The sequence below is a fragment of the Myxocyprinus asiaticus genome, chromosome 22, assembly GCF_019703515.2.
Source record: "Myxocyprinus asiaticus isolate MX2 ecotype Aquarium Trade chromosome 22, UBuf_Myxa_2, whole genome shotgun sequence".
Lineage (NCBI taxonomy): Eukaryota > Metazoa > Chordata > Actinopteri > Cypriniformes > Catostomidae > Myxocyprinus > Myxocyprinus asiaticus.
Window position 1 is genome coordinate 26,659,539 of NC_059365.1, and position 144,179 is coordinate 26,803,717.

The following is a 144,179-nucleotide window of genomic DNA, read 5'->3' on the forward strand; positions in this document are numbered from 1 at the left end:
AAAATAGAAGCATTTTCACAAGTGGTCACGTCACAATTAACAAGGACTATTAAAAGGTTGCCGACCTTTGCCGTATGGTGTCCCATTTGACATTTAAATTTAAAAGGGTGCTCATGAGCACCTCCTTTGCTCCCTCGATGCAGCCTTGCACACTGTAGCTTTCAAAATTCATCATATTTATTTAAAAATCAACGTTCCGTCGATGTACTGTATGTACCGAAATAAGTGTGGCTGTGTATATTAATATATTACATTTTGCGAGCTATGCCGGTGTGTAAGACACTTTTCCCTTTCTAAGCATATCACCATGTTCTATATGTTTCAAGGTGTTTTCACCTTGTTCAAAGCAACTGTCTGCAACCATCCATTAAAACCATTAAAAATTAGGGCTTTTGGTGTTGTTGTTATATGTGTTATACCACGCTAGTCATAATCATCTTTCTCTCGCTCTCTCTCGTGCATTTAGCAGCTGACGCTTGAGTTTAGTGTGAACGCGCACAGGGAAGCAAATTTTTACTGAATTTACGATGTTACACATGTATAAACCTTCAGAAACCTGTTAGTCAGAAATGCAAATGGTGATATTTTGCATCTCTGTAAGCAAGCAATGCGCTAACACTGTCGCTCCTGCTTATAATCGAAAAAGCTGTCAACATTGCAATTTGCAAGCGCTCAAGGTTGGAGCGTCTTTTGACGCCTTTCAAATCTTGGCGCTTCCTTATTTTACATTACCTTTGACAAGAATTGTAAAGCTAACAGAGTTACACCTGTTATATCTCTTATCCCCATGAACTGCCCTTTAACTACCTGTTAAAGTATTTATTAAAGATATCTGCCAAGAAAAAAATATATAAATGTTCTTCAGCACATGCTAGGGTTAGATGTACAGTCTCTTCAATCGGCTGTACTGCAGTTTAAAGTGTTTTTGGATCGTTCAGCAGACAAAACATTGAATAAATATCTTTTCAAGGACACTCAGTAGACAAAAAATCTCCAGACAACATGAGTTGTGGAGGCAGAAAGCCCACTGACTGTTGCGTTAGATATAACAGATTAGATGATTAAACGATAGTATGACACAAAACCATCATGAATACAAACATATTCTTAGCGATACAATTACTATAATAAACGTAATCATGTTCGCTATACATTTTTGCCGCAAAGTTGTGAGTTGAAATAATTTTCTCAGTCCAGTCAGCTCCGTTGATGGCTTGAAGCCACAGCAGTCAACGAGAGCCCAACATTGTAATCCGATAAAAGTTGACTTTTTATGCATGGTGACATTGCCAAAGCATTGGTCTATTGCGTCATGTCTTGCTGGAAAGCAAGTGACTAAAGAGAACGGTCACAATATAGGCAGATGCTAGGCAATCTAGGGTGTAATTGATATTAGAAAACAAAAAAATGAAAACAAACAAAATGCATTTGTGGTACAGAATACAGATCAGTGAAATGTATGAGAACAGGCGAGGTATTGAAAGAAAGGAGATAAATGCTGGCTAAAAAGAAGTCCATGCCCTGCATGAATTATGCATATGAGAACATCAACAGATATAACCGGACCTCTGGAGTGATTTAATATGGCCATGAAATAGCCAAACACATGGTCATAAGATCACATTAATATGAAACCATTTTCTACTTTTTTTTGTTACAAACCAAGGCTGATATTAATCATCAGTCTTGGTCAAAATGTAGGTCACCTGTCAGACTAAAGACATGACAGGTCACCATCCATCAACAAGTGAATTTTTATTAAGGAAAGGAAAGGAAAGGAAAGGAAAGGAAAGGAAAGGAAAGGAAAGCTAAGCTAAGCTAAGCCAAGCCAAGCTTCAAGCTCCACACACATATTTTCCATAAATATTCTAATGAAATGTGTCAGTTTTTGTATAATGGCAAATTAAATAATTTGCGTGGAATGATGGAAACTCAACACAGTGGATACAACGGTAATACAAATCAAAAGGATTATTCTTTGTTACTCTTTCTGCTAACATTGGGAAAACTACATTATTTACCAAAAATTATTATTTACATAGTAAATTACATTTTATGCCTAGCAGCAAGGTTAAGGCAAAGTTGAGCAACTTTACAAAACAAATACAAAGTCAATAATATAAGGTGTTACGCCTGAGCAGCAAACAAAGAATCACTCCAAGATGAGAATCCAACATTTTCTTTGAAACTGCTTTTCTTCAGGTCAGCAGCCAACCCTTACTGGTATCCAGTCAGCATCAGTACCAAACACCACATTTTCAAAAGGGAGAGAGAGAGAGAGATGCACATATGCTCCCTCTACTTCCCATGCAAACTTATAACACCTTATTCTTGATTCATATGTATTTTACTGAATAATTGTCTCATTACAACACTAGATTTCCATCTACTACCACCAGAGATAAATGGTCTGCACTTATATAGCACCTTATTTAACCTTAGCAGTTCTACAAAGCACTTTACACTGTGTATCATTCACCCATTCACACACACACATGCTCACACTCACACACCAATGACAGTAGAGCTGCCATGCAAGGCGCTAGCCTGCCATTGGGAGCAACATGGGGTTCAGTGTCTTGCCCAAGAACACTTCAGCATGTGGAGTCATGTGGGCTGGGAATCAAACCACTAACCCTGTGATTAGTGGACAACCCACTCTACCACCTAAGCCACAGCCACCCTGATAACCAGGTCATCACACGAGACCGTAAACAAAGACGGGGTAAGCGAGGCGGCCTGCGGGCTTGGCTAAAGCTAAATCGGCATTGTCCAGCCCTTCCAAACATCTTCCTCGCTAACGTACGGTCTCTGATGAATAAGATCAATGAACTACGGCTTCGGATTACACAGAAAATGCTTTTGGCCTGTAATTTAATGGTGTTAATGGACACTTGGCTCAACGACAATATTCCAACCTGTGCGATTGAGCTAGAAGGACGCAACATCTTCAGGGCCGACAGAACTGCTGCGGACTCTGGTAAAAGCAAAGGAGGGGGTGTTTCCATTTATGTAAACAAAGCTTGGTGTACTGATGCCGTTATCATAAAGTCTCACTGTTCTGCTGATCTTGAGTACCTCTTTATTATGTGCAGATCTTTTTACTTGCCCTGCAAACTCACATGTACCATAATCGCTACAGTATATGCACTCCCGGATGCAAATGCTAAACTTGCAATGAAAGAGCTTGGTGCTACTGTTAGAATGTTATAAACAGCACATCCGGATGGAGCATTTATTATCGCTGGTGATTTCAGCTACACTAATTGGAGGACTGTACTCCCTAAATTTTACCAAAATATTTCCTGCCCCACGAGAGGAGACAACACCCTGGCTCATGTTTATACCAGTGTTTCTGGGGCTTACAAACCCATTCCCCTCCCCCACATTGGACAATCTGATCACCTCTCTCTTTTTCTATTGCCCAAATACACACCCATCATTAAGTGTGTGAATCCCACAGTGAGGACTGTTAAAGTGTGGCTAGAGGGAGCTGACTCAACACTACAGCATCAGTTTCAGCACACAAATGGGAATGCGTTTGCTACTCGGGCTACCCGGGACACCCACACGGACATTGATGTCTACACAAACTCCATTCTGGATCACATCAACCGGTGTGTAGATACAGTTACCAGCCACAAAATAATAAAAATGTACCCCAACTAGAAACCTTGGATGAATAATTAGGTTTGTCTACTACTGAAAGCATGTGATGCCGCTTTCACGTCCGTAGACAGGGAAGCCTACAGTTCATCCAGGGCCAATATGAGGAGGAGTATTAAAGAAGCCAAATATAAATATAAGCTGCGGATAGAGGACAACTTTAGCAACTTCAACCCCCGACGCATGTGGACAGGCATTCACGCCCTCACAGACTACAAACCATCTAACAGCACCCCCTCAAACAGTGATGTCACCCTCGCTTACGAGCTCAAAAAATTTTTACGCTCGCTTTGATTGTGAGAACATGGATTTATCAATTAAAGCTGAGCTTCTGCCTGATGACCTACCACTCACATTCTCTACCAGTGATGTGTATTCCACCCTGAGCAAGGTGAATATATGCAAAGCTGCAGGACCTGATGGTATTCCAGGCCATGTACTCAGAGCCTGTGCAGAGCAGCTCACCAGGATGTTCTGCTCTGCTTTCAACACTGTCATCCCATCCAAGCTGATTTCCAAATTCACTCATCTTGGAATCAGTACGTCACTATGCAATAGGACTTTGGACTTTCTTACTAACAGACCGCAGTCTGTTAGGCTCCATAACCACATCTCCTCTATCCTCACACTGAACACTGGTATACCACAGGGCTGCGTGCTGAGCCCTCTTCTCTACTCCATCTTCACCTACGGCTGAAAACCGGTGCATGGGTCTAACTCCATAATAAAGTTTGCAGATGACACCATAGTGGTAGGTTTGATCAGTGGTGATGACGAAACAGCCTACAGGGAAGAGGTTGAGTGGTGCGCTGACAACAACTTGGCTCTCAACACTCAAAAAATCAAAGAGATAATTGTAGACAACCAAAAGACAAGGAGTGGCCATGCACACACCCCCATCTACATCAATGGGGCCGAAGTAGAGCGCGTGTCCAGCTTCAAGTTCCAAGGTGTTCACATCTCTGAAGATCTTACCTGGGCCTTCAACACATCCACTTTCATCAAGAAAGCACATCAGCGCCTTTACTTCTTTAGGAGACTAAGGAAAATGCACTTGTCTGCTCAGATCTTAGCAAACTTTTACTGCTGCACCATTGAAAGCATCCTAACAAACTGCATCACAGTGTAGTATGGTAACTGCACTGTCTCAGATCAGATAGCCCTCCAGCAAGTAGTGAAAACCACCCAATGCATCACTGGAGCCCATCACATCACTGGAGCCCATCTTCCCTCCATCAGGGACATTCATCATAAACGCTGCTTGCGAAGGGTGAGAAGTATCATCAGTGACATCTCTCACCCCAACCACAAACTGTTCACTACTCTTCCATCTGGAAAATGCTACATGAGTCTCAGAAACAGCTTTTCCCCTTCAGCTGTCAGCCTGCTGAACACAGAACTCAAAAACAATATGTAACCCTAATAAGAAAAACTGTATCATATCAGTTGAACATTACTTTAAACTGTTAAATTCATACTATACTTCTGGTGTTATACTTGAATCAGTGCACTTGTCTCTTTAACATGCTATTTGCACTGTATATTATCTTTCATTGTAACAGTCATTTGCCATTTCTACCTCATTCAGTACCAAAGCAGCTTCTATATATACTATTACTTATTTGCACCGACTGGTCTACCATCTGAATCTTAAACATGCACTTTAACAAAGTTTATAATACATTCATATTGGAAATGTCATCATGTCTTCTAAAGTCTTTCAAATTGATAGAAGACGACCACAAGTGAAAAACAATGAAGTCAAAGCCTCATTTTCTCTTTAAAAGAGATGTTGTTTGTAATGTCTTTCATCCATAATGACCATGAAAGGAAAACAATCTTTTAAATATTAGTGTTTTAGAAACCTTATAAATATTAGTGTTTTAATTTGTATTTCTTATGTATGTCTCTTATATTTTATAATAACACTGTATGTTAAAATATGTACAACAAAACGACATGTCATTTATACAGCAATGTTGTTGATCAATACCAGCTATTTTTCAATGCACAAGCTCATAATCATGTCGCAGGTGATTGAGTCATAAGTGTCCCAATGTTCAGTAGATGAACACCATTGCCAGTGGCAATTTTTACTTTTTTTTTTATATTATGTTATACTGATTTACAACATAGGAAGCTGATTAAGATGCACCATCAGTCTTGTGGAAGTTCCAGAATGGCTAAAATCACTTACGGCACATTTAATCCCCGTGGTGAAATCATTGTAATGCAGCAATGCATTTCTTTAATTGACCGCTGTCCCAGGCAACCAATTTCCTAGCTGTGCTAGTTTCATTTTTAAATAATAAATATAAAATAAAATTTATAAAATATTTTTTCAAATGATTATATAAAATATATAATAAAAAAATAATGTTGTAAATCAGACAACAGTATATAGTCTATAGGTCAGTGGATAATTAGTAAAACAAATTGTTTGAAGGACAGCTTTGTTGAGACCTAATATGATGATACAATTGCTGAGCACTGATACTGTGTCACTGGCTCGGAGCAATATGTTGTCATAAATTCAGCTCACCCTTTCCAGCCACACATTACTAATGACCATGTGATTAGATTTGCCAAATTAATGAGTAAATTAGTCAGTGGTGTATACTTTCATCCTTACTCCTGGCATATACTAATAATTCCAAGATTACATCCTACATTACCATCATTTGCCACAAGTGCTAAAGTCAGAGGACATTAACATTTTATAATTTGTGTCTTCATTGAGCAAATCTGTGGATTACTGGAAACTAACACAGACACACACACACACCCTGACATTCCTGGCTAATAAGTGCTTCTCTGTGAAAGGGAAAGACACAGTAGGTTGTTTATTCCTTTAGCTGACATTTTAGTAAATGCCACATATCCACATGGTTTTGGCAATGACTATTCCACAATATTTTAATATCAATGTCCATATCATTGTACAAATTAGCCATTAAATATCATGTGCCTCATAATTAGGGCAGGTTTCTCATGTTAGGTTATTGTGGGGGGAAAAATATTGAATGAATAATGGTGTAATTCATTTTTTTTAATTATTATTATTTTTATTATACAGTGTGGGTAACAATACCATTCAAACAGCCAACATATAAGGATATAGTTCACATAGCATACTGTATGCATTATACATACTGTAATTTGTCTTTATTATTAGAATAATTGTTTCCCTTGGCCAAAACTAGAGATTTTACTTATTGTGTGTGTGTGTGTACAGGTGTGACCAAATGTCCCCACAAGGACAGTAAAACCTGATATCACCTACATTGTGGGGACCAGCCAGTGGTCCCCACAAGGGAAATGGCTTAGTAAACATACAAAATGATGTTTTTTTGAAAATGTAAAAATGCAAAAAGTTTTCTATGAGGGTTAAGTTTAGGGGATAGAAATTATCGTTAGATCTGTATAAAGTCCATAGAAGTCTATGGAAAGTCCCCACGATGATATAAAACAAAATGTGTATATGTGTGTGTGTGTGTGTGTGTGTGTGTGTGTGTGTGTGTGTGTAATCTGATTACTTTGTAGTATTTTAAAAATGAAATTGTCCATTTCATGCAGTCAACTTCTACGGGATACAGTCAAGATTGCATGACTGTCTAAAGCCACAGGTGCACTGATATACACAGAGCTCTGAAAAATCGTTACCTTTCCACACAATCCAAGCTCCCACCCTTACCACCCTTAACAATAAAGCCTGGCTAAATGAAGCAATCATCGCTACTGGAGGCATCAGTTGGAGCATGATAACTGCTACGTATATCACCATCCACCATATGGTTACAGTAGTCAAACCCAAATCAATCGCTGCGCACCAATTTGTCACGGTGGAGGCAGACATGATTAAATAGTTCCATGGAAAGCTTGGAAGCTCAGGAAGTGTCTTTGGCCACTCAGACGGTCATCTATTCCTGAGATTGGAGGCAGCAGTAACAGCTGCAGTGCAGCCAGCACTGGATACACCTTGTTTCATTTCGGTATATACTGTTTATTTAATTTTTCTGTTGCTGTAAGTACACAATTTTTATTTTTATTTTATATTAACAAATTATTATAATTTTTTCTGGGAATGCTGTTACAGATGTGGAGGAGACACCATGTTGGCTTTTGTTTTTGCCCTCAATCATTGCTCGAGTCTGAGTCACACAAAGCGTGAAAACCACATGCAAGAAACCACAAATGAATAAGAACTATAGTAGTTAACACCATAACAACAAAAGATATCTTATGCTTAAAGGAACAGAAAAATGAAAATTCTGTCATTATTTATTCACCCTCATGTCTTTCCAAACCTGTATGAATTTCTTTCTTTCTGCAAAACACAAAAGGAGAAATTTTGAATAATGTTTGTGTTGCTTTTTTCCATGCAATTACAATGAATGGGGACTGGAGCTTTCCAGCTTCCAAAAGAGTACAAAAGCATAATAAAAGTATTATAAAAATTGCCCATATGACTTGTGTGCTATATTCCAAGTCTTCTAAAGTCATACAATAGCTCTGTGTAAGGAACAGATTAAAATGTAAGTCATTATTCAGTAAAATAATTTTATAATATCTGCGCTATAGGTCTCCTGGGCCAGTTCATGAGAGAAGCAGCGATGTCAGATTCTGATGTCAGATTTTTTTAACCAAATCAACTTATTCATTGAAAAGATCCAGCACAAAAGAACAAATCTTTTTGCAATAGAGTGCAATAGTCTGGTTCCTGAAGTAAAAATCCCATTCTTTTTTCCACAAGGGAATTAATTATTAACGATAACATTTAAACCTTTGAAGACAGATCTTTGAGCTTCGAGGTTGTTAATTGATTATATATGCTTTTGCTGAAGTTATCAGTCCGCATTATTTCAAATTCAGATTAAAAATCATTTTTGACAGCAGAATTCCTTGTGAATACTTACTAGGGCTGTCTATTTAACGCATTAATTCAGTGTGATTAATTATATAAAAAATAAAGCTTTAAAAAAAATTACACAACTAATCATGTCCCCTGACCGAAAAAAGAAATATTCCTATGGAGCAATTCATTTTCCATCCAGTTACAATAAATGGGGTCTGGAGCATTTAAGCTTAAAAAAGAATGCAAAAACATTATAATAAAAGTAGCCCATATGATTTGTGTGCTATATTCCAAGTTTTCTAAAGTCATACAATATCAAGGAGGAGGGGGGGTTAAATGATTAATAGATAAATATAAGAAGCTTTATTTGTGTAGAGTTCCACACTAATAGGTTTTCTCTCTGAGAAGTTTTGTATCCTTAATTATTCACGTTTAGTCACAATTGCACAACTGTTACAGCCATCAAGCGCCGCTTGTTCGCTGTCGGACCACAAAATCCTCTGCTGTTATCAATGTTTCTGTTATTATCCATAAACCAAAAGTTTATTAGAGATGTTGTGGAGAGTATTTCTCAGAAGACATTCTACAGATTCTGACTGACACTGCTTTAATAAACAGTTTAGCTGTTAAAAGTCTTATCAAACTGTTGGATGGTGTAAACTACATGTTGTGCCCCCGTAGAATTTATAATCTAATAAGAAATCCTGAATGGAAACGCTTGATTCGCTTAAAATTGATGAGGTGGATTTTCTAGTGTTTCACATTAGTTAAAATGTGCATTAAGGTGATGGAAATGGTTTATTCACAAAACGATGACGTGTTTTGGACATTCGTGCATGTGTTATGAGTGTGCGATAGCTTGATGTGACTAGCCCATCGAATGGTCTGACCTTGGCACACAATTCTTTGAACATAGTGCTTGTCTTTCAGAAGTGTTTAACCCACAGCTGGTCGATAAAGCGGGTCCTCACAATCCGCCAGAACAGTTTTGAGAGTGGGCGCTCCCAGGTATGCGGAGACTGGCGGTGTGTGGGCATCGCAGCTATTTCAGCCCACATTATATCAGATATTACACTTATTCTGTGGTGTCTCGTGGATGAATTTAATAAAATTAGATACTTGCTCCAATCTTGCAAATAAAACTGTCCCCAAAACACGAGGTGGCTCCCTCATGATAATGAGCATAACATTGTGGATGGAAACGTGCAACAATTCATATTTTCTTTAGTCAGATTTTTAGAAATGCGCTTAAAAAATGCTAAACATTTTGGATGGAAACCCAGCAAAAGTCGACAAAAAACGCTGCTAGATACAAAGACACGTGCTTGAGAAACACACCTGATAATATTTTGAAGAACAGATGAAAGAAATGCTGCCGATGCACGTGTTTTTGTTCAGAAGTTAATTTGCACTTTGGTGTCCACCACGCAGTGCGACTGTGTCTCGCATAACACATGCAAATTGTGAGTTCACACCATTTTTTTTCTGTCAGTCATCTGGGAGCTGTTTGTAAGAATAGTGTTGTTGGGGCCTGGGTAGCTCAGCGAGTAAGGACGCTGACTAACACACCTGGAGTCGCAAGTTCGAATTCAGGGCGTGCTGAGTGACTCCTACCAGGTCTCCTAAGCAACCAAATTGGCCCGCTTGCTAGGGAGGGTAGAGTCACATGGGGTAACCTCCTCGTGGTCGCTATAATGTGGTTCGCTCTCCGTGGGGCGCGTGGTGAGTTGTGCGTTGATGCCGCGGAGAATAGCGTGAAGCCTCCACATGCGCTATGTCTCCGCGGTAACGCGCTCAACAAGCCACATGATAAGATGCGCGGACTGATGGTCTCAGACACGAAGGCAACTGAGATTCGTTCTCCACCACTTGGATTGAGGCGAGTCACTACGCCACCACAAGGACTTAGAGTACATTGGGAATTGGGTATTCCAAATTGGGGAGAAAAAAAAAAAAGAATAGTGTTGTCTATGAGAATGCATATGCAAATAACATGCAGCAACATTGGCGCTACAGGTGAATTGTCATGTGTGTCATAATTCAGTATAGCCCCAGAAATGGTTCTTGAATGAGTTTATTATTTAGCCTCCATTTGTACTGTATAGAGCAAAATTATCATTATGATTATAATAATAATCTGTGGTAATATATGTTATATTTTATGTTCTAAAATAACAAAATTAGTTTGTTAAAATGATATATAGTTTATTTTTATTTCTTGAAAACAAATGGACATAATGCAGCCTTATACATGGGTTCCTTTGCACTAACTAGTCACCTAGCTCATACAGCGCACTGACTGGTTGATTGGTAGTTTTAAATTGGTAGTTTTGCACATCCCTACCTTTTACAGCAAATTATATATTACAGAGTGAAAACAATTGTCATTTCAGACACTACTGTTCTTCAATAGACATGTATTTCTGAGAAAAAGCAAAAGAGTTCATTTTTTCTTTTTATGAAGCTTATATATCAAAACATCAAATCGCAATACTTACAGAATCACAATATCACAATAAATATCGGCTAGGAAATACCGTTGTAATATCGTATCGGGAGGTCTGTGGCAATTCCCAGCCCTAATGTTTATGATGCAACTCAACCAAAGTGAGACGTCTTATGCAGGTGTACATTGACACATCCTTAGAAAAGCCCTAATAAGAAATTTCGGATTGACTGATGAATTCAATTACAAAATGGATTGCTGTGAATGCATTTTAATTATCTAAATTATTGTATTTTATAATACAGTATATATATATATATATATATATATATATATATACTACCGGTCAAAAGTTTTGAAACACTTATTCTTTATTATACGTTTTTTTCTTCACATTTAGAATAAAAGTAAAGTCATCAAAACTATGGAATAACATAAATGGAACTATGAGAATTATAAATCAAAACTGTGTTATATTTTAGCATCTTCAAAGCAGTCACCCTTTGCCTAGAATTTGCAGAAATGTACTCTTGACATTTTATCAGCCAACTTCTTGAGGTATCACCCTGGGATGCTTTTTAAACAGTATTGAAGGAGTTCCCATCTATATGTTGGGCACTTATTGGCTGCTTTTCTTAATTATTTGGTCCAAGTCATCAATTTCAAAAACTGTTTTTTTTTTATTTAGTTTTTTTATTTTTTTATTTAGTTTTATAATGAAATAAAGTAATATGGTGGCACAATTATATTTGTGTTTGCAAAACTAATTTCAAACATTTAAGCATACGCCTTCAGATCAAAAGATTTTTAAGATCATGAGAAACATTTCAGTTAAGTGTTTCAAAACATTTGACCGGTAGTGTATATATATTATATATATATATACACTCTGTATATATATTAGGCATGTAACGATACACAAATGTCACGATACGATACAATATATATAGCCTCACGACACTATACGATACAATACGATACAAACACCCACAAATGTTTCGCTCAAACTTATTCAGCGATTCGGCATAAATGGGTGAACTTATCCTCTAAAGAAATATAACTTGGTATTAAATGTGCTTCAAACTTTATTTTAATGTTTTATTCAATTCACTTTTTTTTCACAAGTTTGATATTTTAAAATGAATCTTGACATGGTTGATATTTTGTGACTGTAATGTGTATATATTCACTGACCAGGTTAGTTTATCTGAATATAATTACATTGTCAATTTCACCAAAACAATTTGAGAATATAAGGCTCGGTGCTAACATGCTTTTTGCCTGTGACCTTCACAGTTTGTTGTATCATCTCCAACCCTCCAGCTCATCCAATTTACTCAAACTGTCAAGAACATGATTAAAATGGCTCTTGAAAGAGCTACAGACTAGCGCAAGTTCAATCTATATTTGACATTATTTTTCATGCCAAAGATACGAAACTCAAGAAGAATAAAAATCTATTTGAAATTAATAATTTAAAAAAGGTGACTGTGAACGCATGTGACGGTGCCTCAGTAGAAAGCCTTGGAAATGAATGCAGTCAGGCTAATCCTGTTGAATGAATTACACAGAATAATAATAAGACAACTAGCATCGAGAATACTGTAAGGCAATTTCCATTTGTCTTTTGTACCGCTCACAGATCGAATCCATTGTGCAATGTTCAAATACTCGCCCATCCTGATTTGTATGGACCCAAATCAATAGGAAGTTCTAGACAGCAGACATAGACTACAATATTTCCGCGGACCTCTTCATCGTTATTTTTCTGATTGCTACTTCAGCTGATGAGCTGAACATTCATAGATTCTCAGTGAGGATATTTATTTATTTATTTTTAATACTAGAGTAGGACTGTGTGAACAGAGTTGATGAACTTCAGATACTGGTCTTTATATCCTTTAGGATGACTGAAGTAAGCTCATGGTGTGATCTCTTTTAAATTTCTGGGATTACATCAGATAGCATGATTTTCAGACATACCCATTTTTTTAAATGTAGATGCACAAGCTCAGCCTAAACATGCTTAATAGTATAAAGTGCATTCCTCATCTTACCTAATAATTTAGTGCCTTTGAGGTCATAATTTTGCAGTTTTCTGATAAAAAGTAAGCTACTTGAACTTTGTTTTATTTGTATTAATGTTCTAAAAGACAATTTAACCTTTGTTTGAAATCATTAACTCTTTATTAGCCTTGTTTTGGCAAACTCAAGATGTAGCTGATGAGCATGAGAATAGATATGCTTTAGAGTAATATGTGCGTCATTCCTTGCTTTATTACGATTAATGAAGAAAATGCAAACAAGACAATACGAGCACACGATGAGGTATTCAGTGTAGCCCTGAAGTGATGATAATTTGAGGAGTCTCACTGAGTAATAGAACAGCCGATCAGCTCTCGACAATAACCGTGCCTGTTGTTAAAGAGTTTGTGGAAGATTTATTTGATTATGTGCACAACAGAACTGAGCACGGTCATAAAAAAAGCATTTGTTGCTTGGAAATACTTTCTTACACGATGGATCAGAATCTGCCGTTGCTAGTTCAAACCAAATTATCCGTCCGTATGTATTTTTATCACAATACTGCAGACTTTAAGCATCATGTGTGGTATATTGAAACCTGTGCAATTTTTTGATGAAAACATCCTTGTAGTGACAAATGAGTCATTATTTTCTCTGTAGCTTGCTGCAGTCAAAGGTGTTCCTCTAAAAAGAGGGTGAACAGAGAAATAATTTTCACACACCTGCTGGGGAGTGATCTGTTTCCAAGAAAATACAGAAATTCTACTGTGAACAAAGGACAAAATTCCCCGCCCTGGTCTTTTTCTAAAAGCAAAACCTTGTGTTATTAGTGTCTTTTTTTTTTTTTTTTTACTTAATAAATCACTTGCCTGGGACAATTTCTTTTAAAGTACAATTGAACTAAAAAACGTTCTGCAGTCAATCAGTGACAAGCCCATATAAAGCCAAATGAACTCAGGTAATTACAGTCAGTTAACATTGTACAATTTTAAGTGGTTATTTTTCTTAGTCTACACATTCCTCATAAAAAAAAAAGAAAAAAAACAAAAAAAGAAAAGTTTCTCCTAAACTATTTAAAGAATCATTGTGGCCATAGCAACAATCTCATTATTAACCCTTCATTGTTACACGTTGATGTGTTTAGCTGTGTAGTGGAATGGGAAGTGCTTTGACAAGAAACAAATATAGAATTCTGTGTTGTTCCAAAACAGATGTTTATCATGACCTTAATTATGCATGTTTCAGATAGAGTACAATCACATTGCTAAAAACAAAACTTCTGTTCTATACAGTAGCTACTGCTATACAGTAACATATATTTTTATATCACTTTAATAATCTAAATACAACACACAAACCTCCCATATGAGGTTTGCATTTCATCCCAATGAATAATGCAATGCTCCATTTTTGTCTTTATCTCAAGCAGTATTTGAAGATTTGCAGGTCTCTGATGAGCACGACCTACTTATAGAAACACTGCATCAACACTACAACAGTTAAACACTGATATTAGATGTTTTGCATGTTCAAAAATTTTTGTTTTGAACTAAATATTTTTTGCTTTTTTGACAACCATCCCGAGAGCAAATGTTACTTAGGCCCTGAACAAATGGTTCTTTGGCGCTATACTCCACAAGACTTTGCACAAGCTCTTTTATTGCAGATACTGTAGCTTTAGACAAATAATGCACCACATGGTGGCGCCACAGCTGCCCGGTCAAATTAGCTTTGCGGTCCATATAAATACCATCATCTTGAGGTCTTTTCATCAGGGCAGAGATTTACATTGGTGTTGCAGCACCCAAATCTACAGGATTTGATAGAAGAGTAGCAATGCATCTGCTGACAGTAAGTGCAATTATTAAAGATTTACCTCTTGTCATCTGTGAGATATGGCCTCTAATAATGGTTTGTGTAATGTTTTAGTCCAAATAAATAGTTTTAGTGTGGCAGAGCTTAGAAGTGCAGCATATTATTGAAAAACAGTTAGCTGGATCACAGGGTAAATGGGGGGACGCACCTCATATCAGAGATTCCTGGGTGTCAAATAGGCTGTCTGTAGGATTAACACTTGCTTCAGCAGATGTTTGTTTCCCAAATATATGTCAATGCTTAAGCCTGGTCTAAACAGAAGCTGTGGACTGGCTTTATCAGTTTTAGAACAGACTTATTTACAATGCCTGAAGCAATTCGGTTACCCACGCTGGTTACAGCCAATTGAAACATTGCCATCACCTGGACATAATGGAAATTCAAACAATTATAAGCACAAATATAAGCCTAGAACAAAAACAATGAATAATTGTATTAGAGAGAAACTAAGGAGGGAATGGAAACAGGGGAAATGAACTCAAGGGGAAAGTGTTTCAATGAGAGGCATTTAGCTATGCACCACAGGTAGCGTTATAGCATCTACAGCTAGAGGTGTTTTAATGTGTTCAGTGGCCGTGGAGATGCAGGGAGTCTTCCATCTGATTCCACTCCAGTTTAAGGCCAGAGTGAGTAAATCATCTTCTCTCCTGACCATTCCAACCTAGTCTCATAGAATGAACATTGCTATAACTAGCTTTCTACATTTTGCTGCAGTTTCCTGATGTAATTAACACAGGATGCGCTACAACAACCGTGCGTTTTATTCACTTTCACACAAATCACGGGTACTATGGCTGTTTAGGACTTTATAAACACTTATTTTTCACTCTATTTGGCCTACTTACACCCTGCTATGTTATTATATTGAAACACTTTTACTATAATGCATCCTTTGAAAAACAATATATTTTAACACATGTATTACAGACCCACCTATATTTACACACTTATTCCAGTGTGACTAACTTCCACGGTTGCTCACCTCATAGAGTGTTGTACTTTGGACTTAGATACCACTTGAAGGACACTTGAAACAAAAGTGAAGTGTAAGTGTCATTGAAGTGACATGATATGACGTTGTTGCTTCAGTAAATGTGCTTTTCATGTCGAATTTGCTTGTTGTGTTGGTTTACGGTAAAGATGTCTGTTTTGTTAATCTCTCATTGATCTTTTAAGAAACTATTGGTTAGGTTTAGGTTAAAGTTTTAGGTTAGAGAGGTACGTTTTACTCATTAAAAAAATCACTTTAAAAACCTTGTCTGATTACAGCATCATTTTTGCTTTTGGTGAGTGAAATTTTCATTAAGGTGATGAAAATAGTTTATTTGTAAATAGATTACATGTTTTTCCTATTTTTGCATGTGTTTCTGCTCCTTCTCAAAACAAAGAAATTCTTTGAACATTGCCCTTCGACACATTCAGAAGTGTTCAAACAAGAGATTGTTAAAGTGGGTCCTCACACTCCGCCAAAACAGTTTTGAGCACGAGCACTCCCAGGTATATGTAGACTGGTGGCATATGGGTATAGCACGATCTGGCAGGTTTGTTTTTATTATATAAAAAAAATATATTAAATACAGTATACAGTGTTTCACACTTTTCAAAAATCTATATAGATGTGAAAACAGAATGTTTTACAAAGGCATTGTAATTCATTATTGATTTACAGCCAAAGCCCAGTGCATGCCTAGGTGCAAAGGAACAAGATCAAGATCATAGAGGAAGAGATCAACTGTTTTTGTCCACTTCTTCACTGCTGCATGACCTGCAAAACATCCCTCACTGTGAAGCTTTGGGAAGAAAAATATGTTGAAAGAGTAGACCCTGAGGCCATCCAGCTGATTACTGCTCCTCTTCATTAGCAGGGACAATTAGAAGTTGATAACCTTAAAGACATAAGAGGAAAAATTTTCATAACTAGGAATTCATGATGTATCCGTGACAGCCAATTTTAGTGCATTACAAATTATCAGCATTGATCCGATTAGGTGGATATCATAAGCAGTGGCAGGTCACAAAAGTAGTAAACTGTTATTCATCTTTTCTACTGCACATCATTTTAAAGCAAACAAGCAAAACTGTAAAGATTTATAATGTAGGCCCTAATACTTATTATTATCAGTAATAATTATCAGTATTGGCCAACATTTTCCATATCACTATTTCACTATTTATTGCACCATCAAAAGCAAGATAAGTTAACTAAAATAATAACACTGGACAAATTAAAGTCAACGTGAGTATCTATTTGTAACCCATTTTTCTTCTGTAACATACATTTCTGACAGACACAAGATATTAATGAGAGAAAATGTCGAGCAGGACTTGATTTTATCTATCAGGAAATGATTGGATCGTGAAAAGTGAAAATAGAGGCAGGTGCTCGGAGGGGAGGGGTTGAGAAAGTAAGAGGGATTTGTAATGTCATCCAAAAAAGAAAGCCATTTCAGAGGCAGAGCAAGGTGTTACATTTTGATAAAAGATTATAAAGACAAACAAAATATGTCCTGATTAATCGTTCAAAATAAGCCAAGAAATGTTTATTAATAAAGTAAATTGAGTAAATTTTGATGTTGACTTTAACTCACCTCCCGAATACACCTTCTGTCAACATAATTTCTGACTTCAAATGAATTATAAACTTTGCTCTCCTTCAGTCTGTCAACCTTCCTATCACAAGATGATTCACTTGGTGCAATAGCTATCTCACGCAGGTGGACAAGTACACTGGTAGTCAAAAGTTTGGAATAATGTACAGATTTTGCTCTTATGGAAAGAAATTTGTACTGTTATTCACCAAAGTGGCATTCAACTGATCACAATGTATAGTCAGGACATTAATAACATCAGAACTTCTTAAACTACCTCAAAGAGTTCTCATCAAAAAAATCCTCAATGTGCAGCAATGACAGCTTTGCAGATCTTTGGCATTCTAGCTGTCAGTTTGTCCAGATTCTCAGGAGACAATTCACCCCACGCTTCCTGTAGCACTTGCCATAGATGTGGCTGTCTTGTCAGGCACTTCTCATGCACCTTACAGTCTAGCTCAGGGATGGGCAACTTTGAAGGGAGCTAGGGCCAACATTTTCTCTCCATTCTACCAAGGGGCCGGATTACAAATCCGCACTCTAACAATGTTCACATTTTCAACCCCACCTCATAAAACAGCTTATAGGTATTAGTTAAAATCTAAATATTATCATCAGTAACAATACTGGATACAAGAACATAACATTTCAGTGCATTAATACAAAACATTTCAGCACCACAACATACACGCACGGACTGAACAGTCCCGTGCATCAGAGAACATTCTCTCTATTCGCAAGACTTTTCAACAATCAGTCAGGCATCTCAATTGCACATTTCTTCAAAGTTTCTCCCTCTTATAAAAACTTTTTTGTTTTTCGCAAGCACAAGCAAAACAGCATTAGATGTCTTTAGTGATTCCCGCACTGTCACAGATTTCGTAAAAACTTTTGATGCCTTTTACCCTTGTATTTTATTTTCCCTTTACATCTGTAAGGATAGCAGCTCTGGTGTATGTATCTCTCATACTGTATGCCTCTTTGATCCCTTGATCAATGGTGTATTTGCGAATCAAATTTAAATCTATAATTACAGATTTCGTATCCAGGCAAACAAAAGACTTGGGTTCCACCAGCGTACATTAACAATAGCGCGCACTATGTCGCTGACAAGCTGAGGTAAAATTTAGCTCAATTTACCTTATAAATGATGAGCAAGTGTAAGATGTTGCATGCTAGAATCCTAGAATGATCAGCAGGTCTCCTAAGAACAAGCGACTTCTGATCAATAGTTGTAATAACATCATAAACTGAATGCAATCTTTACATAATCCCTTTTTCAAAGAAATAAAATCAATCCTCAGTCTTGTCCGACAGGTGTAGCAAATTAGCTTAAAAGGGAATTATTTATAATTAATTATAACTGGTTATAATTAATAATAAATATTTAGATTAGATCTTAGAATTAACTGTAGCAGAATCGATATTACAATTACCTGATCTGTCCGTCCAGCGAGCAGACAATATAATTATTTATCAACTCTTGGAAGATTACTTTCCTGGCCAAGGAACAATAGCCTTCCTACTTATACAGTGCTAGCAGTAGTTTAGCATGTAGCAAGGAGCAACATTCAGTGACTTTGAATTGTGAGCGGAACACAGAGACAATCAATTGTGAGTATAAGGGATTTAATAAATGAAACTATAACTAACATACAAACAAACTAAGCAAACATACATATATAGAATGAAGGAAATAGAGAGAGAAGAGCACAGAATGGCAGTATTTCACGTCAGTTAACCACAACCTAAATGAGAATCATCAGAGGCACAATTCACCTTAAAAGGGGTTCAAACTTAAACACGCATCTAATCAGTTGTAAATGGTTACTTGCATTGGTTTGTTGCTGAATAAGAGTCTTGATGCGGTAGACGAGGTTCTCGATGATTTCTTTAGGAGTGAGTTGAAGAAGTCCACAGGAAATCCACAAAGTTACTTGAAGGTAAACACTGCCAGAAGGTTAAACTCAAGAGAGAGTTTTGGAGTGTGTTGGTCTCAAGAAGAAGAGTTTTGAGCGATGATTAGTCTGCGCTCTGGAGTTTTGATAGTTCATTGCCGCACCCATTTTGTGGGTGGAGTGGCCAATCAGAGGCATGCATTTTGAGCGGGAGAAACATCCTTTGTCTCCGTTTATGGCCCATTCGCATTTTATTGCTGATCTGGACCGCTAGTGCAGCTTTTAATTCAAAACATAGTAAGAATTGTTCTATGCATTTCACGATCACATGGTGTACATTATTGTGTGAGAAATAAAGGGAAGATCATTTTGATACCAAGAAGGTAACCTCCAGACGATATTAAAGCAGAGATACACTCATACACTTGAATATAGGCATTTAACGTCTAACTAATACAAGTAAAGGGTTTTAACTAAGTTAATATGATAGGGGAATATACATACAACACATGCATATAGCAGATACATTTATAACTGCTTACTATGGCCTAAATAGAGAAAATGTCTTTAGGTGTGTGTGTGACGTGTATTGGAATTACTGGAGGCAGACAACTGCTCTGGTGCCTGGCACGGGGGGGTCACCCATTATGGTGGAATGTGTTTGAAGCTTGATGGAGACACTTCAGAGGAGACCTGTTTTAGCATCCTTTTGATAGTGATAAAGACCATCTGCAATTTAGCACCCATATAAATGTAAACGTGGAGGCCAGGTCAGTAATTTATATGCAAATGTCAAAAGGCTAAAAGGTTTTTTTTCAAACAAAGTTTTTTTCAAACAAAGTGTAATTAGCCATCACTGATCTTACACAGATGTTACACAGGCCATATTCAATGATACAGAGGGCCGTATACAACCTGCAGGCCGCCAGTTGCCCATCCCTGGTCTTGCTGATCCCACAAAATCTCAATGGGGTTAAGATCCAAAACACTCTTTTCCAATTATCTGTTATCCAATGTGTTTCTTTGCCCATTCTAATCTTTTCTTTCTTCTTCTGTTTCAAAAGTGGCTTTTTCTTTGCAGTTCTTCCCATAAGGCCTGCATCTCTGAATCTTCTCTTTACTGTTATACATTAAACTGGTGTTAAGCGGTGTGGAGCGGGACGTGGTCATATGTCTGTCGCTGGGGAGAGAGGAAGCGTCAAGGGCCATCACCTGGTGATTAATGATACATAACACCTGTGTCTCAGTACAGTGGCGATGGAGATGGGCTTGAAAAGGCTGCCGAGAACGCCAGTGAGGGAGAGAGTTGTGTGAAGCTGAAAAACCGCTTCTTTATTAGTGAAGCTGAAAAGCCTAATCTTTATTTGTGAAGCTGTATCTTTATTTGTGTAGCTGAAAAGCCTGTTCACAGTTTATGAAGCTGAAAAGCCTGTGCCTTGTTTGTGAAGCTGAAAATGCTTGAATAAAAGCTATACTACCTGGACTGCTACCCCGCTCCCCGCTTCCTTCTTGCTGGAATGTTTACACTGGTACTGAAACCCGGGAATCGAAGGAAGACTGGTCGCCATGGACACCTCACCGCTGGGCGAAGTCATCCGCGCCCTGACTAGCATCCAGGAGACCCATCACCAAGACCTGCTCGCCCAGGAGAGAGGTTTCCAGGAGCTCCTCCAGGCCCAGGCCGAGGATCAGCAGGCTCTACGGAGCTGGCTAGCTCCAGGCGGATCCTCCGCTGCGACCCCGGAGGCAGCGATGAAGCCGCACCTCCTCCTGATGAAGATGGGTCCTCAGGATGTCCCGGAGGCATTCCTGGGCCTCTTTGAACACTCAGCCACCGCCTCTGGCTGGCCTCAAGCCCAGTGGGCCCTCCACTTGCTACCGCTGCTGTCCGGGGAGGCCCAACTCGCGGCGCGACAACTGCCAGCTGAGGACCGCCTGGATTATATGAAACTGAAGACTGCTGTCCTGAAACGGGTGGGCTGCACCCCCAAACAACATCATCAGCGGTTCCGCTCCCTTACGCTGAGTGAGGTCGGCCGCCCGTTTGCATTTGCTCACCGGGACGCCTGCAAAAAATGGGTGCTAGCCAGGGAAAGGCACAGCATGGAGGACATAATAGAGCTGATGGTGCTGGAGCAGCTGACCGTTCGACTGCCCAGGAAAACTGCGGAATGGGTCCAGTGCCATCGCCCCACATCAGTGGATGATGCCGTCCAGCTGGCCGAAGCCCACATGGCGACCTACCCCGAAGCCAGCGAGCAGTCCAAGTCTCTCTCTCTCTCTCTCTCTCTCTCTCTCTCTCTCCCTGTTACTCCCCCTCCTGCCCCTCCCTCTCCACCCTCCCTTCCTGTTCCTGCCCCCTGGAAACGGGGGGTGTATTGGTCCAAACCGGTGCCCCGCTTCCGCAGGCTGCACTATCCCCTCCCCTACCCCTCTCCATCGTTCTTCCCAGGGTGATGTCTCCGCCACCACGGGTGCAGCCGGGGAGCCTAGGCCAGTCTGCTGGAGTTACGGGGAACCAGGACACATCCAAGATCGGTGTCCAGTAATGGAAGTCGGGACATGGATCTGGGTTCCCGACACACCACAGGCTGCCCCCGATTGAGCTGGAACGTATTGCATACCGGTAAGGGTTAAGGGGCGTAAATACCAAGCCCTGGTGGATTCAGGTTGCAACCAAACCTCGATCCACCACAGCTTGGTTCATGACGGGGCTCTGGGTACAGATCACAAGGTATTGGTGAGGTGTGTGCATGGGGACGTCCACGAATACCTGGTAGTGACCACCGTTATTCAATTAAGGAGAGTAAAGCATAGAGTGGAGGCCTCGGTTAATTCCCGCCTCACCCATCCACTGATTCTGGGAACCAATTGGCCGGAGTTTAAAAGATTATTAAAAGCATTGTGTGTGGATGGGTCCTGCAAACCAAAAACACGGTGTGTGATATGTGATGTGTGATGTGATGGCTGGGGAGGCGGAGCCGGGGCCGTCCACGTCTGCTCAGCATCAGAATGACGTGGGGGGGAATCCTCCGGCATTCCCACCCTTAGGGAATTCCTTAAGGAGCAGTCGCGTAATGAAACTCTTAGGCACGCCTTTGACCAAGTGAGAGTAATCGATGGCTAGCAGCTCCAGCCTGATGTCACCCTCATATATCTGTATTTTTCAGTTATTAGGGACCAGTTGTATTGAGTGAAGCAGGACACTCAAACCCATAAAAATACAACCCAGTTATTAGTCCCGAGGAGCTGTCGGGAAACACTTTTCCAGGCGGCTCATCACAATCCTATGGCAGGTCACTTAGGGCAAGAAAGACCACTACACCATTTATTGGCCCACTTTTATTGGCCGGGCATTTGTGGGGATGTGCGCAGATGGTGTGCGGCATGCCGCGAATGTCAGTTGGTGAATCCTCCGGCCACCCCAAGAGCACCATTGTGCCCGTTACCACTAATTGAGGTCCCCTTTGAAATAATTGGCATGGACCTTGTGGGGCCATTAGAACGGTCAGCACGCAGATATCGGTTTGTGTTAGTCCTGATGGATTACGCAACGCGATATCTAGAAGCAGTGCCCCTGCAACACATCTCAGCATGCAGTGTGGCACTCTTCAAAATGATCTCCCGGGTGGGGATTCTGAAAGAAATCCTCAACGACCAGGGCACTACGTTTATATTACGCACACTACACGAACTTTATGAATTGCTGGGGATTAAATCGATTCGCACCAGCGTTTATCACCCACAAACTGACGGGCTGGTGGAATGATTTAATCGCACCCTAAAAATCATGATTCGTAAGTTCGTACACGAGGACACTAGAAATTGGGACAAGTGGCTGGACCCCCTATTATTTGCAGTCAGAGAGGTCCTGCAAGCCTCCACGGGGTTTCCCCCCTTCGAGCTCCTGTATGCCCTGCGGGGGGCTTGACGTCATATGGGAGGCGTGGGAGGAGGGACCTTCTCAGAGAAAAAATGAAATTCAACAACTCCTCGATCTTCAAGCAAAGCTACATTTTATATATATAAAATGGTTATGAAAACAAGACTTTGTCTTTGCATCCCTAACCATGATTAAAATGGCTTTGAGTAAGAGGATAATCTGGTATCAATAACATGTAAAACAGAAATAAATAAATATAATAAATTCAGTCATTTGTTCACTTTAACTGGAACATACCTTGTCTTGCCCATTGTATCCAAGCTAGCTCACGATGGAATGAGCATAAATACTTCTGAGAATTTGGAAATATATGGTCCAGAGCTTGGTATTCCTGTTGTAAATAATCAAGCATGAAGTACTTTGGCTCCCAATGCAGATTCCACTCTTTCAATATGTTAAGGGCTTCAGCAATTGCAGCAGTTGTCTCATTTGTAGACATTTGTCCAAACAACAATGAAAAACAGGGGCAATGCATATTTGGTGGTTCTGTAAGTGGCATCAAGCAGGACCTAGGGCCGGGCGATATGACGATGTCATCGGATATCAACAATGTCTTACAAAGATCCCGATGCTGATTGTGAACAGTTGATGATCGACAAATTGGTAAATGGCAAAACCATGGATCTGGGAAGTTGCCAAATATATTAAATGGTGAGGCCAGGGTATGAAACTAGCACCCGTCACCCACCAAATGCAACAAGGCTGAATCAAGTTAGCAAGTTCCTCGTCCAAATGTATGTGCAAGTAATTTTGCTCATCTACCTGCAACAGGCGGGCTACCTGTAAGACGTCTCGGAGTGACACATGACAAGAAATGCTGTTAGTCACAAAGACACACGCTTGAAGAAACACACTTTAATATATTTTTAAGAACAGACAAAAGAAAAGCCGTCAATGCTTGTGTCTGATTCGCTGTTTGTTCAGAGTTGAGCAGATATTTGTATTGTAAATATAATATTTTATAAATTAACTTTATGATATAAATATTTTCAGGAAGAGAACTGGCCTTTTATTTCACTACACATTTTGTTTTTGCATAACTGAATCCCTTTTGAAGATGTATTCCTGGCTCAATTTATAGCATTGTATGTTGTGTTTGTCATGGACTTTATTATATTATAATGTCATATTTACCTTATAATGAATCGGACAAAGTTTTGCTGGGCAATCAACTTTCTTGCTGCTTTGAATATGAAAACTTCTTCTTCTGATATATTCATGTTCAGTATTCTGCAGGTTGAAAGAAATACATTTTATTTCTAGTGCCAGGTACTAATTCGAGCTACAGAAATAAATTTGTGACGGAACAAACAAATGGTAAGTTTATTTGGCATTTGGTCTATAGTGGATTTGCTTCTCATTCTTTTAATTATTCTTTCAAATTCATAGCAAAAGTTATATTGGATCAAGTAAGTTCAAGCATTATTTTTACTACCAATCAAAAATTTGGACGCATTTACTGCAGTCCGTTTGACAAATTAATTCCCATTACATTTTCCATTCTTTCATGGTTACTGGATAAGGAGTCATAAAAAATAATTTTAAAGAGATTCCACTGATAAAAAGCAATTTAGCCTACAGTATGTAATTTTTCACAGGGCTCAACAATAAGGATGGACCTCTGGTTTGGGGCCAGTACGAGAATGTTAAGCCAGCTGACGGAACTCCCACTTGCCCTATTGTGCCAGTGCTGTGTTTTTGTGAAATGTTGTCTTTTTTTCTTCTTTTTTTTTTATTTTTTATTTTTAATCTAGCTGGCTAACATATTTACCGTAAGTTTTAGTCGAAGCTGTGAAGATGATGATATGTGATAGTCTTGAAGTCATCAGTAAGAAGAATGGGTTGAAAATTAAAAATCAATCACTGATTTTTTGCATAGTATTTCATCGTTTTCCAGAAAAACTAGTTAATTTATTGACCATTATGAATATTACTCCTGGCACACATACATAAAGAAATACACTGCTAAAAATACAGTAATTTTTTAATGGTGAGGCCAGTGAAAATGTGAACTACTGACTGAGACAACAGAAACAAATTTATAAAAAATTAACGTTGAGCCCTGTCAGAGCTGAGCATAACTAGAAAAATAACATACTCACTATAGCAATTTCCATAACTTTCCAAGGCCTTAAAATAATCATTTTAATTTACTAATATTTCCAGGTTTTCCATGACCCTGAAACTCTGCTGACTGATTTAATATTCTTCATGACCTTAAAATCCTTTTGATCTAAAGGTTTATAGTACACGTAAATGCTTGAAATTAGTTTTGTAGACAAATATAAACTGTGTATGCAGTATCTATGCATTTCTTTACTAAACTAATCTTTTAATTAAAAATAGTTATATGAAATAGATTATTTGCACCAGGTAGTGAAGGAAAAGCAGCCAACAAGTGCCCAGCATACATAAGAACTCCAATACTGTTTAAAAAGCATTTTATGAAGAACTTTGAGAATTAGAAGTGTGCAGAGCTAGAATCTACACAAAAGGGTGGAAAGATTTTTGTTCATTACATAGTTCCAATACTTCCATTTTTCTTTTGATGACTTCAACATTATTTTAAAATGTGTAATATATAACTAATAAAATAATCTGGCATACCAGGCATTGTCCCGGTGGGCCGACGCACTTGGGGCTGATCAGAGGTGGACTGGCCATCGGGAGAACCGGGCCAGCCGTGAAACGGGCCGAATGGGCCGCGATATGCAGAACGGGCCACAAAACAGCATTGCGATATGCCGAAGGGGGCAGCAATACAACTCAACAACTTTTGGGACAGTTTCTATGTAAAATCCCAGGCCGATTTCTCTTCCCAGTCCACCCCTGGTGGTAAACAAAATGTGTGGAGTCTAACAACATACCAAATCATCTGTTTTGGGTGTCTTCCTGTTTTCCATGTTGGCAAGCACTCTTCTTTTGACAGAGAGAGGGATGTGCTCTGAATAGTCTTCCAATTGCCATAGAAATCAGGGTGTCCCTTTCAGTTTTTTTTTTTTTTTAATTATTTTTAAATTATTATTATTATCATTAGTCCTGTCACCAGGAAATAGCAAATAAAATATAATTATTGGACAAAATTCTGCGTTGTATAATGCAGGTAATTAACACTTTTCATTAACATTTCCTTGATATTATTTGCTCAGTTTTTGTATGCAGATGGTTTCAATTATGATCAAATTATAAGTGGAGAGAGTATCTGTGTTATGTGTAATAGGCTAAGTCAACAGATTTTTTTTTTCTTTTTCTTATAGGCACACAAATACTTTGACATTTCATGAGAAAAACAGGTGTTTCAGCAATTCTTTTGAGGAAACGATTCTTGTGATGTACTCTTTTGAATATGTACATATATTAAAAGTTGTAGGTAGCCAGTCTGATGGGAAACAGCATCCAAAGCCTATTCAATTCAAGTGGTTTAGTACTTTTCATTAGCATACATAATCCTTTTTATTCTGTTTATTCACGTAGCGCTGAGGTAATATACACATATCAGAAGCAGTAAAAACAGGTGATTCATTATTCGTTTCTTACGGTAAAATACTACTACCACGTCATTTACAAAATCGTTTGCCTCTGAAAAATAATAAAACATGAAAAAAAGTTACTGAAATGCCTGTTTTGCCATTCGTCATCCATTGCTGATCCATGCATGAAAACGTCTCGGTTATGTACGTAACCTTGGTTCCCTGAGACAAAGGGAACAAGACACTGCATGCTAACGCATATGGGGGGGGTCCTTGCACATGACCTAACTGAAACATCTCTACAATAACACCGATATTCTAATATTGGCTATGTTTGAACCCCGCCTTTTTAGGCACGAAGCTGTCCGCTATAAAAACACCTAAAAATTCCTCAGAATTTTCTGACTGAGGGACAAGGAGCGCATTGCTCGCACCTCAGAAAAACTCTGAGTCTTGTAGTGTGGCCAGCATTCGCAATGTCTCGTTCAGTCCTTCGGGACGGCAACCGACATGAGTAAGCCGCAAGTGAGTGACCCTCATGTTGGGCCAGGAGAGGAGCACTCAGAATGAATATATGAACTTTAGTCATATAGTATGAATTAACCGCTTCACAAACCCAGTTGGGAAAGGAGTTTATTTATAATGAAAGTGCTTGTGACTTTATGATAAATTACAACAGCCTGAATGCAAGTTGTGTAAAATGATGGGGAGCCCTTATGCATAAGTAAATGTTTGGCCAGTAGCAGTTCTAGCTTGTATGGCGCCTTGGGCGAAACCTGCTTCCCATGGGCAACTGCCCATGTTGCCCATGCCTAAGTCCGCCACTGTGTTTGGCAAACGAAATAGCAAGTGCTCTAAACAGAGAGGATTTGTGAAGAGAGAGATATTATGTCTAGGTTGTAAAACCTGTTTTGAGAAGACCATCCTACTGCAAAACATATGTCTTGTAAAGACACACCGTTCTTCCATGCCCATGAGGAGGCCATGCCTCTAGTTGAGTGTGCTTTAACACCAATTGAGCAAATCTTACCCTGCGACTCGTAAGCCAGGGCAATCGCATCAACGATCCAGTAAGAAAGTCTTTGCTTGGAGATGGATATTTCTTTCATGCGTCCTCCACAGCACACAAAGAGCTGATCAGACAGCCTGAACTGGTGAGTGCGCTCAACGTATGTGTGTAGCGCCCTCACAGGGCATAACAAATGCAAGGATTGTTCCTCATCTGAATTAAATGGAGGAGGGAAGAAAGCTTGAAGTTTAACCTCCTGCGCTCTGAAGGGTGTGGTTAGAACCGTAGGCACATAGCCTTTTCTGGGTTTGACAGTGGCTTCTGGAAGACCGTGACCAAACTCCAGACATGAATTGTCAATTGATAGTGCATGTAATTCACCAACCCGTTTTACTGAGGCCAGAGCCAGCAGTAGTGTGGTCTTAATGGAGAGCATGTGCAAATCAACAGAGTCCAAAGGCTCGAAGGGGGGCCCTGCGAGCACTTTTAGGACCAAAGTTAGATCCCAAGTTAGGCCCAAGTCGGGACCATAGTTGGGTATAACCGTTTTCTTCCCCGTCATCCACATTAGAGAGGATGTAATCACTGCGTGGTCGAGCTGAATAGAGCACGCCAAAGAATTTTGACAGTTCGTTATCTTCAGGGAAGAACGGGGCAGATCTACAAGACGCGGCCGCTTGATGGCGTCTGGACTGCAGGAACCATTCATCAAGGCAAGATTGTGTAGGCTCCTCTGGAGAAGACCACTTAATATCGAGCTCTTCGACCACCCTTAAAAGGACGCGAAGTATCTCCTTGTCAGTGGCACAACACGCTACTAATCCTCGCTGGGGGGAGGTAGCATTATCCACTGACCACTCGCCTGATGCAGCGAGAGACATGATATTGTCATCATCCCCAGCTCCAGAACCGCTGAATGAGATGAGGCTGAGTGGAAGGCCAGAGCTCGTCACGCACATAATGTATCGGCATAGACGTGTTGCATGGAGATTGAGGGGCTCGCAGGGCTTGTGTCGGCACAAGGTCCTCCTCAAATTCATCCTTCTCTACCTTGCAGCCCCGCCATGCCTCCTCATGTGATCCCTCGGGTATGACAGAAGAGGCAGGTGGGAGGGCCCAGAAGGCTGAATCGCCCTCAGAAGGAAGGCGAATCACGAGCGCAGCATCTTTAGACTCATGCCCTCACAGTGAGGGCAGGCTGTCTCAATGAGAGCTGACTCAGTGTGGGCGCAGCCCAGACAGAGAATGCTGCTCTCAATATAAAATTGCTTTATAAGGATACACAACTCCTGCCAAAGTGCTGCGGGAAATCAGGATGCTGAAGCGTCAAGTGGCGAGACGGAGTGATGTTCACCAGAACACTGCAGTGGAGCGGAGAGTCTTCTCGTTGCCGTGAAGATTCCGCCTGCTAACTCGTGTAATCGATGGCGAAGCAGTAAATGGATTCTAGATGAGAGATGAATTGCTGTCTCGAAGGAAGAAAATTCTGAGGAATGGTGTTTGCGCACCTGCTTTTATAGCGGACAGATTCACCTCTGAAAAGCCGTGGCTCAAACACATAGCCATTATTAGAATATTGCCGTTATTGTAGAGAGGTTTCAACTAGGTTGTGTGGAAGGACACCCCCATTTGCGATAGCACGCATGTCAAGTGTACCGACATTTTTGGGCATTTTGAAACGCCCATTTGCATCACTGTTCTGAAACCCTTGTAATTTAGTTAATCCCAATTAGGCACATACTCAGGGTGCCTGTGTCCAAGACTAATGTAGTGTGTTATGTAAATTAGGTTAGGAAGTTATATAAGGACAATCAAATAGCAAAGCCATCAAATAAATGAGTTCTCAAGGACTTGGCAGTACCCCAGCCCAGCATTGTCTACCTCACTTGATGAATTGGAACAAAATATGACAAATCATTTTTTTTACTGTTAAAAAAAAAGGCACAGTCTTTCTAATTCTAATACTGTATTTCAAACCATATTTTTTTATTTTTTTAATAAAGCATAGGTGTTAATCTATTCCAATCAAACACCTCTAAACAAGTGCTTATTGCTGCTTTTATTGGAGTGCTTCGTATCAGCAATTGTAGCAGCTATTCTGGTTTCAATGGTAACAATAAGCCAAATTTAATTTCATTCAGTCAAACCGACATCCACTCATTCCTTACTTAGTTTTATAAATGTGTCCATCATGTATTATGTAGATGAATGATGATGAATCTGAGCATGCACTCAAATATGTTGTTACTGCCAAGGCAGTGAAGAATTATTAAGCCCGGTATGATACAAATGAAATACATAAGAATGCAGTGCAGGTGGATATATTGCTTTCTGAAGAGTGTTATATGCCCAATGAAATGCAAATTATGTTTGTTTACTTGATTTGTTTTTAGTCCTTTTGCATTGTATATCATTTTATTTTATCAGTGTGTATTTTAAGTTGATTGCTACGTCTTCTTATCGAACGGGGAAGAAATCCATTTTTTGTTTATGACATAGACAATAAAAAATAAAAAAATAACAAAAAAATAAATGTAATTACAAACAGTTTGCAATTTTTGTATGCACCAAACAAATATTTATTTTAACCCTCTGGGGTCTGAGGGTGTTTTGGGCCCTGGAGAAGTTTTGACATGCCTTGATGTTTGTGCTTTTTTCATATTAATGGCTAAAGTCTACACTTAAAGATAACACTGTATTCAGCACAAACTGGGCTACAATAATATGTGAACAACATGTATGTATGTGTTTGTATTTTTGAGAAAATAACGTTTATGCATGGTTTTTGAAAAAACAAAAATTTTAAGTCTCTGAAATAAGGCCATATAACACATAATAAACATTTGTTCACAAGACTTTTGAGAACTTGATCTTGTAGCCTAGAGTTTTTGCTACAAAATGATGTGAAAACCATCCTGATCACTCATTCATACAAAACAATATAGTCATTTAACTTTTGTAAGACAATTTTAGTGTTAGAAAGGTCATATGCAAGGAGGTGTGGATGATCATGAATACTGATGTGATTCACACCTGAGGAGACAAAGACCCCTCCCCTGAGAGAGAATGAATGTGAGGAGACTTAATGATTGAATGTATTGTTTGTAGCTTATTCACAAAATCAAGTTTAAGTTAAAAGAAGTAATCTGACTATACATTTTCTTTACATAAAGACTTTACTTAAAAACTTTAGACCTACACTACAATTTAAAAGTTTTAGATCTGTAAGATTTTTTAATGTTTTTAAAAGAAGTCTCTTCTGCTCACCAAGGCTGCATTTATTTGATCCAAAATACAGCAAAAACAGTGATATTGTGAAATATTTTTACAATTTAAAATAACTGTTTTCTATTTGAATATATTGTAAAATGCAATCAAATGTGATCAAAGCTGAATTTTCAGCATCATTACTGCAGTCTTCAGTGTCACATGATCCTTCAGAAATCATTCTAATATGCTGATTTTCTAATATGGGCATATTTACAGCACATTTTACACATTTACACCCGAACAGATATTTGCAAGCACAAACTTCATTGATGATAATGAGGCAGCATAAACACTAGTTAAAATATAATCTAAACATTCATATTATTTTTATATCATATTACATATCATATTTATATCATACAGCATACAATTTAAATACCTGCTTTAGCCGAAACAACATTTAAATGTAACTAAAACTTGCCTATTAAGACATATTTCAAATTTCAATACTTTGAATACTGGCTGGCAAGTCTGGAAATAGTCCAACTAGTAAAATATGTACGTTTATATAAAATAGCATGTCAACTAATATGTAAGTAAAACTAAATGACTTACTCATACGAAATAGTATCCTCGGCTGGATCAAGTCACTCTTCAAAATGCAAACGTTCATTGTCTGATTTCCGCTCTTCTTCTGAGGAAAATGTGAACTCTTCGTCACTATCCACGAGCTTCCTCATCTGTGTAGCGTGCCATCTTCCAAACGCAAATAAAAGTAGACCCTTTATAGTTTCTAATGATGTTTTACACTTATCTGTATGCCCAAAAATGACGGAGTATTTTAAGTTGTTTCCGCTGTTATGAGGAAAAAATCCAGCAGGACGCTCCGGCGCATCCTTCGACCCCAGAGGGTTAAGGAAGAGTCTTGTCAGTAATCAGAAGTTCAGCCCTCAGTTTGGCACTGGATAACTCACTTTAAAAGACTCTATTACTAAACCCAACCCAGTCTCATGAAAATTTGTACATATTTTACAAGTTGGCTATTTAATATGATTTCATATGAGTTCGTTCGTATGAATTTACAATTTCAGCAAGTGCAAATGCCCGGATGTCTAATGCGGAAGTAAGCGTGAGTTTCGCGCACGAGGCGTTAATGACATGCTTATTAATATTATGCCCTTACCCAAACCCCTTATCTAAACCTAATCAATCAGTAGAGTGTGTAAACATGATAGGAAGCTATTTTGTGTGACAGAAGCAAGTAATTGTCACATATTAGATGGAAATGATGTCCAGCAACGTCACTGGCTGTTGTGAAAGTCTTACGATATCATACAAATTAGCCAAATTTAGAAAAGTCTTATGAATCCTTACGATTTCGCTGTGAGAGTGTGTGGGCTAAACCTACTGCAGTCAGCGAATTGAAAATGAAGATCTAAGCACCACTGTCTCACCTAAGACAATTTATTACAGAGACTGGACAAAAGTTGTGATTTAATATTTTGACAATACCTCTTATGGTGCAGAATATTTTAGAAATCACCAAGCAGACAAATTTATTGTGATACTTTATAAGTGTACAGTTTGGCATTTATGTTTAGGTTGACCTCATTGACTTTGAGAAGGATTAGCTCATTAGGAGGTGAGCAAGATTATGAAAAATTGACATATCTTAACCTCTTCTACAGTTTATAAGACAAAATGTAACTGTCTTCTGCTTAATTGACATTCAGTTTTTTGGTAAGACATTGTCCAGTCAGTCTATATTTCCATATTTTGGTGCAAAATATAGAAAAAAGTTACATCTGGTACCCTAGGTCCTAGATAGTTGTGAAGCTTACGTTTTGCTACGATACAAAAGATACAAAACCAATGTAGTTTCTTGGCCATAGGTTTAATACTTAAAAAAAAAGAAAAGAAAGAATACATTTAGTCTTATGATATCTTAAAATATGTATTTCAGGCATTTTGATTCAGTTCAGCTTGATCATAAATCAAGTCCCCAATTAAAACTTTTATCTAATTACTTTATACTCAAGTGCTTCCAAAGCATCTGTTCTGATAAATTAATGTTCACACATTAATTTCTCAAATTCTCGAATGCTTAATGGTTTTTAATCTTACTTTGCAATCTTATTATTCTCATCACATTACTTCAGATTTCAATAACTTCTTACTGTAAACTGCAACCTTCATTTCTTGTTGAGGCCATGATTTGTTTGGAATGATAGAGATGATGACCTGAGATCAAGGGCAGGGACTATGTTTTACATGCATATTTGATTGAATTATTATTATTTATTTTTTTTCATTGAAACAAGGTTAAAATTAAGGGAATGTATTTTAAATCTTGGGTTAAAGTTATAAGTAATAGTTATATTTGCAATTATTTAGCAATTCTTTCTGTGTTTATTATTTAGAGGTATTTTAAAGGGATTTGCCTTTTTCACATTTTATTTAAACACCTGCAGGTTACTTTATTCCCAAATAGAAATGCACACAATCACACATAACCTGGGTAACTTATAACATTGTTTTTTTTTTTTTTTTTTTTTTTTTTTTTTTAACCCCATTGCGATTTGTTTTGCTTTGTGCCTGCATCACATACTTCTTTATTTAAAATAACCTTTTTTCCATTTACATTCATGGTGCAGTAGAGAAAGGACAGGAAATGAGGGAAGAATGGGTTTGCAAAATGTTGCAAATTGGATTCAAACATGTCACATGCATGAGCAGCACAGCTCAATGTTTTGGAGCATGTACTACACTCAAAACAAAAAAGGATTTTTGATGCTTATTCAATTTACTTTATTTAAATTAACTAAAGCAACACAATTCTAGAACATTTTGTCACAACTTGTTAACTACATGAAAACTTTTTGTGGTGTTAATGTAGCATTGATGAAACTGGGCAGGGGATTTTCATTTCCCAACATGCATTGCAGGGGACTCAATAAGGAAAGTAATGTTAAAATAGAGAATTATTGAATATGTTTTTGTGCAAGATGAATATAAAGGGGGATACTTCTTAGTGTTTAATGTTTTGTTATGTTGAGATTTAGAGGAGTTTCTGTTATGTTGGAGTTTTAGGGGTTACCATTATGGTGAAAAGTGAATCTTGAGCTAATGATGAGGACAGGTAAATGTTACTATTGAAATCGATTGCTTGCTTCATTGAGCACTTGATGTGCTAACATGTTAGTATAGTTATTAAACTATGATTTGTTGTGCTTCCAACCAGCATACATTTAGCATGCTAACATTCGCTTTCACTAGTTAGTACATAATGAAATAAAGGAGATTTATTTGAGTTACATGGACACATCTAATTATTTTGGGTTTACCTAATGCAACTAGGTTCTTACAACACAGTTTTTTGTGTTGAATTTACATAGTAGTTTTAATTAAGAAAACTAATTTCCAGCTAATGGAACCACTATACATGACTGAATGAATTTCAGCCAAGTAGCATTTTTTTTTTATTATTATTATTATTTTTTTTTTTATAAGAGTTAGTGTAAAAATAATGTGGTTCTAAATTGATGCTGCACTATATGATCTTGGAAAATTTTGATGTATAACTGTCCATGACAATGATTGTTTTGTTTCACTCTTGCTGATGTTACAGGTATTGTTGTGATCCTTCTGTGGTGATCCGTGGCTTCCTTAATAAGATCTAAATAAAATAAAGATGACCATCACTGTGATCTTAGCCACAGCTGTGCTTGACAATATCACAGCCAATCAGAACCTCATATGGGTCTTATAGCTGCTCTGACATAATTTTTTTATCAAGTAATAATTTATTTTCTTGTACTTTAGATTCAGTTTGTATAACTTTTATTGGTTATTCTTATGGATCAAAACATAGTTTATGTTTTGATCCATATGCAGGTCTGGTCTCTTTCTTTAATTTCTGTTTTGTTCTATTTCTATCTATATCAATTGACATCTATTTGAACAAGGATGCACTTTTTAAGACATAAGAAACACAATTAATCTATTCATCTAGTAGAGAAAGGAAAGAAATTTGTGGTGAAAAAGCCAGCAAAATAAAAATAGCATATTTTATTAAAATAGCAGACATGATGCAGTTAGTCTTACTTTGTTCATCTTGATTGTGCTATCCAAATGCATGGAAATGTTGCAAATTGAAAGCTGGTCTAGTTTGAAGGGCATAGTTTGGAGCAGGATCCTTAACCTTAAGGGTCCTTTGGCACGAATGTCTGATAAACCATGAAATGAAATCCAGAACAGCAGAGAGAGTGTGTGAAATTATAAGCAACCTTTTGGCATGTGATGATTTCTGTCCTCAGTTCATTTCTGTTCTACCTGTTACATGACACTGCTAAAGTTTCAGTGAACTCATCTACACCCATAGCAAAGAAAAATCATAAATGAAATCTATTTAAAGTCTCAATTGTTTCTCCTAGAGAGCAATGAGATCAAATGGAGATTAAATTGAGACTTTTGCTTAAATCTCCTGCTTTTCAGATGTTCCTCCTGAGAAACAATATCTAAGTTATCTCAAATGTGTCTCCTTTAGAGTTCCATAATTGGTCTCAACCATGTCTCAAACTGTATTCAATTGGTATCTTATGCCAAAATACCAGAGTCTGCCATCAAAAGTTAAAAAAAGACACTGGCTACCATCCCTGGACTTCGCTAGTTTGCTAGTTCGAATCCCAGGGTGTGCTGAGTGACTCCAGCCAGGTCCCCTAAGCAACCAAATTGGCCCGGTTGCTAGGGAGGGTAGAGTCACATGGGTTAACCTCCTCGTGGTCGCTATAATGTGGTTCGTTCTCGGTAGGGCGCGTGGTGAGTTGAGCACGGATGCCACGGTGGGTGACGTGAAGCCTCCACATGCGCTATGTCTCCGTGGCAACGCGCTCAACAAGCCACGTGATAAGATGCGCGGGTTCATGGTCTCAGACGCCGAGGCAAAGACGCCCCGGATTGAGGCGAATCACTACGCAACCACGAGGACTTAAAAGCACACTGGGAATTGGGCATTCCAAATTGGGTGAAAAAGTTTACAATTTTCAGTATCAACTCAACCAAATTATCTGAGCTGCACTACCTACATTCATTTTATTGCTCTGTACTCTTACTGTATATCTGCAGTTAATTCATTTATGACCTGAGACAAAGTGGATACTTATAAAAAAAAAATAACTGAGAACTGTAAGTCTCCTGAGCTATGGAAGAGTAACCTCTGAGCAATAAAAGTTCCCTCTAGAAAATGATATATTCATGTTTAAATGTATATAACATTTGTATATTTAAATATATATTCATATATACTTTTCATGTTGCACTTGTATGTATGCTAGACATCTCAGATGTTTTGCTCAAAATGATTTCTGTTCCAGAAAATGACACCACAAACTAAGCTCCCCTATTTTTAGTTACAGATATACTTCTCAAAACCTAGTGAGCAGCCTACCTACTATAGACAGCATTTTTAGACATCATAGACATGTTAATAGCAATGCATTGGAGTTCTTGGAAATCAAAATACAGCTTGGATGTTTAGGAAATGTATATCTCTGACAGTCATGTCTGTTTGACTCTTGTAAATAAGTAAAGACTGAAGCTTGAGTTAAACCTTTTCAGACTGCTAAGTGCAGTCTAAGAAAGCATATTTTTAAAAGGCAAGCAAATATTCTTCACAAAAATGTTCACATTAAAGGATTAACATTTTCGGAGAAAACAATTAAATAATAAACAGACTGTTTAGACAGCTATGCAAGTATTTATGTATCTGTTATGTGTGAGAATTTTTTAATTTTTTAATTTTTTAATTTTTTATTTTTTTAAGCTTTTGAAGTTTGTGTTTTTGTTAAGTTTCTTGTGAATTCGTCATCAGTGGATAACTATCAATAGCATTTCCCACAGTTTAAGATACATTTACATGTGAAATTGCCTTTTCACAATGATGCTAATTTGAGTCTTTACCAGAGAAGTAATTATTTAAATTAAAGTAATTAGGAGATAGAGGAAATTTGCTGCTCTTTAAAAAGTTCAAACTTGGATATGATATTCAGTAGCATAGATAGAGGCCCAATGGCAATTCATTGCATGTGAAGCAAAGACAATCTGCTTGTATAACTGACATCCACACAGTCCAAGGATATGGCAACCTTGGCAAAGAGACCATTTGCCAGGATGGAGAGAGACTTGTGAAAGTCAAGCACCTACTTATGAGACGAAGGTTTGTGCCAGCTGACATGAAAAATCTGGTGTCTGGCCTCAGGGCAGGGTGGGTGTTGATAGGGAAGGCAGGAAGGGTTTGGATATCTTCCTGGATCCTGCAGAGCTTGGCGTGAGTAGCCGTAACTACAAGAGCTTGGACATTCACTGTGACCTCTGGACACTGGTCATGTAGAAAAGACATACTTATAATTTTGGCTCTCATCAATATGATACGCATGTATGAGGCTATTTGACATTTGACATGAACTTTTGTTTTATTCAAACATCAAGATTTTAGGTTAAAATTTGCATATATGTGTAAGGGAAAGTGTATATCCTAGGTCCAGTCACTGATCGCCATTTTGGTGCAAAAATAAATAAAATAAATAAATAAATAAAAAATTGCAAAATTATGTTCACTTCTGAAACTGCTTGAAGTTTCATTTGAACTACCCATAAGTTTAATTGCTAATTCATAGACTTTCTAAAAATGGACTTTTATCTAACAGAAATAAATGTCATAGTTACAATACATCATTATCAAAACACATCATTATCTTATTATATTTCCCATATTTGTCTCACTCATTGCAGATTAAGATATTTAAGTTATAATGACCATGTATAGGAGTTTAATATATATATATATATATATATATATATAATTATGTCTAATTCTAAAATTAAAAATTATATATATTTTTTTTAAATTAATAATTAAATAATAATTATTAATAATTAAATTATAAATAATTAAATAATAACACAATAATTAAAAAATTAAAAATTAATTACAAATTAAAATTAAAAAAAATTAAATTAATTCTTCAGTGTCATGTCCCAAGCTTATCACTCTTAAAATAAAATTGGGAAAATGGTGTACAGCTCATTTGAGAAGAATGATAATAGTTCAGAAGTGTGAACTTCTCTGGGCATAAAGTAATAAATCAAGCAGGTGTTATAAAACTCCTTATATTATTTTGAACTACATTCCTAATTAAAAAGACCAAATTACCTTCCACAAATTCTCAGGTGACATTAAATTAAAGGTGCGTTGCAGTAAAAGTGAATTCTCATCTAAAAAAGAGAGAAATACCTGCCATAATGCCTACATTGAAATGATTTAATGAATAACTCTCAAGTCTCTAAGAGTCTCAGGTCTCATACAGCATGAACATATTAGAATTGCCCTATACCCTGTACACTGTAGTTTGTGTTTGTACAAATAATATTAGTACACCTATATATTTGAAATTACATCTACTTTCTTATTAAGGTGCACTTGGGGAAAGTATGCCACTTAAATTTAGTAAAACATTTGAAATAATCGTTTGTGATTACACACTGAGGGCCCATGGAGCAGATAAAACGCCAATGCTGTTATGTTCCTTCCATTTTATGTGTTATGCCTCCTTTGCAGCTGTAGATGATACAGAGACAAAAATAATTCCCACAATCTAGATTTGTTGAATCGCTGAGCTTTTCAAACAGTCAAGAGGCCCTTTCTTTTCTCAGAAAACTCACAAAGGGGGAGAAAACAGTTTAGCACTGTGGCTGCCTAGATAATTTCTAAGATCTGTTCTTTCTGGAACTGTGAATGGTATTAATATTTAATCACATTATGAATTGAGAAAGGAATACAATTACCAAAGCAAATAAAACCTGTCCCACCATGCAAGAAATTGCAAAAAACTCACGCAGTGCACAGCTTTCTTCCCTCAAGGTGAGGAGATGATTACACTAAGAGATTTGCTTTCCAGCATGCCAGTTCAAAGAGCCTCCTTTGAGACTGAGTCAGTGTTATACCTCTAACATTTCTTGACTCACTTTCTTGCTCGAAGAAGTATAATACAATTACCAGAACTTGGGGACAGGCTGTATCTTTACTTGTACTTTACTGCTCTTATTTTTCAGGCCTATGTTTCTTTTTTGGATTGAAGAATATAATTGAGAAATTTAATTCATAGAACTTTCTTAATTAGGTTATTGAGCTTCAATGCCAATCAGACCTTATTAATTCAATAAAAAGATGCTGTCTCCATCTGAAAGCCTTTATTTATAAGGTTAGTAAAATATGCTCTTAAATGGTGCATTTTCAAGTAAATTTTGCATTGTCATTGCTTTCATCTAAAATAAGATTGAAATATTTTACCATGTGCTAAATTATCTATGATCAACAGAAAAAATATATGTATTGCCTATATATGTATATTAGCTATCATTGTTTGTAAGATTCATGGTTGTCCTTAGACATTTACATATGCATTTACTATATAGTAGAGTAACAAAAACAAATGTACTGGCACAGTGCCACTGATAGAGGAAAGGAGAGAAGCAGAGTCACTTACATCCTTGTTATTTTCCTCAAGAAGGTGGTCATAAGAGGAGTCACGTGACACCATGTGAGGATCGGACATGTGAACGGCAAGCTCTACGCACTTTGCTAGTTTTAATACCTTTTAATGACATAAACCGGTAAGATTCAATACACTCTGTTCCATAACTGTTCTAGGAGGACAATATGTCAAAGAACTCAAAATCCTTGGGCTCTGGAGACATTAAAAGACACTTATGTGCTCAGGCTGACACCCCTGAGCAGGCTACGGTCCAGGGAGTCGATTTGGTCAGAGATATGGGCATTTTTTTATAGTGCTGGCTCGAGTAAGGGCAGGGGAGTCATTACATTAATAAGTAAACCTCTACAATTCAAATGTCTCAAACAGAGTAAAGATAAATTAGGAAGAGTCATTATTGTTTTAGCTGAAATTCAGGGTCAAAGTCTTATTTTGGCTAATATTTATGCACCTAACGTTGATGATCAGGGCTTTTTTATAGATCTTGAAGGGATGTTGCAAGCCACTGGCACCCCTCATGATATAATATTGGGAGGAGACTTTAATCTTTTGATGGAAAAGTGTGCAAGCCCCCTAGAGCATCATTGACGCTTCACAGGATGTGTAAAAATCTTGGTATTACAGATATTTGGAGGCTTTTGAACCCATCAGGTAGGGACTACACATTTTTTTCATCAGTCCATAAGATTTACTCTAGAATAGATTTTATATATATATATATATATATATATATATATATATATATATATATATAATTTCATCAGTCGTTGATTGCTCAATTGGAAACATTTTAGTCTCAGATCACACTCTGGTGCTGTTTAGAGTTGCTGCCACATATGAAGCAAAGGAAATCATATAGTTGGCGCTTTAATGTATCCATCTTGCAAAATCCTGAAATCCAACAAATGCTAAAGGCTGAAATCAATGTCTATATGGAGACCAACTGGTCCTCAGTATCCTCTGAGGCCATGGCTTGGGAGGCACTTAAGGCGGTTCTTAGGGGCTGGATTATACAGTATGCCACTTTCACCAAAAAATCCAAAGCACAAGAACTCGTGGAATTGGAAGGGAATATTAAAAGTGCCGAGGCAGAGCTGAAGCACCGAATGTCGTCTAATGGTCTCAGAGAATTGACCTGATTGAAATACAGATATAATACTATTTTGTCGCAGAAGGTGGAATTTTGGCTATTCAGGGCTAGACAGTCATACTTTGAGTCGGGTGACAAAGCAGAAAAACGTCTGGCTAGATATATAAAACAGAGAGAGTCTTTTTCTACCATTCCCTCAGTGAAATCTGCTAGTGGTGAAATATTTACCTCAGCTACTGATGTTAATAAGGCTTTAAGAATTCTATCTTGATCTTTATAGTTCCACATCTTCATCTACTGAAGAGGATATTATAAACTTTGTGGAACCATTAGAACTTCCTAAACTGTCAGCTGAGCAAAAAAGATTCTCTTGATTCTGAGATAACCTTGGAGGAGCTTGGTGAGGTAATTAAGGCCTACAGGCAAGGCTCCGGGGCCAGATGGCTTTGCAGCTGAATTTTTTTTATCTTATGCTACAGAACTGGCTCCACTCTTATTAGTAGTTTATACAGAATCATTAAAGAATGGAAAGCTTCCACCAACCATGACACAAGCCCGGATCAGTCTGATTCTTAAAAAGGACAAAGATCCAAGCGAGTGTACGAGTTACTGTCCAATTTCGCTGATCCAGCTAGACTTTAAATTATTGTCAAAAATTTTGGCTAACCGATTCAGTAAATTTATGACATCTCTTATAGATCAGGTGGGGTTTATTCGGGACCATAGCTTGTCTGATAACATTAGGCGTTTCATCAATATCATGTGGTCAGTGGTGAATGATCAGACTCCGGTCACTGCCATCTCACTTGATGCCGAAAAGGCATTTGATATGGTAGAATGGGATTATCTTTTTAAGATTTTGGAAATGTACGGGTTCGGGAATACTTTTATTGGATGGATTAAGTTACTTTATAGACACCCGGTAGCGGCTGTACAAACAAATGGATTAATTTCAGATTATTTTACTCTGAACAGGGGCACCCGGCAGGGTTGCCCTTTTTCCCCATTATTGTACTGGGAAACCATTAGCAGCCGTGATAAGAAAGGAGGATGATTTTCCAGGGGTGATGGCAGGAGGTGTGTTGCGTAAGCTTTTGCTTTACGCAGATGATATTTTATTATTCGTCTCCGACCCCACTAGATCTATGCCTTGCCTCCACAGAATTATTAATTCCTTTTCTCAGGATAGAGTTAATTGGTCTAAATCCGAAGCTTTGGCTCTGACAGCGTACTGCCCGGTAATGGCTTTTCAGCCAGGCGCCTTCCAGTGGCCCAAACAGGGCATTAAGTTGTAAAAAGGGCCACAAAATATTAGTCCGATGACAGATTCCAATAAAATGGCTGAAAGTTTCTGCGTTGTTCTGTCTTTTCTGAGCGCTGAAGCAAGAACACTTATTATTAATTTGCACTTTATCAGTTGACTCCGTTATTAATTTTATCTGACTCCAATTTTATATTAATCTGACTCCAATTTAAATTGAACCTCTAATTTAGATTTAATCTCTAATTGATTTCTGATCATTCTTTTAATTTAATCTTTTTAAGTTATTGATTACTCTGAATCGTCCTAACTTTCATTATCCTTTCATTCGGGTCCCGATTGTCGCTCGATTAATTACATAGATCTCACGGACACAAAATCGCCAGTTCCGTTCTTAGTCAGCGGTTGCAGAGTTTACTAATATCATCTGGTTCGGCCACCTACTAGTGATGGGTCATTCATGAATGATTTGTTCATTTTGTGTTGGCTGCGCATGTGCATTACGCAACCTCCGTTCGTTTGTTACGTGAAAACCACATAGGCGCTGTACAGGAAACAGAAATTATTAGTTCACCTCTCGAGTCTTTTGGTCCGAGTTGTTCGTACTTTTGTCACATGACAGCCATATACACTATGTATTGCTCACACAGGAAACAGAAATTATTAGTTCACCTCTCGAGCCTTCTGGTCCGAGTCGTTTGTTCTTTTGTCACATGACAGCCGTATATGCTATGCATTGCTCACACAGGAAACAGAAATGATTAGTTCACCTCTCAAGTCTTCTGGTCTGAGTCGTTCATTCTTTTGTCACGTGACAGCTGTATACACTATGCAGTGATGAAAGAATGAATGACACAACAAGAAGATTCCAGAGGTGAACTAATCTTTCTGTTTCTCATAATTTGTCCTTGGCTGCATTATCAATTTTTCCTTATTGGGACTGTAATCAAAGTTTGCATAAGTAAACTTTGATTATAGAATGTTATTTGATTATAAAAATGTTACATTTTCAATAGCCAATTACCCACAAATTGGCTATTGAAAATGTAACATTTTTATTTAATACTGCTCAAATGAATGAAATTAACTAAATAACTTGAATAAAGATTCGTTCATTTTGCTGAACTGAACGAGACTCAAAGATTCAAGTCAGTAAAATGATCCGATCTTCCCATCACTACCGCCTACTGCTTGCTCATAACCAGATAATAGTTTTATTTAGTCACGTTTCATACAACTTGCTAAGACGGTGATAAGCAGTGTCTGGAAGTCTTACATGGTTTTCTCCTATTCATAAGCTCCAGTAATGATCATTATCCTGGACATAAGTTTGCGGTAACAAAAGGCATCCCTCAAATCTACCGGTGATAAATGATTTCGGAGGAATACAAAATAAATTAAAAAGTAACAATTTATTTGCCAGGTAGGATTTAAAAACGTAAATTACAAAATCAATCGAAGCCAATTTCACACATGATCAGAATAAACAAACATTCCTAAAAATAAAAGACAAGTTAAAGAAACATACCTGGCAATAGAAAATGACACACAGCGATAAGCGTGGGCTATCTGACTACAGACTCCCTGAGTTCCTTGCCAACCTTCCTTAAATATCCAGACAGAAAACATTGTGTACCAAATGAATTTATCACACTGTAGTGATATTCAGGTGAAGATTTCGGTTTTGTAAAACAATGCAAAGGTGATTTGCAATTTATCACACGTGGTGATATTCTGGGTAGATTTCAGCTTTTGTGAGAGAGTTCAGATGTTGTCTAAAGTCGAAAGTTTTTGTTATTCCATGAATTGATGTGTGTTGGGCTATCAGACATCTTGGCATCAGCCTTACAAAGTATTTGGGTATTTTATTCCCAGCAAATTTGTGTGATTTAGTTAGAGTTAATTTTGACCGTTTAATAAAAAGTTTTTTGAGCAATGTGGGCAGATGGGCTTCTTACATTTATCTATTATTGTGAAGGTTAATGTTATTAAAATGAAATGTATTCCACAGTTCAACTACCTGCTACAATCTCTCCCTATAGATGTCCCCCTCTCTTATTTCAAGCAATTTGATAGCACCTTCATTTGGAATGGTAAACATCCCAGAATACATTTCAATTAGTTGTATAGGCTGATTGACAAAGGTGGGCTATGCCTACCCAAGATTTTGTTTTATCATTATGCATTCTGTCTCAGATATTTGGCTCATTGGTCGCTTCCACCTGAGAGAGCCCCTCCCTGGTTTTGTATTGAACAGGAAGTTCTTGCCCCTATTTCGCCATTGCAAAGACTTTCTATCAAACTAAACGGAGAAGTTAAGTTACACCCCGTTATCTAGCATTTGCACTCGGTATGGACAAAAGTGTCCAGAATGTTTAATTCGGACATTTATTTAAATGTAGCCTCGAGCATATGCCTGAACCAAAAATTGTGTATTAATAAGTCCCCTTTCTGCTGGACAGAGTGGATTGAGAGGGAGGTTAATACACTCAGAGACCTATACTAGAGTGGAGTGTTGAGATCCTTTGAAAATATGGTTCAACATTTTGGGATTCCCAGGTCTCATTTCTTTAGATATTTACAACTGTGCCACCTGCTCTGTACTATTTTGGGGAGTAGCATACACTCCCCTAAAGTGGCAGACACTCTGGGAGTGGTGATTACTGCTTTTGGAAAAGGTCACGAGGCATCAGTGTATTACTCCGTTAATTCAGAGTCTGAGGGATGGAGCTTCGACTTCTCTCAAGAGATTATGGGAGAAAGATCTAAACTTAGTATTGGAGGAGGGAGTGTGGGCTAGGATTCTAAAAAAAAAACATCAAGTCTACATCTAGAGATGCAAGGATGCAACTTATGTAATTTAAGATTTTACATCGATTCTATTGGACCCCCTCTAGATTGTACAGGCTTGGTCTGAAAGACACACCCATCTGCTGGCAATGCCAATCAGAAAATGGAAACACAACCCATGTTTTTTGGTGGCGCGTTAAGATCCAAGAATTTTGGTTGAGGGTTCAGAGTTTTATGTGTGACATATTGGGCACTCAAATTTAATTTTGCCCCAGACTCTGTATTTTAGGCTATGAGGCGGTCATTAATATAGGGGATAAATATATTAAAAATGTGGTCCTAGCCAGTGTTATGATTGGGAAACAGATTGCTCTTAGGGGATGTAATTTGGGTGGATCGCCCTTATTTCAAGAGAAGTGCACAGAGATGGGGCGGGTAGCGGCATTCGAGGAAATGTCATGTAGAAGGCTAGGCAAGTTAGATTCATTTAATAAAAAATGGGGCAGCTACTTGGCCTTCTTGGATGGCTCTCGGGGAGGGGAGGGGAGTGGAGAGAGAAGTGTAGTTTTAAATGTGTGTGATTATTTTTATTTATTTTTTATTTTTAATATATATTTTTTCTTTTTCTTTTTTGTGTGTGTGTGGGTATATTCAAGTGTGACCACAGTGATATTTGTTGAGGGTGGGATTGGGGATTGGGGATTGGGAGGGGAAAAGGGAATTATGGGGGTTAAATGTTGATTCTGTGAATGTATGTTTTGCTTTCCTTTGTCAATTGTATGAATCAATAAAAACTGTTAATCAGAAAAAAACAAAAACAAATGTATTCTGTGGTTAATGGGTTCACTTTTGTTGGCCAGAGATGAGTGCTTTTATATTTTTTGACTTTGCCCTTCATCTCATGACCAGGTGACACCAGGCAAGTTATTTAGAAACAGCAAGACAGCGTGGTTTTCATGTATTAGAAATTTGTGTGGGTGTCTTTTGTGGATCTTTGACAGAAGAAACTTTGACAATACAAAAAAGAGAAAACAAGAAATGGAGGTTCTATGCAGTTGAGTAGGAGAGCAAAGCTGTATCATGAGCAAATGGAGCTCAGTTTACAAAAAGACATCAAAGGGGTCAGGGTTTGGCTGGTTAGGATGATCCAGTGAGCCCCTGCTGGTAGATGTTGAAAACTACACCATCTGACCGCCAAAAGCATCTTTCTCCTTCAATGGCCATTCTAAAGTAGCAGTGTATTCTGACGTAAAATTTATTTTATTTATTTATTTTTATGCAACATATGAATGGCAAATATTTCATCATATTATACTAGATGTTTTAACAGTGCCTATTGTTTTTTTTTTAGAGTTCTTAAAAGCTTGAAATGGACTCCCTGTCTGCTACATTTCATGTCACAGGACTACTCAGGATAGTTATAGGAGCAAAGTTGAAATTCACTGTCCTTGATCCTATGGTGCAAGAGAACAGGATCATACACATGAAACACACTAGGCCAGAAGTCCGTGATCACATCCAAGTTTAATTGACACAAGCACAAAAAATACAAAAAAACAAAAGAAAAGGCTTTACATCACTGAAGTATGTATTCGTAAACTCCTTAATACAACTACAGCTTATAAAGGGTATCCTTCTAGCCTAACAAAGTTACCTTTTTGTGTGCTTTACATTGTAAAATAACCGTTTCTATTTCCATTTTGCTTGCACATATTTTACCTATTCGAAGACACTGGAATTTTCCATTCAGCCGAAACTGAAACCGAAACCAAAAATACACATATAGACATAAAATAATAATGCCTGCATTACATAACAAAGAAACAAATGAAGTTACACTTTAAACCCATAATACTTAAAAGTAAAGAAAATAAACAACATGCAAATAATATTAATATACATAAGTTACATAACTTATTTATTTGGCACAATAGTTGTGGCTGAAGAGGGCTAGGGACTGTGTGTGTTCTTGTGCTGCCATCAGCCAATCATATTTGTTGTTACATATTTTTTTGGCATTTACGGCTCAGGTGATTGGCTCAATAAAACCTGGCTTCAGAACTGAGTATTCATGAGCAAAGATGGCAGCTTTGAAATTCTACTTCAAGGGGCTCTTGCGCCAGCTGAGCAGCTGCCATTGAGATGAATGGAAATGCCTAATTGTAAGATGTGGAAAACAGTGGGTGTGTGTTTATATGTGAGTGCGATTTAATTAAACAAAAACATTTTCATGGAGATACTGTATAAAAATTCTGATACTGAGTTCAAGAACGAACTAAAGTATCGTTCTTTAACAATTCATTAAAACTATTATAAAAATCTGGCATTAACAAACATTAATTTGCAGATGGCAAGCAGCTGATGAATTTGTCAGAAATAGCAGCTTGTGTCAGTGTTCCCATTAATTAAAAACACAAGCTTGCATTTCACATAACAGCACACACAAAAAACACACACACACAAAAAAAAAAAAAAAATACAGTGCATGTTGTGATGATAAGCTTGATATAACTACAGAATATCATTACTGTGTAGCAAGGTGACAACCTCCTGTTCCCAGAAAGTGTTAGGTTCACAGTTCTGCCTATTCTTTGGAATGAATGTAAGAAATTCAAAGGAAATCACTCTTTTCTTTGTAATCAGAAATAATTGGTATTTCACCGGTGCCTATTTTACGTATATAGTGACTGATGATGATACATACTTCTTCATTTCATCCTCTATACTGGCTGAATGTTTCACATTGTTTTTGTTTGTTTGTTTTTTTGTTTTTTGTTTTTTGTTCTTTTCTTTGGCCTTTCCATACTGTGAGAGTGCTCCCTCTGCTCTGAGGTGTTGTTTATGTTTTATTTTTATGGCTCTGAAAGCCTTCCTCTGCTGTCCCATGTGCTGCTGGGTTGGAATTGCTGTCAGTGGGAGCTCCACTCCTTTGTTGACACAGACTTACCGATGATTTACACAAAATGAAAATGTCACTGTGATTGCCATTTTCCTTGAAACCAGGTTGTCTAAATCTTGACAGAGCAGCACACCAGCACATCTGACAACTTAGCATACTAGCAAATACTTTTCTACTATTGGTTCCTTAATATTGAGTTTTCTGATAAATGCCACCATTTGATGGGTCTCTAACAAAAAAAAAAAAAAAACTTACACTACTGTGCATTCAAAAGCAAACTGCAGTGTTCACAGGTAAATTATGCAATGCAGTGTATTACTGTATACAATATTGCATACCTTTATGATTACTTATTGAATTGTTTTTGCATAATTGTTTGCATTGCTACTCAACTTTTTACAGTATAGCCATGCAATATGAAGTCAAGTCATTTTTATTTGTATAGTGTTTGAAAAACTGTAATGTAGTAATGTCTTAGAGTCATAATAGTGTGGTTTAATAAGCAACATGATTGTAAATTGTGCCTTAAAATACATAATAAAATAAATAAGCAAATTATATTTGTATTTAGACCCCCAGTGAGCAAGCTAAAGGCCACTGTGGCAAGGAACACAAAACTCCATGAGATGATGGTTAATGGAGAAAAATAACCTTGGAGGAAACCAGGCTCACTGTGGGGGCCTGGTGAGTGAAAGAAGCCCAAAATCAAGATGAAAATAAATTTGCGACCATAGATAATATATGCAAGACATTGCTATAATCTTATGATTACTTACTCTGTCAAAAAGAAAGAAATTAAAGATTTGGAGTGACTATTTGCCCTAGGTTGTAAATAGCACCTGCCCACAGAGCGGGACTATTTGCACTCAAATAGTCTGGTGGAAATTAAAGTCAAACTGCACCTCCAAGTATTGCTGTAATAGCATTGTGTGTAAAGACAGTGAGGATGTGATTTATCAAATGGACTTCCCCCCCTTTGACCCACTTTTTCCCATCTTGTCTCCTGTCTACACTCTCAATCTTTCCTTTAATACTACTTATAATAATAAAAAAATAATAATATAAAAGGTTGATTTTTTTTTTTAATTGTTATTATTTTGGGACATGTTTGATCCTACCATCAGCGTTCCTGGGATGACCGTTCGCTGGTGCGCTTTCCCCTTCTTTCCGTATTTCACTCACATCAGCCTTTAAGCCCGAATGCTTCTCCACACAGAAGACACTTGTGACACTGGATATTGATCTATGTTGTTAATTCTCTTAAACAATCGCTTATCCCTCTTTCTGCACTCAGTTCTCTCCTCTGCTCGCATCCACCATGTGAGCTTTTACTTCCGTAAACTCTTGGCTGTTTCTGTTGCTTTTCGTCACTTTCCGTCAGTCGCTTCTGTCTGCGTTACACTAATTCAGCGCCTGTTTTTTTTTTCATCAGCGTATTTGTTATGCTTTAAACTGCGTTTAACTTCACAGTGTCCTCCAATGTATTGACTTGATTAAACCTGCTCTATAATATAAAATGGACCACCGTGTGCTGTTATATTCACTTGAATCTTTGTGAGTTGGCCTTGTAAAATATTTTAGCAAAAGAGCAATATTTTAAACTGTTAAATACTCATTGTGTCTTTGTTTTTGCACTCAATTTGTCAAGCCAGGGTTATCTTTCTCCAGCAGGCAATGTCTTGGGTCAAACCTAAAATAAGATTAATAAGATATGCACACATCTCTGCTCCCAACTTTTATTGAGGTCAACTGCAGTTTCTGTGAAAGAAGCACTAGCTATGTAACTCATGTGAGAATATCACTGCTGGTGAAGAGAAGTGGTCATTTTTTTACATTCTCTTCAAAATTATTTAGGTTGTCTTTGCTGTTGAGAAGTTTTATAACTAAAGCTATGGGTTATAAATATCACTGCTTTTATCCATTATCCACAGTCTCCAAGTGCAGGCCTCAGAGTTACTGTGCAAATTAAAAATGGTTTCAAATTCAAAGTGTAGGCTTGCAAAGTCAATTTAGCTGCTATGAAAAGAAGGGAAACCACTTCAGCAGTGCATTCTCCCATCCATATTAATTCAGTTTTCCTCTTCATTGTAAACCTGATACCTTCCCAGATGATTCCAGTTGTGAATGTGGTTCAAAGTTTTGATGGCCACAGTATGCAGGGGCTAGTTGTCTCATAGGGGAATTGTCACAAGGACTATTTATAAGTAACTATAAGATTTTGAGTCAAAAAAGTGTGACGACTAGCCCCTGTCTCTCCTATGATAACTAAATAACAGTAACCATAGACTGTAAATGTGTTTTATGCCTGAATGTGGTGTGTTTATACTGTATGTGGTGTGGTTGAAAGAGGAAAGATGGGGGGGGGGGTTTGGTGGGGGGACTGATAAGCCAATTACACTCATGGCAACTCATAGCAGTCTAATCTCCATTCATAACTGCTTTGTGTACTAAAAGGAATCACTGTAGTTAAAGTTGAAGTTATTCCATCCCATCTGAAAGAAAAACCCTCCCTCTTGAACATACTCCCAAATTACCAATGGAATGAAAATTTGACTCTTTTGCTCCCAGTGAGAAAAACTTCAGCTCTAAGTTGGAGAAGGTTTCCAAAGGAGATTATCTTTGCTCCAGCTACAGTTATGGAGAGTAACCCTTCCTTCAGCAGTCAACAAGTCCTGTGTGAAGATGTGAGTTGTGCATGTGCTTTTACATAGTTTTTTTTTTAATTATTATTAGAATATACTGTACAGTAAATAATGTAATTAGAAAAAAAGGAAACAGGCAACAGTTTCAATATTCTATAGGAATTTAATATTATATAGGAATAATGTATATGTTATTCCTCTGAAAATATTGAGTTACAGTTTCCAGATTTTAAAATTCAGAAAATGAAAGGTAAATAGGATGTGATGGGTGGGAGATCTCTAAATGATCTAAATCTAAATGATAATTGCTCTTTTCGAGGGTTGTGATATGTGACTGTCAGGTTGGGGTAAAAATCTTAATTATTTCTTGCTACAAGGCTTTTGAGTTTTTAGTTTTCATCTTTGTTTTCTTTCACTCAGTGCCTTTTCTCCAGCTGAGTGCTGCACTCCACAGCTGTAAGGCTAGACATTAACTACTGTGCAAATTATTCCACATGATTTACAATTAAGTAATCAAGATCATTTTCCCAGCATTGTATATGCAATCAAATGTCAGCTTTGCTGCAAATCAAGAGGGTGGACTTCTTTTCAACAATATAATGTAACATAACACCAAATTATTAATATATTCTTTCAGACTTGCATAGAGCCAGTGAGGATAAATATAAATTTGAGTAATTGTGCAACAACGTGCAGTTTTCTTTTAAGAAGAAATATTCTTATCCCCATCCCCATCAATGATGTGAAATTACAGAAATAAGAGTGTGATCCTCCCTTTTTCATCTTTCAGATGAAAATTGTATAAGGTGTATTAGGAAAACCTCCTCTTTTATTCTCTCTTTCTCAATTTTTCTTGCAACTTCTCTTTCCTCTCTCCTCATATAAATCTCTCCATTGTTTTCTCTCCTGCCCTCCCTCCCTTTACCTTGCCTCTGTCTTTTTCCGTCTTTCTCTTTTTCGCCCTTCCTCACACTCTCTATCATCAGCAGGGGGCCCTTGGCTCCCTTCATCGCCGTAGAATTTCTACAGCAGAATTGCCTCGCTGATTCTTAACCTTAAACTGGTTTAATACCATTTTGCTGGCAGCCGTATATATTTTCAGAGCCATTTATATTCCGAGCAGATGGAACTTTGTCCTCCAGTCAAGTTTCCACTGCTTATGCAACCTCTGGATTTCAGCTCTATCTTTTTTCACATTTTTGCTTCACATAAGAAGAAATTTTTCTTTAGAGGAATTTTGGCCTTTTCTAATTGTTTGTCCTCCTGTTTCCCATCATGCGTATCGAGAGTGCTTGTGCCTTGATGTTTTTAACAGGGCGTTCATGACAAGGGACAAACTCCTGAGGCAAAAAATATATTGGTGCATACTTCTGAAGAAAATCTGCCTGTCCAATGTTTTTTAACCATCAGTTGAGTAAAAATGTAATCATAGCCAGAAAATGCAACCTCCGAATCCTGCTCACCATTGTTTTTGTGAACATGATTACTTCAGAGTTTTCATAGAATCCAAACCTACGTATGTCTTGGATGGTGCTCGTGCAACTCATCGTGCAGTCAAAGAGACTGTGGAGTGAATATATATATGTATAGCACCTGTGTTGCACTACCGGTCAAAAGTTTTGAAACACTTACTCATTCTTTATTATATTTTTTATTTTATTTTTTTACATTTTAGAATAATAGTAAAGTCATCAAAACTATGGAATAACATAAATGGAACTATGGGAATTATGTTGTGACTAAAAAAAAATCCAAAATAAATCAAAAGTCACCCTTTGCCTAGAATTTGCAAAAATGTACTCTTGACATTTTCTCAACCAACTTCTTGAAGTATCACCCTGGGATGCTTTTTAAACAGTATTGAAGGAGTTCCCATCTATGTTGGGCACTTATTGGCTGCTTTTCTTTATTATTTGGTCCAAGTCATCAATTTCAAAAACTTAGATTTTTTAATAAAATTTTAGTTTTATAATGAAATAAATTAATATGGTGGCACAATTGTATTTTTGTCTACAAAACGTCCTGGTTACTTTCGTAACCTCCATTCCCTGATGGAGGGAACGAGACGTTGTGTCGATGTAGTGACACTAGGGGTCACCCTTGGGAGTCCCAAACACCTCTGATCTTTGAGAAAAGGCCAATGGGAATTGGCAAGTGGAATCTGCATGCCACTCCCCTGGACATATGGGTATAAAAGGAGCTGGCTCACAACCACTCATTCAGGTTTGTGCTGAGGGGTCGAGACAGGGTCTCGGCCATTTCATCAGGTAAATCAGAGTTGTGGCAGGAGGGACACAATGTCTCGTTCCCTCCATCAGGGAATGGAGGTTACAAAAGTAACCAAGACGTTCCTTATCTGTCACTCACTCGACGCTGTGTCGATGTAGTGACACTAGGGGTCCCTATATGAAACGCCACAACTAGTTGAACTGTGTTACGTGGACTGCTGGTGCGAGAAGGGCAAACCATTGCGTGCCTCGTAGCCAGCGCACCTGGCCATCACGTAACCTCCTCAACGCTCCTATGAGCGTCGTACGGTCCCCCGCACCTCGGGAACAAGTCGACTGCCCAAAATGGGGACAGGCCACCCCAGCCGTGGTCTCTTCTCTTCTTTTTTTCTCCCCAAAAAAGAATGAAAATCATTCAGCTGGGGGCCATAAATGTCGGCATCAGGGGAGTGTCCATTCCCTAGGGGAAGGCACCACGGAGACCACATCCTGCCCGAAGGGGAGACAGTTGTGTGGAAATACATCACATGGTCTTACTGAGTCTTGTCGGCAGTGTCGCATGTGGAGAAGTCCCTGTGGTAGGTCCTACCCAGAGGGGACAGAGCTCTACAAACATGGCGACCGGTGGCAGAGGGAAACTCTGCCCAAGGAAGATGCAGGTTTACTTACAGGGAAAGCGTCTTGCGGAAGATACATCACACTGTGTTACAAACAGGAAACCAGCGCATGTGGAGCATCTACCCCAGTACAGAGCCTAATAGCACATGTACTGGGCCGGCATTGAGTTTCTTCACAAACTCGCCTGCCACAGGGCTAAGGAGGAAGGACATCCAGCGTCCACGACCTCGTGAACACGGCTGGAGGGTAACAAGCGCACGTCTCCCCCTCCAGGAGGGGAAAGGCGCTATACGCAAGCGGTACAACTGGCCAGTTGTCCCGCCAACTTACTTGTTCGTACCTGACAACACACGGGACGAACTGGCTCAACCTGGAGGTTGAGGAACCTCGTGAAGGTATTGGGTGTTGCTCAGCCCGCTGCTCTACCAATGTCTGCCAAAGAGGCGCCATTGGTCAGGGCCCAGGAGGCCGCCACACTCCTGGTGCAGTATGCCCAAAGCCCCAAGGGGGGCGGCACTTCCTGGGCATGGTATGCCAAAGTGATGGCGTCAATGACCCACTGGGCGATCCTCTGTTTGGAGGCAGTGCTCCCATTCTGCTGTCCTCCGAACCAGACAAAGAGCTGCTCAGAGCCTCTAAAGCTCTGCGTGCGATCCAAGTAGATGCGCAAAGCACGCACCAGACACAGCAATGAAAAGGCTGAGTCTGCCTCTTCCTGGGGCAGATTTGCTTGCAGGTTCACCACCTGATCCCTAAACGGGGTCATGGGAACCTTGGGCATATAGCTCAGTCGGGGCCTCAGGACCACGTCAGAGTATTCCAGACCAAACTCCAGGCACATGTCGCTGACAGAGAATGCCTGCAGGTCCCCTACCCTCTTGATGGACGTGAGCTCAGTCAGGAGGGCAGTCTTCAAGAGACTGCCTTTATCTCAACTGACTCCAGGGCTCAAACGGGGCTCCCCGCAGGACCACGGAGAGATCCCTTGAGGGAATGAGGCGCGGTCTGGGAGGATTCAACCTCCTCGTGCCTCTAAGGGACCTGATGATCGGGTCGTGCTTCCCTAAATACTTACCGTCAACTGCATTGTGGTGCGCCGCCATAGTGGCCACGTACACCCTCAAGGTGGGGGGGACAGCCGTCCCACCAGCCTTTCCTGCAGGAATGAAAGCACCGACCCGACTGCGCATCTCTGGGGGTCTTCGCGTCGGGAAGAACACCACTTAGGGAACAGATGCCACTGAAATGCATACAGGCACCTCATAGATGGAGCCATAGCCTGAGTGATCGTGTCTAGGCCACTTAGGTCTTCCGCGTCCTGTCCAAGGGCCAGACATGAACATTCCAGAGGTCTGGTCGCGGGTGCCAGATGATGCCCCATCCCTGTGAGAGGAGAACCCCCCCTCAGGGGAATTCACCAGGGAGGGGCTGTTACGAGGAGTGTGAGGTCCGAGACCCAATTCTGGGTGGGCCAGTAGGGTGCCAATAGGATGACCTGCTCCTCGTCCTCCCTGACCTTGCACAGGGTCTGTGCAAGTAGGCTCACTGGGGGAACAAATACTAGCGTGGCCAGCTGTGTGCCAGCGCATCTGTGCTGAGGGAAGCCTCGGCCTGGGCGTACCAGTGCAAGGCAGTGGGAGATTTCCCAGGAAGCAAACAGGCTTACCTGCGCTTGACCGAATCGACTCCAAACCAGCTGGACCACCTGGGGGTGGAGTTTCCACTCTCCCCTGAGCGTGACCTGTCGCAAAAGCACGTCTGTCACGTAAGTGCATCTGTTGCGCTGTCGAGGTCGCGTGGGATGTGAGCGGCTCGCAATGACGAGTCGCTGCTGACTCCATAGAAGGAGGCGGCGGGCGAGTTGCGACATACGACGCGAGTGCAAGCCGCCTTGGCGGCTACTGTACGCTACCATTGCCCTGTGTGCTACCATTACCAGTGCTTGCCCTGGATCAATGGCCGAAGCCTCCGCAGGGTGAGCAACACTGCCAGCAACTCGAGGCAGTTGATGCCAATGCAGTCGCGGCCATGTCCCGGACACGGCGCCCCAGCCACACTCGGGGCGTCTTTCATAACCATGACGTGCCTGGGGTACTTGCATGCCTGCAGGAAGGAGTTCCTTTAGTGCAAGGCCCATCCAAGGGCTGAACAGGTAGCGGCAGATCGGCGTAATGACCACACGATGTGTGCCGCGGCACCATGCCCACCTCGCGACTGGAGTCTGACGCCAGTGCTGAAGCGGTCTCATATGCATCGACCCGAGTGAAAAATCTGAATGAGAGGTTGCGAGCCAGCTCCTTTTATACCCGTATGTCCGGGGGAGTGGCATACAGGTTCCACTCGCCAATTTCCATTGGCCTTTTCTCAAAGATCAGAGGTGTTTGGGGCTCCCAAGGGCAACCCCTAGTGTCACTACATCAACACAACGTTGAGTGAGTGACAGACAGGGAACTCATTTTAAACATTTAAGCATACGCCTTCAGATCAAAAGATTTTTAAGATCATGAGAAACATTTCAGTCAAGTGTTTCAAAACTTTTGACCGGTAGTGTATATCGGATGACTATTTGCACCAGGTGTAAACAGCACCTGCCACACAGCGCTGCTATTTGCACTCAAATAGTAGACAAAATGCATCACCATGTGTTGCTGCAATGGTGTAGTGATTAAATACAGTTAGAACGTGCTTTTTCCATGCGGACCGCCCTTTTGTCCTACTTTTTCCCATCCCGTTTCCACTCTAAATATTTCCTTTAATGGTACTTATAATAATTAATACAAATTAATAGGGTATAATGGGGCAAAAGTTTCCGCGAGGTAAAAGGCTCCTTTGATTGTATTTTCTCCCAAAACACTAAATAGCAGTAAAAACTACCACAGTACTTTCCTAAACACGTGTTTGTCAATATGAATTGCACATTTTTCCTCTTCCATGAGATCACTGCATGTAATGTCTAAAGGTTGATTTAGAGGCAATTTTATCTAATATTTAATATTTATTTTAAATGTTGTAATTGTATGTAGCTAATTAATTTCCTGGAAATTATCACATATATTTATATATATATATTATAACTGTCCAATAAGTGGAAGGATGGTATTTGGGGTAAAAAGCACCCCTGTTGCAGGAGCTAAAGGCTCCTATTAAACACATTGTTTTTCTTAAGCGGGGTGAATAGATTTTATATGAAATATTTTCAAAGTGGTGAGTGATCCAATCACAATGGAGATTAATTTGTTTATAGAATATTAAGATGTAATAAAATGTCAAATGTGATTGAAATGAACAAGAAATTATGCACCCTTTTCTGAAGTAGTTATTTTGAGGAAGTATTATCATAATTTGTTACTCAAAAAAGCATCTTGTTGTCTCAAAAGTATTTGCATAAGTTGATAAATTGTCAGTGTTGGGCAAGCTACTCAAAAAATGTAGCTAGCTTAGCTACCAACTATTCAACAGAAAAATTTGTTAAAGCTACACTTCAGAGAAAGTAGCAAGTTACACTACAAGCTACACGCCAAAAGTAGCTTGCTACATTTTAGCTACTTTATACTTTTTTTTCAGCTGCAAATGCACGGAGCATACCGTCATAGACAAAGCATCTAAAAGACTTATTCAAATAATGTTTATCGAAGCCATGGTACAGTATATTATTTTAGTGCAATACAGTATACAAATATACAGTATGGTGCAATACGTATGTGCATATAAAAAAAGCAAAAAAATAAAAAATAAAAAAAAACATGTACATTCATATTTAAACATGCTACCTCTACAAACCCATACCCATTTAAACATAATTACATTTGCACATTCCTGTAAAAAGGTGCATACAAACAGTATACTATTCACCTTATCCTGTAATTCTGTGTCTAGCTGTTGTATTTCTGTATGTACTGGAAGCTTTAGATAAGAGGCCAAATTCCTTATGTATGTGAACACATCTGTGCAATAACAATGTGATTTCTGATGTTATCAGATGATAATACCATGGTACTTTGAAATACAACTACCATATTTATGTACCATTCTGTATTTGCATGATGCTTCAAGGTAATTAAAAAAAATACCATGGTACTTCGTTATATGATTACCATGTTCGTATACCATTGTATTAACATGGTGCTCCCAGGTAATTGTACATGTCCAAAAAAACATGGTAATGCCATGGTACATTTTATGTGTTTTCGTGAAGGCTAATAAGTGTTTTGATACTCTTATGGTGGGAAAATGTATTTACCTGCAGAAGTCATTCACAAGCTGTACACGTGTTGAACTTCTTCATCACTGGCAAATGATAGGACACATTTGCAGGTTTGGTTTCTATTGATTGTAGATCCACTGCAACCAGCGTTATCTTTATTTTCCGTATTTTAAATATTCCGTGAGCGTGTTGGCAAGTGAGAGCGCACACCAAATAATTCAGCAGCATGCGCGTGAGCTTTCTGTGTCATTCAGATTGAATCGCGAACCAATTCAGACTGTTTCCTATCACGTATGACCAATTCATTGTAAAGAATTGACGCAAATGAGCGATTCATTTGTGATTGGACATCTTTAGTTCTGATTCAAAACTGGCAATAGTAAACACCGGGAGACAAGGCATGATGTAGCGGTGTAGCTTTTGTCAACGCTACGCCGCTACCTAGTCAAAAATATAGCTTCGCTACTGAAAAGCTACTTGATTTAAAAGCTACTTGATTTAAAAACCAGCGAAGCTACCACCTCGCTACTCAGAAATGTAGTTAAGCTAATAGCTTTGCTATTTGTACCAAATTTACTGCCAATCACTGCAAATTTTGCACTATAACTATTGCCCCAGTATGCACACTATATCACTATAACCCCCTCTAGGGACCTTTTATCCCAAGAGAGGGAGCCTTTTACCCCAGGTGTGGGGTAAAAGGATCCCTCGCCACCTTTAAAAAAAAATAAACATTTATTGTATTCAAAACAACATTCTGTTGTTATTTCTTTTCACTCAAATTATATTGCTCCATCAATATTCAATAAAAATAAATGGATTTCTTAAACCTTGAGACACATAGTGACCAGAAAAAAATAGATTACCTCGCAGTGATGGTGATGATCAGGGAGTTGAGAGAAAGGTTTGATCTGGATAAAATTAACCATGGTTTTACTATAGTAATATTGTAGTAACCATGTTTTTGGCAGAAGCCATAGTTTTAATGCATTTAACCATGGTGTTACTACAGTAATATGGTGTTGATATGGTAACTATATTTAATTTAGTGGTTACTATGATTTTAATACAAAATACCATGGTGATACTAAGGTTACTGTAGTAAAACCATGGTACATTTTTGTAAGGTAAGGTTAGGGTTAGGTTTAGGGATAGGGGTTGGTGTAGGGTATCTGTGGGAACACACTGCAGTTACACTGTATGTTAGTCTGTTGGTGCAAACAGTATCTGCCACTGTTTACACTTGGGTACAGATAGCATCTAACACTATTTGCACTTTGTGCAAAATAGATGCTTTTTGTTGCTATTTGCACTTAGTGCAAATACCCTCTGTTTTATGAAGGTAAATCAGTAGCAAAACTCGAGAGCTTGCATATTTGGATTTGAGAACTTGTACAATAAAGTTTTGTACTCGTAAGCTGAAACTTACAGCACCGATGGGAAAACTTGTAATATAAAAATTTGAAGTTGAATGTTGCAATCTGCACTTATAGACAATAATTCAAAGCTTGTGTTTTGAATTCACAATTGCAGACAAGTAGTCACAAATGTGTAAAATGACATTCACATAAATACAACTACAGACACAAACTTGTATTACACATTAACTTTTGTACTTTAATTCATTTTTGCAGTAAAACTACAAATCGGCACTTACAACCTCTCAAATCTGCCACTGCAAATTTTAATCTTCATGTCTTGACTTTTGCAACTGCTTTTGCAATAAAACCTGTTGTAAGACTCACCTGTGCACTTGTAAATCCTGATGCGAGAGAGCAAGACCAGTGTTCGGCGGGGGAGGGGTCAATGAAGTCGTTTTATTGGTTGATGCCTAGCCAATGAAATGGGACATTTTTGTACGCGATGATGTCACGACACAGCGCCAGCCCGTGCCTTTTTGTTAGGGCAAAGCAGAGCCAGTGTTATGGATCAACTGGGGATCATGTAACTGGGGATGTGCGCGTGCATGTGAATAATTTCACTTGCCTTTTCAGCAGATTCATTCAATGTGAATTGCCAAGGAGCAAAGAAATTACGTTTTGCACATTATTAAAAAAAAAATGCTGGTATCATTATTAACCCGCTTTGTTTAACTGATGTCTGTTCTAATGAATTTAACACAGTTTAAGAGCGATTTTAACGGCTTCACATGGTAACATGGGAAACTTGCGATTACACGTCAGAGCAGTAAAACACAAATGGAATTATTTTATTTGCAACATTAAAGCATCATAGGCTGAAATGTGTCAATGATATGCTTTCAATTGCCTTTATTTCTTAATAATGAATAATGACTTGATCACCTGAAAATCAACAAAGTGATGGATCTAATAGAGCTGGGATGCTGGTCCAGTGTTTAATCCTACTAACAGTACATTCAGTGGCCTGGGTTCAAATTCAGGTCAGACAGGATGCATTTGAAGCTTTGCTGCAGATTTTGATGTATTTTTGACAGATATAATGAAAAAAATTAGTAAAACAAACATACACAGACAAACAATTTATATAATTGTTTTAAATAAATAAATCAAAATTGTAACTGAATCTGACAGCCAGCAATTACTATATAATCTGTAGAATTTTCTGAGAATGCTTGAATTGCTGAGAAAAAACTAAATAATGATAACTATGTTTTCCATACATAGACTGGCGGTCAATGGTTTGGAATAATGTACAGATTTTGCTGTTTCGGAAGGAAACTGGTACTTTAATTCACCAAAGTGGCATTCAACTGATCACAAAGTATAGTCAGGACATTAATGATGTAAGAAAAAAAAAAAAAAAAAAAAAACAGCACCATCCCTATATGAAAAAAGTAATTTTTGATCAAAGCTAGACAGGCCCCGTTTCCAGCAGCCATCACTCCAACACCATATCCTTGAGTAATCATGCTAAATTGCTAATTTGGAAGATTATGAGATGGTCTTGTGTCCTGTGTCTCAAACTGTGAGATAAAGTACAATCGCAGAAGTCACCACTGCTTTATAAGCTTCTATTTCGGCGTCACCACTGCTTTATGAGCTTCTATTTCGGCTAGACACATTGCTAATTGAAGTTGTTCCTCCATATTTCATCATTCTGATTGGCCATGTCCTAAGAGATGGAGTGGAGCACACCACTGTGAATAGTAAGCTGTTAGACTTTCCCACATGGAGCTCAGCTGGAACAAAAGCATCTCTTTTATTAATTTGCGGCCATAAGCTCCGGGAATCGAACAGACCAACTTTTAATAATTTTAATAAATGTGACCTTTTGTTCTATCTCAGAAGAATTAAAATTGCCCATGTAATTATTTCTTAGCTGAGCACTATGGTGGAATACACTGATGAGCCAAAACATTATGACCACCTGCCTAATATGCTGTTGGTCCTCTGTGTGCCATCAAAACAGCACTGAACTGCTGAGGCAAGGACTCTACAAGATGCCTGAATGTGTCTTGTGGCATCTGGCACCAAGACTTTAGCAGCAGATCCTTCAAGTCCTGTAATTTGCAAGGTGGAGCTGACATGGATCGGACTTGTTGGTTCAGCACATCCCACAGATGCTCAATCGGATTGAGATCTGGGGAATTTGGAGGCCAGAGGAACATCTTGTAATCTTCATCATGTCCCTCATACCATTCCCAAACAATGTGTGCAGTGTGGTAGGGTGCATTATCCTGCTGAAAGAGGCCATTGCTGTCAGGGAATACCATTGCCATGAAGGGGTGTACCTGGTCTGCAATGATGTCTAGGTAGGTGACACATGTCAATTGACATCCACATAAATGGCCACACCCAGGATTTCCCAGCAGAACATTGCCCAGGGCATCACACTTCCTCCACCAGCTTGTCATCTTCCCACAGTGCATCCTGGTGCCATCACTTCCCCAGGTAAACAGCACACACATACACGGCCGTCCACGTAGTGAAAAATAAAACATGACTCATCAGACCAGGTGACCTTCTTCCACTGCTCCAAGGTCCAGTTCCGGCACTCGCGTGCCCATTGTAGGTGCTTTTGACGGTGGACAAGGATCATCATGGGCACCCTGACTGGTCTGCGGCTACGCAGCCTCATAAGCAGCAGGGTACGATGCACTGTGTGTTGTGACACATTCCTACCGTAACCATCATTACAATTTTCTGTGACTTGTGCCAAGGTAGACCTTCTGTCGGTTCGGACCAGACAGGATAACCTTAGTTGCCATTGCATATTGATGAGTCTTGGGCGCCCAACACCCTGTCGCCGATTTGTGGTTTGTCCCTCCTCAGACCACTGTCGGTAGATACTCACCACTGCTGACCGGGAGCACCCCACAAGCCTTGCTGTTTCAGTGATGCTCTAACCCAGTCATCTGACCATAACAATTTGGCCCCTGTCAAAGTCCTGCCCATTTCTCATGCATACAACATGTTGACTACGAGAACTGATTGTTTGCTTACCATCTAATCTACCCAGACATTGAAATATGGCCTTGTTAGGAGATGATCAACGTTATTCGCTTCACCTGTGAGTGGTCATAATGTTTTGGCTCATCAGTGTACATTGAATGTGTGAAAACTTCACATGAATTCCCAACATATACACAATCATTTTGGTTCTTTTATAGGTTGAGCTGGGAAAGGAAAAGGAGAGAAAAGCCAGGTATCGCAGTTACCAATGTGGTGCCATAATTCTGAGTGTGATATTCATGACATTGGCCCTCTGTATCTTTTGTCTGAGATATGTATGGAGCCCAAGCCCTGGAAAGGTAAGATGAATTCAAATCTATTGTGCAGGCTGAGAGATATTAGTTAGAATGGTGCATGCCTGTGGATTAATTATAAAATGATTAGAATAACAATCATCCAATGGAACTGAAAGACATAAACATCTGCACACGCTATTGAATATTCTTGGAACTGACTGAATCCAATCTTGATTTCCTTGAAATAAACAATAACATGACAGAATTGTAGAAAACAGCAGAATGAATGGATAAATACACAATAAGTTATATATATTATATTATATATATATATATATATATATATATATATATATATATATATATATATATATATATATAAAACACTACCGGTCAAAAGTTTTGAAACACTTGACTGAAATGTTTCTCATGGTTTTAAAAGTCTTTTGATCTGAAGGCGTATGCTTAAATGTTTGAAATTAGTTTTGTAGACAAAAATATAATTGTGCCACCATATTAATTTATTTCATTATAAACATTTAATAAAAATTAAAAAAAAAGTTTTTGAAATTGATGACTTGGACCAAATAATAAAGAAAAGCAGCCAATGAGTGCCCAATATACATGGGAACTCCTTTAATACTGTTTAAAAAGCATCCCAGGGTGAAACCTCAAGAAGTCGGTTGAGAAAATGTCAAGAGTACATGTCTGCAAATTCTAGGCAAAGGGTGACTGCTTTGAAGATGCTAAAATATAACACAGTTTTGATTTATTTTGGATTTTCTTTAGTCACAACATAATTCCCATAGTTCCATTTATGTTATTCCATAGTTTTGAAGACTTTACTATTATTCTAAAATGTAAAATAATAATAATAATAATAATAAAATAAAAAAAACAATTATAAGGAAGAATGAGTAAGTGTTTCAAAACTTTTGACCGGTAATGTGTGTATATATATATATAATTGCAATCTTATTATACAGTATAATATATATATATATATATATATATATATATATATATATATATATATATATATATATATTATACTGTATAATAAGATTGCAATAATAATTAGAACTGCAAAACATAGATATTATTCATTATAATTCCTTCATTTTTGTTGATGCACAGAAATGAACAGTGTATAAGTAATTAACAATACCAGTGTGTCAAAAAAACAAAAAAACAAAAACAACCTTATGCTTTGCTAAAGTATATTATGCATAACTTCACCCAGTGGCTAGAGTTCTTAACAATTTAAAAGCCAATTATTTTAGTGCATTATCTGAAGCTGCACTAGACAACCTAATTTCTGTATCAGATATTTCACGCTCCTGCTTGAGGAGTCATCATTTGCTGCAGAAAGAGTGATGATTCTCACATCGTATGAAATAGATTTAATGACACTGGAATTCACTGGTGAGATCTTGAACTGCTGTGGTCGGCTGAGCTAGTGTAATCGCTGATATCCAGCAATGAGCAAAATATTGCTCTAAAAAAATAATGATAGGCCTAAACATAAGGGGGTCTCTTTTCAACAGCAGTAAGTGGGGAATATTAAGGATGCAGGTGTGTGTGTGTGTGTGTGTGTGTGTGTGTGTGTGTGTGTGTTTTAGACACCCAGTATTCTGTAAAACCTGAATGTGCAACTATTGCTGCTTCAGGCATCACAGTTCTGCAGCTTAGATATGAATGTTTCAAACCACCACTGCATATGTCATAAGCCCCGCCTCCCCATATTTAGATTTGATGAAATATGAAATGGTGACTCTATGAGACAGTGAGCGTCGATCGCTTGACTTTTTTTTCTCAGGTAAGGTATCATCAATTATTCCCATGCTCTTAAAAGCTATAGCTCCTGACAAACTAATTAGAAGTCAATACATCAATACAGCAGGAGATTGTCTTCTCCAATCCTTCCATGTGGCAGCAGGGAGCGGCAAAGCGGTCTCCTGTGCCCAGCTTTGCATAAACTGCCGTGGAAAGGTAATTTGCTCACCATATTGTATTTCAATATGACATGGTGACCGCTTGGGAACTTCTTTTAATTACTTACAAACATATGTTGTTACAGAAGCCCAGGGAAGATAAAGAGTTTGCCATCATTCTCTTTGCCACTATGTGTTTAAGTGTGCAGAGCGGGTGTGTGTACTTAACTGAGTGACTGCATGTAGTCCAAATCCTCTCTTGGCTCCTAATGCTGCTTTCCTGTTTCCCTTGTCCTAATTATTGCTCTCCTTGTTCCACAGGGATTAGATGCCTGCCATATCACCTAATAGAAACAAATTTAAAATAACACTGTGTCCTAAATAGATGCAATATGATAATATTAGAGTGACAAGCAATGTATTTGTCCATACTCTCAAAAAATAATAATATTAAAATAAAATAAAATCGACAACAGGAGGTCGAATGTGTATGCTTTCTGAATGTCTAAACTGCCCCTGCCAGTGGTCATTGCTGGACCTTCAGTTGCAATGGTCCGCACAAGCGCAAGAATGTAATTCTTGGAAAGGATGTGATGTAAAAGTTTAATTTGACCTTAACCCAAATCCTAATCCTAACCATAACCATAACAGTACTGAGACCAAAACAGATTTCTTTCACGTACTTCTTTGAAAATATAGTATATTTGATGTAATGTCAAAAGTACAGTGTGAGCGATATTTGTGCCATGAACATGGTTGGACATATGGGTGGAAAAACTAACATGCCAATTTCCTATTTGATCATGCTGGTCATGCCAATCAGAACCTTTTGATTTTAAATACTTACGGCTATATGGAGCATGATTTTGGACCAATTAAATTTCACAGTGGGTGGAGTAACTGAGCAACACATTGCAGAAATAGAAACCAAGCAATCAACAAAATACCATGTCAGGCTGTTAAAGGACATGGTGTAATAATAGTAAAATAAATTAAAGCTAATACATTTTACAAACATAGTGCCACTGATGTCCCTTCTCTTCATCTCATCTTATCAGTGTCTTGGTCAGTGGTTACTACAGATTTCTGTGTTAAGCTGCTGTCATCTATTTCCCTGACCTTCTGAATGCCCATTGTCTTGGTAAGTAACTGCGGTTGACAGACGAGTCAACACCGTACATGTGCTGCAGACAAGCCATGTTCTTTCAGACTACCTTATCATGTCTGAACCAGCATAGTCTGTCATATTGACCGCAGTGACAGAGAACACCTTGAATAGATCACACACACAGTGGTGGAGAGGAGCTGTGAAATTGCCTCACATGTCTGTCGCATCACAAGACGCCCCCCATTATTCAAGCTGAAATTACCTCACTCACCTTATTGCCATGTTGTGTTTGCAAGGCAGCCTCGCAAAATGTGCCCCCAACCACCTCTTAAGGACTTCTGTGTCTGGATGTGGATCTTAATGAACACAGTTGCACCTGCTCTCCAGTAATAGTGGCAGGTGCTGGCCAATGAAGCCCCCCACCCCCTCGAGCAGGTTTGTTTATTGCCTGTGTCCTGACTGTCATGTTGTTCTCCTCAAAGAAAATATGGATAGACTCCAAGAAGCCGTGGTGGTGGCACTGTTTGCTTAATTTCTGCTGTGAGAGAAAACATACCTAAAATTGATCAGATCTTTGTGGGTATTTACACTTAATCACTTCATATGTTTTTATTGATTGTATAGCTATCCGATCATGAAATTTTTTTTTTTAAATGCCCTCCTAGATGTATTCAAGGTGGATAGAAATCTGATCACTCAAACCACCTCACGAGGTATACAAATATTGGGTATTGGGATGTATACAAGATGCCACTCGGCCAAGTGTGCATATGGTTGTTCAAGCAACTTTACTCCTAAATGAAACTACGTCAGCATGTAGCATAGAGATCTGATCCCTATTCAGTCACACTGGAGACGCATTGGAATACAAGGTGTACATTCAAATCTAGGTAAAGAATGCCCAAATAATATTCAGATTTGAAACACGTTAATGCCAGATGTAAGGAGGGCTTTTGATTGCCCTCATCCCTTTCTCTCTCTTTCGCTATGTGTATCCGTGGAAATTCCTTGGGTCTTCCGATTTTTAAGGAGAATAATTACAGTAATGAAACCAACCGGCCAATCCGAGCAGCTGCTTATGGAACCCCCTCCATAGATGTGGTGCTTTCACTCTGCAATCTTCTTTTATTTCACTCAGCAGACTCCTTTATTCACTTATGGGCTTGTGTTTATACCTGTCTAACCTCTACCTGGCTGAAACAAACTGTCATCATTTAAAAAAGAGAGACAGAGGAATGTAACATTTCAACTCCAACTCAGCTCTCAGGTGGATTTTGAATGCCCATAGAAAAGTATTTGAAGAAGCATTAGAGGAGTTCCAATCACTTGTATTTCAAGGGGTCACATCATACATTGTGTAATAATATTAATTAATGTTTTTTGTTGTTGTTGTTGTTGTTGTTGTTGTTGTTGTTGTTGTTGTTTTGCAGCAAAAATAGTTTCAATAGTCATATTTGACCCTTTCTTTGACCATTAGAATTAACCAAGTCAATTTTTGCAGCTTTTTGAAATGCCCCCTTCCCATGCAGCACTTTGCATTGCTATAACCCAGGATGGGTGTTTGCCATCTGGTCCAATATAGTTTTTTAACTGCCCAATACTTTACTACATGCCTCTGTTCAAAAGAGCCTAAATGAGTGGCAGAAGCTACATGCAGCCAGAAACAGCACAAAGTTTGATGAATTTTCATAATTTTTACTCCTTTATTGTTAGTTTCTCTGATGTTTAGGAATAAAATCTATCCAACATTCCCTTAGTTCACCCAAAATGCATCACTGAAATGTAAAAGTGGACAGTCACATGTTGATGTATTGAATTATTGAGTTCTGAAAGTTGAACAATACAGTATTTTTTCATAGTACATCAAGCTTTTTATCTCAAACTATAGAGAAAACTTTGATTCCTCATGATATGACCACTTTTTATACAGTAGACATTCTCTGGTGCACTACAGGATTCATCTGAACAAGAATCCTTAGATAGTATGGCCTGACAAAGGAAAAGTGTCTGTAGCAATTTGTAAGGTCTGAAATTTTTACATTTTGAAATCACAAGGCAGGTTAAAATTTGAATTCACGAGGCAGGACTGAAAAAATATATATATATTTACATTACAATGAATTCTTCATCAAAAAGCAATGTAATACATGCTAGATCCTGCCACCTCTAAACCTTCTCTCCAAACAATAACCTACCCCAAAACTGCTAGCTGCCAAAAAGCTCTGCCCCTCAAAATTCAAATGGACCCATCAGAAGTTAACAATTGAATTAATGTTATTTGGTCATATTAATTACTGTAATTCAAAAGCCTATTATGCATATAATTAACTATATATTTTCACTTTTATATTATGATTTAGACAAAAGTATTTCACATTCACCAAATCAGAACAAAGGAAAAACTACCCACAATAATTATAGCATGATTATTTCACCGGTCATTCGTTGCTCTGGCAACAACCAAATCAGAATCTACACATGGGTGATTACTACAGTTCCCACAAACATGCTTCTTGTTTGTCCATGACCTTCTTGTGTGGAAGGTCATGGATATACAACAAGTGCATTAAATACCCACAGGTAACATTTATCTGGACCGCTTTAGTGTATTAAAGATATGTTATATCTCTGATAACATGAATGAAAGTATGTATGTTGAGGAATGTGCACCTGTACACAGATATCTGCTAATTTTATCTGTTTTCTGTATGACTGTTTTTTTTTTTCATGCCTGTCAATTATTGTAGAATCATATATTTCAGATTTACCCACCATTAAATGGTGCGCAAATACAACTGAACTGTGATTGGTCGCTTCGCGTGACAGTCAGGCAGTCTTTTCCTGTTGAATTGGGTAGTTCTTGGCCAAAATAAGCTACAAAGTGGACTAGAAGTCAAAAATCTGGGACACGGGACTAGAAGAAAGGTAACACTTTAGCAAACAGCAGCTCCATGACAAAGTCATATTAGCAACAATAAATTTTATAAAGTCTCAAAGAGTTAGCAGCAGAATGTTTCGATACTTGGTGCAGGTACAGATGCTAGAATGAAACGTGTAAAATGATGTTCTTGATTCCTGTAACAAACATAAAATATTGTCACTTCATCATGAATGTGTGGAGCCCATTCCCTTTATATTCTATTGCCTTTTCCTCACTTCTTCTTTCCCATCAAGCTCTCTTCTCCTGCAGCGGAGATCAGTTCTCTTTCTCTTGCACAGTTTAAATTCTGATTGAGCTTTCACATCCTGTTTCATTTCTACACGGGTTGCCAAAAACTAGTTTTGTCACAGAGCTCTCTCACACCTTAGGAAGAGAGCAGATTTCATTAGTTTAACTTTTCTGAAACTGCTCTTAACATCACCCAGACCCAAGGAATGTGCCTCATTATTTCAAATGGGTAAAGGGTTAAATCTGTCAGCCAGCAATGGAGTTTAGTCACAGTCATTTCATGAGGGAGAGGTGCAGTTGAGGTGAATTTCCCATCTTGGCATTAGATTAAAAGTTGTTGGTTTTTTTTTTTTTTTTTTTTTGGTTTTTTTACTTGTGTCAATATAACAAGTATGGCTGTGCTGATACAATCGGGTATCATTATATTGCAATCACAATGTTGATGGATCTTATGAAATCTAAACACTTACTATAGTGCATGACTTTTCAGGCTATATATTTTAACATGTGTATTGCATAACCAACTACATTTATAAGTTTGTTCAAGTACAGTCAGATTTAGCATTGCACCTGTGATGCAAAGGCCTAGAGTCCTAGAGTACACAAGCCAACACATGAGTCAAAAATGTCATAGAAGCACCACAAAATGATATGGGTGCTTTAGCAATATTTTATTTTTTTTACCTCACATTTGCTTTAAAGACACTATTGGTTAGGTTTAGGTTTAAGATTTAGTGTAGGGAGGTAGGTTTGACTAATTTAAAACTCGATAGAGCATTAACCTTTAAACCTCATCTGTTTGGGATAAAATGTAACTCACTTTTAGCATCCCTCAGTGGACATCTTAACTCGGAACTGTCGCAAAGGTCGCATTTATAATGTTGTGATACATTCCAATGCAAGGCTGTCAAATTAAATTTCTAATATTCATCGAATTCAAGATAAAAATGCATGTTTGAATGCATTACATTACAATTTTGGATGAGTGCCAAACACTGACTATGATTACCGATTGCATTCTTGGGCTAAAATAGACACAGTGCAACAAATAAAACAGAACCTGGGTGTCTTGAGACGTGTTTTAATGGTTGAATTTCCTTTTAAATTGACACAGCGTCTAAAAAATCCATCGCTCCTGCAGGAGATGCTGAAAAAAACAGCAAGACATGGCACAACAGTCATAGTCTACGTCTAGCGCATGCTTACATAGACAAAGACGGACTCATTCGGAGTGAACGGCGCCTTAGGTGGAGATCTTTGGCAGTTGTGTCTTGACTATGCCTTGGCTAGCTCTTTTGAGCATCTCGCAGTACAAGCATTAAAATATTGTAGCGTATTGTATCAAACAATACGACGCTCACTATACAATACCATATGTATCGTACGATTTATAAACAAACACATTATAGTGTAATTAAAACCAAGCAAAGCAACACTGAGAGCTTTGAAACAATCTCCTCCGTGGTGAGGGGGCACTGAGCATTCACAGGAAAAGCAGAGCAACATATCTACAGTAGGTGAGAAGATCTATGGCTTTAGCATCGAAATGTAATCAGGTATGAGCACAACACTTATAAGTGAGTAATAACGGCACTAAAGTTTACATGCAACGTGAAACAGGGAAAAGGCCAAAAAAATTATGTGTGCCAACCGGTTTTTGCTCAAGGCGCTAAATAATATTGGATTATGTACATAATATCGTAAAACCAGAGGTCAGGTTCCTCTCAAGTAGATAACACTGAAAGGAGTTTTTATCCTTGCTACATTCACTTTAGCTTGATCACTGGGGGCTTTAAGACATTAAGGCATGATTTTCTATAAAGCCACTTTGAACCTATGTGTATTGCAAAAAGTGATATACAAATATAAATTACTTGAGTGTAGACAAACATATTTTTCTCAAGAAAAACATTAAAATTGTGAGTTCATATTAGTTTTTCTTATTACAATCAAACAGAATAAATGCAGTGCTGTTGTTTAAGTTACTTTATTATAGAGCTTTGCTTTTTGTTGCCAATGTCAGACTGTTGTGTCATTTATGTTGAATCCTTGAATAAGTTTGAGTTGTAAAGTTAGTTTTTTTTTTTTTTATCATATTGTATCGTATCGTATCGTATCGTGAGGCTTTGTATCATATTGTGTCATATCGTAGCGTGAAATTTGTGTATTGTTACATGCCTATTAGGTATGTAAACAGTATACAACTGTAATTAATGAAAAACACTGTGATAATGCCGGTATTATAAAGCTTGAGTTTGTGGTGGTACTATGGCACTGGTACAGGCTACTGTGCAACACTAATTTAACATAAAACTATTGAAGCATTTCATTTACTCATTTTCCTTTTTACCTAATATTTGAGAATATGAACTGGCTAAATAATTTTACACACTTGTTAACAGCCAAATAGGTTTTTTGCAATATACAATAGCTATAACAGGGTGCTGATTGTTTTATTTCGATTTGATGCACCATCTTGTGGACGTAGGAGGCAACATTGATTTAACATCTGAGATGTCTTAAAGATGTCTTGTAGATTTTTCCCCCTACGTGAAATAATGTCTTAAAAATTAGAATATAATTCTATTTTTCGTAATATTTCAATGAAAATTTTGAATTCAGCCCTGTTGATGGCCCTATTGCAATGTACTGAATGGTCACGTATGTACTGCAATTCGTATTGTATCATGAGGTACAGTAGTTGGTGATACCCAGACCTAATAAACCTAATAACAAGCTCAGAACTTGCAATGTAATGGCATTACCAGACTGAGCTGGCTGTTTTGTTGCTTCAATGTGGCACTTATCAGAAGGAGTTTTCCCAGCCTTCCCTTTGCCTAGCAGATGTGCTTCTGTTAGTCAGTCAGTTCTAATAGCCCTTTGGGAGGATCCTGCTTGATTCAGTGATCAAAAATTAAACACAAAGATGATTGGCATCTCCTAGTGGGAGCTGAATGATTTTCAATAAGAGAGGAAATGCATGCATTCTAGTAGGGGGTTGGCATGTAGTTAAAAGTCTTTTAAATCAATGACATGAAAATTATAGCATATAGAATGTTGTAGATAATGCTGGAAAATAATGCAATTTTCCTGACACCCAAAATATTACATTTGCATGGCACTCAGAAAAAACAAAACTGACATCATCAAAGACCAGGATCAGCTCAGAGTGTTAATAAAACATCACATACTGTAGCTAACCTTTTTTTATGTGACTTAACAGCAATGTCACCAACAAACACCTTAAAATCGATCAGTGCATAACTTATCTCTTCATCACATGTTGTGTAAGTGTCAGTCTGCTGCAGTGTTTACAGAAAATGAAAAATAGAACAAGAACCTACTGTCTTACACACAATGAACTGTGTCTTACAGTTATTGTCATTCACTAAGAAAGAATTGTGCCCACAGATAGCATTGTTTATTTGCATGTGCTGTCTGCATTATAAATAAAAGCACAATATTTAATAAGCATTATTTAAATAAAAAGAATGCATTTTACACTGAAAAGAATGGCAATGACTTAATTTAAATATGTATTTATTTACGTTACGTTAAATTAATTTAGTGCCTCTTAATGATGGATTGCAGGTTGTTAGTGAAAACATATTTTTGCACTACAAATTGCTGCAACTGATTAGTGAATTCAACCTTAAGAAATGTTTCAAGAAAGGTCAATATCTTCAGCTTGGTTCAATGACACAACAACTGATCATCAAGGGCAACTACCACATCCTCAAGCTTGCTCTCAGACAGGAAATTAAATCAAGCAATAGGCGTAGTGTCTCATCAAAACTTCGAGCAGATTCAGTTTGAAGCTAAATCAGTCCAGAAAGCCTGCGCACATGTATAAACAAATAATAATCTTTTATAAAGAAGTCAAAGAAGTCATGCGTAAAATAGGACCAAAATGATTGGTTAATTAGGACTTTTTTGATAACATTAAATAAACATGCCAATCTCTCCCCTTCTCACCACTGAGTTTCTGGGTAGAGGGGAAATTACACTGTAAAAAAGTGCTGTAAATTTATGCCCAAATTCCTACAGCAATCTACTGTGATTCTTAAATACAGTAGTTTGCTGTTCAAAATTTTGCATTCTGGGAGATCAAGAGCAGGCTCACTGTGAAGTGACTAGTTTTATGGTAAATAGCTGTTCTATGCAAGGCATTAGGGGAAAATTAACATTTAAAATTGTGATATCATCTTGGTGAAAGCTATAGTGACATTTTGAAACGTATATTTTCTTTAACAGTGAAGATTTTGGAATACTGTGATGAGGTATATTAAATAGCACCAATGACCTTGTAGATATTTTCCACATGCTGCTGGAATGGGAAATCATGTTCATCAGCGAATTGGAATTCATTCATCTTCTAATGACAGCCAGAGTCTGTAAGAAGAGTAAACATGAGGTGATGATTCGCTCATGTTTTACCTGGGTCTATTATTTGTCTCTCTGCTTATAGAGGCATTGACTGCAGATGGTGAAATCAAGTCAATTTAGCACTTGAAAGAAAGTAATTTTAAAAATCCTCAGAAAACATCGCTATTTGCAGTAAACACAGATGTATTCCTCACACTGAGGTTACAAGTCAATACAGCTCCCCAAAAAAGCTTGGCTGAAAGTTTTAGCTTATTTTTCAATAACCTTTGAATGTGCTTTGAAACTTCATCATTTAATAACTGGGCATGGCATTTAAAGATTTTAATGGGGCAAAATTATGAAACATTAAAAAATATCAGATTGCATTGGGAATGTGAAAAATTAGCAGCATGCATGTATAATACATTACACGTGCTATGTGTTAAAGCGACATTCGGAGATCTCTGTGCTTCCTAATCCACTTCGCATCCTCAGTCAGTGGGAGACTTTGTGTATCCATTTATACACCAAAGGTTAACACTATTTTGCTGCTGTTAACTTCAAAGCCGTCTTTGCATTTAGAACTTTTCATGTTGACACAATCTTCCAAGCTCTAAACCTTCTAACTCTGCGTGATACCGGAAAGAACTAGCTGCAGACGTGAGAGAGAGCCAAAGTGAGAGAGAAATGTTATTCTGAGGAGCAGGAGTACCAACACTTGATCAGAAGACTGGAGAGAGACTATATTCTTAATCCTCGTTCAGGGAGGATCGTGACATCTCATGCAAAGCAGAGTCAATGTATGACAATTCATTAGGCTATTACTATCACTGAAAGATAAAACCAGGTCAGTATCATAAGTGAGTCATCTCCATGTTTTATCATGAAAGTTTGTTGGGGATGAATGGTGACCAGAAATTTGAAGGTCCAAAAAGCACATAAAAGCAACATAAAAGTAATCCACATGACTACAGTGGTTAAATCCATATCTTCAGACACGATATGATAGGTGTGGGTGAGAAACAGATCAATATTTAAGTCCTTTTTTACTATAAATTCTCCCCCTGACCAGTAGGTGGTGATACGCACAAAGAATTTGAATCTTCAAAAACAAAAGAAGAATTATGTGGACGAGAAAGTGAAATTCGAGATTTATGGCAATAAAGGGCCCTTTCCCAATACCCCCACTTGTGGTTTTGGACTTGCCTACTTACCCACTTGTCTTACATATTTTCGGTATTTGGCCACAGTGTGCGAGTAGATGTGAAGTCTGCATGTGCGTGTATGACTTTTGAATGCACGTTGGGACACTCGTATACTTAATGTTGGTTCCGGTTGCGATTTTTGTAGTTGCACTCAGAAGACTGATTGTTGTTGGTAGTGGTGACTGTTATAGCCTACTTAGAATAATAAATAACTGAATAGTTTACCCATCCTTTTATTTATCAATACACTACTGGTTGTTGGAAGTATACTGTGTTGTTGAAAATATGTAAGTACATTTTTTACAGTGTTTCATAGTGTGAAATTAATTATTTTTACTCATTTTAATTTTCAATAGTTTGCACATTAAAATATGTTTAACTGTAAAAATGTCATCCATAATCGCTGTAAAATACTAAAGACATTTGTTTCTACTTTGTTTCTCAATACACTGAATAAAACTTTATTCTATAAACCTGTGTGATCCATTAATAGTTACTACTACAAACTATTTAAATTATATGCATTGGCTTGTCATTTATATATGACAACCAAAGACTACTTTACACAACTTATCAGTATGTGGTTTCATACAACAAATAAAAAGCATTAAAACGTATACTTTAAATACATAAACGCATGTACAGATGAGACAGAAACAGAGGTAGTAGTTAATAACATTTTAAAAACAACATTTACTAAATCTGTATGCCACACTGGCTGATAAATGACCAAAATCACTAGCAGTATTAGGTGAGAACAAACAAAATAAGGTGATTATTAGGATAACAGGATAACAAAGAGGCATATAAATATACACATAATATTTAGTAATAATGATGATGCTGTTAAGTCATGCCAACCAGTTGTGAACATTATATTGTGCTTTATGTTTAATATATTCATATATACAACAGATCGTTTTACCATCTGATTATAATAAATACCTTATACTGAAAAGTTTTCCTTGGTGTCATTATGGCAAAAATATGGCGATCGCTCGGGTAGGCGGGGTTTCTGCTCCTGAACGTGATGAACTCTGGGATACACTTAGCCTGAAAGACCACTCTGCAAAGGTATTCGAGCTAGCTTTGGCATGTTTCAGACATGGGACAGTCTTGAACACCTACTCAGTGCCGCATGCACGCGGACTTAAGTATCAAGACTTCAAGGTATTGGGACAGATCAATAAAATATTAATTAAATATTTATCTGTTTCTCACCCATACCTATCATATAACTTCAGAAGATATGGATTTAACCACTGAAATCTTATGGATTAATTTTATGCTGCCTTTAAATGCTTTTTGAACCTTCTAAGTTCTGAGCACCATATACTTGCATTGTATGGACCTACAGAGCTGAGATATTTCTCTAAAAATCTTTGTTTGTGTTCAGCAGAAGAAATAGTCATATTAGTACCGTAAATGATGAGTGATGAGAGAAATGTGCGTGAACACTTTACGCAAGAGTATAATGAATGTAAATGAGATCACTCTGAGAAGCTGTGTGTTTTTTAACAAAATATGGTACATTTTCATGAAGATTTGTTCTTCTGAGTTTATGTAGGCTCATCTTTGGGGTACATTAGGAGCTTGAGATAATAACTTAGGAGCTTATGATAACTTGAGATACTATTTTGTAGGATTTAGATTGTTATTCTGTCCACTACTAAGTTAAAAGCCTATATAATCCTACACATCACAACTTTTAGCTAATTTACATTCAAATATGTATTTAGTATCTACAAGAGAACTTGGCAAGCTTTGCTTTCCATTCTTTCTTGTAGAACTATGTGTACGTACAGCCTCTCTCCACATTATCTTGTGCCGGGTTTTAGAGACCAAAATAAGCTGCTGCCCCTCCGTTCACCCAAGGCAAGAGTATAGAGACTAGAATGTTGTTACTATGCGAGCGATACATGATGACACTCATCACTGGGGCTTTGCAGCAGCAGTAATGCCTGAAAAACACTTTAAGATCAGACTGATTCTAAAGCTTTTTCTGGTCTCAATGCCTGTCTCAGGTCTGCCTGTTTGCTGCATTTTAGGATATAATGTCAGATAAGTAATATTCCGCTTTCAAGAGAAGGGCTCTTATGAGATCTGCTTAGAATGAAGTGAATCTTACAAAATAAATACATCTAAAAGATAAATTATGTTGTCCAAACACCATTTTATATATATATATATGTTTACTTATAAGTGAACGTAATGGTTACTGGTGTAACCTCCATTCCCTGATGGAGGGAACGAGACGTTGTGTTGATGTAGTGACACTAGGGGTCACTCTTGGGAGCCCGAGACACCTCTGGTCTTTGATAAAAGGCCAATGAAAATTGGCCAGTGGTATTTGCATGCCACTCCCCCGGACATACGGGTATAAAAGGAGCTGGTATGCAACCACTCATTCAGGTTTTATGCTGAGGAGCCGATATAACGAGAGGTCGGTCCAAGGGCTGAAAAGATGGTGACAGACCAGCGTGCTGACCACGCGACATGTCCCGTGGTGCCATGCCCATCTCGGGACTCGAGTCTGGAGCCAGTGCTGAAGCAGCCTCATATGCATCAACCCGAGCAGGGTAGCCACCGCCGAGGATGCCATATGCCCCAGGAGCCTCTGAAAAAGTTTCAGTGGAACCGCTGTTTTCTGTTTGAACGCCTTCAAACAGGCCAGCTCCGACTGGGCATGCTCGTTCGTAAGGTGCGCCGTCAAGGAGACCAAGTTCAACGGTAACAAAAAGATGGAGATCTGCTTACCAGCTCCAGAGCAGCAGGTTTCGTTGTCCCTGGGTCGCCCATCTCAAGGGCGCTTTGAAGCCTTTCACGGGTTCTGGGCAGCTGCGAGATGGGTGGTGTCTGCTTCTTGCGGTGGGCTCCACACCGGGGCGGGCTGTGGCGGAGCCGGTGCAGTCACTGCAGGGGGACGCCCTTGGCTATGAGTAGACGGGGTGCGGGATCTTGAGCCATGCCGGGGTAGGATATGCCGGCTAGCATCCATCTACCGCTCTACCATCGAAAACTGCTGGGAAAAGTCCTCAACGGTGTTGCCGAATAGGCCCACCTGGGAAATGGGGGCAGCAAGGAATCGTGTCTTGTCGGCCTCACCCATCTCAACCAGGTTGAGCCAAAGGTGGCGCTCCTGGACCACTAGTGTGGCCATCGTCCGCCCGAGAGACCGCGCCGTGACCTCCTTCGCTCGGAGAGCGAGGTCAGTCGGCGAGCGCAGTTCCTGCATCAATCCCGGGGCGAAACTACCCTTGTGCAGTTCCTTTAGCGCCTTGGCGGACTTGCAGGAGAGCCATGGCATGTAGGGCGGAGGCGGCTTGTCCAGTGGCACTGTAGGCCTTGGCCGTGAGAGACGACGTAAACCTACAGGCCTTGGATGGGGGTTTTGGGCACCCACGCCAGCAGGCGGCGCTCTGCGGGCATAGGTGCACCGCGAGCGCCTTTATCCACTGGGGGATTGCCGAATAGCCCTTGGCCGCCCCACCATCGAGGGTAGTGAGGGCGGGGAAGCTGAAAAGATTGGGACCGGGCAGTAAAAAGTGCCTCCCGCGACCTTGTCAGCTCTTCATGCACTTCCGGGAAGAAAGGAACGGGGGTGGGGCGTGGCTTTGAGCGGCACCGCCAGCCCAGGAACCAATCACTGAGCCGTGAGGGTTCAGGGAGGAGCAGTAAGTTCCACTCTAGCCGACGCTCGCGGCTGCCCGGGAAAGCATGTCATCATCTCCGCATCAGCCTGTGACTGGGCGATCGACCCCGAAGGAAGGAGCCCAGCTGAGGCTTCCGACTGGACGAGCCTGCTCTCCGATGCTGCGCTCGAGAGCTCATCACTTTCGCGGGCTCCGAATAAGAGGTCAAACTCGCCGTGAGACGAGCCGGCGGACTCACCCGGAAACCCGATCGGGGCAGACGAGCGTGCTAGGGAATGGGAGGTCTGCGGGGGGATACCCGGCGGAGGCAGTCCCATTGGGGTCCCCAAATCGCCCCCAGTGCTAGCCGCGCTGGCCTCATACCCATGGGTAAAAGGACCGAGGCGGGAGCCTCTGGGGTGGCTTGCTTTCTTACGAAGGCGAGCCGTGACCACAACGTTGCCATGGACATATTCTCGCAATGAACATGACCATCCACGAACGCTGTCTCCGTGTGAGCAGTGCCCAGACATGAAAGACAGTGATCGTCAGAAGGCGAGAGATAACGAGCGCAACCAGGAATAACACAATCGGAAAAGCATCTTTGAAAAGACGCGTCTTTAAAAAGACGTTCCATGTGTGCCGCTCTTTTAGAGAAATATACTCTTTTAGATAAATATACTCTTTTATTTCTGCCGAAGCACCCAGGGGCATTCTCTGCAGTGCACCAGTGCAGAGGGGGGAGAAGCCACTGAAATGCGCCATCAGATCCAGCAGAGGTGAATGAACAGTAGAATTCAGCTCAGTGAGCATGACCGTTCGGCTCCGAAGAGAAAATCTGAATGAGTGGTTGCATACCAGCTCCTTTTGTACCTGTATGTCCAGGGGAGTGGCATGCAAATACCACTCGCCAATTTTCATTGGCCTTTTATCAAGGACCAGAGGTGTCTCAGGCTCCCAAGAGTGACCCCTAGTGTCACTACATCGACACAACGTCGAGTGAGTGACAGACAGGGAACTAAAATTATTGTTCTCTCAGAAAACATTTAGTTTGGGGTCATGTCATTAAGAATAACATTTTCCTTGATATTTTGACATAAGAGGTCATTGTACTATAAAAACATACTGTAAGTTTCAGAACTCAAAACTTCCACTTCAGTCCAAAAAGAGCATTCATTGTTTCTACTCTGCAAAAATGACTCGTATTGAAATTGTCTACATTGTGACGTCACACTGCAGTGCCATTTGTAAAGTCCTGCCTCCACAACATACGATATCATCAAGGTGAACTGATACTTCAACACTGATGGTGGTACTAGTGTTACTGTAGTTTGATTTTAACCAGCAAAAAGATTAGGATGTCAAGTAAGGTCCCCAGTCTTTGTTTTGTTCCTAGTTGTGGAAAAAACTGCATCTCTGAATTCTGAAGGATCCCAATGTTAGGAATGAGTGGCTTAAATTAAGTTCCTGAATGTGTCAGTGTGGGATTATGTATTTAACATAAAACTATTGAAGCATTTCATTTACTAATTTTCCTTTTTACCTAATATTTGAGAATATGAACTGGCTAAATAATTTTACACACTTGTTAACAGCCAGATATGGCATAAGCCTTTGTGGTTAGGCACATTTCTCTAAGGACTCTTTTGAGAACTATGATTCAGACTTTGCAAAGAAACGTATATTGAAAAATGGAGCAGTGCCAACTATACTGGACACAATACTACTGTTTCTGTTTTGTGTTTGTTTGTGAGGAATCGTACACTCTTCCATTTTTAAGCAAAATAAGTGGATCATGCTTATTACATGGTTACTTACCAAAGAAATACATTACTGCTCACGAAATATTGATATAAGATTAAATTATTTAATTATGTAAGAACAACGCTTAGCGCGGAGTGCATTTTGGCTGAAATGAACGCATTGGGATGCCCATTATCCCATATTTAAGCAGCAAAACAGTCGAGGCCGATCCCCTCCCCCGGCCAACGTCCCATATTTTCCATTCCACAAGATGCTTATTGAAGCGGCCACACTACCGAGGCAAACACTCAGGTCGACTGTCCTTTTCAGCTGGATAGAGATATATCAACCCTTCACATTTGCAGCTTGTGCTAGTCTGGACTATTTTCAATGTTCTCAGCTTTATATAGCATTATTGTATCACCAAAATCTTGTATGCCTGATAATATAAGTGTTTGGGAGCAACAGTATGCCGACTTTGTTTAGATATTTTTTTTTTATTTTTTTTTTTTCAGTTAGAACAACTGTAGTAGTTTAATTGCATGCTTCGCATAATTATTATTCTTTAAAGAAAAAAAGTTCCACGTAGTGATGTTTCGTTCGTGAACGAATCGGTCTTTGTGGACTAACCTTTTAAGTGATGGTACTCGTTCACCTCCATACACATTGGGATGGGAACAAACCAAAATGTAACTCCTTTTTCACTGTACATCTTGCCATTGCAGTCTCTAGGCACAATCATAATTTCAAGCTCGATTACACTACCTAGCACTTGACGCATATGCAAAGCGCAAGATGGTGCTAGGTAGATGGAGACGTCTGATGTCAAGATTTATAGTGATTTATAAATATCTTTGTGTTTCACAGAAGAAAGAATGTCATACGAGTTAGAGACGGCATAAGGGTGAGTAAAAGATGAGAGAATTATAATTTTTGGGTGAACCATTCCTTTAAAAACACAGCGTTGTTTTGAACAAAGCTTTGTCTGAATGCCACTTAGCCAATTAAGTATTGAATGTCTTCAGTTAATTTTTTAGTGAATCTGAGTAACAATAAGGCCAGCATGTCCTCTCTCTCTCTCTCTCTGTAGCAGAGGTTACTTCCTTTGTAGCTGGATGGCTATGAACCCAGTTCTTCAATGGGTATTTGACTCTGCATTTGTCCATGTGAAATCTGTTTTACATTCACAAAGAAGTACCAGAGTGTGCTAGTCTTATGAACAGCCTTTGATTAATATTTCATACTGTATCCCAAGCCCTATTATGATGAGAGATTGGCTTGTATTCTTAAGCTGCAGAGCCATTCAGAGAAACAATCAATTACTGGAATTATTGTGTGTTTTTCACATGGATAGCAGTCACTCAAACCTGAGGTCACATGCAAAAGAGTGAGAGAAAGACAAGGAGGAAAAAAGCACAAGAGACTCCCCAGCATTCCTAGTAAAGGTCTTTTGTCTCCACTTGGATTTATTTATAAACTTCACATCAGTTTTTTCCACCCTTCAGCACAGAGATATATATCACAGTTTTTTGTCCTGTTTAAAAAGTCTTTAAAGTAGGTATTTCCTTTGAGACAACTGGAGGAAGCTAATTTTGGAAGCTACGGTACATTTTCCAAGTGACTTCCAACCCGATCTCATGAGAAGTCATACGAATTCGTATGAGATGGCTAATTTGTATTAAGTTCTGCGTGTCAGAATTTGTGTGCATACTTATTAATTTTATCCCCTGACCCGAACCCCATATCTAAACCTAACCATAGAGTAGAGTCCCAAAGCATGATTTCAAGCGGAAAGAGTTTATTTTGTATGATGAAAGAATGTAATTGTAGCATTTAAGGAGATGAGGGAGAGTCACCTGATTGGCTGTAAAACTTGTACGAATTTGTAGAACCCAACTCGTACGATTTCATACGATTTTGCCAACTTGTACGAATCCGTTCGATTTCTCCGTGAGACTGTGTTGTAACTTCCCCAACACTGCTTCCAAGTTGAGACAGCTAGGTTTAAGTTAACCCCACAACATGAAAATACCTCAGGAAAGAAGGCTATTAAACAGCACTGGGGCTGTTTGTTGATTTTCATCAGATCGTAAAAGCAAACAATGATTCAAACCACAATTTCCCAGTCCCTGAGCTTTCCTTACAATTGTGTGCTGACTAGGGAGAAAACACAATTGCTCCCAATGCTCTGTGGTTCCCCTCCCTCCTGAACATAGCTCTATTACCCGCACAGTGGCTCAGATCAAAGTGATTTATCGCCAGCGAGAGCTCAAGTTGTTTAAAATGGCTGGTGCGATTAGTCATGTATGCGTTGGCTCTAAAGAAAGGGACCAGGGTGCCCCAGCAAATTAAAAGCAGCTGCGGATGTGAGTCAACCACAGGAAGGTGGTCATACGTGGCAAACGATAGAGAGTCGCAGGGGGATCCAGGCAGAGAAAGTGGGTCATTATGCCTCCCTCGCTATGGAGGAGGGGGAGAGGTGAAGTCGGCATATAGAGACCATTGCTTGTGAAGGAATTTTCAGTGAACCTTTGGTGTATAAATATAGAGGAATGAGTTGCACCTTTCAAACAATTGGTTGTTGAAATTCCTCTATAATGCCTAGCAATTATGCATTTAAAATTCCACAGGGAGTCTGGTTCTTTTTAAGGAGCTACAAAGAGGCATTTTAGTCGACTTAGCAATTCACTTTGTCTTTTTTTCTAAGATGTAAATTATGGCATGTAATTACATTTGTAGTGTCTGCATCAGTGTGCATACAATATACAGTAGTTGCATCACTATGTCCACTAATGTGATTAGTACTGTGTTGAGTGCCAGCCCACTCTATTGTTTATTATTTGTGGGGCACATTAGAAGTCATAGACATAGTGATTCATACCCTTTCTGTTCTGCAGACAAAATGTCTGCATTTAGTAAAGCACTCATTGCGGCTTTTGGCGAAACGAACGTCGATTTTAACTCTACTGTTGACAAGGTTATAATAAGAATGAAGCACAAAAGAACCCAAGAAAACAAGATGCTCTTGGCCCTTTATTCAGAGTTCCTTATGTATACAGTTGTAATTAAACACACCATAATAACAGGCTTGTGTATTTACACGACATGCATTCTAAAATCTCATCAGAGGTAGCCATTATTTTCGGATGTGTCTTTGATGCTTGGCCTTTCATTTTAACGAATGAGACCTTTGTGGTTTAGCTTTGCTGCTAGATTGCAAAGCTATTGAGACCTCAGATTAACTTCGGATACAAATATAGACAGAAGTAGGCCCACTACCAATGGTGTCAGAATGAGTTTTACAGTGAGAAGCGGCAAAAGGTGGGCAGGCCATGATGTTGAAATCTGGGCTCATGTATATTAATTAGCTTACACTGTCAACTGATTTACCGTATTAATAATCATGAGCTTTGTATGGCCTTGAAGATGTTCAGTGCTGTTTTGCATTTGCTCAGATATTTTTTAATTACCTTTTTCCTCTATATAAATGTAAACTCATTCTTCTGCATTCTCAGTGATTTGAATGACGATCATTATTTTTGTGTAATTTATGAGCACAAATGAACATGTGACATATTTTATTTGATAACTTGTGCCTGAAGATGTAATATCGGATGTAAAGTTTGCTTTAGGATAGATCTGTAGAGATTCAGCACTGGAGCTTTTCTGATTTTCTCACTTTTTTAACATTGTCAATGTTCCTCTAACAATGTGGCAGTTAAATGCTGCAGGAATTTGTTCTGTAGATTCACACTCTGATCAGACATTTACTTTTTCACAGTGCAGGTGGAAAAGCACCATTACTTGTCTGAAAAATACCAGGTGTTAAAACTATGGTGAGTTATAGCCTACAGTATATAAGAAAGGATATTAACTAGGGATGGCTCGATACCACTTTTTCATGTACGATACTGATACTGACACCACAAACTTGAATATCTGCCGATACCGTTACCAATCCGATACCATCTTTTTCCCTCTCTTTAACAACTAAGCCATTAATAATACATTTGTCTTGATGCACTTTGCTTAACCTAGCCATCTAAAAAACATCATGCTCAAACTGTGAAACAAATATTCTACTCCCCTAAAGGAAGAAATACATAGCCCACGACATGACTCAGTTATGCAATACTGCTGCTTCTTTTTATTTAAACTTTTTCACACACAGAACTTTTAGCAGCATTTTTGATTGGTCAGCACCATTCAAACATTCAAAATGAAATTTAATGTGCAACTTTGTGCAAAAGTTTAAATCTGAGTTTAGAATAACAAAGGAATTATAATTCCAGTGTAAAATACTGGATATAACTCCACACTCAGTGTAGTCTATACCTCAGTGGCATAGCAATAAACAAGTTGCAATGTAGACCATAACTTAAATAACTTTAACTTATCATAAAAATAATAGCATCTCCAGTATAAAATGTACAGTGGAGCACAGTATGATAGACATGGCATCTTAAGGCACTCACAACTGAAATTCTACACTATTACACCTGATATCAAGTTAGCTGCATTGAAAAAATAAATCTAAGTGTTGACATTGCAAGCTCTAAAGTTTCTTTCCCATGTAACCTCTGGGGTTGAACTGCATGTAAAACACCTGTATAAAATTAAACATTAGAATGAATACAATTCCAGTATTAAAAGATAACTGCAATGTAAACTAAAGTATTTGGTTCAAGATTTCCCCTCAGATGATAAGACATTGCAGTAGCTGCCTGACCTTTAAAAACTGTCACAAAAACCACTGACTCATCTTTTTTTACAGTCCTTGTGTGACTTAAGTTTGTTCACTTTAACATGAGGGGCAGATTCTTCTTTGGAAAGATTAGCATTTCAGCCTTCTCAGCTGTCAGCCTGCTCCTCCATTCATCAATGATAATAATGGAGGCTGTGCTGAAGAGCCTCTCGCTCTCCACACTTGTTGAAGGTGCACAGAGAAATTTAGTTGCCATGACTGCCAGGGAGGGCAGTCTAGGTAGGTTGATTTTACAGTATAGCAGTGGATTGTCCGAATGCCGAGTAGTTGGCTCGGTGAGGTTGGTCTGCACTTCAATGCGTGCACTTGTTGTGATTGACTGAGGACAAGGTTCAACTTCTACTGTGCTTTCCTCCAGGATTTCATCAAAAATCTTGTGTGTGTAAATCTCTCTCTCTCTCTCTCTCTCTCTCTCTCTCTCTCTCTCTCTCTCTCACACACACACACACACACACACACACACACACACACAAGAGAATCCTATTAAATAAAGTTAACAGAGACCCCACATACCTGTCTTTATATCTTGAATCCAGAAGCGTTGCAACCAAGTATAATGGCTCAGATTCCACTTCTCTGAAACGTCTGTTCACAGCCTCAAGGAAGGTGCCTTTTATGGTCTTAATTCCCTCGTCGGCCTCGTTTTCTCGAGTGAGAACACGTTTAAGGGAGCTGACAATGGGGATGACATCAGATGCAGATGCAGATGCAGATGAAGAGCTTACCTCCAAAAGGGGCTAGAGAACGGTCTTTTCCAGTACCCCCCACTGGTTTGCAGTCAATGTGGCTGGCAGGTCGTACTCTGCTGTATATGCACACAGGGCCCATTTCTGTGCAATGAGGCTGTTGATCATGTAATATGTACTGTTCCACCTCGTTCGCACATCTTGTTGCAGACGCTTGGGCGGCATATTCAGCTCCACTTGAATGTCCTCCAAACATGAATACGCAAGTGGCAAGTGCTTGAAGTTACCCACAATTTTTCTGCTGATAACCAGTATATCATTTACACTACGCTGTGATAGCAGTCCCTCGTTCACAATAAGTTGCTGGGTATGCGCAAAGCATCTCAAACTGGCAACTCCAAGGTGATCCGTTGCTTTTATTATGTTACTGGCATTGTCTCTTAAAATTACATGGACTTTCCTCTTTTCAATTTTCCATGCTTTTAACATCTCCCCCATTAATTTAGCGATGGACTCTCCTGTGCGTGAGCCACGAAACTGCTTATCCTGCAGCACTGCTTTTTGCAAAGTAAAACTTGAGTCTATCCACTGTGCTGTCAGACTTAGTAATGACATTGGACACATGTCTGAGCTCCAGATGTCAGTTGTGAAACTAACCATGGCAATGTTTTCCAAGCATTTCAAAATGAATTCGCACACTTGCTTGTACTTGTTTGGGATAGCCGTTTCGGAGATGAAATGCCTGTTTGGCAATGTGTAGCAAGGCTTCAGATGTTCGATTAAGCATTGAAAACACACATTTTCAACAAAAGAAAGGGGTTTATCATCCAGCACAATGAATTCAGTGACTTTCTCCATTATCAACTTTGCTTTGTTGCTGTCTGGAGGGAGTTTCTCATGCTTCTGAATTGTTTCCAGCAATGTTTGCTGTTGCGGCACACTTTTCTTCTTGGCACTCGTTGCCTGTATAAATTCGGCATACTCCTTTCCATGATGCTTTTGCAAGTGTTTAATCAAGTTTTTGGTGTTGAAGTTTCCAACGCTGCTGCCACCCCTCAAAACACTCGCATTACATAAATTGCACTCTGCTGTTTTGCTTTTTACTTCCTTGAGCTTATAATAACTTCACACAGCTGACATGATGATAGCACTGCTGACAGTTTTCACTCACGTTCTAGCAACAGTTCACGTGACACATGCTGATCATCTTTGTTACTCGTGACACATCTCACGCATTTACGTGATAGTTTAGGCTAATGGATTGTATTGGATTATACTTTCCGATATCTGATCTAGTGATTTTGGCCAGTATCAGACCAATACTGAGTATCAGATTGGCGCATTCCTAATATTAACCTGACAAAGAAAATGCTGAAAAATCTGAAATTCCTTGAGGAATAAATGACACCCTGTAATACTGTATTAACTAGTGACCATCGTTTTCTAAACAGGCGTCTGTCGAAAAGTAAGCGCTTGTCTTCATCGGACATCTCCAGATGCTGTACTAAATGCATCTGGCAGCCCTGAAAGCATTCCTTCCCATTTATCTTTACTTTAATGGCCATACAGCCTTGCAAGTCTTGTCAACAGTGTCTGCTATCATAATTCCTTTGTCTTAGTACAGCAAAAAAAATATATTTTTTTCTTTGTCCCCACACTAAGCACAAACAGCGGTGAGCAGTCTGCGGTAATACCTGATATCAGAGGCTTTCAAAAGGAGAAATAAATGGAACAGGAAATCCATTTGCATTTCATAGAGATGAACCCATGATGGAAATGAACCTGCTGTTATCTGCACCATTCAGGCCAGATAAAATGGAGTCAGACCAGATCAGGGCTGTAATGAAGAGCCCATCAATGGGTGAATTGTTATCTTCAGCACACACTGAAATAAGAATATCATTTAATTCCTAGATTAATAACTACACAGTAGCTCACACAGTGGCTTTTGACATGCATTGAGCACATGTGAATGCCATCTTCTCTGTTGCCTTTAATTGATCTGAAGAAGTTATTTCCAGAGGGGTCTTCATTTTAAAGCAATATACCCTTGTGGATTCTTTTTCTTTAGGGTGTCCCATTTGATAGAAAATCAGCCTTGTTTTGCTTTCATTAAAGCTCATACACTCTTGCCCTGTCATCTTGTATATGCGATGAAAGCCAAACTGTCAATCGAATGAAGTGTGTCTTTAATTTTCCTAATGGCAAAAGAAACCAAAGTAGGGGAAGTTGTAAAAGTGGCAGTGTTGCTGTGGGGGATGTTGTGACAGTTGCAGCTGTGTTCATTTTCAATCTGTAAGAAAAATGTTCTTCTCTTTCACCAAAAAATGTGGAAAAAGAGATAGGAATGTCAGAGGAGAAAGAAAAAAAAAAAGAAAAAAAAACCCTCTCATAACTTTTCAGTGGGAAGCTCAACCCCGGGGAGGAAATTTCTCTGCTCATGTGAATAGTAGTTGTTAAATCATCATTTGTAGGAGTGCAGGGAGTGTGTGGAGAGCGAGGTTCTGGAGAGAGGCAGAGGAAAGAGGACCGCACACCCTGCAGATGATGTAGAAAACAGGTTTCTGGTGGCTCGTTGCAACCAAACCCTTTAAAGGAATAGTTCAAAAATGAAAATACTTTGATCAAGTGCTCACCTTCATGTCGTTCTCAACCTGGTCTCAAAGAATCACGTTGCTGTACCTACATTTTTGCAAATTAATTTTTTATTACTTTTTGTACAGTATGTATAGCAACACTTTATTTTTAGCTAAATGAACACCAGAGGCACTACAACAATAATGACTTTTATTTCCTTTCACACAAATCAAGAGTAAAATTTTCAGATTATCAGATTTTATAAACACTTATTTTTCATCTTGTTCCTCACACAATGCTAACACTTTTACTATAGTGCATAAGTCAATGCATTTTAACATTTGCATTATATAACCAATTATATTTACAAGCTTATTCAAGCACTATCGAATTTTGCGTTAGCTCAACTGATGAGTCCTGAAGAGCACGTGAGTCAACCTGTGAGCCAGAAATGTCATAGAACCAAAAAATTGCGTAGTTGCTTCAGCAATTGCGTTTTTCATTTCACATTGACTTTTTATGACACTATCGGTTAGATTTAGGTTTAAGGTTTAGGGTAGGAAGATCGGTTGTGTTAATTTAATTCTTGATTGAGCATTAAACTTCGAAACCTCATCTGTTTAGGATAAAATCGCTTTTTGTGCCACACAGTGGACATTTCACCTTGGAACAGCCGTGATACATTTAAGGAACCATGTATTTCCTTTTGCAAAAATGTTACCACAGTCATGTAATTTTCATGAGATTAGGCTGGTCGTTCCAAACTTATATGACTTTCCTCTGTGGAAAACAAAAGATGATTTTTTTTACAATATTCAGTTCAATCTTTTTAATATAATGACATTGAATGGCTGCCAAGCTCCAAAATTACAAAAAAGCACCAAGGAAGTATCATAAATGGGTCCATATAATACCCATACATATTTGTATTATATTCCAAGTCTTCTAAAGACATAAGATAGCTTTGTGTGAGGAACAGACAAAAACTTTCTAATCTTGACATCCACCCTAGCTCTCCTTGACGCATTCATGATAGAAGTAGCGATGACAGATTCGTTAACGAATCATTCTTCAGAATCAGATCTTTTCAGTGGTTGGTTCACTTCATAAAACCAGTCTGAATGTTCTGTTCACAAGTTGCACTGATCCGGTTCTCGAGTTAATCTCACTGACTAAAAGATCAAGAATCGCAATTAAATGTTCTGTAAGCGATATTTTTCTCGGAAGGGTATGTAAAAAATCGCCCTACTCCCTGAAAGATATTATTTAAGTAAGTGTCATGAGCTATCTCACCTTTCTCTGGGAGAGCTCTAGACTCTGTAATCAGCCAACAATGATGTGTCCATGAGCCGTGGTCTCTGATGCTTTCGATCTATCAATCATTGAGGCTTAATGCCATTTTATGCCATGTTGCTCATAACAGTTGTCAGTTGAGGGCTCTATTTTGCTCCTGTTGTCTTTAACAACTGCTTCGCTCAATGTTGGTCTCAATACAGCTCAGTATCTTTTGTGTGGTGTTTTGGAAAGAGTGGGCATGGCTAATCCAAAGACTGGAAATTCTAGAATAGCTAAAATTGCTTATAATAACAAATTATAATGAATAAAATGTTGGTCTATTCCTCACACAAAGCTATAATATGATGGCAGAAGACTTAGAATGTAGCACATGAGTCGTACAGACTTGTGCACTGTTCCAAAACATATAAGTTTGGAATGACATGAGGGTGAATAAATGATGTATTTGGGTGAGCAATCCTACTGCTGTACTGACACTTCCGGCATCAAACGAATATATTTTAACATCAACTGAGAGCCAGTTAGTGTACATTTCTTTTGGGTGGCATCTGTCAGCCCTCAAGCCTGATGGATTTTTCACTTGGTTTGTAAACCTAGAACAACAAGAAACCCATAAACTGAAATAAAATAACAATTCAGCCAGGAATATGGATATTCCTGAGGCACACACTGTGAAAAACAACTCAATTACCCAGGTTTATCACACTCCTCCACTGCTGTGCAGTAACAGCTGAGTGGTGAGGCTGCTTGTGGGACAACATACCCCAATATGGCAGTGACCTTGCTGAAATTTTTTTTAAAAACAGCCTAAGCTGGTTTGCTGATCTTAGCAGGTCTAGTTTGCTGGCTTTAGATGGGTCTTGGACATTTGTCAGCTGGTCCGGCTAGGAAACCAGTTGAACGACCAGCTAAACCATCTAAACACTAGCTTGGCCAGGTTTTAAGACCAGCTAGACCAGCTTAACACAAACTTGGCCCAGCTGGGGGACAATATAGGTCATGTTAAACCTGTTATTTTCACCCTGGTTTCTCTCAGGTCCTTTCTCTCAGGTCCTTCTCTCAGGTCCCTCAGTCAGGGAGGGACACGAGTGAAGTCATAGTCTCATTTCTAAATGACAGCCATCATTTTGCGCTCTGACGGGCGGTCATATCTCTAGGCCCTTAAGGACAACACAGGGACACGCTGTCATGAGCATACGAGTCTCTCTCCTCCACTCACCTATGACCGTGTCTGGATGACCTTTCACTGGAGTCCTCAGGGAACCAGTGGCTTGATGATGTAAACCACTTTCAGACTTCATTGGCTTCCTTGTCTGTTATTAATTCTCCTCAGGGTGGATCTCTCCTGAGAGACTCCTTATGCTGGGTGAGGGCCACTGTAGAGATCAGACATCCAGAAGATGAAGAGAAGTAAACAAGAGAACTCTAAAAAATCCTCCATATCTGTTACGGATGTTCAAAGTATATTAAAGCCAGGTGGCATCAATGGGAGGTATATTACTGGGTAATCTACTTGAATCTTAATGCATATAGTGTCATAAGTCTGAAAAACCCATCTCCTAAAGGTCACATGACAGACCTGCAAAAATGTAAACAAAAGACTTCGCTTCTCAAATGCCTCTTTTATAAAAGTAATGAGTTTGGCTGGAATTGAGAGCTCAAGGTCTAGACACTGGGGGAGATTTTAACAATATTTCTTGAGCAGACCCTGAACTTGCCAGTTCATTCTTATGATCTCCCAGGAATACTATATTGCATTCTCTGTGTCCTGTAATACAGCTCTTTTTTGCTGTTTTGAGACCAACTAAGCGAATAAATGACGTGGAAAAAATTGTTGGAGAAATATGGACATACAGTGCAAAACAGTTAAAATGTATTTCAAAACATAGTTGTTTTTACTTGTTGTTATACAACATAGGGATGTGCCCGAAGCCGAATACCTTATTCGGAAAGACACAAATATTACGAATTTATCTGAATAATGGAAAAAATACTAGTTAGACTGATTATCCAAGAATCACAAGGATAAAGTGATTTAAAAATTAACTCAATCATGTCCCCTTATATCTGAGCAATTCAAGCTTGGAGTACCACCTGATTTCTCCAGGGAGCAGTAAGCAAAACTCGCTGTATAGGCAATGCGCAGCTTATATTGACAGAAAACAAACCACACTTACCTAGGGCAGATAAAACAAGATGAGAACACGTTCTTGTGTTCAAACACATCTTGATGGAGCGCAAATCTGAACGCAGGGATAAAACTTCGTTTAACTTGACACAGCGGCCTAAAAACAGTACATTTATGATGTGAGGCAACAGAGACGGTCCAAAAGCATCCGTCTGATGTGGCCATTGTGCAAAGGGGCTTCAGTTTGTACCCAAGAGGCAGCACATAACCTAACCCAACCCCCACCCTAATCCTAACCATTTGGAGCCTGTAAGTCTGAGTACCCTGCAATGAACAACCAGTGGCACCTTTTTCCCATTGTGGTCTGATGCAGGTGTACATTGACGCGTCCTTAAACAAGCTCTTATAATAAATCTCGGACTGATTGACGAATTCAGTTGCAAAAGGGATTGCTATGGACTGTAGACAAATGACAGGCTTATGTTCAATAATATGGAAATACTGTAAAAAATATATTGCATTCTAAAGCCACTTTTTGTATTGTCTTTTTTAAAGCTTTACATTTGTGCCAAAATAATGTAATGTATTTTAATTATCTGTATTATTATTTTTTATTATATATATAGTTAGTTCCTGTCCTCGAATCTGATTGGACGAGAGATGTTCCATGAATACTGATGGTCTCACACCATCAGCACTCAGATCCGTATTACAGCTTCACTGTGTGTATCACTCTGCTTGTGTTCGTGCCATTCTAAACTAAAGTGTAAGCGCAGTGCAGATGTGTTAAGAGCCATCTGTCGCTTTACATTTAATTTTGTGACATTACATATTTTAGCCAGCAGGTGGAGGCAAAAGACCATTTTTGCATGTAATATGAGCCAGTTGATGACATGAAGTGAGTCAGCATCACTCAGTGTTTAAATTCAACAGCACTCCGTGATCGCTCATATTACTACTACACTACTAAAGCTAGGAAATAGCTTTAAACGACTTTAACAACTTCAGCATTAAGGCTCATCACAGCTGAGAGACACAACAGACTGATTAATTACACAAACTCAAGGCGCTTACCTCTTACCGGACTTTCCACATTGGAGAGGACAAAATGGCGGAGGACATTGCGGATTATATAGTGAAAGACATTTGCGCACCGGCCACCATGAAATAGAGAGGAATACCCCCGCTTGGATGGCTATTTTTCCACTGAGAAAACAGGATGCATTTCACCAAAATGACATTATCTTCAGAAAGCTGAAGACTATAGCATCATCAACTGGTGATCGCACACCCTCCATTTCTCTCTCTCTCTCTCTCTCTGTCTCTCTCTCTCTCTCTCTCTCTCTCACACACACACACACACACACACATCCTTGTTTCTCCAATAACATGTTAGAAACAGCCCAAGCAGTGATACTAGTAGTTCTGAAGTGATGTTTTTGAGAGGCTTGGACGCATCATTTGTTTTGAACCAGCAACGGCAGATTCTGATCCATCGCGAAAGAAAGTAGTTCCATGCACAAATGTGTTTTTTGTGACCATACTCAGTTATTCCTAATTTTTTTAAATGTACTTGTTCATTGAACTGTTGTATAAAAGCAATATCACACTCGCAATCGTGCTATATGGCCCTAAATCAACACTGCTGTGATTACCTACGGCACTCCACCTGTGGCCAAATCACAGCAGTGTTTATGTAGGGCCATATCACACTCTTGCTCGTGTGATATTGCTTAAATATATATATAGTGAATTATTGTTATTTTGAGGGGCTTTCTAAGCAAATATTTATGTAATTAAATTAATTAATCGGCATATCATGAAATTTATTTAATAAAGAATGTAATCGATTGACATCACTAGTTTATAAATAAACATATCCAAAATTACAACAAAATTATGAACTTATAAACTTGTGTATGTGAACTGACAAGGCATATTTTATTTATAGAAACAATCAGTGTAAAAATTTACATTTTAAAATGGGCGTTTTATTTAGTTTTGACGCACTTCCGTTTGAAGTAACCTCCATATCAGATTCTATCTGAATACAGATACAGAAATAAGTTGGGTTAAACCTGGTTAAGGAGAGGTCTTGTGAGGTTTGTCCTAATATTAGAGGGAGTGACACTGTGCTTTTCAGGCTGAGAGGGAACACAAGAGAAAAACAACACAGAGGAACAAGGAGAGTTTTAGAAAGCTTTGGGAATTCATCAATCACATTGTCTGCAGCATATTTTCAAGTTACACTGACACTGACACGGTCCTTAATAGGCCACTTAGGGGGTGAATTCACTAAACAGTTGTGTTGTGTCATTTTTATGTATATTTCAGTGTAAAAACCTGCGTTTTATTCACTAACCACCCGTAATCTAACTTAATCATGCACTTAATGTGCTGAAATATCGCTGCACAGTTTTTCAATTAAGTCATTTTATTACATTTATCACAAACACGCTTCCTTCCTATGCAAATTAGACTTATTATACTGTAGATTGCCCCTTATTTACAAAACTCTTTATTCGTCTCTATTACTCTAGTGCTGTTTACTTGCCGCAAGTAACACTGCGATTGATATTACCACCCACGGAAAGCAGGTAGTAAACAGAAATGTATTTAAAAAACATGTTTGTGTACATTTTCTTGTGGTTATGGCAGCAGTTAGTCAGCTTTAAACTTTTGGATGTGTTTGTGTCATTACCTGATACTTGCATAATTCCTTTAGTTCAGGTGTTAAAACAGTGCAGAGAGTGCATTCAAATAAATAAACAAAGCTATCAGTAGGCATAATTAGTTTTTAGTGAATTCATTATTACAGTAACTATACATAGTCTTAAAGGGATAGTTCACCCAAAAATTAAAATTATCTAATCATTTACTCACCCTCATGCCATCCCAGATGTGTATGACTTTCTTTCTTCTGCTAAACACAAACAAAGATTTTTTGAAAAATGTCTTAGCTCTGTAGGTTCTTACAATGCAAGTGAATGGTGATCAGAACTTTAAAGGTCTAAAATGCACATAAAGGTAGTATAAAAGTAATCCATACAACTCCAGTGGTTAAATCCATGTCTTCAGAAGTAATATGATAGGTGTGGGTGAGAAACAGATCAATATTTAAGTCCTTTTTTACTATAAATCTCCATTTTCACATTCTTCTTCTTTTGTTTTTGGCAATTCACATTCTTGATGCATACTGCCACCTATTGGACAGCAAGGAGAATTTATGGTAAAAATGACTTAAATATTGATCTGTTTCTCACCCACACCTATCATATCACTTCTGAAGATATGCATATAACCCCTGGAGTCAAATGGATTACTTTTATGCTGCCTTTACAAAAAAAATCTTTGTTTGTGTTCAGCAGAAGAAAGAAAGTCATACACATGAGGGTGTGTAAATGATGAGAGCATTTTCATTTTTGGGTCAACTATCCCTTTAAGTTTCTATCAATAAAGCCAGAATGGCATTAATAAATGTTGCCTTGCCCTTCAAACTGCACAAAAAATTATACACATTTAATAGCATCTCTACCCTTCGAATGTTCTAAATTTCACTCTGTAACACTTTATTTTACAGTGTCTATGTTACACAAATTACATGTTATTATTAACAATATCAATAGTTAAGTACAAGCAGATACAAAATAATTTCACAGCAAATACATGTAGTTGATTAGTATTATTCAGTAATTACCGATGTAAATACACAGTATGAATGTCAAATAAAGTGTGACCTTACTTTCTTTTTAGAACACATGGATCAGTCCTGTTAACATGACGCTTGTGTTCTTATGTCTTTAAATAACTTCTTCTTTGTATACAGATGAATATAAATTCTGATTCATGCAGAAGTTACTTTGAAGCTAATTTCAATATATTACACCCTTCACAACAGAGCTGGCAATTTGACAAACAAGTATCTATTAAATTAGCTGTTTACTGCTCTATGCTATGCTGCATAAAGCACTTTAATAATCAGAAAACACATTGATTTGTGACATTAATCTTGATGTAGTATTATATTTGTGTGCGTGTGTACGTGCATCTTTTGCCTTATGTCTAAGCATAACATACTACTCAGAATTGCTACTGAGACAAATGAGGGTGAGCTCAGCAATGTAATTTCTCATCATAACACAACACACACATAAATATTAATAGCAGGGTTTTTGGCTGGTTGACATGAATAATTTCTATAGACAGTGGAGAGCCACCCATGCATGCCCAAAAACAGCATTTAAGAAAGCAGATGAGATAAACAGCAGTGCTGCAAGGTTTGGCAACCGAGTGAAGTCATATACTGATTCCAAGACCTCAGACAATCAGGCAAATCAGATTTTTTTTTTGTTGAGTCTACATGAAGCATGCTTACATTCTGACTAAGGGCAACTGCCAGATCTCATTTATTAATAGAGGCTGTAGTCATGCTGCCTGTCAATCTAAAACACCATATACACTTGAATGGCTTTGACAAAACTATGATTCTTGCTTTAATAAGGAATAAGGACAGATATTGTGTGTTCATATTAAGAGGCAATGAGTTCCTACTTCCTAGGTACCCCCCACAAATGTTTTTTTTTTGTTTGTTTGTTTGTTTTTTGGACATTTCAGCCACACTTAAAAATGTATGAAAGTCGTTGCATTAGATGACAAAACATCAAAGCGCACAGCATTTATTTTATAGAAATATATTGCTAGCAAAACATGACTTTATACATCCATTAAAAATTACCCTGAGAGCAGCTGGTTAAAAATAATTATAAAAATGGCTAAGACAAGTGAAGTTATTTCTTTGAAAAGCATAGTATAATTTGTTCACAGATGCCACTTGGTTTGAAATTTTGTTATCTAATGCAATGAAATTCATGCATTTGATACATTTCAAAGGTACTGTGTTTTAAATTTGATATATTGGGTTGTATGTATCTCCACAGGTGTATGATCACCAATATAAAGCTGTACTGGATGGAATGGAGACTGAGAGTATGTTGGAAATCCTTCCAGCCCAACTCACCGAGATCTTCAGGATGGGAAACAGCACTGACGAGGTCCTGGAGGTGCACGATTTTAAAAATGTGAGGGTTAAGACATATATTTGAAATATTTTTCTTTTGGTGTTTGTGGTTCAGCATGCATTCTTATGATACAAGTCTCAACCTAGGAGCTGCTGTCAAATACGGACAGAGCATTTTCCTTTTCTCTCAGACAGATGACATTGAATCTTTTGAAAAACACTGTGCTAAGCAAAATAAAACTGGCAGCAATGACATCTCACATAAACATTTACACACTTGTTGCTTGCCCCATCTTCTTCCTAAATTACTATGGTCAGTGGAGCAAAGCCACAAAAGAGATTAGTTTCACTCAGGGCATTGCTATGGGAGACCACAAAGCAAGAGAACAGGCAAAATTATTCAAATAACATGTTGATTTAAATGAAAGGGTAGTTGGAGCACCAATCATTTTTCCTGTAACTTCTACTAATGGTTGGCTCAGGGCAGACTTTGGAATTGATTTTTGTGATAGAGGTATGTTGCAAGTCATTTACACACACTAAATCTACAAACCATCTCCAAAGAGCCCAAAGGCTACATCCCATGAATGGAAATGTAAGTGGTAATGTCAGCAGAAACACAAGCAAAATCCTTTCTCTATTGTTTTAGACAACTCGAAGCAACTTCCAGACACTAAAGAAAAGATGAAAATCCCACAAACGCATCTTATACGGAAAGCCAAGGAAACACATCATAGACGGTGTTATGACCCAAAATCCATAAAGGCTCCTCCAGCATGAGCAAAGAGAATAATACAGTAATATATAGCCAATGTAACTGCAACAAAAGGTACCAGTGAATTTCCATTGCTTGTTTCAGAATATTTATTTAAGCAATATCACACAAGCAAGAGTACTGTTGTACTGAATATCAGCTGTGATTCAGCCTATGCTAAAAAGACTAGTTTAAAGTAGCTTAAATTGGTTTGCTGGTCTTAGAATATTTAAAACAGTTTAAGTTCCAGTGCTGTTAAAATAAATATCAACACTCTTGAAACAAAGCTTGTCCAAAACAGGAAATAATTATATAAATTCTGAATATATATAGTTATAAATATGAATAGATAATTGTTAATCTAAATATACAGTTATAAATCTGAATATATACAGTAATTTTAAATCTAAATATATGTTTATAAATCTGAATATCTCATGTAAATTTGAATATACATTTATAAATTTGAATATATATTTAGAAATCTTCAATATATAATTTTAAATCCAAATGTATATCTATCAATCTGAATATATAGTTATAAATTCTGAATATATTGTTATAAATCTGAATATGTAATTGTTAATCTGAATATATATTTATAAATATAAATGTATACATTTTCATGTTCAGATTTATATTTATACATTTTAATACATACTTAGAAATCTAAATATATAGTTATAAATTTGACTATATAGTTATAAGTCTGGATATATAAATGTATCTCATGGCACTTTATTAGTAACACCTGTACATCTACTTATTCATGCGATTATCTAATCAGGCAATTGTGTGGCAGCAGTGCAATGCATAAAATCATGCAGATACGGGCCAGGAGCTTCAGTTAATGTTCACATCAACCATCAGAATGGGGAAAAATGTGATATCAGTATTTCGACCGTAGCATGATTGTTGGTGCCAGTCGGGCTGGATGGAGTATTTCTGTAACTGTTGATCTCCTGAGATTTTCACTCTAGAGTTTACTCAGAATTGTGCCAAAAACAAAATACATTCAGTGAGCGGCAGTTCTGCGGAAATGCATTGTTGATGAGAGAGGTCAATGGAGAATGGTCAGACTGGTTCGAGCTGACAGAAAGCCTACAGTAACTTAGATAAGCACTCTGTACAATTGTAGTGAGCAAAATAGCATCTCAGAATGCACAACACGTCAAACCTTGAGGCGGATGGGCTACAACAGCAGAAGACCACGTCAGGCACTTTATTAGGACCATAGTGTTCCTAATAAAGTGAATGTATAAAAATGTTAATACTAAATATATAAAGGTAATTCTGGAGTCACAAATTTCAGTTCTCAGTTTGAGAAAAGGATAAAATGCAAACAAGTGCAAAAGAACTGAAAGAAAAGTAAAGCATTTCTGCATGTGTGAATTGCACATTTTTTCATTTACTGCAGTCAATGTAGTCTTGTAAAAACCAGTAACAAAAGTGTCTGAGAGCAATAATCACTGTCTCTGTCCATCAGTGCTGAGAATAAAAATGATTAGTCTGTCCCACAAGAAGACAAGATGAGCTATCTTACGGCCCATTTGATGATAAGAAAGTTCGGTAAACATGCAGAGGGAATTTCTTAACAAAGTCAAAGTTTGTCAATGATTTCCTAATTCAGAAACTGTATACTGCAAGAGTCAGTTACCCAGACAAAGATTATGTCTGATCTCAGATCTGGAAATGTTGTTAATAGCGATTCTTCAATACTAAATCAGTTTAGCTCCAGTCGTTGACTTCACCAACATTAAGGAAGCAGCATTTGTTGTCTCTCAAGCCAATACCTATGCTGGCGGAAACAGGTGTGGGCATCTACATACAACTAATGTGTCAATAATTTCACCTTTTCTGCCAATTGCATCATTCAGAGCTTCCAACTGAATAATTGTTGAGTTGGAAAGCTGTGACAGAGCATGCACACATTTAATCTGGCTAATGGCAACTCCAACACTCTTTCTTAAATCACATTCTTTTCCTATTTTTTCCCCCCTGTAATGAAGAGTCTCTCCATTATCAGTTGATCAGGCTCAGCAATAAATGCATTTCATCGGTAGATAGGTCCTTCTTGCGTGTGAAAGCAAGCCATTACCAGAAATTGAAGAGCAATTTGTCACAATCATTTTCGCCACAAAAAATGCACTCCTTTTCACTCCTCTCATAACAGTTTACTGTTTATGCTAACTGGTGAGCTTAGGTGAAATACAAATTCTTGTTTCTCCAAGTGTTGTTAGTGTGCCATTAAACAGATTTTTGAAAGATGCTTTTATTTAAAAAAAATTTACAACTAATTTGTTCCTGTATATGGTAGAACATAGCAATGCCAGGGTTTTGGGTTTGATTTCATGGAAACACATAACATTTTCAAAATGTATACCTTGAATGCATTGTTAGTCATTTTGGATAAATATTTTTGCAAAATGCGTAAATGTTATGTCAATTGTAATACTGCCAAAATAATTAAACTCTAATGGGATTGCACTCACTCTCACTTTTCTTATCCTATATAACAGAAAAATGAGAGCAGTTGTGGGCTGTGTGGATTACTTAATGTATTCCTGAACGCAGCAAGATATATATATATATATATATATATATATATATATATATATATATATATATATATATATATATATATATATATATATATTATCCTACTGAGTGAAGAGTCTGAAATGTGATAGCCTTTATTTCCCTTGAAGACTACTTTCAGACAGTAACTGAGAACTTTCTTCGGATGCTCCTACTCAAATTGTTTTTTCTCTTTTCAAGTGTAAAGCAATGAATTCTGTATAGAAGACCATCAGCTGTGGCTTTCAGTAAAAAAAGCTCTTCACTTCACCAAACAGATTAGCTTCGCAACACAGACCATAAGTGCTGCAAATCAATGGGCTTTGCCTACATTTTATCATATATTTCTCTTCTGTCTAGGATTGTAGACTTAAAATCTTGTGTTGTGGCTGGAAAATTATTCTTGTTGCATTAGTTATATAACATGCTGTGATGAAAAGATTTTGGATTATTTTGAAAAAGTATTCGAGATCAATTGCTTTTGAATTATGCAATAAATAGAGTTTATATAATTAATATCTGTGTCTTCTAGGGAATTATGGGAATCCGTTTTGCCAAGCACCAGAGATGCTACATCAGGACTCAAACCAAGGAGCTGCCCAAGCTGATTGAAACGGATGCAAAGAATGCGGATGTAGAGGTATAATCTCCCCAAGCATTTATATCTTTCAGTGGTTTGCTTCAGTAAAACAGAAATGGGAAAAAAAATATGAATTTTGCAACAGAGGTCATCAGAAGAAAGATGTAAGGCCTGCAAAATGAAACTTACTCCAACCATCACAATTTATCCACCATCCAACCAACCACCAAATGCCCTGAACCCCACCCCCCATCTCATCTCCCCTCCAGTAGTTTCTACAAAAGTATAAACTTGGCTCTCCTGTGGCTGTGAATCCACCTGCAAGTCCACAATCCCATAACCCTTTGTGGCACACATCAAATGGTGTTTGCCGTCAATCCTGAACTAATATTAATTTTTAATCATCTCCTCTGAAGCCTCAGCCCAAATAGCCTTAAGGAGAGAGAGAGGTCCTTGGGAAAGGTAAGCCATTAAAATGGTATTTGAAGATGTTTGCTCCGTAAATTTCACTTGACTCAGGTCTGAAGTGATTCATCTCTGTTCTCCTGCTCTAATGGCTGTCTGTGATGCTCGGCAAGAGTGATGGGCAAAATTCTATCAATCAAACATCCAATTTATCGGTGTCACCGAGAATGGCAGGCGGTTTCGAATGTGCTAAACTCTCTTTCTGTCGCAGTTCATATTTGAGGGAAGGAGGGAGTGCATGGTAGTGTTCCTTTGCGATTTGTATTAAAAATACACTGATCTATTGTTGTTGCAAGTCCCAGACATCCTCTTTGACTTTTGGAACAGAAGGTATTATAGGCAGAACAGCCTGCATGTCCTCTCACTCATCGTTTTAATGTCTAATCCATGTTTACAGATACTAATTGCGAAGCAAACGCCATATGTCGCTGCCATTTCTCCCTTTTTTGCTCATTGTGAAACCTAATTAGATTTTTCGGCTAAGCTTTATTTCACAGATGTGAAATCAATCAGTGTTTGGCCAGGATTGAAACAGTGGGGCTAGAGAGAGAAAGAGAGAGAGAGAGAGAGACAACAAAAGAGACAAGGAGACAGAGATGTGCCTGGAACTCCAGAGGGGAACGGGACACATGGTGCAAGATGGAGCAAGCTGTTTGCACCAAAAAGATGTAACTAACCAGGAAAACGTTTACTTAAATGATCTCTCATGTATTGGATAAACAGAATAAACAGTGACTAACAATGTTAAAAATGCCAGAAATGGGCTTCAGGGTTGCGGACTCTCTTTATTTACATTTCTGCCTTCTCTAAATCTTGGATTATACACATACCAGCATGGAGGCCTGAGATAAATCAGGTTGCTATTGAAACCAAAGATTGCTTGTGTCTAAAAAAGAGAGAGAAGCAGGCCATTCTTTCCAAGGTTGTGAGCATGTTAAGGAAGTAGAGGTTAAAACCCACATTATTAGCTCCAAGTGCAGCTGAGCCACAGGGCATGCGACTGCGGTCCCAGAGCATGCTGCCTTAACACGCTTCACCACAAAACAATGCTGGCTGAGGAGAAACTGCAAACCACTGATAAGGAAATAAAGCAGCCTGTGAGCACAACCAGGTGACAAGCATAAATTGTATGCTGCCAGTTTGTTTACCATTTTCAATTTATTCAGTCTGGGAAATGATGAATGCCCTGAACTTTCCTCTAGTCTCCAACTGCTCAAATGTCTCCCGATGAAATCAAGGCCTGTCTTCCAGCACAACCCTTAAGTCTCTGGATAAGCATGGTCTTTCCCTCACCTCAGTCCCTATTCTTACTTTCAGTACATGGCACTTTCCACTAATATAGTTATTTGGTATACCAAACAGAGGGTGACACACTTAATAAAACTTTTTTTGAAAGGTCAGTGAAAGGAGGTGCTTAACCTTCTGAAAATGTTGATAATGAACTTAATATTATTTGAGCTGTTTTGTTTATTCTATTCATTGTAAATGCAGTTTGCAGTTTTTGCAACACTGTTACCAAAATGTGATACATGTCTAGATACAGTTTTAAACCCTTTTTTGTGTGATTTTGTAATTTTCTATCCAAAAATATTAAATCAACATAAAAATTAAATCAGTGTTGCAAATTTAGCCTACATTAAGCTACTATAGTATAGGCAAACTTGCTTGGGACTGGGACCAAAGGTTGGTTTGTAGTTATTGATAAACTTATATTTCCAATAAATAAATAAAAAAAAGAGTGCTGCATTGATGCACTTTGTGAACATGCTAGGGACAGACCATAGGGTATTTTTTTTATTTTATTTTATTTATAAACTGTATATTTCAGTTCTAAACAATCTCTATCGAAGAGTTTGTGAATTTTCTGCATACCGAACCATCACAGCTCATTTATAACGGGACTATGGATGATAGGACACCATTGGTGAAATATGACCCTTTTGGCGTTCCATATTGAAACGTGTAGCAGAATGTGTGTGCAACTCATGCAATGAGTGCTTCGCTCTTTTGTGAGAATGTTCTTATTGAATGCAATTCACAGAAACAACATTTTGAATAGCATCCCAGTCCCGGAGGAAGGAAAATAATTAGGATGTTACAGACCACACAGGGCGGTGATAGCATCCAATACACACCTCAAGTGTGATAAGTAATGATTAATTTCCTTACTTAATGATTTCGGGAGGGAAGATTAACATCAAACTGAGAGCAAGCGTACAAAACGAATCGTGCAGCCGCATCCGACCATCTTTAAAACCCAGTTGGACATGGCCTTGAGGGCCCGCCCCTCATCTGCGGAGCGGGAAAATGGCGTGTCGGCTCATTCGCTAGATGTAACTGAGCGCCGCTCACCACCGGGAAGCGGTTGTGCACAGTATTCAATACATGCCTCAAAGTGTGATTAGTAATGAGGAAGGAAATAATCAGGATGTCTCAGACCACACAGGGTGGTGACAGCATTCAATATACACACCTCAAGTGTGATTTGTGATGATTAATTCCCCCACCTAGTGAATTTGGGAGGGATGAAATTAATTAGGATGTCACAGACCACACAGGACAGTGACAGCATTCAATATACACACCTCAAGTGTGATTAGTAAAGATTAATTTCCCCACCTAGTGAATTTGGGAGGGAAGATTCATTTTAAACTGAGAGCGAGGTGGCCGGCGTTCAAACTGAATTGTGTAGCCGTGTGATAACAGGCGCGTCGGCTCGCTCATTAGATGAGACTGAGCGCCGCTCACCGCCGGGAAGCGGTTGTGTACAATATTCATTAATACACACCTCAAGTGTGATTAATAATTATTAATTTCCCCACCTAGTGAATTTGGGAGCAAGGTGGCCGGCGTATGAACTGAATCGTGTAGCCGTGTAGACCCGCCACGCATCCGCGGAGCGGGAAACGGGCGCATCAGCTCGCCGCTCGTTTTAGGAGGGAATCACTCGACAACACTGGACCATTCGCAAGGGATTCGGCATCATCTTTATCATCAGAACCGCCAAATGTAACGAGGTCCCGCGCTCCAACAGAAGACCGGAGCTCCTCACGCATATAATATATAGGCGAAGCCGATTCAAGAGAAGATTGAGGGGCTCACAGGGCTTTGGGATGAGAACCCGTGTCGCTGTGGTTGCACAGAAGCGCCACAGGAAAGGGTAAACACATTTTAATAGACCTTTTTTACAGCAGCGCCATCTTTGATTTTTGATGGGAATGACAAAGAGGCTGTGAGGGATAGACGTACAGTCTCTTCAATGGGCTGTACTGCAGTTTAAGGTGATTTTGGACAAAACATTGAAAAAAAAACATCTTTTCAAGAACATTCATTAGACAAAAAACTTCAGACAACATGAGTTGTGGAAAATCAGATGTGATCTAGGAGCTTTTTTGTGCGTGCCATTGAAGAGATGGTAAGTCTATCCCTCACAGCCTCGTTGTCATTCCCATTAAAAATCAAAGATGATGCTACTGTGAATAAGGTCTATTGATGCAAAAATATCTGATGGAAGATAGCACTTGCAGGGTTTGCGTTAACCGAAAATTTTCTGTCATTTACCGATTTTTGGAAACATTGATGGATAATTTCAAATGCTGTCAGTCATTTTGACAGATAAAAAAATTAAGAAACGTTTTTTTTGACTTAACTGTCTCTCTCACACACATTCCTGCTCTGTGTGTGTGTGTGTGTGTGTGTGTGTGTGTGTGTGTGTGTGTGTGTACTGTTTATTGCCTGGTATTAAGATGTGTACTAGGAGGGACCCTCACCAATAACACCTGGTACTATGCGTCTCTTTTGACCAGTTGTGTTCTGATTCCGAGGACTGAGACTCTGAATTAAAGACTGCATATATCAGTCATAATTTTAGTGTGTTACTGCATGTTTAGTATGGCATACAAAATGCAACAAATGTGGTTAAATGTAATACAATAATTGATAATCGTAAATCATTGAATAATGATTATTAATTAATCAAACGTGTAACCATTACCTCTGTTAATCATCAAATAACGATTATCAGTTATCCAAAGTATACCTTCAAGTGTTTCCCTTTAGATAATCATTCACTCAAACCATCAAGCTGTTGTCCCGTCTCTGTTATCATCAACCACTGAATTATCACTCCTTGTATTATCATCTTGTGGCTATGGGTGTACTTCTGTGTGGCACATTCAATTTCATTGGTTGCTACATGAATAAGATGAACGCTCGATTAGATTTCATTATTTTGCAAAGACAACAGATGTCACTGTTGCCTGGTCTTGTCAGACTTGAACACATGAGAGCGCGAATCCCTTCTAAGTATTTGAATTCTATGCGCTTGGAGAAAGGACATGGCTTCCAACAGAATAGTGCAGCTGCTGTGAGAGTCAATACATGTGTGTATTATAAGATTTCTCGGTTGTTCGTTCAGTGTTTGCTCACATCATTTTCACATTAATGCTTGTACGTTGTAGCATGCAACAGCCCGCAAACCAAAGAAATTGAATGTGCCACACCGAAGAACGGCCATCTAATTTGCATAGCCACAAGGTGATAATACAACCAGTGATAATTCAGTGGTTGATGATAATAGAGACAGGACAACGGCTTGATAGTTAAACATGAGTGAATGATTAGGGAAAATCTTGAGGGTAATGGTTATCCTTTGGATAATTGATCATCATTTTTTGATGATTATCAGAGGTAATGGTTAAACGTTTGATTAATTGATAATCATTATTCAACGATTTACCATTATCAGTTATTGTATTACTATTAACCACATTTGTCACATTTCGTATGGCATAGATTAGAGCAGAATTGTCAGTTATTTTAGAGTAGGCTACTTGCATAAGAGCTTCAGAGATGTGTGGTCTGTGATTTCAGGCACATTGAAAAAGTTCTGTGAACTTGTGCTTACTATGTATGTGCATTTTCAAATATTCCGATTGGACGTTTATTTCCTTTAAAAGCCACACGTAAACGGCAAAGTTTAAAATCATGTTTTAACCAGCGGTTGATTGACAGGTAGAACCTCACCCAGGAACCCATTGGTTTCACCAGACTCGCTACTTTACTTTGGAGTAAAAAAAGGTATTATTTAAACCTATATGCTGTTATCTACTCTATATGCCATTACAATGGACGCTAAAAATGTCCCATCAATGCAGTACTTTTAAAACTAAAACAAAGTATGACGGATAAAAATAAACCATGATGGAAATTTTACAACTCAGTCCATCAGAGTGACGGATAAAGATTTTTTTCTCGCGCAACCTCTGAGCGCTTGTCATTAATTTGGCAGAATTGGGTTGATGTCGTACGAGAACATTCGGTAGCAAAATGTTGGGAATATAGACATTTGATGTGCTTAAAACTAACTACTTTTCATGCTAGGTTAATTTTATGTTAGATAGCATATACGATAGCCTCTGATGCTTTTCTTGAATGCCAGAATGCACAGAATCGTGGAAATTGCAGCATGCAGCCTTGAATAAATTACACTAGCATTAACAATGTGTTCTTATTGTCATCATTCCACCTAGACTTATTTCAGTTTTGCTATTTTCCCTTGAATGACTTATTCCGCAAACCTCTCAAAATCCCTTGAGAGAATCCACCCTTAAACTTGTTTGCACTGCTGGCCCTAGTTTTAATTTTAGGTTAACGCCCGTTTCACATTGCAAGCATGATCGGCGCGTGAGCAGAGTATATTTTTTCCGGCATCCATAATAACAGATTAGAGCATTCTCATCGGAAGCAGCGCGTCAGAGCGTAATGTGAGCTTGCAGCGCCATTCGTGCTCAATTAAAGTGACCATGCACTATTCATAGATAAAATGAAAGTGATTTGACACAAAAAAAGTACACAATGCACAGAATATGCATATATTAGTAGTCTAGTGTGTCTTTATATTGTATGAGTCAGAGCACATCTGAAAAACAAATGAAAAGAAAAAAAGAAATTCCAGGAGATTTAAAAATTTAAACCAATTTAAACTATTTCAATTATAGATCTTAATCAGAAGTACGGTTTATCATTTAAAACTACAGTAAACTACAACTTATAAGCCTGAAAATATGGGACAGAATATTGTCTTTTATGTATTATTAAACATAGAACAGGTCTATAGGTTTCGGCAATACCCACTCACAGCCGAGTTTGCTTTCACTTGTAAACACATGCACATGACAGACCGTGACATTGGTAAATTCAGAACTTACCTCATTCGTGTTCAACAATGGATGATACAAGACTAACTGTGGTGGTGAAGAAGCACAAAGTGCTCTATTGTTTACCTTTTAGATGCAAATATGGTCCTCCTCCTCATGTACAGTAAATAAGATTTCACGTTTGTAATACTTATCAATGACCCATTCCTGATAACCATTTTATAAATAATGGTCTTTATTCAAATAAATACTCACTGTAGTAACATAGAAATTACAGTATTTTTCTATATAGAGCCACTGCTGTGACGCTATAAAAACGCTTCCAGTGTGAAAGCCCTGTCGAGTCTGCAGCTGCAGTTACGCTGTAGTTAAGCTGACGCTATGTTCACGTCTCGCTCAAGCTTACAACAGCCTTCACTGCTCGAGTCTGACAGGCTGTCCTCCTATTCATCATTAGTTTAGCATGATATGCAAGTGAGGGGGCTGGAGTGAAGAAACTGTTTTAAAGGCTGCACTTTACACAAAGAGCAGAGGAGTGAGTGAAGCTTTTAATCAGGCGGAACCGGAATGGCTACAGGTCAGTGCGGTGTCACTTCCCAACAAACAAGAAATGTTACAAAAATGACTTCTAATAAAACAAGAGCAGCGGGATGAGAGGGAGAGAGAATGGAAGAGAAAGAGAGGAACCCAATATAAATGATTGTAGTTCAGACAATAGCCCCAGGATTCTACATCAAGCTTAACTAATGTGCAATTAAGCTTTAGACTGGGAGAAAATCACCTTGTAAAAAATATTTTGTCATGTGAGCCATTTCGCTGGCCTCTCTACTAATTAACAAGGGAATATGTGATGAGTTTGTTTGTATTTCTATTTATACATAACTACAAGCTAAACAAACACATACTTAATTTGATTATATTACCCAACACCCCTTCCTAGATCTCCATTAGATCAAACTGACATGCAATCACTATCATTAAGCAATAATAGTTTACTTTACAGATCATAAACTGCAGAACCAACAAATTAAGTATATTAATATCAGTCGTATAATTAGATGTTTAATTGCCAGGGTGGATGCACAATGCTGTGCTTTATTGTGTCTGCAGGATTGAACAATAAGTCATTCCTTCGACCAGCATAGCACACAGACTTTAAAGTCATTTTAAAGTCAGATTTTTTACCCTCATTGCTGTTGAATTAAAATGCAACACCACTAGTGCCTGCAGAAAGAAAAGGGCATACTATGTACTAGGAAAGAAATAAGTCTGTTTCACTGGAAGGTACAGCTTTGGTCTTTAAGAGAGGTCAAATGAAATATTTTAGCTGTGGTCAGCAGTTAGTGCTCTGGTTCCCTGTGGAGAGAGGATGAAATGATCCAATGCAATAAAATAATGCGAGTCCCCCGCTTTATCTCGGTTGGGCTGTTGAAAGAAATATTAGGCTGCAGGTTGTTACAATGTACATTGTATTCACAGGTGGGTAAGACTGGCGAGGTAGATATGCAGGTGGACACTCAAATATGGATCCCTGCTGAGGAGCCCATCTCCAACAGAACATTCCTGCTCAATTCCAAGATATGGGAGATTTGCCAAGAGCTGCCCATCCACTGGATCCACCCTTCCCCTCTCAGAGGTACCAGGGCAACAAACAAGAGTTCACCAACTCTAAATCAAAATAAACCTTTAAGGAATATTCCGGGTTCGATGCAAATTGAACTCTACTGACAGTATCTGCCATATGCTCTCGATTACCTCAGAAAATAATCCAGATTTGTCCCTTAATTTGTAAAACCAAGCAAAAATCATGTTTACTGTAATGCACTTACAATAGATGTATATGGGGTGTACTGTATATACAGTAGATGAGAGCTTGGCCACTGCATTGTCAACGCGTGGTCTGGTTCAAATAGCTTCACGTGCGTTCTTGCGTAACTGTGGTAGTAACAAACCTAAGTTCTCAAGAGGGCGAAAGAATTACCTTCAAAAGCCTGTGTCATTAAACTGGATGTGTTATTAAGTTGCTATAAATATATAGACTTCAACTTACTTTCTCTGCAAAATTCTCTTTATACTGTTGCTCCACCATGACAGTAGTTGACTTGAAAGAAAAAACTCAATGTAAAAGGGGACAGTTCATGTTAATGTATGCTATAGCACCCCTTGTGGCAACATTGATAATGCATGAATTGAGGTCTGACACATTTTGAAATGTAACAACATACGAAATCGAGCTTGCATAGCTAAAAGATTATGGGCTCTATTTTCATACCTGCATAGGCACAACGCTATGATCTACAACTGTACGCTTCTTCTAATTGTGAGAGCAATAAATCCAAGTGCAATTTCCATACCAGATAAGGTGCAACTTTGTGGGAGTGTTTGTGCTCTCTGTGGGTGTATATAAGGGAGGTCTATGTACATTCATGAAGTGGCGCAACATCTAATTTACTATTTTTGTGAGAAATAGGTGATTGCTAGGGATGTCATAAAATATCAATATACTGATTATTGATCGGCACGTTATTTTACCGATACATACTGTATATGAGGCATCGATATATTAACATCAGCCGACATTTAAATTAGAAGTCTAATTTGTGTGCTTCCAATACACTGCCAGTTGCATTTCATTTAATGTAGTCTGATGTAATAGCTTTGGGAGACTTCAAGGGGGTGACATAACATTTACTGAAACCTGTTTCGGCATATCACACACACACACACACACACACACACACACACACACACACATTATGAGATGATGGAAGTCCAACGTTTTTGTACTTCTTCAAGAATTAACAAAATGACATTGATGAGTTTGCAGGTTAGTGTATGAAACTGGTTTAAATGTGCAAACTGAACAATTAGAAATGGCGTAGTTTATTATGCAATCCCGCTGTATGTAGCACTGAATAGGTCATGCTTGTAACTTAAAATACATTGCGTAGGCTCTATGAAAGACACATATAAACATGATACTATCCAGTAATGATTAGAGTAAATAATCTGTGTCCTTTGATAATGATTTGGGTTGAATTTAAAGTGTACCTATTATGGTTTTTCAAATATCATCTTTCATGTAGTGCGTTATATAGCTGTTTGTGAATGTAAAAAATGCAAAGTTTCAAAAATCAAAGTGCACGACAAATGGAGTTATTGACTCCCAAAAGAAAGAACCGATTCTGAACACCTGAAACGAGTCATTAGTAGTTCCAGACTTACTTCCTGTACTAACCTACGTAATTTGGTAACAAAAAACCCACCTCTGGTCTTCATTGGCTGCTCGCGAACAGCTTTGACCCGCCCTCAAACGCTACACTAAGTAGTAGACCAATCACAACAGACTGGGACATCTGACCAATCAGAGCAGAGTAGGCTCTCTGAAAGGAGGAGTTTAGAATGAATCCTTTAGAATGGATCATTGAACGAGTCGTTTTTGACACTGGGAAAAAAAGGTAATGCTGCAATTTAAATTATGAGCAAATTAAAGTGTTTTTTGACCAAAATTAGGCACGTTTAAAAACCATAATAGGTGCTCTTTAATGGAAAACTATGCGAGTTGAACTTAGGCACTGCAGAATTTTTAAAAGCCTCCGGAGACGGCGAGCCTGCGGTGAGTGCGTACACGCCTTCATATAAAATACTTTTGTACAATTTTAGAACGCGCCAGATGTGTCCGATGTGCGACCCACTTTAATTAACCCTGCCGTTCACACTTTACCAAAGTTGTGTTGAGAATTATACTTGAAAGACAAAGACTATTGTGCAACGAGCAACCCTATTTATATCTGAAAAAAACCTGATATATATCGATAATCATTGGGAAAATCTTCTGATTATCTATATGTGAAAACGGCATCAATCCCAAGCCAAGTCATTGCGCATTGTCTATTCTCAGCACAAAGTCTGAACTCAGTCTGTGCATTTGCAGTTTGGGGTTCCACCAGCAGGTGCTATTAAAGACCATGTTCAAACTCTTTAGTCATGATCAGGGCCGTAGCTAGTGGGGTGAAAGATGGTAATGATTCTAGGGGCCCAATGGTCCAGGGGGGCCCATGACAAATTCAAAACAATATTATTTTAATAGGTAAGGGGCCCAGAGCAGTATAGTCAGGGGGCCCAGAATTACTTGCTACGGCCCTGGTCATGATCATGTGAAGCCGGTAATCTGGTCATTTTTGCATGACGCACAGGGATACCAGAAAGGGGCATGACGTAACTATCTGCGAAGTACTGTTTGGATAGAGAAAAATCCACCCGCACGAATTACGTTGGTAACACATAAGCAAAAGTGTATCTGCCTTAAATTCTCATTGCTAAAAGGATGATTTAGACAACTTTACAACTCAAATAACACCTAGGAGAATTAATTAATAGAATAATTAATATTATAGCACTTTATATAAAAAAAAGAACTTCACATTTCTGCTTTTAAATCATCTGGAATGCACTGCCCCATAGACTTCCTTTCTAAGTGCATTACTGTAAATGCGATTTTTTTTTTTCTTCTTTTTTTTTTTACAAATTGAAGGATGAGTCAGACTCTCCACTGTTTACTTTTTTAGGCTTCTTCAAAAGAAAATCAGTGACTGTAACTAAGTAAATATCAAGAATCTTCAAAAATCACTGAATCTTGGGACGAATGCTCAAGCTGTCTAATTATAAGAACCATAAAACAACAGACACTATTCTAAGTAATCACTGATTAACTCATCAAAGACTTAGATACACCAAAGTTTTATTAGTGGTAGCAACTTTTGCTGGTGATTTTACCAAATGAGAACATTACAGTGTTTGAGGGGTTTATGTTCTTAAGAAAGATCAAAGGGCATATCAAAATATCCATTGAGTGTTTCAGAGCATGTGTACCGATGAGTGTGTCATAGCCTCTCTCCCTCCAGATGCAGTGTTCCATGATGTGGAGGATGTGGATGAGACCCTGGGGTTGGAGGTGAGAGGGCCACGTCAGGCCAGGGATGTTATGGATCAGTTACCAGTAAACGATTATGTAAGTATCTGAGGCCAGAGATTCTTTACAAGAAGACGTGTTCAGACTGTGGTTGAGCTGGATAGTCATGCTCTCTTTCTTCATTTAAATTGTTCATAATCGAAGTTCCCTTTCCTAACTTAAAACAGACCATGTGGACCACAGGGCATTGAAATTGCTCTATATATCTGCCTAAATCAGGCCAGTTCACTTAAGACTCCCTTAATGTCTTGCAGCTAATGGAGAGGGATATTTAGCCTTCAAAGGAAGCAAGTTTCCCTTAAGCCCTTGCACAAATTTTTCTTGCCACTCTTTTTGCGTCTAATGTAGCTAGCGATGCACAAAGAGAGCCTCCCGAGGTCACTCATTAATGAAAAGATAAATGTATTAATCATGCTTTAATTATAAAGGCAGAACGAATCAAGCAGCCAAAGGGTGTTCTTTATTTCTTTCATGATGTGATGCGTATGTTCAATGATTAATTATCTTAAAGCTCAGCCTACACAGCTCAAAACAATTCACACACCTACATATATACCTCCGTAACCACTGTAGCTTGTGACTTCTATCCTCTGAGCTCAGGAATGAGGAGAAGATGAAGATGGAAAAAAGAAAGAACTTTGGAAAAAAGGCACATTTATCTGCAGAGGCCCAGAGATGTCTTGCCTGCCCACCTCATCCAGCAACCAGGGTCCGCACTGTTCCGTATAATTAAAGCAAACCCAGATGAAACCACCTTTCCCTTTTGAAATACTCTCCTTCTATCAGCTGGTTATTACAGTACACACCAATCCAGCCAAATCCATGGCTAAGCACATGTGGGCTGTGTTTGTGGGCAGAGCGATAACAAAGGCTTTTGTGAACGTCAGAGGGGATGTGGCTCATAGTAATTGGAGTCTGGAGTCATGTAGATGCTGCTGGGTGTCCAGATATCCCAAACCATTCAGAGAATCCTAGACCCAAGCCCTTCTTTAGCTCTCCCACTGGCAGACGTCTGCAACTGGAAGGAGGGAATTCATATTTGACTACAGGTCTCTTCCTGTTTGCACTTTTTAAAAATAATCATCAAAGTTCCTGTGACAGAAGGCCTGAGATATACGAGTCTGACCTTTCCCCAGTCCTGCCATTCCGATGCGTTGTGCACTAGCACAACTCTGGATATCCTTCAAACTGAATAACTATCATCTGGCTGTGCTGAGAAATTGCATCATGGTCCTTGACCTATATTGGGAGTATAAGTCTCTGATGATTGGGTCCAATCTTGCCACAGTTGTTTGATGGTAGGCATCGTGACCCAGGTCCTAGCCAAAAGCATTCTGGCTTGCAGATCACTGATTAAACCTGCCTCGCCCCGTCTGTCTGAACTTCAGATGCACTGTGCGGTCAAGGAACAGTTGAAGATAACTTCACTTTAAACCTACCGTAGGACACTAAATGTTAGTGCTAAATGTCTAATGTTAAAAGAATCACTCAAAAATGAAAATTCTGTCATCATTTACTCAGCCTCATTTTGTTCCATTGATATGTCTATCTTTCTACTGCGGAACACCAAATGAGGAATTTTATAGAATCTCTCATTCCCTGATTTTAATACAGTGGCAGTTGATTGTGACTCACTTTAAAGCTTAAAAAAGGACCATATGCTGCTTGTGATCATATTTAAAGTCTAAAGGCATATAATAGTTGTTGTTGTTTTTTTTTTTCTTTTCTAAACAGTGCTTTTCTCACCACAAACCTAGTATATGCCTTCAGATGACTTGGTATATGATGCACAAGCAGCACTGACTAATTTTATCACACTTTGGGTGCTTTCTTTTTTTTTTTTTTTTTCTTTTTTTTTTAATAGTGACTCACTATCATCTGTCATTGTATATATGGAATAACTGTGCCTTCACACAGCAGGCAAGAACGCTAACGGCTTTCAATGGTGGATATGGGCACCACTGCGATTTTAATAATCTGTTAAGCATTATATAATATAATAATGTCTTTTAATGTAAATAACATTTATTATAAAGTGAAGAAATATATGTAGGTTCATTCTGAAATATCGACTAAACCAGTTTTAACTTGATTTAATCAGCTTGTATGATTTAGTGGAACATGTAACAGGTTGATAAATACACACCCTCACGCCCTTAACACAATTCTAAAGCTGAAGTATAGGTCTCTGTGGAATAATATTGGGTGTTTCCCAATCAGTGGGAGTTTTCAAACCGTGTTGAGCATTTTTCAACTATCCAATGAAAGTAGGGAATCTCAATGTAGTAATCAGTGGGCATTTCCAAATCAGGATGGGCATTTATCAGCTTTCCAATGAAAGTAGGGAATCTCAATGTAATAATCAGTGGGTGTTTCCAGACCAGGATGGGCGTTTATCAACTATCCAATGAAGTAGGGAATCTCAATGTTGTAGGCATATCCTGTAAAGCAGTTGAAACACTTATACCACTTTGAAAATGCCCACTGATTGGGAAATGCCCATTTTTGTTCTGCAGAGACATAAGTCTCCTAAAGCCTGAGAAATGTGCCATATATTAAACAAGTTACTTAGTGCATTTAAAATAAATGCAAAGACAGATTTAGAGGTAGTAAAAGAAAAATGTTGCATATCCATTCACAAACAGCCAGCGCGCGCTGAAGTGGTGGAGATGGGTCTGGTTCATCCCGTAAGATCTCACATGGTTGTCTTGTTCATATAAGCATCGTTAGATCATATTTGGTCTCATTTCTGTCACAGTGGTTTTGCTTTGGAAATTAAAAACAGCCGTTTACAATCAGGGTTTGTGAGATTCTTTTGTGAAAAGTTAAAATCTACCAACAGCAGCTTCAGGGTTAGTGGGTCTTATAAAAGCAGGGGTGATCACAATGATGGTGGTCTGTGAAATATCATAAATTATGTAAAATCGTGAGTTTGTCCAGATCCACTGATCCTGATGGAAATTAACCCTCCTATTGTCTTAAGAAACTGAAACCTTTGTTCTCCGTACAAGGATCAGTATTGAAAACCATTAAAAATTTATAAATTCTTGATTTGTGTACAACAGCATTAAAGGTCCCGTTCACGACAGTCTGTTTTATTGTGGTCCCAAAGTGTACAATGATAGGGGAACAAATTCCATATTCTTAATATTAAAGGAGTAACATAGTTTTTAAATAATTCTTATAAAAATAAAAAATTTAAAAACTTGGCAAACATTGGCCAAGGATGTCTCATTTATTTAAATCACTTTTGGCATTGTATAATTTATTCTGCTTGTAGAAAATCAACAATGTACATTTTAGTTACAATTTTAGTACATGCTTATTTCACAAATGAATCTCTATTGCCTTTACAGCAGTCAAAACAGGCCCACTTTGCACGTCCATTGCAACAAATCCATTCCTTCCCACTAATGTCAAACAATTTGTTGCAGTGTTGCAGAAGTTGAGGAAGGTGCAGTAATATTTCTGCCAGCTAATGATTTAGGAGAAAAGAACATCCAATAGGTCTTTTACCATTGGGGGGCCTTTAGCCCCATTGTATCCTATCATATAAAATCATGTTAGCAAACTTATTTACTAACATATTACATGTTCAAAACTGTAAAAATCACTCTCTGTGTTCTTGTGTGTGTGGACATATGCATGTGTGCACAACCCCCATTTAAAAGGAAAGTAGGCAATTTGTGGGAAAGATGCAGTTCCCAGTGGAGCAGGTGGGGGAGCTAGAGAACAATATGGGGCTAGGGGCTAAATTTGAGAAAACTGAAATATTTTAGGTCAAATTCAATTAATAGATGTGCCAAAAACTATTTAAAGCTATAAAACATCCGGAAAGTCAAACAGCACTTTCTAGGAATTTTCAGCTCAAAAGCACCTATTGAAAGCAGTTCTTGTCCAGGGTGCCAAAAAAAAAAAAAAAAAGAAAAACTGAAGCGCCACCACTGTGTTTTTGTTGGTAAACAGTAACTTTTTCTATTTAAATCAGGCAATGGGACATCCGCATAAGAAGGAAAGACTTATAGGGTTTGGAATTATGTGAGAGTGAGTAAACAATGACAGAATTGTAATTCTTGGGTCAATTATCTCTTTAAATCTGCCTGTCCAATTATTTAATAGTTGAATGTGCAAAGGACTACATACTCAACATAAATATACACTCACTGAGAACTTTATTAGGAACACTATAGTCCTAATAAAGTGCCTGATGTGGTCTTCTGCTGTTTAAGCTCATCTGCCTCAAGGTTTTACGTGTTGTGCATTTTGAGATGCTTTTCTGCTCACTACAATTTCACAGAGTGGTTATCTGAGTTACCATAGCATTTCTGTCAGCTCGAACCAGTCTGGCCATTCTCCGTTGACCTCTACCATCAACAAGGCGTTTCCACCCACAGAACTGACGCTTACTTGATGTTTTTTGTTTTTGGCACAATTCTGAGTAAATTCTAGAGACTGTTGTTGTGAAAATCAAAGAAGATCAGCAGTTACAGAAATACTCAAACCAGCCCAACTGGCACCAACAATCATGCCACGATCGAAATCACTGAGATCACATTTTTCCCCATTCTGATGGTTGATGTGAACATTAACTGAAGCTCCTGACCTGTATCTGCATGATCTTATGCATTGCACTGCTGCCATTTGATTGGATGATTTGATAATCGCATGAATATGTAGGTGTATAGGTGTTCCTAATAAAGTGCTCAGTGAGTGTATATTTAATACAGTACTGTTGGAAATATCTGCGTCTGTTGAGATAGTGTGGTTTAAGATGATTTATCCCCTCAGTAATCATGGTGTGTAAAATAACTCCTCAGGGTGTTGAGAACCCACTGTATAATGTCCCATGCTATAATAAATAAGCAGTTTTCTTACTTTTTAGCATTAAATGCTACTTCATCACGCTTCATGGGCTGTCTTTAATGTTAAACATAGCAGGGAACATGACAGCATTTGTGAGGCTAATACAAAATGATATAGTCAGCTATAGGCACCTGCTCTTAATTACTTGTTTATGCATGACTGACAACATTTCCCAGAGTACTTCACTCCCCGTCATTGGCACATAGAATAGACTGGCACATAATGTCTCAAACATGAAGTTATTAACACTCACTTTCCCATTTCAGCAGGATCATTACTTTGATTAATTTGCCTCAGTGGAACAATCCCATTCATTGTCTGTTTGTTTTATCCTAATCACACATCATTTCACATAGCAAAAAATAAATAAATAAATAAATAAAAACAACCTTATTTTCCTAAATAACATCCACCTTTCATGCTGGCAGGGGGGTTTTCTGTGAAAGCCTGATAAAGCAAACAGTGCTACACTGACAGCTGTTGTGCTGTTTCCAAAGTTGTCTCAACACTCTTGACCCTAAACCTGACAAACATTATGAATCAGTAATTGTCTTTGTGTGTTTGTGAGCAATAAATCAAACGTTACAGGGATCACCCTGCTTTCTCTAGCAGTAGTCCAATCATTAGGAAAATGCAATTTTCAGTCCATTCATCATTGCATAGTGAGCTCATGAAAACTCATACATGCTACGTTTATGGATAACATAATGATGGATGGGCCTCCAGAGGAGAAATGCATATCATTATGCATCTCACACAGGCACATACTTGCACAGACACATCACACTTCTAAATAGATCACTGTCCTTAATCTCAGAAGGAAAAAACCAATAATGATAATGATGTACCTGTTTATGACATACACATACAAAGTATGACCGTTTTGAAATGCATATGAATGCTTTGTCATTTTTTTCAGGCAACAAAACACATTCCAAACCAATTATCCGCCCTTCCATTGATTTGCGTCATTTCTCAACAGGAAATCTGCATCGTTGCCAGTCAACCTGGAGACTGATGTTTCATCTGTCAATCTAGTGCATGTCTAGGGTGACTAGGCCAGTGACAGTGCTTTTTTTTAATCAGGCAGATAACATCATATTGTCTGTGTGCCTTCAGCTAGGGGAGATTGAAATGCAGTGAAATGAAACAGTGCAAGTCGAGGTTGCTGTCTGCTCCAACAGTTTTGGGAGATACAAAGTTAAGTGGCACTTCTCGGAACCCAACTCAGTGTAGCAGCTGATTTTAGGCATGGCACTCAGCCCTGGGTAATCTAGAGAGGGCACGCATACACAATCACAATGGAGAGGGCCAAGGGCCATTAATTCTACCCAATTTACCTTTCACTCGGCTTTCATTTAGCCCTTACACCAATTCACACCCTGCCTGGGAGAGCAAATAAACTGATCCTTGTTGGGCTACCATTACCCTGTTAATTGCTGTAGGAACGTGCCATTCGCTTTATGCCAAAGTCAATGGAGGGCACAAGAGTGCATGGGAGAGAGTTCTCATTTCGGTGCTCAAATGAGGCCAGCAAATCTTGGACTGTGGTGCCCAGGCAATGCCTTTATATGAGTGAGAGGGCTTTGATGAAAGAAATTGTATCTCAGCAGCCGCCAGTGTCAAAGTCGCTCTGATTGATAACGCTCAGGCAGCGAGGTTAAGGAACTCGTATCAGAGTGAAGCCACCTCCGGCATAATGGAAAGGTCAAGGGCATTATATCATATCTGATACCCCAGCTTGGCATATCAAGAGCATCTACTTTAAATGCCACTCTGATCCTTGTGACATCTCTGAGCATGACAGGGTTTTTGTCATCACATGTCTACACCCCATAATCACTCTTCATTTCCCTTCAGAGCTGAGCCTTTATATTGCGGAAATCACCCTATCGGTCATGTGTCCTGTGGTGAGATTGCAGGTATTGTTTGGCTGCTGTTCTGACCCTGTTGACTCACTCTGCTGTCTTCACAGAGAGAAATTGGGCTGGAATTGGACAACAGTCTAGATGAGCAGGGATACTGCTGCCAGTACTGTCGTCGTGGGTACCGCTACTGTCGGCGATACCACGAGCCCCTCGGTGGCTTTTGGCCATATCCTTACTATTACCAGGGAGGACGGGTCATCTGTCAGATTGTCATGCCCTGCAACTGGTGGATAGCACGAATGCTGGGACGGATTTGATGAAAATTGGGACAGTGCTGTGAGCAAATGGTGCTATGCTGCTCAGGGGTATGCGTAGACCAGCTTCATTTGTGCGAAATGTCACATACATGCTCAAACCTTTATGCATTCTTTAGCCTTTGTTTTCAAAAAAGTGTGGAAAAACATCTGAACATTTAGCATATTTCAGACCAGGTCATTATCATAATAAGTTTTCATTTCATCAGCTGAAGGGCGCACGCCTTCTAACGAGTCATTGACTTGTGACTTGCATGCAACAATGAATAAGGAGGAAATATAGACATTATTTGTCATTTGTTGAGCAAAACATTCCCCAAAAACGTCTGTGAAAATGTTTTAGAAACTAATTAGTAATTTATTTTCCTAAGTCTTTATCAGTAATCTGATTACAATTTTAGAGATGCAATTAGTCATTTGTAGTGGATTACTTTTTTGATTAACTTACCCAGTCCAATTGTGAAAATACTTTTATACTCAGTCATAGTATGGTCATTTGCTTATTTGATTAGTAATAATGCAGATTCTTAAATATTTGTTGGTTTTCAATTTCTCAAAATACTTAAAACTTGTTTATTTCAAGGTTCAAATTAGAATTTTCAGTCCCTAATTTTCCATTTGGACTCAGACTTTTGAATGCCATTTTATGTGTGTATATACATTACTCTGCTTTCTCCTTTTGCATGTTTACAAATTAAGTAATCTTGGTCTGTCCTTGATTTACCTCCATACTAAATGTAAAACACAAATAGTTGCAAACTTGCACATAAATGGTTAAAGTAAGTTACTATGGTCTGTATCTTCCATTCAGACCTTTTAAAACTTTGAAAAACATGTAGGTAGAGACATTATCACTCAATAAACAGGAAAATTAATCAATTTAACTTGATTTTGTGTGTGAGTGAAGTTTTAGTTTTGCATGTCATTACCCTTTCTGAGGGTCATTAATCTAGTTTTGTTTAATTGTTAGTGTATGAGAGGAACCATGTAAGGTTTATAGTAATTTGCATGTTTATATATTATGAAATGTGCATTTAAAAGTGTATTTACACTTAAGTAGAACTGCTCAATGTCACATCAAAGTACACAGATGATGCTAACAACCTATGTATTGGTGAAGCAAAATATAATCTGTATAAATTTGAAGAACTTTTTAAAGCCATATAATGCAGTGCACAACTGCACTGTACACAGATCATATTGCTATATTGTATAAAGAAGTGACATTGCTAGCACCATAATTGCAGGTCTGGGACAGTTTCAATCAATTCTCTCATCTAACCTAATGCTTGGTCTTTGAATTGCATTTACATAGTGTAATGCACATTTGTGTTTTTCCAACAACTTCTTTCTGAATAAAAAGTGGTTTTATTCAATGTCTGGTACTTACTACTGTGTAAAAGCAAAACCTAAAAGACTTGGTGGCCAATAAGGAAAAAGAAATAAATGCAACATGCTGGTAATTTTAATGAGAGAAATTGATAAGCATCAGTACAGTACCTGCTGTAGCAGTTATCTTTCCTGCAGATTCATTGTTGGTTGGATAGACTATTGCATTTCCAAGGTGTAAACTTGCTATGTACTTTGATTTGCAGTTTTTCTAATCTTGGAACAAGGAACAAATAAGATTAGATTTACATTTACAATTAACACAACATACATTTATTCATTTGGCAGACTTAGAGCAACTTACAGTGCATTCAAGTCAAACCACTTGGCATCACTAGTGTCATGCTCTATCAGTTGAGCTACAAGACATAAGAAGTTGTAATAAGTCATATATATTATTTTAGGAAATCTTGAAAAATCTTATACTTAAAGCATAAAAATCTATTCATTCTTAGATATCAACAAAAAAAAAAGAGCAGAGGGCTTTCATCTCAAAACAAAAGATGCATCATCCATGACAAACAACCACACAAAGCCACAAATCAAAGATGCAGAAAGTTAAAACTCACCTTGATGTTTATCTCTTTTGCTTCCATGGTCAGTTTTCTCTTTAAATGAAATCTTCATCAGTCGTCTCTTTTCTCAGATCTCACTAGAGGTCTGAAGTAAATGGATTAAAGCACAAACTCAAAATACCTCATAGAAAGCTTATTAAATTGCATTCCGTTTCTTTTATCTCAATGCCTGAAAATACTTTGAAAGATCAGGACTCAACTTGATTTGATGTGACCTTAAACATCAGCAGAGCCATCATATTGTTGATTACAAGAAGTCATAAGCACAGCACTAAATAGAAGGTAAAATATCAGTGATTGTGCAGTAGGTTTTTGTTTTTAAATCAATCAAGGTAAGCAGCGTTTATTCCCTTTATGTATTTTGTATCCACATTTGCAATAACATTTAGTTAAAACAATTTTATATCACAATGAAACAATAACCACAAACTACTGATTTATCCATTCACTAGATTAATTTGAGTGTTGAAAAAATGTACATGACACAAGTATGTGTATGCTAACATCACAACACCAACAGAGGAAATTTATAACTCATTAAAACATCTTAAAGGGTGGCCTGGGTAGCTCAGTGGTAAATAGGCTGGCTACCACCCCTGGAGTTTGCTAGTTCAAATCCCAGGGCGTGCTGAGTGACTCCAGCCAGGATTCATAAGCAACCAAATTGGCCCAGTTGCTAGGGAGGGTAGAGTCACATGCAGTAACCTCCTCATGATTGCTATAATGTGGTTCGTTCTCGGTGGGGCATGTGTTGAGTTGAGCGTGGCTGCCGCAGTGGATGGCGTGAAGCCTCCACACCCGCTATGTCTCCATGGCAATACACCCAACAAGCCATGTGATAAGATGCATGGGTTGACGATCTCAGACGCAGAGGCAACTGGGATTCATCCTCCACCACCCAGATTGAGGCAAGTCACTATGTGACGACAAGGACTTAAAAGCACATTGGGAATTGGGCATTCCAAATTGGGAGGAAAAAAAAACATCTTAAAGGTGCACTCAGTAAGTTTTGCCTAAAAATAAATAGTCCTTTTGACAAATATGTATAAAATAATGTGCACTCACATGAGAATAAATTATCTATGCTGACTGTAAATTGCACATTTCGCCAATGGCATCCATGCCACTAGGGGTCAGTATAAGGCCAAGATGACAGTTAAAAAAAAAAAAAAAAAAAAAAAAAGAAAAACATTTGCTGTTTGCAACTTTAAAATTCCAGTAACATAAATGTTAGGAACTGGAATCTATGACAGAAAAAAATAAAAAAATAAAAAATCATTAAACTTAATTCAACATGTAGTATTGGCCCATTATTTTCCAGATAAACTGTTCTTGGGGAGAGGGTTTATTGAAATCCCTCTGCCCATATACAACTTGGTCAAAATACATCACTGTGTTATCTCCGGTGCTTTATTTCTTACATTTTAAAATAAAGCTTTCAGACAATAATATACAGTATTTCACTTTATATATTGTATGTTTTGCTTAGTTGACATGTAGGCTAAATAATGTAACACACCAGCACCACCAAAACATCCATAAAAACATCACTGATATACTGTATAAATATTAAAAGCAAAAATTTAATTCTGTGAGGAAAATAGTGCCATGGGGAATAGGCTGCTTACAATGTCACAGCACCATCATAATGAAGTACATTATATCAAGGCCATAACCACACTCCACCCACCCCAATAATTGATAATCTTGTTGCCGTTCTGCTGCAGTCCATTATGCACCACTGTCTTATTGTAATTAAATTGTTGCAGGGATTACATAATGGTTAAAAAAAGTTACATTTTTAGCATGCTAAGTAGTCTACCACCGCTCGTCAATGTCGACTGAGATGGCCAATCAAATCAAAGAAGGCGGGACCCACTTTTTATAGAAACTTAACAGGAACCTTGTGGATTAGTGCTATGTAAGATGTATCTAAATAAACGTGATATTTGCTCACTATTTTATGTTAAAAATCTTGTACCGATCGACAGTAATTTTCAAGGTTGCAAACTACTCACCTTTTGGCGTAATTTGCCGTTTTGAATGAAAAAATATGTCAAGTACAGTATGTGATTAGAAATGTCCTTCATAATTGTGAATGTAAAAAAAAAAATTAAAAGAAATTACGGAGCAGTTATCAGCATATCAGGCATAAGATAAAGCGAATGTGTGTATAATGTGAGTGAATTGAATTAATTTGGTTATCTGACTATCTTTTAAAGTTGCCTTTTAGAAAATACAACAATTCAATGTCTTAGAAAATGATCCATACAACTCAAAGTAGGAGCGTTATCACCCCCAGATTGGAAACAAAACATGGTAAGACTTGTGGCTTTGTTTTTTAGGTTGTGGCAAGGACAGTAATGTGAGTAATTAATTTTGTGTATTTTATTTTATTTATTTATTTTTTATTTTTTGCTAGCCAGCTAACATATTACAAATACATCAATAATAAAAAGAAATTAAAACGATATTCATCATTTTGTTTTTTGTTTTTTGTTTTTTGTTTTTTGAGACCGCACAAAAAAGAAAGGTAAGCTGACTGAAACAGGCAGATTGGAAGCAGTGTAGACACAGTGGTAGTTTTGTACTGTGTGAACTTCAAAAGAACCATGTATCTTTTAAAATAAAAAATCAGACAATTTTTTGCCTTTATCATATTTAAAGCCTTTATTCCAAAAGTTATTGCATTCAGTGCCTTTACTATTTAAGGAGCAAAAAGGACCATTACATCTGTGACATCAACACCCATTAGGCCTTGCTTGATATGCCAGAGACAGTATATGCTTCTTTATGTTTTCATTGTTATTTCTAGACATCTATCTGTGCTGGTGTGTTTATACACATGTCAACTATAAAGCAAATGATAAACTCGCTGAGTACTTTATTAGGTACACCTACAGTACTTATTTGTGTGATTATTTAATCAGCCAATCATGTGGCAGCAGTGCAACGCATGAAATCATGCAGACACGCTTCAGTTATTAGGCTTGTTTGAGATGCCATTCGCCTCGCCTTGAAAGTAGATGAGAGTAGACGGCTGCAGTCAGGTGAGGAGTGAAATAAGAGCTGTTAAGTCGGCCAATTCTCACTTCTCGTACTGGATCAGACATCTTCGAGATCAAAGGGAGATATCGCGGAATTCACATTCATGCGCTGTTGCTGATAAAGTGGATATAATTAAAATTCTGTTGCATGAAAATAAATATGCTGAAAAGGACGCTCAGTGTACTTGTTATTTAATTTCACCAGTCAGACATGTCTTTCCATCCATTTTTAGTTTAATAAAGACACATATTTTAGATATTTCAGAAATATGATAAAAATCACATATCCCATACACATCAGAATGTTGGGAATATTCACATATAATTGATACACATAAAACATGATATTAGAGATAAAAAAAAAAATCAAACATTTTAGAAGAGAACAAAACATCACATCATATTGTTGTTTTTTTTTCTTCGTTCAGTGCCATACGTACAAGAGCTATATATACATAGTCACCATTATAATATGTTACATTGCCAGACACAATATTTTACATACATTTAAGTTCCTTTAAAACTTTTCATGTTTTCAGTGCTTTTTTGATATTTCTTTTTCATCAAGATTGCTTAAGCCAATGAGCATTAAGCTGTGTCGTCAGCAAGTAGTTTCCCACTATGACATCACAGCAAGACAGACAGATTTCTAACCGGCATGAACCTGCCGCTGATCACCGGTGATCGGTTCTGCGCAGAACAGCCTAATGTGATCTCAGTGATTTAGACCGTGTTATGAGTGTTGGTGCCAGTCGGGCTGGTTTGAGTATTTCTGTAACTGCTGATCTCCTGGGATTTTCACGGACAACAGTCTTTAGAGTTTATTCAGAATGGTGCCAAAAAACATCCAGAGAGCAGCAGTTCTGCAGATGAAAATACCTTGTTGATAAGAGAGGACAACGGAGAATGGCCAGACTGGTTTGAGCTGGAAGAAAGGCTACGGTAACTCAGATAACCACTCTGTGCAACTGTAGTGAGAACTCATCGAACCTTGAGGCGGATGGGCTACAACAGCAGAAGACCACGTTGGGAACTTTATTAGAACCATAGTGTTCCTAATAAAGTGCTCAGTGAGTGTATGCTGTATATCACATGTAAATTAACCTCCAAAACAATTAAGTTGCCAAATAAAACTCGAAATGAACAATTAAAATAGACTATAGCAAGTAAACTATAGCAAGTACAACACATGAACAGAATGAAATGGATATTGCCATTTGGGTGTAATACTGAAATTCTGTACATTTTAAGTTTATTTAGACTAAATAAGTTCATGAGAAAATGCATATGTGTCGTTCATGTGTAGCTTATGTGTAGCTCAATATGTGTTTGACAGCCAGTTACATCTCATTAATAATTTCAGCATTGACGTACTGAATCCGGTTAGTATCATATCTCTTAGATATTTGAAAAATAAAACTTTAAAATATATCCTGTTCTATTATGTTCTAATTGTCTTGAAAATGCTTTGACATTTTACATTATCTGGACATTTTATAGATCCATTTGTGATAAATAGTTGCTAAAGACCCGAGATATATAATAATGTTTGGCAAAACTCCCATGCAAGTGTCAACTGTAAAATAGCACTATGCACATATTGTGTACCCAACCAGATCCATACTGATACTAATACACATATAACTAATACAAATTCTTATCTTTTTCCAGTCAGTTTTAACAGAGACAAACTGCTGAACATTTGACAGCATATACCAGACAATCTTTTCCCGGTTTTCGAATATTCAGACATTTTGCTAGACATTTTAGTTGGAGGCGCAGCTCTGCTGTTCAAGAGACGCAGGCGAGGGAGATGAGCCGGTGCACTGGTCAAACTCCGTCGGCACGGATTTCGAACAGCGCTTCCGAGTATTCACTTAGCGAATCTCCGCTCTCTTCCTAACAAACAGCACTGCCTTGTGCTTCACAGAAACCTGGCTGAGTGAAGCCATTCCGGACAGCGCGTTACATCTGCCGGGCCTCCAGCTGTTCAGAGCAGATTGCATCGCGGAGTTAACGGGGAAAACGAGAGGCGGTGGAACATGCTTTTATATCAATGAAAGTTGGTGTACAGATGTAACAACGTTAAAGAGGATGTGCTGTCCTAATTTGGAAGCGCTCTTTATTAACTGTAAGCCTTTCTACTTGCTGCGGGAGTTTTCCTCATTTAATCTGGTGAGTGTTTAAATCGCACCAAACGCGTGTTTGAACACAGCACTGCAACAGCTGGCTGATCAAATCACAGACATGGATCAACAATACCCGGACTCAGTTATTATTATTCTTGGGGATTTTAACAAAGAAAATCTCACACGTGAACTGCCCAAATAAAAACAGCACATCACATGCCCCACTAGAGACAGGAACATACTGGATCATTGTTACACAACAATAAAGGATGCATATCGCTCTGTCCCTAGAGCAGCTTTGGGACTTTCTGATCACTGTCTGGTTCATCTTCTTCCAATCTACAGGCAGACATTTAAATCAACCAAGCCAGTAGTAAGGACTGTAAAGAGATGGACCAATGAAGCAGAGCGGGAACTACAAGCCTGCTTCGATTGCACAGATTGGAGTGTTTTTGAGGCTGCAGCCACAGACTTGGACGAGCTCACAGATACTGTTACATCATATATCAGTTTCTGTGAGGATATTTGCATTCCTACTAGGACTTATATAACATTTAACAATGACAAACCGTGGTTTACAGCAGAGCTCAGGCAGCTTCGTCAGGCCAAAGAGGATGCTTACAGGGGTGGGGATAAAGTCTTGTACAACCAGGCCAGGAACACACTGAACAAGGAAATCAGAGTGGCTAAAAGAAGATACTCCGAGAAGCTGAAAAACAAGTTTTCAGCTAACGACCCTGCATCAGTGTGGAGTGGCATGAAACAACTCACAAATTACAGGACTCCTACCCCCAACCCTGTAGGGAACCAACAACTGGCTGACAATCTGAATGTGTTCTACTGCAGATTTGAAAGGCCCAATCTCACACCCCACACCCACTATGACCTTCACTTCACACAAACACCAACACCTCCTGCAACCCCCCTTCTACCACCTCCTGCTACTCAACCTGCACTTAAGATCTGTTAAGATGATGTGAGCCGCGTCTTTCGGAAACAAAAGACGAGGAAGGCTTCAGGCCCAGATTGCGTCTCAGCAGCGTGTCTTCGATCATGTGCTAACCAGCTGGCCCCCATCTTCACACAGATCTTCAATAGATCACTGGAGCAGTGTGAAGTCCCATGCTGCTTCAAACGCTCAATCATTATTCCTGTCCCAAAGAAACCAAAAATCACAGGACTTAATGACTTCAGACCTGTCACCCTGACGTCTGTGGTCATGAAGTCATTTGAGAGACTGGTGTTGGCCCACCTGAAGAACATCACTGGACCCTTTCTATATCCCCTTCAATTTGCTTATCAAGCAAACAGGTCTGTTGATGATGCAGTCAACATAGGATTGCATCATATCTTGCAACATCTGGACAGACCAGGGACATATGCAAGGATCCTTTTTGTGGACTTCAGTTTGGCTTTCAACACCATCAGCTATACTCCAGAATAAAGTACACCAACTCTCTGTTCCCATGTCTATCTGTCAGTGGATTACCAGCTTTCTGTCAAACAGGCAGCAGCTTGTGAGACAGGGGAAACTCACTTCTAGCACCTGTACAATCAGCACTGGTGCCCCCCAGGGATGTGTGCTCTCCCCACTACTCTTCTCCCTCTACACCAATGACTGCATCGCCAAGGACACCTCTGTCAAGCTCCTGAAGTTTGCAGACGACACCACTGTCATCGGCCTCATCCGAGATGACGATGAGTCTGCATACAGAAGGGAGGTTAAACAGCTGGCTGTCTGGTGCAGTCAAAACAACCTTGAGCTGAACACGCTCAAAACGGTGGAGATCATTGTGGACTTTAGGAGAAACACCCCAACACTGACCCCCCCTCACCATTCTAAACAGCACTGTGGCAGCAGTGGAGTCATTCAGGTTCCTGGGCACTACCATCTCACAGGACCTGAAGTGGGAGACACACATTGACTCCATTGTAAAAAAGGCCCAGCAGAGGTTGTACTTCCTTTGCCAGCTGAGGAAATTCAACCTGCCACAGGCGCTGCTGATACAGTTTTATTCAGCAGTCATTGAGTCTGTCCTCTGCACTTCAGTAACTGTCTGGTTTAGTTCAGCTACGAAATAAGACATCAGAAGACTACAAAGGACAGTTCGGACTGCTGAGAGGATTATTGGTTGCCCCCTGACCCCCCTTAAAAAGCTGGAAAAATCACTCTGGACCCCACTCACCCAGCCCATTACCTTTATGAACTGTTGCCTTCTGGCCGACGCTTCAGAGCTCTGAGCACCAGAACCGTCAGGAACAGGAACAGTTTTTTCCCTCAGGCTATCCATTTTATGAACAGTTAAATTGCCCATTGAGCAATAACTATGTGCAATACACAGTTCAGTCTTTCTTATATTTATCCAACACATCCAACCTCTTCTGCCATTTCATTCCTCTGAATAAAAAAAAACAAAAAAACATTTGCACTGTACATAACAAATTTGTATTTGCACTGTACATAACAGATTGTATTAGATTTGCACTACCCATGTGTATGTGTGTGTCTGTACGTATGTGTATAATTAGTTTTTATTTTATTATTATCTATGTCTTGCTGCTGTTTTTGTATTGTTTTTGTATTGTTGTGCACTGGAAGCTCCTGTCACCAAGACAAATTCCTTGTATGTGTAAGCATACTTGGCAATAAAGCTGATTCTGATTCTGATTCTGATTAGACTGAGGGCACAAATCCATTAAGACTGAAACAGTGAAAGGAGATGGGATGACTGTAGATTGCACAGGTAGGCATGTGAATTAATTCCTTTTGTTAGCACATCAAAAGTGAATTGTAATTTACCTCCAAGCTGTTTGTTTTTGTTCCCAGGATTTAAGTAGCCCATTCGTATACCTGGAGCAGGTTGCTTGTGTTTTACAGACAGACTTTCTGCTCGAAAGCAACACACACGGTGTATAAGAAGAGAGCAAATTGCTTGTCAACGGTGGATTACTGAGATGTGTCACTACTGCCATCCTGTGGTTCTGCATGGACATGACAATAGCACTGTAACCGGCGAAATATACCAGCGTGCTTGCTTGATTCATTTTCAAGGAAGTATTTGATCAATTCTGGCAGTGTAGGGTTAGAAGTTTAATAGCCGTGGCAGAGTATTGCTTTTAACTTCTATAAATTATTGCTGTGAAATGGCCGCTTTAAAGAATTTTATGTAAATATGCGGTGATGAACAAAGGAAGTAAATTTGAGTGGATGTCGTTAGTCTGAGCTCAGTAGCAGAAAAAGAGCATCTTTTGGTCTGGTGCGTGTTTGCTTGTGCGTGTGTTAGGAATGGGCGGATCGATCCTAAACTATTGATACTTCCGATACTGATGTTGAATCAAAAATATCGATTTTTTTTTTAAACTAGGGATATTATTATTATTATTTGGTTACCATGAATATGAATAATAATCATAAGCTTAAAAGTGAAATAAAAATGATTAGGCTATATTAGCAAATACATGTGCAGGATGGGAAGTTGGGAACTATTTCTTCTTCCGCTCATTTTAACATGCATGCAGAAAGACACAAGCACACAAGCGCATGTGCCGTCACAAGACTCGTTCAAACAGGGATAAGTGCCTTGTAGAAGAGAAAATCAGAGAAACAGCTCTGGAGTAAATTCACGCTAAAATAACAACATATCTAAAGGTGACATTTCTTATAATGAGTTTGTGTGTAATTGGTGTTAATAATAAATTTTTTTTTTTTTTTTTTTTTTTTTTTTTTGGCTGAAACCATGGTTTTACTACAGTAATATTGTAGTAGTAACCATGGATAATTGTGTGGTAACTACGGTTTAACTAAATACTATGGTTAAACTATAGTTACTGTAGTGAAACCAGGTTAATTTGTGTAAGGGTAAACAAAACATAATTCTAATAATTTTCTGTTTAGGCTCACAAATGTTAAAAAATAAAATTAAAAAAATGACTAAAATAATATTTTAATATTATTTATTTAATATAAGTATCGGTATTGGTATCAGTATCAAGCAGACAAGGTGTGGTGGTGACATAGTGGGTTATAGCACAGAACTGGTAAGCATAATGATGTTGGTTCAATACCCACAGCCACCATTGTGTCCCTGAGCATGGCACTTAACTCCAGGTTGCTCCAGGGGGATTGTCCCTGTAATAAGGGCACTGTAAGTCGCTTTGGATAAAAGCGTCTGCCAAATGCATAAATGTAATGTAAATGTAAATCAACAGTATTGGACTTGAAATGATTGGTATCAGATTGAAAAGAATATAAGTGGTATCGCCCATCCCTAGTGTGTGTGCGGCAGTATCCTGGTGTGTGAGTAATCTTAACGCAGTCTCTGACTGGAGGCAGATTTCTAATGACCACCATCCCTCAGCTGCCCTGCCACTCCTCACTCGAGTTTATTGCATGATGCAATAAACACATGCTCTCTTCAAGCATGTCAAGGGCCTCCAGCTACTTGTTGTCTAGCTTTAAAAATAGAACGTTCCTTGAGCTGATTTTTGCAGCTGTGTTGATGTAAAGATTCTGGAGTGACGCTGGTGAACTGTTTAGAAATTCTGTTTTAATAAAATGAAATAAAAATTGAACTATGCAAGGGTTATTGATTAGTCATAGATCTTATGATATGCAGGAATGAAACACCTATCACTGTGAGCTCATAAAAATTATTCGGGCAGTGGTTGTGGGATCCCCCTTGAACGTTTTTGCCTTCCGATGAGGGGGGGTGGGTGTCCCAATTGCGCCCCCTTGGTGGGCCGCCAGCACCCCCATTAATATAGCGCCCCTATGCATTGCATACATAACATATGTGGTTTTTGCGCCTCTGACTTCTCTATTAATAGGTAGTTGACAAGACATGTCAAGCCGTGTCCTGCAGTGTGACAAGCTATACTTCATTTAAAACTATTTTCTAGTTTCTACAATTATTATATGCCTATCTGGAGATTTTATGACCTCATATTAACCCTCCTATTGCATTCATGGGTCAGTTTTGACCCGGTGGAGTTTTAAGATTATAAAACATTCATAATCCAATTGTCTTCATCAAAAACTATATTGTAGCTCATTGTTAACTTCTTAGATGTACATACATGTAAAAATACCTATATTTTAGGCATGGTAACTGAAAAATATAAATGCTATGTATGGTGTCAGTTTTTCTTTATTAAATATTTTTGAAATTCTTTAATATTTCAAAATATACATTAACTACAGCTAAACCATTGTAATACATGTGATATATATATATATATATATATATATATATATATATATAGTTTTATATAAAATTTCATTTGAATATAACATTGCATTAAATTTATATAAATATTTAAAGTGAGAATGTCTTGTAATTCTCCAATTAACTGACTACGTAGACTATCAATAAAAACAAAATTAAAGCATTGTATCTATTAGTGCATGTCTTACTGAGGCCATCTACTATATACAGGTGCATCTCAATAAATTAGAATGTCGTGGAAAAGTTCATTTATTTCAGTAATTCAACTCAAATAGTGAAACTCGTGTATTAAATAAATTCAGTGCACACAGACTGAAGTAGTTTAAGTCTTTGGTTCTTTTAATTGTGATGATTTTGGCTCACATTTAACAAAAACCTCAAACCTCAATCTCAACAAATCAGAATACATCATAAGACCAATAAAAAAATTTTTTAGTGAATTGTTGGCCTTCTGGAAAGTATGTTCATTTACTGTATATGTACTCAATACTTGGTAGGGGCTCCTTTTGCTTTAATTACTGCCTCAATTTGGCGTGGCATGGAGGTGATCAGTTTGTGGCACTGCTGAGGTGGTATGGAAGCCCAGGTTTCTTTGACAGTGGCCTTCAGCTCATCTGCATTTTTTGGTCTCTTGTATCTCATTTTCCTCTTGACAATACCCCATAGATTCTCTATGGGGTTCAGGTCTGGTGAGTTTGCTGGCCAGTCAAGCACACCAACACCATGGTCATTTAACCAACTTTTGGTGCTTTTGGCAGCGTGGGCAGGTGCCAAATCCTGCTGGAAAATGAAATCAGCATCTTTAAAAAGCTGGTCAGCAGAAGGAAGCATGAAGTGCTCCAAAATTTCTTGGTAAACGGGTGCAGTGACTTTGGTTTTCAAAAAACACAATGGACCAACACCAGCAGATGACATTGCACCCCAAATCATCACAGACTGTGGAAACGTAACACTGGACTTCAAGCAACTTGGGCTATGAGCTTCTCCACCCTTCCTCCAGACTCTAGGACCTTGGTTTCCAAATGAAATACAAAACTTGCCCTCATCTGAAAAGAGCACTTTGGAACACTGGGCAACAGTCCAGTTCTTCTTCTCCTTAGCCCAGGTAAGACACCTCTGACGTTGTCTGTGGTTCAGGAGTGGCTTAACAAGAGGAATACGACAACTGTAGCCAAATTCCTTGACACGTCTGTGTGTGGTGGCTCTTGATGCCTTGACCCCAGCCTCAGTCCATTCCTTGTGAAGTTCACCCAAATTCTTGAATCGATTTTGCTTGACAATCATAAGGCTGCGGTTCTCTCGGTTGGTTGTGCATCTTTTTCTTCCACACTTTTTCCTTCCACTCAACTTTCTGTTAACATGCTTGGATATAGCACTCTGTGAACAGCCAGCTTCTTTGGCAATGAATGTTTGTGGCTTACCCTCCTTGTGAAGGGTGTCAGTGATTGTCTTCTGGACAACTGTCAGATCAGCAGTCTTCCCCATGATTGTGTAGCCTAGTGAACCAAACTGAGAGACCATTTTGAAGGCTCAGGAAACCTTTGCAGGTGTTTTGAGTTGATTAGCTGATTGGCATGTCACCATATTCTAATTTTTTGAGATAGTGAATTGGTGGGTTTTTGTTAAATGTGAGCCAAAATCATCACAATTAAAAGAACCAAAGACTTAAACTACTTCAGTCTGTGTGCATTGAATTTATTTAATACACGAGTTTCACTATTTGAGTTGAATTACTGAAATAAATGAACTTTTCCACGACATTCTAATTTATTGAGATGCACCTGTATGCTCGTGTACTCCTAAATGTTGACCAAATTAAGTTTTAACAGGTTTAAAATTTACCATTTTTCTCTTTTGGCAAAACAGACCAAAAATATTGATGACTCATCTTGCACTCACTTACACGAATCATGTTCATGGCTGTGATATAAACAAAAGGCTATTGGCTATAATAAAGGGCAGAGGCTTTTGATTTGCCCCACTCAATTTCTTTCAGTAGGGTGCAACAGTCTGGTTCCGGAAGAACAAATCCCATTAATTTTCTTCATAAATACATTTAATTGCAACTATAACTTATAAACCTTTAAAGAAAGACCTACTGTGAGCTCCGAGGTTGTTAATTGATATGCTTCTGTTAAACTATAATGTACCATAAAAACAAACTGTAAGTTTCAGAACTCAAAACTTCCTCCTCACTGCAAAAAGAGCATTTGTTGAAACAAGTTGCCAAAACAACTCTACCTCTTCTTCCTCCACATTGTGATGTCACACTGTGGTAGACATTTGCATCTGACCACCCCTACAGTAACACATCAATGCCTACTTTACATTTAATAACTTCTGTAGCCCAGCAGCGGTGAACAGTGTGATGGCAAGAAGAGAGCATGTCAGTCAAGAGCAGATAGTCATAAAAGTGGGCGTTTACTGTCAAGTCTTAAAAGAGTAGCAGTACCAAAACTGAGGTTTCTGACAGAAGGTCAGAATGAGGGTTGAAATAATCATGTTTTACAAAAATATGACTTTTTTTTTACTTACTAAAATCATAAATCAGCCTCAATGGAAAAATGTCATAATTCTTCATGAGATTGTAGTTCATCTCCTCATTAAAGACGTTAAGTAGACAATCTTGTCTTTGTCTTTTTGTTTGATTTTCAAATACTTTTTTGAAGTTTGTAATGTTGTGATTCACCTACTTGGTTTGGTTCATGGCTTAGGACACTTCAATAAAGAATTGTACAAAATCCCTATGAAAAAAATAAATAAAAAATATCTTCCAGAACCAAGATGGCTGAAAAAGTTGACGGGCATGGTTGCGCTAGAGAATACAACAACATAGGAAAGAAAACCAAGGTTCTCTATGGCCTCTCTTAGTGATATATACAGTAGCTTGGTGAACAGGTGTTTTCCCCATCATAGCTGTTACTGTATTATTAAAAAACTAAAATATATTTAGGGCTATTTTAACATGGCTATAACGTTATATTGACCAATCAGCATCAAGGACCAAAACTATCAATTTTTACTGCATATAATATACTTCCACTGTTTATTTTTTCACATGGCAAAATAGTGATTAAAATGGAGAACATTTTTAAAGAAATAAGCAGTTACTTGACCTAAAATGTCCCTTGTATATACACGTATAAGGGACAGTTCACACAAAAATGGATATTCTCTCATCATTTACTCACGCTCATGCATCCCAGATGTGTATGACTTTCTCTCATCTGCAGAACACAAACAAAGATTTTTAGAAGAATATTTCAGCTCTGTAGGTCCATACAATGCAAGTGAATGGTGACCAAAATGCTGAAGTTCCAAAAGCACATAAAGGCAGCATAAAAGTAACCCATACAACTCTAGTGGTTAAATCCATATCTTCTGAAGCAGATATGACCGGCTTGGGTGAGAAACAGATCAATATTTAAGTTCTAGTTTTACTATCAATCTCCACTTTCACTTTCTTCTTTTGTTTTTGGCGATTCACATTCATTGTTCATATCACCACCTACTGGGCAGGGAGGAGAATTTATAGCAAAAAAAGGACATAAATACTGATCTGTTTCTCACTCACACCTATCATGTTGCTTCAGAAGATATATATTTAACCACTGGAGTCTTAAGAATTACTTTTATGCTACCTTTATGTGCTTTTGGACCTTCAAAGTTTTGGTCACCATTCACTTGCATTGTATGGACCTACAGAGCTGAGATATTCTTCTAAACATCTTTGTGTATATTCAGCAGAAGAAAGAAAGTCATACACATCTGGGATGGCATGAAGATGAGTAAATGATGAGAGAATTTTCATTTTTGGGTGAATTATCCCTTTAACCCAAAATATTGATGTCGGAGCAAAAAGGTTCATGTCCATGTTACAACTACCCTTATACATGTACCATACATGATATTTATAGAAGTGGGATAAAAATTCTTTCCAATTTTCACAGGCCAACTGTTTTTAATAACCCTTTCTGTTGCCATTTTGCTCAGTCCATACTTGTGGCTACAGCTGCCTTTAACAGTTCTGGTATTGTGTTGTTGTGGATGTTTTATTTTTCAGTGTTGCCTGTAGGGTTCAGAATGCTGTGTAATCTGCAGCTGTGTGTGAATAGTAGACTTGGGGGTAAGAGCTCCAGCATGTACCAGCTGCCAGATGGCACCATCAGCGGACACACACATCCCTGAATATAAGACCACAGCAAGCCTCTCCAACCCCATACCACCGAGTAATCACAAACATAATCATTTCTATCCTCGCCACAAGTCAGGGCACACACAGACCTGCAGGTGTGCAAATCAACAGGAAAGCGTTTTGTGTCCTCTCACAGTCTGAGATGATAGCCCAAATACCGCATTTAGTTGTTTACAGATCCTTTGCCCACAAGACAGCTGGCAAAATGGATTGTAAAATCATAAGAGTGGTGGACATGTTAAAAATGCTGATGCTCTTTTTTTCACTCACTCAAATTAGGGCACTGTTTAGCTTCTCATCCCTGATTGTTCAATTAACTCCTTTTGGTGCTTTACTTCCTGTTGTTAACAGATTGCACTCATTCTGTCTTAAACTGAAGTTGCCACAGAACTCTTGAATCTCCAGACGGAGCAGGCAAGCAGAATAGAAGCACATATGGCTGGAAACAGAGCTCCCTGCAGCAGACTTGATTCTCAGCAAGATGTTGTGAGATACCTGCGATTGCATCTGACCTCTGTTAATTCACGTTAAAAGGAGAGATGCTTGAGGAGATGCACCAGGAGGTAAACCTGTTTTAAAACAATGGAACAATGATTGCATCAGCCTTGTGGGCTTTGTGATGTTTACACAGCCAGTCTGCGATTTTGAGTTTTAATTTCCGTGGCAAAAAGGAATTGATCACAAGTTTCCATTAAGGCAAAATTTGTTTTATTATATTTCATCTCCTTTGGCTGTCTTTTTTTTTTATTTTTATTTTTTTAAAGAAAACAAATCTAATCTACTATAAGAACATTGAAAACAAAGAAAAGCCCCAAGAAAAGGCAAGATGAAATTACAGCAAGAGCAATGGCATACCTTTACCCATAATCTAATGATCTCTATTTCTGTGGTCAGCAATTTCAGACAAAGCAGGTATAAAGACCATATGCTGGCCAGATTGCAGTGCACAGGGCATTTTTCTTACATTATGAACGAGGTCACAGATTGTCTTGCTGTAATATTGCATAATACATGGTGTAGCCATGATTGTCAGAGCGGCACCATAAAAATTTAGCAGATCTCCTATATTAGTCAAACTGAATTATAGGCAGAGACCTGCTGCCTAGGATCTGGGCTTCAGGGAGTCCACAACTTCAGTCACTTCTAATTTACAACAAATTTAGTTCAGGATCAACACGGCTGCAACATCCACACTGTCTACTAGTGGAAATGCATCTATTAAGAAAGTGTGCTCTAGATTCATTGGATATTAAAAGAGGCGAGGAAGGGACAGAGGCCGTAGACAGAAGACTACATCCACACTACAAATAAATACATTTAACAAGTCAACCTAGAAGCATCAGCCTAAATGTCACAGACAGCACCAGCTGTGCTCGCGACAAAGTCGATGATAAACTTTGTCCTGAAAAACAGGTGTTAGGGAATGCATCGTTCAAGTGATACACAGTTGATACGGGGTAAAAGTATGTCAGCTTAAAGGCAGAAACCAAAGAACAGCATTTATAACAAGTACGCTCTGTAAAAATGGCTTTAAACACATCACAGTGTATAAGAACAGCATGATAAAGCTCAGTCTCACAAAACTACTTTCATATCCCCTTATGATGAAAAATAGATACAATATGAAAGATGTGCAGATTACATGGAATGCTTTACATTGAAAAATACAACTTACAATAAACATACTGGACTTTCTTTGTTATGGGTAAAATTAGCCCTACATACTGCATATTCATTTTCCCTCATTTTTGCATTTGTTTAAAAAAGCATTTTTATTTATTTTTTTTTACACAGAATTTAGAAATTCAGAAAATAAATAAATTTGTGGCCATAAATTGAATCTCAGTTGTGTGTGTGTGTGTGTATATATATATATATATATATTACATTACACACACACTGCGTTCCATTTCATATTAACAAGATTATAATAGGGAAATACTTTAGCAGATGATTTGGGAATTTGTCACTATAATCTCCAGTCGTTTACTATATACAAACAAAGTCTACTTGAACTGTCTCTTTGGACAGGGAATGCCCATTTCCATGAAAGCACAGTGCTTTACATTTGCGTGCGATGGAAAGATACTAACCTGGTCGGCATTATTATATGGGGTAGATGAGATCATGTCATTATTCTCTAACAAAAACAAAGTGAATCATATAATTTTCCCCTTCAAAACATCAGTTCAAAAAAAGTATTAACCACCTACAGGCTTTTCATGAGGCACTCTCAGTCTTATTCCAAAAGGCATACTTTTGGGGATTTGAAGTCCATGGGAATGGAGCTACATCAGAGAGAAACAAATGTTTCTTTATCTTGCAAGTCCCAAGCAACTGTGGTCTTTATTCTAAAATCAATGGTGTGTTGTTGGTTTCATTTTGGCTAACCACCAACTCCTCCTTTGGTCCCTCTGTTGGATAAAGTCTTTGGATTTGTCTGTGGAGATGAGTTAGCAGAGACAGAAACATCTCAACTGGCACATATGGTGGAAATATCCCTGGTTAGAGAATGGCTGCTCTTCTGTTGGTTTTGGAGTGGGTGACAGAGAGCAAGCCAAAAGAGCTTTTATGACAATGTGGTCACTATCCCTTAAATGTTCAGATTTAGGCACAATCACTTTGAGTAAACAACAGTCTTCAGGTCAACGCCGATTCTAACAATCGAGAGCAATAAAATACATATAATCTGCTCCACTGAAAATAAACCACGTCTTTGTTTTCATGTGTTGGTCGATTGTGTTCATGTTCCTCTGCTTTTGCTCATAGTTTAGGTCTCAGCAGGCTCCGCTTTTACCTGGATGAAGTGGGAGGCAGGTATCTGTATGGAGACTGGCAGATCTTGCAGGCCTTCAGAGGTCTCCAACAGATCTTTGGCCTCAGGCTCTGGATGCAGGGCCACTTCTCCCCTCACCTCCAGCTCCTCCACAGGGGTAAGACCCTCACTGGGGCTGCTGGCCAGCTGCAAGCCCATGTCTGAGTGTCCGTTGAGAGTCTGACTCAGCTCTTGACCTGCACTGCTGATGATCACAGTCCTGTAGTTTAGCTCCGCCATTCCATCATCCATCTCCTCTTTGCAGTATGAGGCCACGGTGGGGTGGCTGTTGACCAGAGACTGAAAATAGTGGGGGTCAAGGATCTCCTCTTTTACCTGTAAGCCTTGAAGCTCGCTGGGCTTTAGGACAGTGGCGATGACTGTTCCAGGCTGCTGGGCCACTACGGGCTGCCCATTGGCATTGAGGGTGACTAGGCGGGTGAGTCCATTAAGAGACCCGGCTTGCTGTGGCATGGTGCTAATGACCCCTCCGCTGGACGAGCCCAGAGACACGAGGAGCTGCTGGTGCTGGATGCTGTCAGTTGTCAGAGAGGCAGTCTGGATGGTGAGCACATCTTTACCCCCAGGGCTGGTGGAAGGCACTGTGTGGAGAATGACCCGAGGTGGGGAGGCATGTGTGGAGGAATCCGCATTGGTCAGGACAGAGGACAGGGGCAGGGTCTGCATGGTGACAGGACCTCCTCCTTGGGCCCCAGACGTGAGGACCATGGGAACAGAGCCTGGCATATTAATAGTCCTGGGAGACAGAGAAAGATGGGTTTACAAACCGAAAACACTTCCAATGAAACCAATAGGATGGGCTAGGATAGCTTGTTGACCATGTAAATATTGTAAATTTTTTATTAAAGCTTCCTGTAAAGTTTAAATTGTAAAAAAATAAACTTTCCTAAGCTCATAGCATATAATGAAGTATTAGCTACATTTTTAGAAATTACTGTTGCTGTATCTGAAATCGCCCCCTATCCACTATACACCGATCAGCCACAGCATTAAAACCACCTGCATAATATTGTGTAGATCCCCCTCGTGCCACCAAAACAGCACCAACAAGTGTGTGCCTTGTTGACTCTCATCAACAAGGCATTTCCATCCACAGAACTGCCGCTCATTGGATGTTTTTTGTTTTTGGCACCATTCTAAATATATTCTTAGTAAATTCAAAGCAGTTACAGAAATACTCAAACCAGCCCATCTGGCACCAACAATCATCCATGCAATTATCTAATCAGCCAATCACGTGGCAGCAAAGCAGTGCATAGAATTATGCAGCTATGGGTCAGGAGCTTCAGTTAATGTTCACATCAACCATCAGAATGGGGAAACAATGTGATCTCTGTGATTTGGACCGTGGCATGATTGTCGGTGTCAGACAGGCTGGTTTGAGTATTTCTGTAACTGCTGATCTCCTTGGATTTTCACACACAACAGTCTCTAGAATTTACTCCGAATTGTGCCAAAAATATAAAACATCCAGTGAGTGGCAGTTCTGTGGATGGAAATGCCTTATTAATGTGAGAGGTCAACAGAGAATGGCCAGACTGGTTCGAACTGAAAGTCTATGGTAACTCAGATAACCGCTCTGTACAATTGTGGTGAGAAGAATAGCATCTCAGAAGTCTGTTTTGGCAGCACGGGGGGTACCAACACAATATTAGGCAGGCGGTTTTAATGTTGTGGCTGATTGGTGTATAGTGTACTATTTCGGGTGTCGGCCATTTTCAGCAGCGTCCGAATTCTGAGTAAACTATTCGTTCACTTATTCTTACCCACAATGCACTCTAATTTTATGTGTACATCAGATGTACACTCGACGACGGTTTATTGCCCATAATCCACCGCGGGGAGGACTGACGAGGCAGAAGAGAGAGCGCGAGCGAGCGAGAGATGCCACCTTACAGAATTCCTTCATTCCTGCATTGTTTTATTTTATGCTGACTGTATTGTTTACATTTGAAAAATATGACTTGATTAAAATAAAATAATAAAATATAGTGAGCCAAAACCATATAGATTCATTTTAAAATGTATATTTTGTTTTATATAGATGTTATGATGAGGAGTTTTATTTTGCCATTAGGTTAAAGAATTCTTTCTTCACTAAATAATTCACTGGGGTGATATTATTGTAAATCAAGAGACTGCACATATTGGCAATGATAATTTTGGGGATGATTCAAATATTTGGTTTTCACATATAGGTTATGATAACTTCAGTGCTGCTTTATGGTCATATGAGGGTGCTATGTTCCCATAGTTTTTTCATATTTGCGCCCAAAAAGGTTGAATCGGAGTTAAAAGATACTAAAACGTAATAAATACAATAATGTACGCACGAACGTATATAAAAATGACAAACAGAATGAAGATTTATTGTATTAATATAATATCTTATTTAAGAGTATTAAATATTATTATTTTTATTATTATTTCTATTATTATTATTATTATTATTATTATTCAATGTAATGTGCATGTAATATAAAAGTACAAATGTGATGAAGTCGTTTCTGGGACAGCTACAACTCTTTCTTCGACGCTCGGTGGATACGTCAGCGTCCAAATTCACTCACTCATTTCATTCACTCCTTGCTGATATAGAGCACTCACTGCCATTCACTATATAGGATATATTGAATGAGTGAACGGGTGCATGATTTCGGACACAGCCTGTGTTTGAGACAGCTTAGGATATTGCGTTACTTGTAGTGTTTTTTTTTTTTTACGGAAAGAGCATATTCACAATGCAAGTTACGCAATTTGACTAGTCACTTCATTGTCTGTGTAAATGTAAGTTGTAATATTACATTTATGTTGTGGATATAGCTGATTAATCTCATATATACACTACCGGTTAAAAGTTTTGAAACACTTAACTGAAATATTTCTCATGATCTTAAAAATCTTTTGATCTGAAGGCGTACGCTTAAATGTTTGAAATTAGTTTTGTAGACAAAAATATAATTGTGCCAACATATTAATTTATTTCATTATAAATCTAAAATTTAATAAAAAAAATTAAAAAAAAAAAAATTAATTAAAAAAACAGTTTTTGAAATTGATGACTTGGACCAAATAATAAAGAAAAGCAGCCAATAAGTGCCCAACATAGATGGGAACTCCTTCAATACTGTTTAAAAAGCATCCCAGGGTGATACCTCAAGAAGTTGGGTGAGAAAATGTCAAGAGTACATTTCTGCAAATTCTAGACAAAGGGTGACTACTTTGAAGATGTTAAAATATAACACAGTTTTGATTTATTTTGGATTTTGTTTAGTCACAACATAATTCCCATAGTTCCATTTATGTTATTCCATAGTTTTAATGACTTTACTATTATTCTAAATGTGAAAAAAAAAAAATAAAAAAAATAAAAATAAAAAAGTATAATAAAGAATGAGTAAGTGTTTCAAAACTTTTGACCGGTAGTGTAGGTATAGGATGTGTAAAAGTGAGCTAATTATTTTAACAATGGTTTGATGGGGTTTAGCACTTTTAGGTCACATAGCTCAAGCAAGAAAATACCCAGCATACTATGAGTGGATTATTTGAATCAATTCTTTCTAGATTTTTCTTTATTATTGTTGACATAATCAAAAAAACATTCATCAAATGTACATTTCCGTCAGCAATTCAGCTGACGAGATTAACACTACATGTAAACCATGCTAGCATGAATACTGTTTTTTTATTTCAAATAATTTGTAATGGCATGCTTTATTTTTCGCAGTAAAAAAAATGCAAATAGTAGCAAATTAATCTAAATATCAATGGACTATAAGAAATCCTGACATCCCTGGGAACTAAATTTATATGTAGTCTGTCTCAACAGTATTTTTTAATTTATTAGCATTCATGTCTATACACCTTCTGTTGGTGTGTGAGGGTGTCATTGTATGTGCTTGTGTTTGTGCATACACACGTCTCTCACCTTACGGAGTGTGTTGGCGCTGGGACAGCAGCTCCCTGATTTGGCTGAAGAACATGGACAGTCTGCATTAGATGTTCTGCTTGTTTTCCATTTCTGGTCAGCCCGGGGCTCATCTCTCTCTTTACCGACCTCACCTGTGTGCCTCCAGAGCTTCTCCCTTGTGCACGTGATGTACTGCGCCCCACGTTCCGTCCGTACCCATGGCTGGGGTCATCCCCTTGACTATCATCCTCATCAATAATGACTAGATCTGAGGGCATTTCCTTAAACTGGTAAACAAGCCTCTGTCCTTCAACCTTGGCCAGTATACCCCTCTGGTAATAGTATCTAATAGAGAAAGAGGAAGTAGGAGGTCAGGAAAAGCAATTCCTCTGGCATGATTGGTCCCTCTGGGTGATAAGTGTTTGAAGCCATTAGCTCACCTGAGTGCTCTGCCCATGGTCTCGTAGTTCATATCAGGCTTGTTTTTGTGATTGCCCCACAGCTTAGACACAGCCTTGGAGTCCACCAGCTTGAAAATGCCCTTCTCTCTCTGTGTCCACTTGATGTATTTGGGACAGGTGTTTTTGTCTTGTAGCAAGGCCAGGAGGAACTCCCACAGGTAGATAGTGTTACCTGCAACATCAAGGGTCTTTTATAGTCCTCTGACGACTCATTAAAAGTTTAGACTTCTTAAACACCTTTCATCTTTCACACCTGATTCCACAAGTCTTATTTAACAACCGGAATTGGCAGAGGTGCAATTATTGTATTCTTTCTCATAACCTTAATAAATCAATTCTTCTTTTGCATAAGCCTATGCTGGGCTAGGAATTAATCAGAGGGGCTTGGCAGTAGATTATTCTTGTTTATCGTGTTCTTTGGCCAGAAGTGGTTAAAAACAGCTACCCTGCCAGCAGGGGCTGGAGAGAGAACAGACCGGCATGTCAGGGTGATGTATATGTATGCGGCCGGCCTCCTCTCTGAGCTGGAAAGGGGCCGCATGCGTAATGGGCCTTTATCGGGACAGCATCGATGTGCCCTACAGCCCACTATCACTTTTAGTTCCCTCACAAACGCAGCACTTTGAGAGCACCTCATCAATTAAGCAGCCCCAGCCCTGCCTCTCTCCGGTAGCAAAGCCCTGGTAAGAGCAACGCATGGTGCATACGAGAGAGAGAACTGCTACTTTCCAACTTTTTCCCCCTTTACTTTCATGCAGCGATGTGAGGTCATGCTTACCTTTGCCCTCTTTGCTTTTTTTCTTCAGTGGGAGAGAGGGATTGGAGATGGGAGAGCAAGGCCGCACTGGCCTAGGTTTACGCACTGCAAAAAGATTAAAAGAAGATTGAAAAATAGTAACAGACTGTTTATTAAATGCATTACCCATTCATTCCACATCCCAAAAAAAAAACAAAAAAAAAAGATTGTATTTGATCAAAATAGACAATCCTAACCAGCTTTGTCTGACTGGGAGACCTTTAAGGGAAAGTTCACCCAAAAATTTAAATTCTCTCATCATTTACTCACCATCATGCCATCCAAGATGTGTATAACTTTATTTCTTCTGCTGAGCACAAACACATTTTTTTTTAATATCTCAGCTCTGTAGGTGTGGGTGAAAAACAGATCAATATTTAAGTCCTTTTTTGCTATAAATTCTCCTCCCTGCCCAGTAGGTGGCGATATGCACAAAGAATGCAAATGGTCAAAAACAAAAGTAGAAGAGCGTGAAAGTGGAGACTGATAGTAAAAAAAATGACTTAATAATTGATCTGTTTCTCACCCACACCTATCATATCACTTCTGAAGATATGGATTTGACCACTTTGGACCACTTCACTTGCATTGTATGGATCTTCAGAGCTGAGATATTCTTTTAAAAACCTTTGTGCTTATCAAAAGAAAGAAAGTCATACACATCTGGGATGGCATGAGGGTGAGGAAATGAGTGAATTTTTATTTTTGGGTGAACTATCCCTTTAAGCCCCGTTTACACCGCCAACGACACACAGCGACAAAGAGACAGGAACTCATTCATTTTCAGTGAGAGCAGTGTGACTTCAGATGACATGAGCGACAGTGATCATTGGCAACAATATGTAGGTGTGGCAAGCGACACGACAATGTTGAGGAAAGTTTAAATTTATGCAAATGACCACCGACATTCGGGAGCAACTACCAATGGGAGAAAAGGCAGAGGAGCTCACGTCATCCATCTCCTGTGAGATACTAGTGTCGAGTGCAAAGAAGACAGAGGAGAAGTTATAATGCTGTGAGGGATTTCACTGTTCTGTCATTTGTCTGTAACCACATGCATGGATGTAATAAAATAATGATGCATAGAAAACCGTGTCAGAAACTATCGGCATTCTGAGTGAGTTTGATTCATATACTGATAGATCGTTCGTCCCTTTAATTATATGTAGAAATAATGAAGGTTAATAAAACAGAATGCCAAAAGCACTTGCGAATATTCATTTTTAGAGGCAAGAGAACTGCTTCCTTGTCATGTTAGAATGATAGCTTAGTTTTACTGGCAGTACATCACATCTGTGATTAGATTTTCTAAAGCTATGGCCAGTTGTGCAGTTAACTAATAACATTAGAGCGACATCAGCAGGAACACCTACTAGCCACTTCACAGTACAGAGTCTAGCGACATCCAGCAACAATGTCATGGCAGTGTGAACAGGGATTTAGGCTGTTTTTGCATGCTTTTGTCTCACCTTTAATGTTTAGTTTAATGCAGAAAAGCTAAGATA

At 38.5% G+C, this 144,179-nt stretch overlaps 2 protein-coding genes across 8 annotated transcripts in view; one reads left to right on the plus strand and one right to left on the minus strand.

Moving 5' to 3' along the window:
- Positions 1 to 50,014: 50,014 nt before the first annotated feature.
- Positions 50,015 to 119,000, plus strand: LOC127413010 (tenomodulin-like). Its single transcript, XM_051649785.1, has 7 exons — positions 50,015 to 50,258; positions 61,858 to 61,998; positions 95,481 to 95,621; positions 99,424 to 99,531; positions 107,574 to 107,730; positions 110,999 to 111,105; positions 117,905 to 119,000. Exons 1-7 carry the CDS (start codon positions 50,211 to 50,213, stop codon positions 118,112 to 118,114), a joined length of 912 nt encoding a protein of 303 aa, XP_051505745.1. The 5' UTR covers positions 50,015 to 50,210; the 3' UTR covers positions 118,115 to 119,000.
- A 16,362-nt stretch (positions 119,001 to 135,362) lies between these two features.
- LOC127412668 (ETS-related transcription factor Elf-1-like) overlaps positions 135,363 to 144,179 on the minus strand; it is a 60,400-nt gene continuing 51,583 nt past the window's right edge. For all 7 annotated transcript variants that reach the window (XM_051649217.1, XM_051649222.1, XM_051649215.1 and 4 more), the window contains exons 6-9: positions 142,657 to 142,740; positions 141,858 to 142,050; positions 141,436 to 141,762; positions 135,363 to 138,243 (exon numbers count right to left, since the gene is read on the minus strand). In XM_051649217.1, the coding sequence (XP_051505177.1) occupies positions 137,442 to 138,243; positions 141,436 to 141,762; positions 141,858 to 142,050; positions 142,657 to 142,740 (1,406 nt within the window). In that variant the 3' untranslated portion in view covers positions 135,363 to 137,441. The remainder of the gene's footprint in view (positions 138,244 to 141,435; positions 141,763 to 141,857; positions 142,051 to 142,656; positions 142,741 to 144,179) is intronic.

Bases quoted from the DNA above. Each gene is read 5' to 3' on its own strand.
- LOC127413010 (XM_051649785.1), top strand. From the start codon at position 50,211: ATGGAGAGTAACCCTTCCTTCAGCAGTCAACAAGTCCTGTGTGAAGAT. The intron at 61,999-95,480 runs GTAAGATGAATT...GTATCTCCACAG, and splicing joins GGAGCCCAAGCCCTGGAAAG to GTGTATGATCACCAATATAA. The intron at 95,622-99,423 runs GTGAGGGTTAAG...TGTGTCTTCTAG, and splicing joins AGGTGCACGATTTTAAAAAT to GGAATTATGGGAATCCGTTT.